At 53.6% G+C, this 122090-nt stretch overlaps 2 protein-coding genes and 1 long non-coding RNA gene across 8 annotated transcripts; 1 reads left to right on the top strand and 2 right to left on the bottom strand.

Moving 5' to 3' along the window:
- Window positions 1-2258: 2258 nt before the first annotated feature.
- Window positions 2259-19045, bottom strand: LOC127492147 (uncharacterized). Of its 2 annotated transcripts, none has more exons than XR_007921263.3 (4): window positions 18976-19045; window positions 3899-4100; window positions 3185-3289; window positions 2259-2818 (listed from the first exon to the last, which is right to left on the bottom strand). It is a non-coding gene; the product is annotated as an uncharacterized LOC127492147 (long non-coding RNA). The 2 variants fall into 2 exon arrangements; XR_016232740.1 differs by lacking the exon at window positions 18976-19045 and adding an exon at window positions 5265-5353.
- A 3939-nt stretch (window positions 19046-22984) lies between these two features.
- On the top strand, window positions 22985-93329 carry MAP6 (microtubule associated protein 6). 2 transcript variants are annotated; one of them, XM_070075499.2, is made up of 4 exons: window positions 22985-25201; window positions 74475-74688; window positions 76530-76726; window positions 91768-93329. In XM_070075499.2, exons 1-4 carry the CDS (start codon window positions 23622-23624, stop codon window positions 93188-93190), a joined length of 3414 nt encoding a protein of 1137 aa, XP_069931600.2. In that variant the 5' UTR covers window positions 22985-23621; the 3' UTR covers window positions 93191-93329. The 2 variants fall into 2 exon arrangements, with proteins under 2 accessions (XP_069931600.2, XP_008262076.3); XM_008263854.5 differs by lacking the exon at window positions 76530-76726 and having other exon boundaries at window positions 22996-25201; window positions 91768-91931.
- An 8132-nt stretch (window positions 93330-101461) lies between these two features.
- On the bottom strand, window positions 101462-109318 carry SERPINH1 (serpin family H member 1). 4 transcript variants are annotated; one of them, XM_017344649.4, is made up of 6 exons: window positions 109177-109275; window positions 108002-108045; window positions 105289-105950; window positions 104855-104953; window positions 104531-104763; window positions 101462-102382 (listed from the first exon to the last, which is right to left on the bottom strand). In XM_017344649.4, the coding sequence occupies exons 3-6, from the start codon at window positions 105908-105910 to the stop codon at window positions 102080-102082; spliced, it is 1257 nt and encodes a 418-aa protein (XP_017200138.3). In that variant the 5' UTR covers window positions 105911-105950; window positions 108002-108045; window positions 109177-109275; the 3' UTR covers window positions 101462-102079. The 4 variants fall into 4 exon arrangements, with proteins under 4 accessions (XP_017200138.3, XP_069931596.1, XP_069931587.1 ...); XM_070075495.2 differs by having other exon boundaries at window positions 108996-109178; XM_070075486.2 differs by lacking the exon at window positions 109177-109275 and adding an exon at window positions 108400-108482.
- Between the last annotated feature and the right edge of the window lie 12772 nt (window positions 109319-122090).

Raw genomic sequence — 122090 nt, 5'->3', positions numbered from 1 at the left:
GGGGAACGTGGGTGCAGGTGATGGGAGCCAGGAGCAAGGCAGCTAGGAGCCCGCAGCACCCGGGCGAGGAGCTGCTCCCCCTGGCGGGCACTGCGAGAAGCTGTAGGCAAGGCAGACTTCATTCCCAAGGCCTGGTCAGCCCTGGCCATGGCGGCCACCTGGGGAGCTCACCAGCGGATGGAAGCTCTCTCTCTGCCTCTCCATCTCTTTATCTCTCTGGGTCTGACTTTCAAATAAAAATAAAAAATAAAAGTAAAAAGACCCATGAATGGCACTGTGCAGCGGGAGGGATTCTGCAGTGGGACAATGGTGGATTACCCTGCACTGTCCCGGGTGTGCCCAGTGTGATCACAGGGGTCCTCCTAAGAGGGCGCAGTCACAGTGGAAGGCCATGTGGGGCGGAAGCAGAGACTGAAGGGCAGCACAGGGAGAAGTCACGCACCGAGGATTACGTGCAGTCCCCACAAGCTAAAAATGGCAAAACAATTCATTCTCCCCTCAGGGCTTCTGGAAGGCACCAGGGTTGACGAACCTTGACCTGAGTCCAGGGAGACAAGTTTCAGGCTTCTGACCACCAGAACTGCAAGAAAATAAGTTGGTGCTGTAAGCCGTTTCGTTTGTGACCGCTACAGCAGTGACAGCAAATGAACGGGCACCTCCTAGGGGCTCGCTGTGCCGGGGTTCTCAGTTCCTTCTTGTCTCTCACTCTCCACGGCAAGGTCCTGGCCTGTAGTCAGCTCCGCAAGCTGCAGCGCCCTTTTCCCAGAGCGGCCCTCTCCCGCGTGTGCCCCGACCCGGGCTCTGAAAACCACACGGGCACCCTCCCTTCCCGAGCCTGCAATGCCATTGCCACACGTCCAATCCCCCGGTGAAGGGGAGCCCCGCAGCAGTGAAGGCGGGGAACCCTACCTGGGCCACGTTCGTGTCTCCCCACTCCCGGCTGTGACCATCGGGAAAGGTTCTGGGGATGAAATCAATGGGGCGCAACAAGAGCTGTGCCAACCCCGGGAACGAGCATGCGCAGTGTCCGATTCGCACAGGTATCCCCGCCCCTGCCCTCACCTTGGGCCGGGCTTGCGTGGCTCCGCTGTTTCCTTTGGCCTTCCCTCCCACAAGCCCACGTGGATATCAGCATACAAGGAGCTCCTGCCCCTCCTGCACTCCCTGGCTTTCGCTGGCGCCACTGCCCGCCCCTGCCCTCCCGCCCCCAGCTCAGGGTCTCCTCCATCTCCTTCACCGCCCACATTCAGTTCTTCAGCGGATCCCATCGTTTCTCAAACCCATCTTCTCCCCCTCTGTCTCCACTGCCCATCTGCAGGCCAGACGGCCGCCACCTCTTCAGCAGATCCCGCCAAGACCCACAAGACAGCAGCCAGGAGGAGTCTGTAGAACCCACGTCTGAACGCCTCCTCGCTGCCTTGCCCAGGAAGACCAGGAGATGGCTGGGTGTAGCCGACGCGGCTGCCTTGCCGACTGTGTCTCCAGTACTGCCCAGGAGGCCACAGCCCCTGCCGCCCAGGGGCTCCTGGACAGTGCTGCCTGCTGAGCAGTGCCACTCAGCTCCACCAGCAAACGAGCGGCAGCCTCCCTCCACAGCCGCGCTGTGACCTTAAGGGACCTGGCACTTGAAGGCTGGCAGAGTCCCTCTGAGGCCTTGGTAGGCCTGAAATCCACAGTCATCATGACAAGCACAAAATGCCACCGGCTTCCGCATTAAATGCCATTTACTGCAGTAAACTGTTTTAAAAGGATTGTTATCATTTCCAGTTTTGAGAAGGGTAAATTATTCATTGTTTCAGTACTTGAACTTGGATTTACAAGAACTGGGGGGTGACCTGGGCCACCCTCCACTGATGACACATGCCGCCCTCGTGGTGGGTCATTAATCAGGGGCGGGCATCTGGGCACTGCTCTGTGTCATGTTTTCCAGTGGGCCAACACATACACTTTTCCTCCCTCGTCTTCAGTGTTTGTGGAAGCTCTTCAGAAACTTGGGGGCCCTAAGCCAGGAGACTGTTGTGGGTCCCTGGGTCTCCGCAGAGAGCTTGGGGCTGAGTCACACCAGAGCTGGGTGGCTAGGGTGAGCGGGGTCCCAGCTCCTCACATCTGAGGGCCTCAAGGCCACATCAGCTGAGCCACAGAGGGCATGGGAAAGAGGTTTGGGCTTGGTAGGAAGATCCTTGCTCCAGGGGGGTCCAGAAAATTCTGAGCGCTCCTGACCCCAGCTTGTACATCTGCTGTCTATCCCCCCACCCCCACCCCCACCCCCACCGCTATGGGGTGCTGGCTCAGCTCGGCTGTAGTCCGACTCCTGCAAGGATGTAAGCCCAGAGCCAAGTGCAGAGAGAGCAGACCCACCTCGCAAGCTTGCTTCCACTACCTGCAAGCTCGCTTCCACTACCTGCAAGTGGCTTCCACCACCCGGTCTCTCCGTCGTCCCCTTCTCACAGGACCGGATGGTGGAACGGGCTGAGGTCTGGGAGTCGGAAAGCCTGGAGGCACGCGCAGGCTCAGCCACGAGCTAGTGCCATCATCCAGGGCAAGTCATGGCCCCGCCTGAGCCTGACACCTTCACCTGCAAAGTGAGATAAAGCACAGCGGCTTGTCGGTTGCGTTCGCGGTTGCGGAAGGATTTTTAAGCCATGCAACCCCTTGCACAAGGCTTGCCGGTCTGCGCATGCGCTGGAGGAAAAGGTCTTTCCTCCCACCCAGATACTTCTGGCCCACAGTCTCAGCACTCGCCGTGTTTGGCCAGCCTTGTCCTGGCTTTCTTCACTTTCTCAGTGGTCCTTGTCACCGGGCGCCCAGGATGGCAATCCTATGAGAGGAAGAGGGGAGGGAAGTGTGCAGCGTAGCTGGTGGGAGCCAGGCCCAGCGCTGCGCGCTTTAAGCAGGTGGTAGTTTCGCTCGCGGCCTTCCTGGCACAGGTGTTTCTCTTGCCAACGGGCCCTGCCCCCCTCCCCAGCGCCCCCGGTGTCTTTAGCGTCCTGGGACTCTGCAGAGGTGCCAGAGACAGAACACGGCTCCTCTTGGCTAGGTTCCAAACTGCAGTCCCCGTAGTCATCAGAGCAAATTGATCCTAACCAAAAACTCCCTCCCCTGACCCTGCTGCTAAAGCCCAGAAGGAAGGCTTATCTTTTAAAATAGAAAAAAAAAAGTGTAATCACTTAATTTTAGCACTCACCATCAGCGATTCCGAGTCAGCAAGCGGTGTAACACATTGCAGCTAATGTATTCTCCCTACAGAAAGGGATGCTCGGAGTCCAGTTCCCGCTCAAACGTAGTCATCCTGCAAGAGATGGTAGCACGAGCGTGGTTCACCCCACTCCTCTCCAGCAAAACTTCCTGTGACAGTCCCACATCCAGGGACAATGGCTCTGGAGGGCCCGGGGTTGAATAGAGTTCAACAAGCGGGAACACGATCCTTAAAGGACCCTCCAGTCCCCAGCACACTGACCATGATCATGATCACCCCGCCCCACCAGCGGCAGCACCATCACCACCGTCACCACAACCACCACCTGCCAGCACCCTCCATGCACCAGGAGAGAGCCCTCCCCTAGCCCAGCACGCGCTTAACACTCGGATCTCTGTTTTCCAGGGCAGACGGCTGAGGCTCAGAGGGGATCGCTCGGGTCACGAGCTCCCCACGGGTGAGAAGCAGGATTCACGTTCACTGACTCCAAAGCTCAGGGTTTTCCGTGGGTATCGTTTCTCTCCTGTTTTCCCTTTCATTGTCTGACCCACTTCTCCCTCTCTTGTCAGCGCCTGTCAGCTGCTCCTTTGCAGCGCTCGCTGACTTCCGGCGCGCCCTCACAATGGAACCTTCCACCATCACGCACCTGTCTTCTCATAGGACGCGTTTCCTCCCGCGGGACTCCCTCACAGCAGCACTTACCATGGTCTGTTGTAAATTCACACCCTGCCGCCGGCCGCAGCTGAGGGCAGAGGCTGTCGCTGCCTCCTCAGTTTCCAGAGAAGGGCTCACACCTTCCTCAAACGATGGTGGGATGGATCGCTGAATGAACAGAACGCATGGTGCGCAGATAGACGGACGGAGAGACGGTGGATCCGTGCCGGAGCGGGTCGGGGAATAAGTGCTAGTAGGAAGTTAAGGATAACTCTGACACCTACGTTCTCAACCCTCTCCATCTCTCTGTCCACTTCACTTCTTTGCTGTCACCTAAAATTAGACCTGGGGCAGGCGTTTGGCATAGCAGAGGATGCCACATCCTACTTGAGAGAGTCTGGATTTCAGTCTCAGCTCCTGACTCCAGCTTCCAGCCGATGCACTTGGGGGGCACTGGCGGCCCCAGTAGTCCCTGCCCACCCACACGGCAGACCTGCGTTGAGTTCCTGGCTCATGGCTCGAGCATGGCCCAGCTCTGGCTGTAGCGGGCCTTTGGGGAGTGAACTGCAGACGGGACATTTCTGTCTCTCTGCCTCTTGGTCTCCCAAATAAACAAAATGTAAAAATAAGCAATTTTTTAATGAAAGTAAGCCTACACAAACCTGATCGCCACCCTACCTGATTCCATCTTCTGTCTTTTCTGACAATGGTGCTGCTATTCCTCCCAGCATCCACTGTACTGATCCCCGCGTTCATTCAGGTGCAACCTTTTGTTTTTTTTTGGGGGGGGGTGGGGTGGGGATGGGGGGCGGGGTATCTACAACGGGCCAAACACAGCCCTTAGGGAACGGAAGCAGAGGGAAGAGTCCAGGGCGGGTCTTAGGGAACTTGGTAGATGCAAGGTGGGAACCAAACAATAAGTAAGCTAAAAATGAATGAGAGAGAGGAGAAAAGAGGGAGGAGAAAAAGAGAAGGGAGAAAGGACGGACAGATGAGAGAGGGAGAAGGAAGGAGGATGGGAGGGAATGGGGGAGGGGAAGGGAATAGCAGCATATGCTCACAATGGTGTCTACAAACTATTGAATCTGTGAAAAACTACAAATTTTAGAAAGGAAATGAAAAAAATCTAAATATGTATTTAGGTCAATTTACAATAAGTCTAACAAGAGTTTACAATGATTTAGCCTTTAATTACTGATTAGATGCAGTTCTATTGTGTTTTTAAAGGTGTTTCTCACTTAATAGAGAGAGCTTCAAATTTATTGAATTCTGCCTTTCCAAAATAATTCTGTAGTATTGCAAAATCTTGGAAATGAGAAAAACCTCATACGCAGTCAGATCTCCTTGTTACGTTAAAAATCAGGCAGATGTGTCACTGGGCCTCGAGACGCGTGAGGGCTTCCAGGAGGGATACATCAGGATTGGCTCCTTCTGTGGCTGGGTATAGTCACTTCTCCTCCAGTACCTTAAATCCGAACATCCTTTCCTCTGCACATCCCCCTCTGAACAGAATGTTTCACAAAATCATAAGGCCCACTGGGCTGTTTTTCTAAAACATTTTATCTTTCAGAACATAGCCTAGTAAGAAGAATGCTTTAATGAAAGAGTTCTAACGTGTAGCCAGGCCTTCTGGTTTTAGTTTTTATATAAACGTCCGATCCTTGCTTCACCTCTGACCCCAGCAGCACAGGGGACACTGATTATCTGCAGGCACACAGTAAGTTAGCCACAGCAAAAGCAGCTCCGAAGGGTAGCACTAAACTATGCTTGCGAGCCTGTTGCTTCAGTGCCACTCTGCTAAGATAGTTACAAAACCAAATGATGTCACCGTCTTGATAAATGGAATTTCCAACGAATTTCAACTAATAGGAAAGGATGGGAGTATAAGTTTTTTTGTTTGTTTTTTGTTTTTTTATTAACTACCACTATATCCTGGAAATATTTATTTACGTATTATCTAGGAAATAAAGTTTTTCTTAGGATAGTTTTTAAAAGCAATATTTCCCCAAATATCAATGTAGCAGTCATTGTGAAAGTAATTTAGAAAATAAAAGATTTATCACTGAAGTACAAAAAAAGAAAAAAAAGGAACACGAGGGGTTGGGCATTTAGCCTAGCAGCTAAGGCACTGGCTAAGAAGCTTGTATCCTGTATCAGAGCCCCTGGCTTTCATTCCCAGGTCCAGCTACCTGCCATGCAGGCCCTGAAAAGTAGCGATGATGGCTCAGGAAACGTGGGAGACCTGCACTGGGGTCCTGCCGCCACCGGTGTCCCTGCTGCAGGCATCTTGGGAGTGAAGCCGTGGATGGAAGCTTGCTCTGTCTCTCTGTGTCTCTCTCTGGCTCTCTAAGTAAACACATCAACTTTTTTTATTTGACAGAGTTAGTGAGAGAGAGACAGAGAGAAAGGTCTTCCTTCCATTGGTTCACCCCCGAAATGGCCACTGCAGCCAGAACTACGCCAATCTGAAGCCAGGAGCTGGGCACTTCCTCCTGGTCTCCCACGTGGGTGAAGGGCCCAAGCACTTGGGCCATCCTCCACTGGCTTCCCGGGCCACCAGCAGAGAGCTGGACTGGAAGAGGAGCAACCAGGCTAGAACCCTGTGCCCATATGGGATGCCGGCGCCACAGACGGAGAATTGGCCAAATGAGCCACGGCGCTGGCCCCAACTTTTTAAAATGGAAAATGAGGATTCCACAGCCCGATGAGTGATCCGCGAGGACACACTATGGTGGAAAGGGAGTAGGGCCCCTCACACCCGACGAGGTCTCCGGGAGGGCTGGCTTGAGGGTGGGAGGTGAAGAGCAAGCTGAAGGCTAAGAAGGAGCCAGAAGGAAGGAACTGAAGAACATCCCGGGACGGGGAACAGCATGTGTGAAGGCCACGGCCTGCAAGAACCCGTGTCTTTAAGCAGCAGAGGCGGTGGGCAGCGGGCAGCAGGCAGCGGGCAGTGCTCTGCGGGCAGGACGCTGCTCACCGACCTGAGCAAGCTCGTGCAGGGCCTTGAAGGCCGTAGAAAGGAGTCCATGTTTTCTTCCAGGAGCAGGGAAGCCACTGAAGAACCTTGAAGAGGGAATGACGTGATCCGTTTGGCAAGGTAGACAAGCAGCTACCCTGCAAAGCCCCAGGCGAGCTGGTTCACAGGTGACTGGCGTCGGGCTGCTGGGGGGCGGTCACCTCCCATTCCACCGGCACAGAGCACAGGGGCGGAAAGCATCCAGACGACATTCTCAAATGTCAGCCACCCTGGCACAAAGATGCGACAGGAGTGATCCAGATCTTTAACAACTAGGCATTCCTTTGGGGTGCCAGAACCGGTTCTGTATCTCGAGTGTAGTGTTGGCTGCATGGATCTGGAGATGGCCTAAAATGTCCCAGAACCATACACAAAGAGGCACCAACAATATGAGTGCATGGCATACAAGTGAAGTGTGTAGTCCAGTTAACTGTGTGGTGCTACCATCAATTTTCTTGCTTTGATGAGTGCCATAATTTAGATGGCACCATTGGGAACTGTGCTGTTTTTGCAACTTGCACATCTCAAATTATTGAAAACCAACAAGTTAACAAGATATGCCATTTCTAAATAAACAATAATCATTACAGAAGAATGCAGAAGAAGTAAACAGAGTTTTGCCATTTTATGAGCAGAAAATCTCAAAAATCATAAAATGGAATTTTTTAAGTATCCAGCAAATTCAATACAATTCCATAAAATGTTTTACCATAAATATTTAGCTGATTCTAAAATTAATATGGAAGCATTAAGGGCAAGACTTCCAATGCCATTTAAGCACCATGAGAACAACGATGCTTATTTTGTATAATTTTATAGCTGGGAGTGCCTGGTACCTAATAGGTACTCAAAATATATCGGGGGGAGGGGCAGTGTTGGCCTAGCAGATAAAGCCACTGCCTGTGATGCCAGCATTCCATGTGGGCACCAGTTCAAGTCCCAGCTGCTCTACTTCCAAAACAGCTCCCTGCTGATGAGCCTGGGAAAGCAGTGGAAGATGGGCCAAGTGCTGCGGTCCCTGCACTTACATCAGAGACCCAGAGGAAGCTCCTGGCTTCTGCCTAGCTCAGCCTAGCCATTGCAGCCATCTGGGAAGTGAACCAGCAGATAGAGGATCTCTCTCTCTCTCTCTCTCTAACATGGACTTTCAAATAAAACGAATATTTTTAAAAATATTTATTTATTTATTTGAGAGGCAGAGTTACAGACAGAGATCCTCCATCTGCTGGTTCACTCCCCAAATGGCTGCAATGGCTAGGCTGAGCTAGGCAGAAGCCAGGATCCAGGAGCTTCCTCTGGGTCTCCCACTTGGGTGCAGGGGCCCCAGCACTTGGGCCATCCTCCACTGCTTTCCCAGAACGTTAGCGAGGAGCTGGATCAGAAGAGGAGAATCCAGGACTGAAACCAGCACCCATATGGGAGGCTGGCGCCGCAAGCGGGGGCTTAAGCTACTACACCACAGTGCCGGTCCCATGAAATAATTTTTAAAAGTGAAACAATCTAATAGATAAATAGGCCAAGGATGTGAAGAGGCAAAACAAGCTCCAATAGAAATTAAGCACATGAAATACCGTGCAGCTTCCACAAGTATTCAAATTCATGTGCCTGTGATGCAACATTTCACTCATCAGATTGGCAAGACTTAAAAAGTCAGGTAGTAACATATACCTATGAGGATATTGCAAAATAGAAACTTCCCCAAGTGGGAATATTAGTTGGTATAACCACTTTAGAGGGAATTTGTTTTTCGTATATTTGAAGAGGCATGTGCTTTGTGTCCCAGCAAGCCAGCAGATGGAAGTTCTGTCTGTCTCTCCCTACTTCTCAAATAAATAAATATATATATATATATTTAAAGAAACAATTTAGGGGCTGGCGCTGTGCGTAGCAGGTAAAGCTGCCGCCTGCAGTGCCAGCATCCCATATGGAGACCTGGCTGCTCCACTTCCAGCTCTCTGCTATGGCCTGGGAAAGCAGTAGAAGATGGCCCAAGGGCTTGCCTCCTGCACCTGCATGGAAAACCCAGAGGAAGCTCCTGGCTCCTGGCTCCGGATCAGCTCAGCTCTGACCATTGCAGCCAACTGGAGAGTGAACCAGCAGATGGAAGACCTCTCTCTGTGTCTACCTCTCCTTCTTTCTCTGTGTAAATCTGACTTTCAAAATAAGAAAGAAAGAAAGAAAGAAAGAAAGAAAGAAAGAAAGAAAGAAAGGAAGGAAGGAAGGAAGGAAGGAAGGAAGGAAGGAAGGAAGGAAGGAAGGAAGGAAGGAAGGAAGGAAACAACCTAACTGTGTCTCAATGGAGGAACACACACCCCCGAGGCCCATGCCACCTACTGCCACTTCAGTCAACGACAGCCTGTGTGTGTGTGGCTGTGTCTGTCCCATATAGCTCGGGTGGGATGGCAGACCATACCATGTAGGTTTGTGTGAGTGCCCTCTGTGATGTTTGCACAGTTCTCAGGACATGTTCCCATCACTAAGTGACAAGGGACCACACACACACGCACATGCACACACACACAGAGACACACTCATACATTTATGTGTGGATGGGTGTGTAGTTTGTATACAAAAGGTAGTTTCTGATACAACAGGCTACTGGAGAGCAGAATGGCCTAATCAGACATTGATGTGTCAGTGTAGATAAATCTTAATTCCTACTGATGAGTGAAAAGGGCACATTCTAGGGGCTTCATAAAGCGTGACGCCAGTCACAAAGAGCTGCACGCACAGAGACCACACAGGTGCTCCACACACGTGGATCTGCAGTGTGCATCCACACGTTCTTCCACACGGTGGTGAGGTTGGAGGAAGGAGAGAAGCAAGTGTGTTTAGCATGGAACTTAGAGTATATCTGTGTCGTTTTATCCAGGGAGCTGCAAAGCCATCGCCCAGGGGCTCCCGCTGGGAAAATCTGGAACACTTTGAGCATCAAAACAAAAAGTGAGAGTAATGGATTAAACCCTTTGAAAAAATTAAGAATTAATGAATCCATACTGTTATAAACAAACAAAGATGCCAACTAGTAAATATAGAAGGCATTATGGAGGTAGAAAATCACTATTTGGCAAATAATATAATGATAATTGTTTTGGGCAATAGCCTCCAATGGTTGTTAAAACTGGTGGATGAAAGTTTGATGAGTAACAGGAGACCTACAGAGTCTCAGGGTATCTGCCTTTAGTATAACATTTGAATATTATACTCAAAGAAAAAATTAGAATATTTAGCTTAAGAAGAGATCAGGGGATAGAATGGTTATTTTCAAATAAATCGTTAAAATGCTGTCATATGGTAGCCTCAAGGAAAGATAGAAATGGAAATGCAAGGATTCTTATTTTGGCCCAATAAAAGGAAGACTTTTTTAGCCTGTGTCTTGGTTCAGGTTGCTTTCTTATTTCTCACAGCCTGGAAGTCCAATTTCATGGCACTAGAAGGTCTGGTATTTGGTGATTGCCTGCTTCCTGGTTTCCATTCTGTCTTCACAAGGCAGAAAGAGTGAGCTCCAGTGTCTTTCTCTTCTTCTGCTTTTTTTTTAAGGTTTATTTATTTATTTGAAAGTCAGAGTTACAGAGAGGCAGAGGCAGAGAGAGAGAGAAAAGTCTTCTATCTGCTGGTTCACTCCTCAAATGGCTGCAATGGCCAGAGCTAGGCCAATCCGAAGCCAGGAGCTTGGAGCTTCTTCCGGGTCTCCCACGCGGGTGCAGGGGCCCAAGCACTTGGGCCATCTTCCACTGCTTCCCCAGCCATCGCAGAGAGATGAATCTGAAGTGGAGCAGCTGGGACTCGAACAGGTGCCCATATGGAATGCCAGCACTGCAGATGGAGGCTTAGCCCAATGTCTTTCTCTTTGTATAAGGGTGCTAATCCCATCACACAAGTTTCCCCTCGTGACTTCATCTGTAGCCAATGACCTCCCCAAAGCCTCATTTCCTGATACAATCCCACAGGGGACTGGGGTTCCAATACATTAGTTTTGAGGGAATAGCAGATAAAGCTACCACCTGCAGTACCAGCATCCCATATGGGCACCGGTTCGAGACCCCACTGCTCCATTTCCAATCCAGCTCTATGCTGTGCCCTGGGAAAGCATTGAAAGGTGGCCCAAGTTCTTGGACCCCTGCACTCACGTGAAAGACCCAGAAAAAACTCCTGGCTCCTGGTTTCAGATTGGCCCAGCTCCAGCCTTTGCAACCAATTGGGGAATGAACCAGCAGTTAGAAGACCTCTCTCTCTCTCTCTCTGCCACTCCCTCTCTATCTATATAACTCTGACTTTCAAATAAATAAATATATCTTTTTAAAAAGCTATTCTAGGATTCCAAGATTCTCAGTTTTTTTTTTTATCCATTTATTTATTTGAGATGCAGAGTTACAGACAGAGGGAGAGACAGAAAGAGAGGTCTTCCATCCATTGATTCACTCACCAAATGGCCACAATAGCTTGAGCTGGGCCAATCCAAAGCCAAGAACCAGGAGTTTCCTCTGGATCTCCCCTGTGGGTGCTGGGGCCCAAACACTTGGGCCATCTTCCACTGCCTTCCCAAACCATTAGCAGAGAGCTGGATCTGAAGAGAGGACCAGCTGGGATGTGAACCGGTGCCCATATGGGATGCTGGTACCACAGGCAGAGGCTTAACCCACCATGCCACAGCACCTGCCCCTAATCTAGGATTCTTACATAATACTCATTTATTCTGGGATTCAGGGATTTATCTTTCTATTATCATGATACTCTAGGATTTAAAATATATTATAATTCTAAGATTCAATCATTATTTTATTCTGAAACCAGAATTCAAAGACTTTGTGATTTGGGTACAGCAGTCACAGCAAGGACACCGAGGCATTTCACTTTAATACTCAGAGTTTCCAAACTGAAAAGGCAAACCCAAGGCCCCTCCTCAACCAAGACGGGGGTCAACTTCCTTCTGGCTGTGTCCCTGGTCAGAATGAGGGGAGGCTCCCAGCATTTCATCATTAAAGATGCCATTTCTGAGGGGGTTTTGGTAGATACCCTTTAACTTGTATTAGGGAAGTTCCAGTTTGCTATGATTTTTAAATAATTAATGGGTGCCAACTTTTATCTTGTTTTTCAAAGGTAGCTATTTGAGGTAATTATATGTTTCTCTTTAATCTGTTAATGAGTGGAGTTACATCTGTTAATAATCCAGTGTTTATTCCTAGTAGAAACACTGCCAAATATCGATAAATTATTATTTTCACATACAGTGCTGAATTCTGTTAGCTGACATTTTATTTAGAAATTTTATAGCAATGATTGGCCTATAATTTTTCTCCCCCATATTATTCTTGTCTAGTTTTGGAGCAACCATCACATCTGCTTCCTAGATTGAAAGAGGAAGTTTTTTTTGTCTTTGTTTGTTTCCATTCTAGGAATGATTAACATAACATAGAAATTACGTGTTCCATCAGAGTTTTGTGTGTGGGTTTGCCTTTTCAGTTTGGAAACTATGTGAGTATTCAAGCGAAATGCCTCAGTGTTCTTGCTGTGACTGCTGTGACCACAGCAATAGGAATTGTACCCCAATCACAAAGTCTTTGAATTCTAGTTTCAGAATAAAATAATGATAGAATCTTAGAATTATATTTTAAAAAGTATCCATTTTGTGGGAAATCCCTACGAAGTCAGGAATTGTATTTTGTTTTATATTCATCTGCGGGTAGATTTTAAACTATTGATTTATTGAACTATTCAGGTTTTCTGTTCATTCTTAAATCAGTTTTGGTAAGATATATTTTTTCCTAGCAAAATTGTCTGTTTCCCCTGGACATATTAATTAGTTCCGTATTGCTGCATAGAAAATTGTCCTAAATGGGGCTGGCATTTATGGCACAATGCTTGCTGAGCCACTGTTGGGACGCCTGCATCCTCTATTGGACTGCCTGGTCCAAGTCCCAGCACCTCCACGTCTGATTCAGCTTCCTGCTAATGCATCTGAGAGGTAACAAATGATGGCCAAGAACTCAAGTGCCTGCCACCCATGTGGGAGATCCGGATGGAGTTCCTGGCTCCTGGCTGCAGCCTGGCCTCACTCTAGCTGTTGCAGGCATTTGGGGAGTGAGCCAGCAGATGGAAGATCTCTCCCTCTCTCTCTCTCTTTCTCTTCACTCCCTCAACCTTTTAATTAAATAAAGGTTTAAAAATAAAATTGCCCTAAAACTTCAATGCCATCTGACTCAAAAATCCAGCAAGTTATTTAAAATTTTTTCAAATTTTTATTTATTTGACAGGGAGAGAGGGAAAGAACCCACCCATTGGTTCATTCAAAATGCAACAGGAGCTAGGAACTCAACGCAGGTCTCGTGTGTGGGTGGCAAGAATCCCATCGCTTGGGCCATCACCAATGCCTCTCAGGGTCTGCATTAATAGAAGGCTGCAGTCAGGAGCCAGAGCCAGGAATTGAACACAGGTACTCTGATTTAGGACATGAGCATCTTTAAAAAAAAAAAAAAAAAAAAAAAGGAGGAAGAGAGAGATCTGAAAGTCAGAGTTACAGAGAGAGGGAGGGACAGAAACCTTCCATCTGCTGGCTCACTCCTCAGGTGGCCACAACTGCCAGCGTGGAGCCAGGCCAAAGCTAGGAGCTTCTTCTAGGTCCCCCACATTAGCAGGGAGCTGAAACAGAAGTAGAGCAGCCAAGACTTGAACCAGTGCCCATAATAGATGCTGGTGTCACAGGTGGTGGTTTTGTCTGCTAAGCCACGCTGGCCACAGACGTGGGCGTCTTAACCAGACTCTAAACCACTCGGCTAAACGCCTACCCCCTTAGCAAGTTATTTTGTGCAAAATTATAAAACTCCTTGAGGATAACTAAGGTGAAACTCCAAGGTGACCTTGGGGAGGGTAATGACTTTTTAGATGTAACACCAAAGTCACAATCCATGACAGAGAGAACTGATAAACTGCGACTCCATTAATTTAATACTTCTGCTCTTCAAAAGACTCTGTGAAGGGAATTAGAGGACAAACTACAGACTGGGAGAAAAGATTTGCCAAAGACATGATAAAGGGTTATCTTAAAACTCAACAAGAAAACAAACTGGGTTATCAAAATGGACAGAAAACCTGAATGGACAACTCACCACAGAAGACACACTGATAGCGGGAAAAAAAAAAAAAAGCACCTGTGAGATGGTCAACATGGTGTCGTTAGGGGCTCATAGGGAAAAACAGTGAGACGCCGCTACACAGGTGTTTGAGTGGCAACAATGGGCAGGCGCCCAGCAGTGCAGGACAGTTGGGCAATTCCCTACAAAACAAAAGGTACTCTTACTGTGTGATTTACCCATAGGGAAGGAAAGCTTTTGTCCCAGAAAAAACTGCACACATGTGTTTTTAGCAGCTGTATAGTTAATCAACAAAACCTGGATGAAATTAAGACATCTTTAAGTGGGTAAATGAATAAATTGGGTTAATCCAGATAGCGGAACATTATTCAGTACCAACAAGATACGAGCTACTGAGTTGTGAAGACATGGAGGAATTTCTTTTAAAGATCTATTCATTTGGCCAGCGCTGTGGCTCACTAGGCTAATCCTCCGCCTGCAGCACCGGCACACCCGGTTCTAGTCCCGGTCACTCCTCTTCCTGTCCAGCTCTCTGCTGTGGCCAGGGAGTGCAGTGGAGGATGGCCCAAGTACTTGGGCCCTGCACCCTCATGGGAGACATGGGAGACCAGGAGAAGCACCCGGCTCCTGGCTTTGGATCAGCACGGTGCGCCAGCCGCAGCGCGCCAGCCACAGTGGCCATTGGAGGGTGAACCAACGGAAAAGGAAGACCTTTCTCTCTGTCTCTCTCTCTCACTGTCCATTACTCTGCCTGTCAAAAAAAAAATCTATTCATTCACTGAAAGGCACAGTTACAGAGAGACAGACAGACAGAAAAGAGAGAACTTCCATCCGAAGTGTCACTCACCAAGTGGCCACGATGGCCCTGGCTGGGCCAGACTGAAACCACGAGCCAGGAGTTTCATCTGTATGTCCCAAGTGGATGGCAGGGGTCCAAGCACTTCGGCCATCTTTTGATGCTTTTCCAAGGCCTTTAGCAGGGGAGCCAGATTGGAAGTGGAGTAGCTGGGACATGAACCGGCACCCATAGGGGATGCCAGTATCACAGGTGGCAGTTTCACCCCCTGCACCACAATGCCAGCCCCCAGGGAGGAATTTTTAAAGCATATTATTAAATGAAAGAAGCCAAAGTGAAAAGGCTACCCGCTGTTTGATCGCACTTATACAACATTCTGTAACGGGCCAGAGTGAGAGCTCTAAGACAGAGAGGCAGAAGCTACAGTGCCTTTTCTGACCTACGTCCACAAGTCGTGAGCCCCGTAGTTGGGGTACCCTCTTGGTTACAGAGTCACCACTAGTCCCCACGGCCAGGATGACCCAGGATGGGTGGCCAGAGTCATGGAGGGCCTCCTCACAGGCTGGCTAGCACACAGGGTTTTCCAAATGTATCGGCAGCAAGTTATTCTTAGTATTTGCCATTTTTGACCCCATCTAAAATGTGGTTGTTTTATATTTAATCACCTTGTAATTTATTTTTCCCCTATTATTTACTTTGGCCTTGTTCTGTGCTATTTCTAACTTCCTGAGCCTACTCACTAGAGTATTTTTAACTTTTCCTTGTTCCTAAAGTATGTAGACTACCAAATTATCTGTTAATACTATCTTTAGCTGTATTCTGTAGACTTTGATATGGACTATTTTTTATTTTCTTTCAGTTATAAATATTTCCTTATTTCTTCTTAACTGTAGCTCCACAATATTTTTTTAAAGATTTACTAGTTGATTTGAAAGTCAGAGTTACAGATAAAGAGAGAAAGGGAGAAGGAGAGGGGGAGAGAGAGAGAATCTTCCATCCACTGGTTCACTCCCCAAATGGCCTCAATGGCCTGGGCTGCACCAGGCTGGAACCAGGAGCCAGGAGCTTCATTCAGGTCTCCCACATAGGTGCAAGGGCCCAGGTAACTTGGACCATCTTCCACTGCTTTCTCAGGTGCTCAAACTGGTGCCCACGTGGGATGCTGGTGTCACAGGCAGCAGTTTTACCCACCACGCCACAGCACTGGCCTCCTATATTTTATTTAGTTATTTATTTATTTGAAAGATTTACACAGAGAGAGGAGAGGCAGGGAGAGAAAGTGCAAGCCCCTATATTTTATTTTTAAACCATGAGTTAGTATAATATTTTAAGTATTTTTTCCTTAATTGCTAAATATGTGTAGGTTTGTGATTATCTTGCTGTTGATTTTTAATATCATTGTACTGCCACAAATGTGCTTTGCAAGGTCCTTGGTTCCTGTTTATGTTCATTTAGTGGCCCAGTAGATGGTCAATTTTTATATATTTCATGTAAATTGAAAAAGAATGTGTTTTCTTTACTGTTGCAAGAAGGGCTCATTAGACCAAGCTTATTCATTGTTTAACTCTTCTACATCTCTAACATTTTATAAGTTTGCTTTGTCAGTTACTTAGATGTGTTTTTTTGTTTGTTTGTTTGTTTTGACAGGCAGAGTGGACAGTGAGAGAGACAGAGAGAAAGGTCCTCCTTTGCCATTGGTTCACCCTCCAATGGCCGCCACGGCCGGCGCGCTGCGGCCGGCACACCACGCTGATCCGATGGCAGGAGCCAGGTGCTTCTCCTGGTCTCCCATGGGGTGCAGGGCCCAAGTACTTGGGCCATCCTCTACTGCACTCCCTGGCCACAGCAGAGAGCTGGCCTGGAAGAGGGGCAATCGGGACAGAATCCGGTGCCCCGACCGGGACTAGAACCCGGTGTGCCGGCGCCACAAGGCGGAGGATTAGCCTAGTGAGCCGCAGCACTGGCTAGATGTGTTTTTTGAACTCTCTGTGGGTGCCGGTGCTGTGGCACATGCAGGTTAAGATGCCAATTGCAATGCCAGCATCTCATATGGGTGCAAGTTCAAGACCCGGCTGCTCCACTTCCAATCCAGCACTCTGCTATGGCCTGGGAAAGCAGTAGAAGATGTCACGAGTCCTTGGGCCCCTGCACTTGTGTGGGAGACCCGGAAGAAGCTCCTGGCTTCAGATCGGCGAGCTCCAGCCATTGCAGCCAATGAACCAGCGGATGGAAGACTCTCTATCTCTGCCTCTCCTTCTCTCTCTGTGTAACTCTGACTTAAAAAAAAATTCTGTGGTGGTGGTGGTGGTGGTGATGATAATGATGGAACTGTGTGTTTCTTCTTAAAATTCTACCAAAATATTCTGTATATATTTTGAAGATATATCATTAGATGCAAACCATGCAATATATTTCTGTAACTTGTTTCTTCTATTTTTATATGATTTCTTTTATCCCTTAGAATACATTTTGTCTTAAAGCCAATTTTATGTGATAATAATATAGTACATCTCCTTTCTTTTGATTAGTAATTATCACATCTTTTTCCAGTATTTATGTGGCATTAGGTTTTAAATGTCTCCTGTGAATAATATAGTTGTATTTTGCTCTGTTTTGTACTTTTCTCCAATCTGAAATTCTTTGTCTTTTCAATCATTAAATTTTTATGAAAACATATTTATTGCAGAGGTAGAGAGAGAGATACAAGGACTCCCAACAGCTGGTTTGCTTCCCAAAAGACTACAGCAGTTGGCACTGGGCTAGGCTGATGCTGGAAGCTTAATAGTCAATCCAGGTCTCCCACACAGATGGCAGGAGCCCAAGTACCTGAGCTCTCACAGCTGCTACCTCCCAGAGTCTGCATCAGCAGGGAGCTGGAGTGCAGAGTTGGAACGGGATATGAAGCCCAGGCACTCTGATGTGGGTTGCAGGGTCTTAGCTGTTAGGCTAAATGCCTACCCCTCATTGTCTTCTAGGTGGAAAGTTTTGGTAATTTACATTTACCCCAAATGCTAATAATTGTGGAAATAGTTCCACAATCTTTTTATGTATTTGTGATTTACCAGGGCTTTAAAAAAAGATTTAATCTGTTTATTTGAAAGGCAGAGTGACAGAGAGAAAGAAATCTTCTATCTACTGGTTCACTCCCTAAATACTGCAAAGGTCCAGGCCGAAGCCAGGAGGCTGAAACTCCATCCATGTCTCCCACATGGGTGGCAGGGGCCCAGGGTCATGAACCATCCTCTGCTGCCTTCCCAGGTGTATTAGCAGGGAACTGGATTGGAAGCAGAGCAGTCAGGATTCCAGCCAGTGCTCTGGTATGGGATGCGGTATTTCAGGCAGCCACTTAACCTGCTGTGCCACAATGTCAGTCTGATCACATTTTTTCTTTGTTGACTTCTAGCCTCAATAACTATTTTTATAAATTTTATTTATATATAAAATATATATATATATAATTTGTAACACCACTTATATTTCCATGTGACATTTTAGGTTAATAAGTTAAGATCTGGGGGCTGGCGCTGTGGGCCCAACTGGGCGCCGGTTTGAGTCCTGGCTGTTCCACTTCTGATCCAGCTCTCTGCTATGGCCTGGGAAGGCAGTAGAGGATGGACCAAATGCTTGGGCCCCTGTACCCACATGGGAGACCCAGAAGAAGCTCCTGGCTCCTGGCTTTTGATCAGCTCAGCTCTGGCCATCGCGGCCATTTGGGGAGTGAACCAGCAGATGGAAAATCTCTTTTGTCTTTCTGTCTCTGCCTCTCTGTAACTCTGCCTTTCAAATAAATACAAATAAGTCTTTCAAAAAATAAGTTAATATCACTACTCTCCTCAAATAAGGACCTTAGAATTCTTTTAAGTCTGACCTCTCCCTCCCAGCTTAGCAGAGTATTTCCCAGATTTTAGTTCTACACTGTCTTCATACACCTCAAAATTTGCAGGCATGGTCAGACTCCCTGAAAACACTAAGGCAGAGGTCTCCAAAGCAGTTGCTCAAACAGGAGAGAAGGCTCTTTCTTTCTCACATCACAGCCCAGAAGTACGCAGCTGGTCCAAGGCTGCTAGGCAGCTCTGCCTCATGGGTCATCCAAGAAAGGTTTCTTCTATCCTGCTCGTCCACGTTCCCCTCTCCAGGGTTAAATCCTGGCACTTGGGCCTTCTTTACCCCTACACGGTACCCTCCAGAAATGTCTCAACCTCCCATGTGACTGATAACTTACCTCTTCCCTATGAGGAGGAAGACAGTTTAACACAGGCAAGTTCTTTTAAGGAAGTGACTGGGAAGTACTTATGGTTCATTGGTTGGTTGCTGCAAGGGAGTTTGGGAAATGTAGTTTCTGACCAAGAGCGCAACTAGGGGGCTTTTATTATTACAGGGGGTTGGGGGACACTGGGCTTTGGGGTGAATACATCTTCAGAATTCCATATCCTCCGATTTTGTTTAGTTTGCAACAACTGGAAGCAACAGGTTCCTTGTTATGGTGAAGATGGACACTACGACAGCCTTATATTTCCCCCTTTTAGCAATTCAGTAAGATTTCAGTAAAGGATGGTTGGGAGAGAAGCTCTTTCTTGCTAAAGTCTGAAGTTTCTTCTGAATGCTTTGGTGTGGCCCACATGTCCACCACTACACTAGCTACTTTGGCAAGGGAGCATCAATCCCCCTGACATAATCAGGTGGGAGTCACATGGTCACCCCTGGGAAGTGGGTAGAGTAGGAGGAACCCCACGAAAATAACACGGCCTGAAAGTGGAGAGCAGTGGTCCTTAAAAGTCAGATAATGAGGCGCCAGTGCCACCAGAATGGAAGATTTATTAAATGTTACATGAGCAAGCCATGTAACAGCTGACCATGAGACTTATCTATTCCTTGGGGTCACTGGATGATCCAAGGAGGTTGTTCAAGTGAATGTATTCTTAAAATCTCAGTAAGGGCTGGCATTGTGGTGCAGCAGGTTAAGCCACTTCATGTGATGCCAGCATCCCATATCAGAGGGCTTGGTTCGAGTCCTGGATGCTCTGCTCTGATATGGCTCCCTGCTAATGTGCCCAGGAAAGCAGTGCCACCCACGTGGGAGATCCGGAGGGAGTTCCTGGCTCCTGGTTTTGTCCTGGGAAGCACTGGCCCTTGCAGCCATTTGGGGAGTGAACCAGTGGATGGAGGATCTGTCTCTCCTCTCTTTCTATTTGCAATCTTTAAAAATAAATCAGATAAAATCTAAGCGAATAAAGATGGAAGATGATGTTGGTCAAGTTGCTAGAAGTTTATTTACACCTCTCCCCATCTCTCTGAATAGCACCTGTGTTAACCTCTTTCTACTGACCACAGTGTTTGCCAATTAATTACTTATGTGCTTGCATCCCTGTTCTCCCGATAAACACTTCTACAACTGAGGGCTCTTCAAGAGCTGGAATCTACCTGTGTCCCACAGGGCCCAAGGCACTTGCTAAATGAAAAAAGGAGAAGTCTCAGTGATTTGCAGCATAGACACGCCTCCCCTTGAATTCCTAGACATTTCCCTTTGGAAATAATTACTGGAAAAACATCAGCCAAATCTCAGGGAGTTCTGCAGGACTGGGGTTGGGAGGAGGAGAAAGTGTCAGTGCGGATTGTGTTGCCTATAGCAATGCCTCCCCTAATGACTGGAAAGCAGCACCAGGCATCATTTAATTTATGGAACTCAAATCTAATCACAAGGAAGCAAAGACCCAAGTACGGAGAAGCTCAGCAGATAACTGGCTAATCACAGCTGTCTTATCATCCTGTTTGAGTTTAGGGTTAAAATAAAATCCTGTGTCTTGCAATCAAATCATCCTAAAAACAAATGACCTCCCCCTTCCTCTCCCAGATTAACTGATGCTGAAAACTCTACCTGTATTGGAAGGGAAAAGAGCTGGCGGCCAGTGGATACAGCTAGGGGTAGAGAACAGGACTGTGCGGGAGCCATAGGTGGAGAGAACCAAAGGAGGGACAGGCGGTCTCCTGGACAAGGTGTCCCAGTTGCCTGCTTGGAAAGCTCCAACCATATGGATCCTGCAGGTGGGCCTTAGGAATTCTAACAGCTGCCATTTCTTGAGCCACTACAATACGCTGGGTGCTATGGTCAGCACGTTTAGGGCATCATCCCATTCTGATTCCCAAAAAAACCCTGCAAATTCAGACTAGGTCCCCTGCTCCTAGATGAAAGTAAGGGTCAGAACGTGCAGTGATTTGCCCCTGGCCATATAGCAAGGACTTCAAATGCCAGGATTTGGATCCCTACAGATTTGATTTGGCTCACAGCTTCTGCTCTGAGTCCTCAACTCTCTGCGTGAACCCACTCTGAGTCAGCAATTATTTCCTCCATTCTACAGATGAGGAGACCAAGGCCCAGGGATGACCCCGTCGGACCAAGTGATACAGACTGTAAGGGTCAAGGCCAAACCAGGTCTGTCCCACTCCAAAATCTATTCTGCCTTCAAGGCGGAAGAGCAGAGGGGTGGGTGTGGGAGTGCAGAGGCCTGGAGGAACTTGGGGTGGGGAGTGGCATTTGTGGCACTTGCCGACAGCAGCGTCCTCTGGCGCGGACCTCGCTGGATGCAGAGGGCTCCAGAGGGGAGGCTGTTGGATGCTGTCACTGTCCGTCCTTTTCCCGGCTTGGGACTTGGCAGAGGCAAAGGCTCTTTTTCAGCTCTCCAGGCCCAAGGCAGAGAAGCTGAAGAGATGAGGGCACCGACCCTGCCTCCTCCTTGATCACGGTCCCCAGTCTGTCCCTCACACGTTCAGGAGCTCAGGGAGTGTCCTAGGAGTGGCACCCTTGAGAGCTTGCTAAGTACCAAGTTCCATGCTCAGCCATGTCTGTCTTTCAGTTCCTTCATTCCCTACCACGCTGCCCTCTTTGACAGAGAAGTTGAACAGCATGCACAAGGCCACACAGCTGGCAGGTGGCGGAATGGGCACTTGAACAGGCCCACTCTGCTTGCAAGACCTACCCTGAATTTTGACATTGGAGTTTCTCCTTAGATTACCCAGAAGTGGGTGCCAGGTGTGCTCGGATGTGACTTCTCCACCCTCAGGGCGTGCCGGGTTGTGGCTTTATGATAAAATAAAATGTGTTTTCCTTGCAAAAAAAAAAAAAAGTGCCAGAAAGCCCCCTGCAGGGCAGGCCCTCCTCTTTCCTAAGTAACCACCCCTCAATCTCCTCCACTTGGGCCCCTCTCAGCAATCTTCTTTTCACCTGCTCTGCCCTAGCGCAGCCCGGGTGCCTAATAGGGTCTGTCTGTGTGGTCCTTGGGAGGGTCTAAGACACCTATTCCCAAGGACTCCCTTAAGAAAGAAACCAGGGCCAGCGCTGTGGCACAGCAGGTAAAGCCGCTGCCTGCAGTGCCGGCATCCCACATGGTGCCAAAGGTTGGAGTCTCAGCTGCTCTGCTTCCCATCTACCTCCCTGCTAATGCGCCTGGGAAAGCAATGAAAGATGGACCAAGTGCTTGGGCTCTTGCACCCACGTGGGAGACCTGGAGGAAGCTCCTGGCATCACAGGAAGTGGCTTAACCTGCTGCACCACAATGCCAGAACAAAGGTTCCTGGCTTTGGCCTTGCCCAGCCCTGGCCATTGTGGCCATTTGGGGAATCAACAGAAGATGGAAGGTCTCTCTCTCTCTCTCCATCTCTCTCTCTCTCTCACTCAGCCTTTGAAATAAATAAATATACCTTAAAGAAAAGAAGGATGAGAGAGAGAGAGAGAGAGAGAGAAACCGTCATGGCACCACCAGCCTGTGGCTCCCATTGCCACAGAGCTGAGCAAGGTCTATACATAACACTGGCAAGTGCTTTGCTGGCCAGACTAGGTTCAAACACAGCTTGGTGGCTTTGATCAATAAAGCAACTGCCTTTTATAAAGCATCTGTTCTGGGGCAGACATTTCACTAGGTGTTTCTCTGTGTGTGTGTGTGTGTGCGTGCGCGTGTGTATGGAATATATTTTTATAAAATATCGTCCCTCCCCCAGTAATTGCCCGCGTTTTACAAAAGAAAGGCCTGGAGCTGCGGGAGACCACCGACCAGCACCGAGAACAGCCGTGGTCAGGAGCGTGGGACCCGATCCCACCGAGGCCCTGATTCTGCGGTTGCCGGGGAGCCGAGGAGGGCGGAGCTGCAGTCGAGGGAGGGGAGGGAGGGCAGGGCAAGCTCCCAGCGGCGCGCGATGACGACAGCAGGTGATTTTTTTCTGCAGCGCGCTTTCTCCCAGCATCTTTCCTGGATTTTTTTTTTTTTTTCCTTGCTGAGCGGCATTGAAGGGTGGGGCCGCTTCTCTGCAGCACCGGCGGCAGCGACAGCGGCTGCAGCACCATCGGAGACTGCGGCTCAGGCGGCCACGCTTGGTCTCTGCGGGAGGCAATCGACCCCCCCAGACCCTGCCAGAGGGCCGGCTGCTTCCGGACGCCGGCGGAAAGAAGCATCTTGCCGGATCCTCGCCACCCAGCCCTTCCTCTGCGCCATGGCTTAAGCCCGCAGCCACCTTGCCTCGCGTCGCCGGGCTCGGCCGGGGTCTGCGCGCCGCCGCCGCAGCCGCAGGGAGGGGCGCGTCCCAGACGCCCTAGTAGGGGACTCCGGGACTCCCAGCCTCTGGCGCCGCGGCAGACTGCACTCCCGGAGCGTTCGAAGCCGGTAAACCGAGGGACTTTTCGGACTTTGTCTCAGCAGTAGCTCTCGCCGGGTGCTTTCTGAGGGAGGAGGGCGAGGTCGCTCTGGCTGATCTGGGTCAGAAATTGGTGGGAACCGCATTGGCCGGTCGGGGTCGGGGGCTGAAGGAAGAAGCTTCGAGACTTGCTTCAGAACCACAGTAAGAAAGAGAGCGGCCAGCCTTGCCCTTGCAGCTAGCATCATGGCGTGGCCGTGCATCACGCGGGCCTGCTGCATCGCCCGCTTCTGGAACCAGCTAGACAAGGCGGACATCGCCGTGCCTCTGGTTTTCACCAAATACTCGGAGGCCACCGAGCACCCGGGCGCCCCACAGCAGCTGCCGCCGCCTCAGCTGCCGCCGGCGCAGCCCCCCTCGGCGCGCGCGGTCGCCATAGAGACGCAGCCCGCCCAGGGCGAGTTGGATGCAGTTGCCCGGGCAACAGGGCCGGCGCCAGGGCCTAGTGGGTCAGGCCCCGGCCCCAGCTCAGGCTCCGCCTCCAGCACAGGGCCCGCGGACTCTGTGATGCGTCAGGACTACCGCGCCTGGAAAGTGCAGCGGCCAGAGCCCAGCTGCCGGCCGCGCAGCGAGTACCAGCCGTCCGACGCGCCCTTCGAGCGCGAGACCCAGTACCAGAAGGACTTCCGGGCCTGGCCGCTGCCGCGCCGCGGAGACCACCCGTGGATCCCCAAGCCCATGCAGATCCCCGCGTCCTCGGCGCCTGTTCTCGGGGCGCCCAAGCGCCGGCCGCAGAGCCAGGAGCGCTGGCCCATGCAGGCTGCTGCCGACGCCCGGGAGCAGGAAGCCCCTGGCGGAGCCGGTCGCCCGGCGGCCGGAAAGGCATCGGGTGCGGACGAGCACGACACCCGCAGGAAGGCCGGGCCCGCCTGGATGGTGCGCCGCGACGAGGGGCATGGGCAGGAGCAGATGCCAGCGCCCGCAGCCCAGACGCAGGCCGGAGCCGGTCGCCCGGCGGCGGGAAAGGCGTCGGGTGCGGACGAGCACGACATCCGCAGGAAGGCCGGGCCCGCCTGGATGGTGCGCCGCGACGAGGGGCATGGGCAGGAGCAGACGCCGCTGCCCACAGCCCAGGCCCAGGCCCCCGCCGAGGAGGGTCGCCCCGCGGCCGGAAAGGCGTCGGGTGCAGATGAGCGCGACACCCGCAGGAAGGCCGGGCCCGCCTGGATGGTGACTCGCGCCGAGGGGCTGGGGCCCGAGCAGACGCCGGTGCCCACTGCCCAGGCCCAGGCCCCGGCCGAAGAGGGTCGCCCTGCGGCCGGAAAGGCGTCGGGTGCAGATGAGCGCGACACCCGCAGAAAGGCCGGGCCCGCCTGGATGGTGACTCGCGCCGAGGGGCTGGGGCCCGAGCAGACGCCGCTGCCTGCAGCTCACGCCCCCGCCGAGGAGGATCGCCCCGCGGCCGGAAAGGCATCGGGTGCAGATGAGCGCGACACCCGCAGGAAGGCCGGGCCCGCCTGGATGGTGACTCGCGCCGAGGGGCTGGGACCCGAGCAGACGCCGGTGCCCACTGCCCAGGCCCAGGCCCCGGCCGAAGAGGGTCGCCCCGCTGCCGGAAAGGCGTCGGGTTCGGATGAGCGCGACACCCGCAGGAAGGCCGGGCCCGCCTGGATGGTGCGCCGCGCTGAGGGGCTGGGGCCCGAGCAGACGCCGCTGCCCACAGCCCAGGCCGGAGGCCCGGAGGGTGGCAAGGGACGCGCGGCTGCGGACGCCCTCAACCGGCAAATCCGCGAGGAGGTGACGAGCGTAGTGAGCAGCTCCTACAGGTGAGCCGGCGCAGCGGCTGCCCAATGCCGAGGACGGTCCAGGGCGCATGCTCCCAGTTCGGCGGGCCCTCGGGTCGCAGGGCGCCCCCCACCACCGCACACGTGTCCCTGCTCTGGCCGGTGTGGAAGCCGTTAGCCTCTCCCCTCCCGGCCGTCCCCGCGCTGTCACTGCCCACGTCGGCCACGCCCGCCCGCCCCGCCCCACAGCCCTGCCTGCCCGCCGTTTCTTCGCGCGCTGGACCGCCCCACCCAGCTGCCTTGCTGCCCTCCCTCAGGTCCTGCCCTTCTAGAATTCTCTCCAAGTGAACCCCACCCCCACCCCCCGCGCCCACGGCACTTGGCATTTCACTCTCCTGGAGACGCTCACAGACCACGCCCTCCCCGCACGCCCGCCGTGTCCCAGACTTCCGCCCGCGCTGGCACTTGGGCGCCTTCCTAGCCGGGACCCTGCGGGCAAGTTTCTGAACCTTTCTGGGCCTCAGCTTCCTATTCGTGAGATGCAGCTAAGAATAGCTAGCTGTTAGGGTCGTTCCCTCATTCGCTGGTTCAGTGTTACATATTCAGTATGTTTTTAGGGCCTGCTGCAGGCCAGGCCCTGTGCTAGAGACGCTGAGGGTCAGGACGGCCGCTGCGGGGGTACCTGGGCTTGTTTCCAGGCCCATCTTCTACACAATGCCCCATTATTCTGATGTCCACTTCCTGCGTGCCTCCATGTTGAGGAAGCTCCCTTCTCTTCCCACCACTTCATGTTCTCCCTGTGCATTTCTGTCACCACCCAGTACCCTCCCCTTTCACACATTTCAGATGCCTTGTAAGTGAAGCATGGAAACACCCGCCCCCAGCCCCGCCATTCCCTTCTAGAACTCTCTCGCTCTCGCTTTCACCCTTCATCCTTCCAGTTTGTATTTCTGAATGTGTGGCCTTCAGTCTTGCTCTTATCAACCAACACCGAGTAGCTAACATCCCGGTGGATTCTGGACGTGTGACGGTGGGTTTGGGGGGTCTCTCGGGAAGCACACGGGCATGGTGAGTAATTGAGTTGCAGGTGCTCAAAATGGGGTCCATAGGGCCCTTCATCAAGGCCACAGCCAGTTAGCCGGCTTGGGCCTGCAGGGGAGGGTGGGGAGGACTGCAGAGTTGGTATCTTCTGCCAAGACCCATAGGTAGCCTCATGCCACACGGATGTCTTGGTCCACTGAATGTGACAGACGCTCCCAGTATGCTGGGAAATACTGGTCAATGCACACACCTCCTGTTAAGACGAAATCTGACTACCACGTTACACCACTGCCCCAGGCTTTCCCATGCTGCTGAGTTCCCCTCCTACAGCCTCGCTGTCCCCAGGACTGCACTGCTGCCTTTGAAACCTCTGGGCCAGGCAAAGCTACACATCCCTTTCTTTGAATAACCGTGAAGAGGTAGGATTTTCACAGTATTTTTATGCTGCTAAGGATCAAAAGAAAATGAAGCAAACAAGCAAAGGGCATATAAACAAAGCCAAGGCGTAGTTCTCTGTCTCCGCCCGTGGCTTTCTTGTTTACAAGGCCCCACTTCATTCCCTGATCTTCATTTTCCGAGAATCCTCTTCACGTTCCTATCCCTGTTCCACCGCCAGGCGGGAGCCGTCCCCCCCCCCCCCCATAGCCAGTGTGGGGGGTGGATCCCAGATTCTCACCCCTCCTTGGGTGCTGCCGCTCCGGTTCTGTCTCCATATTGACAGAACTTGCTTTGTTCGATGGTGATTGGCCAGACGGCCAGGAATGACCACACCCTTCAGCTGCAGCTCACTCCAGACTGGGGCTGTGCCCTGGCTCTGTATGGCCTTTCCCCCCGAAACAACACCTCAGTTCTGCGCTGAATGTGATGTGCTTCCCAGTTCAAATTACACCCAAACGGGTTCATTAGACCGGGCCGGGGGGGGGGGCTCTGCTCTTGGCAGCCAGCGAGAATGATTTCTAGCGGCTATCAGAACTCTACCAGCCTCAAGAAAAAATCACTGCACCCCTGAAAAACAAATTTCTGCCTTGAGGTCTTTTGTTAAATGTGATTAAACACATGACTTTGGGGCCAGCAGCACCCTTTTGCTGGATAATCACAATGATTTTGAATATCAAAATGAAACTCATTTTAAAAGAATGAGTATTGCTAAGAGGCATCAGTTTCTTCAATGGACAATTTAAATGCATGACTTAAAGTGGATGCAAAATTTAACATGATTTTCTTGTTCCAGAAAAGAAATGAACTAGTACTATAGAAATGTACTTTGGGTGGAGGTATCTGTGAAGAAATTAGATACTCAATAAGTTAAATCCACTGTAAAGAAAAAATGTTGGAAATTGTAGGCTTTTCTGCAACCTTGCTTTTCCTTGCCTATTGTCTCACATTCTTTTTCTTGCTGGGATTCTGGATAGTTCCTGGATTTCAGTATGTCCCATGTCCACTGTAAATGGGCTTTGCCCCACCTTCAAAGCCAAGCCAGACTCCATTTCCATGATAATTTGATTCCTATGGCCTTTTCTTGTGCCGGGCCACATAAATCATGGTGTTTACACCTCAGTGACTGGTTCCTCTCCTGGGCTTTACAAGTGACAGCTGTCACATGGCATCAGTGTGAGCAGTTTGTTTAAATAAAGCATACGTAATTCATCAGCTTAATACACTGGTATGTAAGTATTCAAAATCATGTGCTAATTCATAAATAATATTAGTTATCCTTTGCCATTGTGGTTTTAAGAAACCTTCCCTGTTCAGCAGTTCCTCTAATTCATAACCCATTCATACTGGTCTGGGATTTTTTGCATTCAAGTGGTATCTATGATATTTTTAGAATTATTCACAGTCATGAAGTTGATTAATTTTTAATACATTCATTTTGCATAGGTGATATTATAAAATTTACACATGTCTTTGTTACTTTATTAATGATAAGGATGGATTTCTCTAAGAAGCCGTTTGTGACTATAGGCCTGGCATTCTCAATTAGAAAACAGATGAGTCACAAGGATTAAAATTCCCCTCCCAGTCAACCTCCTGGCCCTGGCCATCAGTTAGGAGGGATAGACGGGGTAGCAGGTGGTCCTTATAGAAATGCTAATGAGACTCTTTCCCTGGAAGAAATCAGCAGAGACATTATGAGGTAGAATTAATAAACCAGAGGCGAAATTCTTGAAAAATGAGAGCAATAACAGGGCAGTCAGAAAGGAAAGGAGCCTTTATGGTCTGTCCTGCAGCCTTGCGTGAAGGTTACAGAAAAGCCCGTGTGCTGACCTTCTCTTTGTAGAACTGCCCTGTGCCCCACTGCCCATCGCCCTCATCTCCTCCCACGTGAATCCCAGCAATACCTCATGGCTGATCTGGGGTGCTTAATCTTCTGTGATGCCTTCCTAGGTCCTGCTACTCAGAATTAATTTTTCTTCTGTCCTCCTGTTTCTTTCTGAGCTCTTACCATTGTCTGCTTAGCTGTAAAATGCTTTTGTCTACATCTGCCTGGCTCACCAGACCGTGAGCACTTGAGAGGAGGGCTGTGTTTTGTTCATTTCTGTACTTCGCACAGCCCAACACTGTGCCAAGTTGCTATATAGACTTAGAGATCCTGTGGAATTTTTAGGGCTTAGTGAAGATTTTATTCACCTATATACTACTTTGTTTCCTTCCATATCATTCAGTTGAATTTATTTTAGAAAATGACCACCATGCCCCTGTTACATTCCAGACAGGATGCTGGGATAAGAAAGGAATCCGTTACAGTTCTTATTTAAGGGACTGTGTCTGCATTAATCAAGATAAAATCCAAATCCTTGTAGGTCAGCACTAGAAGTAAATGTTCACATGGGGAAATTGGCTCCAAATGCGCCTTCCCCGGAGCTGGTGGTCACCGACCCCGGCTGCACATTGCAATTGCTGGAGACCTTTGAGAATGCCCCTGCGGACGGGCCTCACCCAGAAAACCTGATTTCACTGGTCTGGGGTATGGCCCAGCCATCTGAATTTTCTGCAGTTGTCTCAAGCGATTCTAATGTGCAACTCCAGTTATAACCTACTTCCACAGGCAAGGGCCTCACGAAAGAGTCACCTGGAGAGCTTTCCAAAATGCAGATTCCTGGGTCGCACCCTCAGGCTCAGTAAGTTTAAAATGGGCATATATCCAAGACATGAGATCCTTGTATTAAAGAGATACTGCTCCACTATGTTTATTGCAGCACTGTTGACAATAGCCAAGATGTGGAATCAACCAATGCTGTCCATCAACAGATGAATGGATAAAGAAAATGTGGCATATATACACAATGGAATGCTATTCAGCCATAAAGAAAGAAATCCTGTCATTTCAGCAAAATGGATGGAGCTGGAGAACATCATGTCATGTTGAATGAAATAAGCCAAACACAGAAAGAAAAATACTGCATGTTCTCCCCTCTATGTGGGAACTGAAAATAAAGCCTAATCTGAACACAAAATGGTGATTACTAGAATCTGGGAAGGGTGAGGGGACAGAGGGAGTTTTGATTAAAAAACAAAAAACCGGGAAGCTGGGTGTGGTTCATTAATTGTGACAAATACACTAATATGAAATATTAATAAGGGAAGCTGGGTGTAAGGTACATGAGAATTCTTTGTACTACTTCATAATTTTCTGTTCAGTAAATTTAAAAAAAAAATAATGAAACCTGAGGGGTAGCATCTGGCAGAGCTGTTAAGCTGCTGGTTGGAAAGCCGACATCCTCCACTCCAGCTCCCTGCTAATATCTACTCTGGCGGGCAGCAGGCAATGGCTCAGATAATTGGGTCCCTGCCAACTGCCATGGGAGATTCAGACTGTGCCCCAGGCTCCTGGCTTCAGCCTGGCTCACTCCTAGTTGTTACAGGCATTTGGGGAGTGAACCAGCAAATGGGAGATCTTGCTCTCTCTCTCTGCTTCTCTGCCTTTCAAATAAATAAATATAAAATGAAGCCTAAGAATCTGGTGTTTTAACAAGCACTCTAGATAATTTTGATGCAAATACACTTGGGCTGTACTTGGGAAAACACTGTTCACACAAATTGGCCATGAATTTTCCCACATAGAGACATGATAAAGCTTGGCATGTATTATTTAAGTCTTTTAAGTTTTCACATATTTTATGATCTTTTCCCACAAAAATCATATATACCCAAGCATATACACATCATTTTAAATTGTATTTTTTTCTGTTTAGATATTTATTAATCTAAATGGGTCTTGTGTTTATGTATAGAGAGAGGTGGGAACTGAGTTTTTTCTGTCATATAGAAAGTCATTGATCCTCTGTCACATAAGATATATCACACAGATATACTTGGATATTATTTCTAGAGCCTCCATTACATTCCATTAGTCTGCACTAATGTCACACTTTCTTATTTTTTTCTAAGTTATCTTTTAATTATTGTCCCTGTGGTAAAGAGTTTGTACATTTTCTAACTTGTTTTTGTCCATACACATTAATTTTTTTTTAAATTTTTTGACAGGCAGAGTGGACAGTGAGAGAGAGAGACAGAGAGAAAGGTCTTCCTTTGCCATTGGTTCACCCTCCATTGGCCGCTGCGGCCGGCACGCTGCGGCTGGCACACCGCACTGATCTGATGGCAGGAGCCAGGTACTTCTCCTGGTCTCCCATGGGGTGCAGGGCCCAAGCACTTGGGCCATCCTCCACTGCCTTCCCTGGCCACAGCAGAGAGCTGGCCTGGAAGAGGGGCAACCGGGACAGAATCCGGCGCCCCGACCGGGACTAGAACCCGGTGTGCCGGCACCGCAAGGCGGAGGATTAGCCTAGTGAGCCGCGGCGCTGGCAATACACATTATTTTTACATGTTTGCTCACGTGCATTTATTTTTCCACATCCTCTAATTAGCCAGTCTGCAGGCTCTCTGGGACTCTGTGAAGGAAATGGGTTTTTAGCAAAGAGCAACTGATCGCCTTCCTTTCCAGTGTTACGTGTCTTGCTTTTATTGTGTTGCTGCATTGCTCAGGACACCCAGTGTAGCTTCAAATAGTTGGTAGCAGCACACATCTTAGTCCCGGGACATGGGGATGCTTCTGAAGCCTCACCCTTAAGTGGGAGGTTTGTTCTTGTTTTTATGAGTTCAGATTAGAAAACTTTTTTTAATCCTAGTTTTCTAAGTTTTTTTTTTTTTCAAATGTGAGTGGATATTGAATTTTATTGAATGGTTTTCTACATCAACTGAGAAGGTTTTTCTTTTTTAACATGTTAATACCTTTTTCCCTTAATACTGAATTATCTTTACATTCCTGGGGTGCATCTTGCTTAGGTAAAGATATATTTTACTATGCTGAATTTGGTTTGCTGTTTTTTTGTTTCAAATGTTTGCATATATATGCATAAGTGAAACTGGCCTACAATTTTCTCCTTTTTTATGTTATCTTGTATAATATTAGGATCGAGGTTATTTCTATAAAATCAAATGGATAGTTTCCACTCCTTTTCTACTGTTTGGAATAATCTACACAAGGGTTGCTCCTTAAATATCTGTTAAGATTCTCCTGTTGGCTGGTGCCGCGGCTCACTAGGCTAATCCTCCGCCTTGCGGCACCGGCACACCGGGTTCTAGTCCCGGTCGGGGCGCCAGATTCTGTCCCGGTTGCCCCTCTTCCAGGCCAGCTCTCTGCTGTGGCCAGGGAGTGCAGTGGAGGATGGCCCAAGTCCTTGGGCCCTGCACCAGCATGGGAGACCAGGAGAAGTACCTGGCTCCTGGCTTTGGATCAGCACAGCGTGCCGGCCGTGGCGGCCATTGGAGGGTGAACCAACGGCAAAGGAAGACCTTTCTCTCTGTCTCTCTCTCTCACTGTCCACTCTGCCTGTCAAAAAAAAAAAAAAAAAATTTTTTTAAAAATCAATTGCCTGTCAAAAAAAAAAAAAAAGATTCTCCTGTAAAACTTCTGGGCTAGGTGTCTTTTCCATGAAGCTTAAAAAAAAAACTATTAATTTCACATCTTCAATAGTTATTCATTTTTTTCAGCTTTTGTATTTTTTCTTGAGTCAATTTTGGTAATCAGTTTTTTTCTGGAAAATTTCATATTCTACTTTTTAAACTCATTGTCATCAAGTGAATCACAGCATTATCTTGTGAATCAAAAATAATTTCTACTGACCCATAGTTATTTTCCCTTTTTCATAACATACTAGTTTACACCTTGCCTCTTTTTTTCAGAGTTAATCTTGTTGAGATTTTTTTGTTGTTGTTGTTGTTCTCTAAAAGTATCAAATTTTGGTTTGTGGCATATCTCTTTTTCAGTGAATGTTGCTCATGTTTTTTATTATTTCCTTTCTTTTTATACTCTGAGAGATAGGGATAGGCCAAGTTTAAACAGCCATGCACCTCTAAGGGGTTTGGACTTGCTTCTGTAGACAAGTGTCCATCACTGGGGCAGTGTAAGCAGAACAACATAACTTGATTTGACTTTAATAAATTTCCAGCTGGCTGGCTGGGAAGTGGGAGGGAGGGCAGCAGGCAGGCAGGCTCCTGAGAGACTGCAGAGAGACTGGCAAGTCCTCACCATGGCTGTGGGGTAGAGTCACAGGGTGGAACAGGTCGAAAAAGCAGATCTTCCTCCTGCCCCAAAGACTGATTTACTTGAAAGGCAAAGTTAGAGAAAGAGAGAGATGGAGAGACAGAGAGGGAGCGCTTCCATCTGCTGGTTCACTCCCAGATGGCCACAACGGCCAGGGCTGAGCCAGGCTGAAGCCAAGAGCTTCATTCGGGTCTAGCATATGGGTGGCAGGGGCCCAAACACTTGGGCCATCTTCTGCTGCTTTTCCCAGGTCATTAATGGGGAGCTGGATGGGAAGTGGAGCAGCCAGACTTCAACCAGTGCCCTGTGTGGGATGCCGGCTCCGCAGGTGGTGGCTTTACCAGCTGCCATATGGCAGCTCCAAAACAAAGGATCTTAATGACCAGTGGAGATGCAGGAAAGAGAATGCAATTCAGAGTGACTCCTATTTGTATTTTGGGTTGGGTAACTGGTAGTAGTACTAGTCACTGGAACAGATGAACAAGTCAGAGGTGGAAGCTGAGCTTACTATTTAGTGTGTAGGATTTCTGCTATCTGTGGGACGCCTGACAAGCTGTTCAAAGGTCGGATGGACCTGAAGCTTAGGGGAGGTTTGACTAAATATAGGTTTGAAAACCATCTGCTGTGGATGTGCTTCAAGGCACGAGAGGAGGTGAAATCACGCCTGGAGAGGGAGTAGAGAAATTTAGCCATCGAAGAACAGAATCCCAGAGGTACAAGTCTCGGGGGTTATGACACCAGAAGGAATCCCAGAGGTACAAGTCTCGGGGGTTACTGACAGCGGACGGGCCCTCCATAAGATGAAGGAGTGACCGAGGAGGGAAGAAAACCAGGAGAGACTTGTCATGGAAACCACATCGAGGTGCTCTATGCCTCCTTAGGAAATTTGGTTGAGGACCTCCTATATGCAAAGCATTTTGCTAGCTCATTGGCTGACTCTGTGCAGTTAGCCAGCTACCCTCAGAGATACAGTAAGATTCATATTGACTAGGATTAACACACAAGTGAGACAAGATACCCTCAATTAAGTCTGGGTTGCTCTCTGAGAGAAAAATGGCATCAAACGCATTTAACTTTAAAAAGTTATCAAGCCAGTGATACTCCCAAACCTGCAATCACTAAAAAGACTCCATGTCCCGTACACAAAACTAAAACAGTGCAGCAAATTCCAGTAGGATTAGGGGCCATACCGCAGCTCTGAGGTGTAGCTGTGGCTTTACATGTGGTGTCCGTGGTATAAATGCAGACAGGTAGGCTTCTAATTTTCTGCTGAACAAATATCATTTCAAGATGGGCCTGAACCAGCAAACTAAAAGCTCTCTTGCTGGTCACTGGAGATGCTACTCTCACCAGTAGAAACAGTAATGGTAGCTCTCTGAGTGTGCTTAGCAGGCTAGAATCTTGCATATGCTTTCTCCTATCATCTGTTTAGTAGCCCAGCAAAAACAGAACTGTTACTTCCCTGTGAGAGCTCAGGGCCCATAAGCCTCTCGTTTGCCTTTAGGTTTCAGGATCATTGTCTACACTAGGTGCTTCCTGTACATCATTTCACTTGTCCGATCCCAACCCCCTGGCAGTCTGGTAAGCATTGTGTTAGGCCCTGAGCTAAGCCCTGGGATGACAAGGTGGCATTTTCTCTCCAGCAGCTTATGTTTATTAAGGCAGCAACAAATGGGCTGGAAGTTGTAGGTGCAGGATGCGTTGGGGCACGGCACAGAAGGGTGAAGTCTCCTGAGTAGAGGGTCCCCGGGAAAGGCGGCAGTGAAAAGTGTGGCTGGTGCGCCAAGTGTTCAAAGATGGGCTGCCATTAAATGGAGAAGGGATCGATTTGAGAAGAGAAACTAAGCAATTCTGTGCAGGTGGAACTCAGAGGCACCATTGCCTTAGGACAGAATGCTGAGGGTGGCGGGGGGATCAGGGAGGTAGGCTGGGACCAGCTGCTTTATCATAGAGCAAAGAGAAGCATCAGGATGAGGTTTTGCTTTTAGGAAAGGTGACCTTGAGGGCCATGGGAAGGGTGGATGGGAGGGGTCAGGCAGGGAGGAGCTGTAGTCTAGGGGTAAGGTGATGAAGCCCTCCGGCACGGGAAGAGTGCAGACAAGAGCAGCTGGTGCAGAGTAAAAGGCTGGAGTGGCTAGCTGAGAGTCGGCAGGCAGGGAGAGGGAGGAGCCCTGGGTGTGTCCTGGGTGTCAGGCTTTGGATCTCTGGCGGAATGATGCCCTGAGCTGGGTAACACTGGGCTAGTTTTAGACAAGCCGAGTTGCAAGTATCTTAGGTGGTCTATGTGGAGTGCTCAGTACAGGATGAAAATGTAAACACACCTCTGGTAAGAATGTGAATCATTACAATCACTGTGTAAAACTCTTTGGTATTATCTATTCAAGCTAAGCGTGTTCACCTGGTGACCCCGCAGTTCCACTCTGAGTCTATACCCAGCAAAACTGAGTGCTGCTTTGTGCAAGAATGTTTGCGGCCAGCGCCGCTGCTCACTAGGCTAATCCTCCACCTAGCGGCGCCGGCACACCGGGTTCTAGTCCCAGTCGGGGCGCCGGATTCTGTCCCGGTTGCCCCTCTTCCAGGCCAGCTCTCTGCTGTGGCCAGGGAAGGCAGTGGAGGATGGCCCAAGTGCTTGGGCCCTGCACCCCATGGGAGACCAGGAGAAGCACCTGGCTCCTGCCATCGGATCAGCGCGGTGCGCCGGCCACAGCTCGCCGGCCACGGCGGCCATTGGAGGGTGAACCAACGGCAAAGGAAGACCTTTCTCTCTTGTCTCTCTCTCTCACTGTCCATTCTGCCTGTCAAAAAAAAAAAAAAAAAAAAAGAATGTTTGCAGCCACATTATTTAGTACTTACAGAAACTGTGGCATGTTCATACCACAGAATACTGAATAGCAAGATGTGGTAGACAGAATGAATCCACAGCCCAGTAGGCCCACCTCCTAGTTCCTGAGACCCATGAATATGTTATCTTAAATGACAGAAGGGATTTTGCAGATGTTATTTGGTTAAGAATCTTGAGGCAGGCAGAATAGCCTGGGATTATGCAGATGGTCCAGTGTAATCACAAGAGTCCTTCTAGAAGTGAAAGAGGAAGAGAGCCGGTGTTAGAGTGATTTAGTGTGATAAAGACGTGGCTGGCCATCGCTGGCTGTGAAGATGGAAGGGGGGCCACGAGCCAAGGAGTGCGGTAGCCTCTGAGACTGACACCGAAAGGGAATGGACTTTGAACTTCAGAACTAAGATCAGGAATTTCTTTAGTTTAAACCATTCAGTTTGTGATAATTGATTTTAGTAGTTACAGGAGGGGGTTCCAAATATTATTATCAACATTTTGGACCAGATATTTTAAAAAAAATTGTTATTCATTTGGCCGGTGCTGTGTCCTAGCAGGTAAAACCGCTGCCTGCAACACCAGCATCCCACATGGACACTGGTTCATGTCCCATCTGCTCCACTTCTGATTTAGTTCCCTACTAATGGTCTGGAAAAGCAGTGAAAGATGGATCGAGTACTTGGGCTCCTGCACCCATGTGGGAGACCTGGAAGAAGCTCCTGGGTCCTGGCTTCAGCCTGACCCAGTGCTGGCCATCGTGGCCATCTGGGGAGTGAACCAGCAGATGGGAGATCGCTCTGTGTGTCTCCCTCTCTCTGTAACTCTGACTTTCAAATAAACAAAATCTTTTTCAAAAATTAGTTATTCAGGGGGCCAGTGCTGTGACTTGGCAGGTAAAACTGCTGCCTGCAGTGCCAGCATTCCATATGGGCACCAGTTCGAGTCCCGGCTGCTCCACTTCTGATCCAGCTCCCTGCAAATGTGTCTGGCAAAGCAGCCCAAGTCCTTGGGACACTGCACCCATGTGGGAGACCCAGAAGAAGTTCCAGGCTCCCGGCTTCGGATCAGTCCAGCTCTGGCCATTGCGCCATTTGGGGAGTGAACCAGCGGATAGAAGACCTCTCTCTGCCTCTGCCTCTCTCTAACTCTGCCTTTCAAATATATAAGTAAATCTTTTTAAAAAATTAGTTATTCATTTGAGAGCCAGAGCTACATAGAAGAGAAAGAAAAGTGCCTATTTTCAATTGCCCACAGTTGCTGCCAGCTCTAAGCTGGACTGAAGCTGGGAGCCTAGAACTCAATCCAGGTCTCCTCTGTGGGTGTAGGTTCCCAAACACCCATTGCATCTTGGGGTCTGCATTGCAGGAAGCTGGAGTAGGCAGCAGAGCCGGGACTTGAACCCAAGAACTCTGATATGGGATGCAGGCACCTTAATTGCCAGGCCAAACACTCCCCCATGGACCAGATGATTCTTTGTTGTAAGGGCTCTCCTGTGCATCCTAAGATGTGTGACAGCAACCCTGGCCTCCACCCACTCTATGCTAGTGTTTTCCTTCCGTCCTTGTCCTGAATTGTGCCAATCAAAACTGTCTCCGGACAGTCCCCAAAGGCCCTTGCTGGGGGGGGACAAAATTGCTCCCAATTGAGAATCGATGTTGCATAGCAGTGGAAAAGAACAAATCGCTGTGACACCCGATAATGCGCGAGTCTCACAGACATAATGACGAGTGAAAGAACTAGACACACATGCACTTACTAAATGACTCCGTTCATGTGAAATTCAAAAGTAATTGATGGTGACTGAAGTCAGAATAGTGGCTATCTCTGGAGACAAAGGCGGGTCATGGGCGGGAAGGAGCCCAAGGAACCTTCAGAGGTGCTGGGGATTTTCCCGTCTTGATCTGGGTGGAGGTTGTACGTGAACAATTGAGACATATGGACTTTATCCTCTATATCACACCCCAGTGAAACGACAAAGCAAAGTGCAGGCTGACTAGGTGGAGACAGAGTGGGCTGCTCAGGGGACAGAGCGAACAGACAAGAAGGACGTGGACCTCGTCAGCCTGGTGGCAGGAACTGAACACATAGATGTTAGAGCAGGTGGGGGATGAAGAGAGTGAGGGGAGGCGAATGCTGAGGTCAGAGCCGTGTCGCCACCTCAGCACGGCCGGGAGAAGATTCCCCAGAGCTCGGCTGTTGATGCGTGCACCTTCTTCCCCAAGCCCCACCCTTCTCTCAGCCTCCCGCCTCCACTGCCACTGGTCTTGTGTATTAAATAGCAGGCTTCCCCAAACCCCCACCACCATACCTATTAAATTATGGCACCCCTCAGTATCCCTCCCTAGTCTAGCTCAGTCCTGTGTCAGTGTGTAATTGATTGACTTATTTTTACTAATGGTTTATTTTGTTTATTTGACAAGCACAGAGAGATCTCACCTCCGCTGTTTCACTCCCCATTTGTCCTCAACAGCAGAGGCTTGGCCAGGCCAAAGCCAGGAACAGTGCGTTCCATCTGGGTCTCCCATGAGGATGGCAGGCACTCAACAGTTAGAGCCATCATCTCTGTCTCCCAGGTGTGCCCTAGCAGGAAGCTGGAGTTGGGAGTGGAGCCAGGACTTGAACCCAGACCCTCTGACCTGTGATGCACACCCTAAAATGCTGTCCAGATGCCCATCCTGTGTAACTGACTTCAGGCTGAATGAAGAGGCTTTTGCAGGACCAAGCCTGTGCATCCTCTTCTGGTGAACACTTTGTACCCAAGCCTCCAACCACAGAACCCACAGGGCCTCCCCGGAGCAGTGCCTCCTCCATTGCTGTTCTTTTGTGACTCCTATCCATTTCACGCAGGGACTTCACACACTTGGCCCACATTGTGGGATCTCCTACAGTGCTTTTTTGCAGGCCTCTGCACTTAAGGGCTGTTCATTATTAAACCACAGCAACTAGGAGAAAAGTCGACCATGGCAGAATACAAAAGAGCAGAATATTAGAACAAGGACATAATTGATTTTCCTCCTTGTTTGCTGAGTGCTTACTATGTGCCAATTGCTTTAATATGATTTTTATTTAGACTCTTAATAGCCTTTTAAGGTAAATATCTCTATCTTTAAAGAGTGAGATCACACAACCCATGAGTGGCCAAGCCAACTCAGGAATCTGGTTTTCCTCATTCCAGACCACAGCTGTGGTCTTTCTTATTCAGCAAAGACCCTACCACCTTCCCCAAGTGGCCCCAGTTCAACACACCCTTCACAGGATTGCTGCCACCACCTTAGACTTTGTGCTGTCTTTCTGGCCCCCTCTCCTAGGCCCCTTCTGCCCTCCACCAGCCTCGTTTCTGCAGTGGGGAGGGATGAGTAGTCTCACCACTCTCCAGGGATCCCCCTCTGCTCCACAGCAGGGCCTCCTGGGCCCCCTAGCCTATAATCAGTCTTCTGGGATCTGACCCATCTGCTGTTTCCAACCTTGGTGGCCACTTCTCCCTGCATACACCTGATGCTTTTTCCTGGGGGTTCTCAGCCCTGGTTGCACGTTAGGATCACGCAGGTGCTCTGGCCGAATCACGGCCTGTGCTGGGCTTTCACAAGCCCCACACTCAACTACTGCCAGATTTGCTCACAATTCCCCTCCTGCTCTCCTCCCATCTTCTTTCTAAATCCTTCCTATGCTTTAGGGATTTTAGTCCATTGTGAAAGGGGCTTATATTATAAAAGCAGGGAATTAGGCTGGATTTATTGATTCTAATTCTGTAATAGTAGTGCGGTGGACTTAATATTTTTATTCCAAGTTCTTAAGAGCATGCAAAGACTGGGACAATGAGCTATGAGGATTCAATGTGAAGAGCTAGCGAGAGACTGCAGTCTTATGCGGGAGAGAACACAGATATAAGTATTTAAAGTACAGTCAGGCCCTAGCGAGGTCAAAACTGGGGGCCAGAGTTAGGGACACAGCAGAGGCTTGTTAATGTTGGAAGGCTCACAGCAGGGATGGTTGTTTAAGTCCTGGGAGGTGTCCTGTGAAGAACTTGGTGACCACTGAAACTGGGCGTGGATCATGTCTCTTTAACTCAAAGTCTGTGTGATCCTGGGGAAGCCTGCGGGTTTCTCATCAGCCAAATGGGTGTAACTACGCAGCAGAAAGTAACCAAGTCAGGATGGAGATGTGCTCAGTGCATGCCTGCCACAGTAACTATTATTATGATGATGTTTTACTGGGAGAATAGGATAGAGTAGGCCACCAAGGGAAATCATTTCTTCATCCAGAAACTATCTAGCACATCTCCGAGGACAGGCCCAAGACTAGGCCCTGGGGTCCTACACCAGTTCCTGGCCTGGTGAGAGAAGCACACACGAAGTCGTTGTGGTCATGCTAGTAAGGGCAGCAGACATGTACACAAGGTACTCAGGGATGTGGAGTAAGGGGCGGGGTCTGAGGCAGGGTCCCTTCTTGGAGGGGCATTCCTGCAGTGTGTCAGAAGCACAGACATGAGCCTCACTGGGCAGGGAAAGGATGAAAACTCCATCTTCCCTCCCTGAGGCCTTGAACAATGAGAGGAATGCAGAAAACCATCGGAGGGTACAATGCCTACTTGTAATTCGCCCCATCTCAAATGGATAATGTTATTTGAGGGTCTGGGTTAAAATCCTGCTCACCACTTCACCTCTCTTCTCTGATTTGATTTTCTCCCTGGTGAAAATAACATTCCATGAAGTCCACGACTCTCTGACCTGTCTTACTCAGCATTTTTCTACCAGCACTAAGCTTAGTGCAAGGAATTAGTAGATGCTTAAAAGATTTTAATTGAACATTTATATGAATGAGGTGTATACAGTATGTAACACACTGCCTAGCCTGTAAAATGCACTCAGTAAATGGAATCTGTTCACATCATATCTCGCATTGGTTGAGAGCCACCTGGCTAATCTAAAAAGCTCCTTTCCCCCTTCTGTTTCCACAAATTCTGAATTTCTGGACAGAGAAACATTAAGTACTGAGCTGAAACTTTTTATAGACATTTCTTAGTCCAGCAAATGTCTCTGAATCACTATTTTATAATCTATCTGTACAAATATGAGTTAAATGGAGAGACTAGACCCTTGCCTTAAACATTGCATGTGTAAAACAAGAAACATAAAATTAAAAGCTAATGAATAGGGGCCAGCGCTGTGGTATAGAGGGTTAAGCTGCTGTCTGCAGTGTCAGCATCCCGCATGGGCACCAGTTCGAGTCCTGGCTGCTCCACTTCCAATCCAGCTCCCTGCTATGGTCTGGGAAAGCAGTGGAAGATGGGCCAAGTGTTTGGGACTCTGCATCCACGTGGGAGACCCGGATAAAGATCCTGGCTCCTGGCTTTGGCCTGGCCTAGCTCTGGTCGTTGCAGCCATTTGGGAAGTGAACCTACAGATGGACGATCTCTCCCATCTCTCTCTGCAACTCTGACTTTCAAATAAATAGATCTTTAAAAAAAATGTAATAAGCAAAGAATGATTGTTAGCAAGTTCAAATTTGCTCTAAAAATGAACTCAGAGGTACTGTTGTGTTGAGGAAAGTAATATCATCTAATTTTTACCAACATCTGATGTTTAATTACCCACATGCCATAAGGCAGAGTCTGTGGGTTGACGGTACACAAAATCTGGACAGACTTTTCCCCTTTGGGCTGTAGGGGCTCCCTGGATGCGTCTGTGCCTCTCTGACTACATTAGGCCGAAAGCCCAGGAGCCCCAGCTCCTCTCCCAAGGGTTTGGTAAATGTCCCACAGTTTCACAGGGCTCTACAAGAAGCCCATTTAGTCCGAGTGTCTTGTGGTCGGAACCTTGTCATTTTCTTTTTCCCTGGGCCTGGTGAAGAACAGAGCTCAACCAATGTTTGTAGAATGACTCTGTGAGTGAATAGATCCATTACCATTTGATGCTCAGTTTCTGTCTCGTGCAAACGTTTAGTGAGCTATTGGCTTGCATGCACAGTTCACACACTGAGACGGTTTAGAGCGGGAGGGAAAGTGGGGTGTCACAGATGTCAGTCCTGTGGGAGAGGAACGCCAGTGAAGAACAAGGAGTGCAGAGAGTAGCGGGAGTGTGACTGCTTACAGCCCTGCTTCGCCCAGCAGCCTGCTGTCCTGAGAACATGCTAGTGTCAGCGTTCCTAAGGGAGGAGCCACACTATTATTTCCCAATATACAGCTCTCTAGCCTTTTAACTTACCACAGCCTTGCTGTGCAAGGGATACTCCTTCCTGAGGGCAGACGATACAGGAGTCACGGGTAGAAATAGAAGCCAGACAGTCGGTTCAGATCACCCTTCCAACAGAAGTCAGGCTGGCTTTCCGTCAGCTACCCCTCCTTCCCTATCAGTGTGTCGGTCATTTATGCCCACATCACACACCAGTGGAAACCTCATTCCTTCCAAGGGCCATTTGCGTATTTATACTGCCATTTGCAGGCCATACAAAATTATCATGTTAAAAATTAGCCCGCCATGGATTGAAGTTCAAGTCCCGCCTGTGGTTGCCTTAGCAGGGTCTGACCGAATGATTTCACAGGTCTTATATGGCCCGTGGGCTGGGTGTTCCCCACACTGGAGCAGACCCCTGTCAGTCTCCTTTCTGATCTATGGAGCTTCCTGCCCCCAGGACACTTGTAGTCTGGGGGGAGGTCAGCCCTCGGCTGGAGGTCGCACGATTTTTGAGCAGAGGAATATCATCAATCCTGACGTGGAGGTTCCAGGGGGACTTGAAGGACCAGTCTGACTTGAGGAGACAAAACCATCGGGCAGGCAAGGGGGTGGTGAGTTCCTGGAAGAAGGGGCAGCTAGGGCACAGAGAGCTGGACATGCAGGTGGGGCGCCTGACTTTCGATATGACAGGTGCTCCAAGTGTGAGCACTGACACGGCGGGAGACAAAACTGGACTATTCCTCCAGTCTAAAACAGCAGTCGGAAAATGTTCTGTAAAGGGACAGACCCTAAACAGCCTAGACTTCGTGGGCCAAGATGTAAAAGTAGGGATATTATACAGGTACTTTTATAACAAGAGAGAAAACAAAATCTCCCAAAAATTCTATTACCAAAATTCAAAACACAATATTAAAATGACTGAATACAATCTTCTGTAATAACAAATCTCTTAATGGAAGAATGGGTTCTTTTTTAGGGAAGTAACATTTGCTAAACTGAGGTTCAAAGTTAGTGTCCCCTTTTATCAAATTGATTGAAAATATTCATCTACAAAAACCATTCTTAGGGGGCAAGCATCATGGTGCAGCAGGTTCTGTCAGCATTTGGGACACTAGCATCCCCCGTCAGAGGGCCACTGGAGTCTTGACTGCTGCTCTTCCAGTCCAGCTTCCTGTCACTGCGCCTGGGAGGCAGCAGAGGACAGCTCAGTGGTTGGGTTCTTTCCACCCATGTGAGCAACCTGGCTCTTGGCCTTGGCCTGGCCCAGCCCCAGCTGTTGCAGGCATTTGGGAGGTAAACCAACAGATGGAAAAAATTCTCTCTCTCTCTCTTCCTCAAATAATAAATAAATAGATCTTTTTAAAAATTTCTTAGCTCACAGCTGACCAAAACCATGTAGAGGGCTGGATGTGGCTCATAGGCCATAGTTTGCCAGTCTCTGGGCTATGTTTCTGAGGACAGAGTTTCAGATTCTGTATTTAAGTAGCAAATAATTGCCTGAACAGAGTGCCCGTGACAACTTGACTTGACTGTGCCTTATTATAGCACATCACTTACTCTCCCCAAGGGACATCGCTGTCTCCTGTTTCCTTAACAACTGACAAGCAGCAGGAAGCTGATGCACATGTTAGAATCTCTTTGTCTTCATACATAATGGGTAACCAACCCATCTCTCACAGCAACCAAGCACACAAGATACAGGAGTCACCATTGTGAAATACTACCGGTGGCTGGCTGCTGTGACCATATTGTGTGGTGTTGCCTGGGAGCCGGAACAAGGCTTTTAAAAGAATAGACAGGGAATAAATTGTATGCAAAGATGCACGGGGAGATCCCAGAATCCAGCGCCCGAGAGTAGCACAGCGAGAGCGCCACCGTGTGGAGATTAGGACCCCTCACAGAAGCTCCAACCCAGTGTTTGCCCACAGTCGGCCAAAGGCAACTGCGAACTGGAGAGGGGCCCGGTGATCGCAGCCCCTGAGGACCTAATGGAGCGATGCCGTTCCCGGGAGCCTTTCAGCCTGTCAGAACAGGCCTGGTCCAAGCTGCAGTTGTGCAGCGGTGACACTTTACAAGTACTATCATAACCCCTGTCTTGTCGGAGGAATTTTGGTAGTGAGTATTACGTTAGTCATTTGGTCGTTCATACTTGTTGAGTTCTTCCTATGAACAAGACACTGCGCTGTGCTCTGGGGGTTTGTCTGTGAGGTCGTGCATTTGAGAAGCCCTAATTTACTCTCTCGGCTTCTGCTTCATAATTAGGGAGAAATGTGATGATGAACATGAGGGCAATGGTGTTGATGGTGGCGGTGATGGGGAAGGAGGGGAGGGAGAGGACGAAGCAGCAGCAGCAGCAGCAGCAACAACAGCAGGAATACCCTTAGAGCCGGGTGATGCAGAAGGGAGGAACACAAGGAAGTTAGTCATCGCAGCTACTGACCTGGTGACCGGTGCGCAGTGGAGTAACTGAAGGTCTTGGACCACAAAATTCAGCTCCCATTTGCAGCCTCCCGTTTACTGTCTGTGTGACATTGCTCAAGGTATGTTGTGTCTCTGAGCCTCAATTTCCTCCTCCAGGAACCGAAAGATCGATTTAGTTATTTATTTAAAAGGCAACATGATAGAGGCAGAGGAAGAGAGGGAAAGAGAAGGGGGGAGGGGAAGAGAGAGAGAGGTCTTCCATCTTCTGGTTCACTCCCCAAATAGCTGCAATGGCCAGGGCTGGGCCAGGACAAAGCCAGGAGCCTGGAACTCCACCTGGGTCTGGGTGCAGGGCCCCAAGAACCTTGGGCCATTATCTGCTGCCTTCCCAGGCACATTAGCAGGAAACTGAATCAGAATTGGAACAGCCAGGACTTGAACGACCACTCCAATCGTAGCATCAACCCCGAGAAGTGAAACTTAAATATGCTTCTGAGATTGTTTCTGCAGACACCAACCATCCAAAAGCCCAAAGCATATAGGTCATTGTAGATGCTCTGCAAATGTTAGCAATTGTTGTGGTATTTGTGATATTTGAAATACCACGAGTCCCTTGTGAAGACCAGAAGAAGCACGATCTAGCTAAAAATTATGTGTGTGCGCGTGCATTGTGGTGTGGAGCAGGTGAACAGAAACATACAGGATGCCGGGTAACTCAGATGTCCCCTCAGCCTGTTCCCCGCCCAGTGCCGGCGACCATCTGCTCTGAGCAGCCGACTGTCTGGGAGTCGGGGGTATCCATGGGAACCAGTGTGGATGTTGCCAAGAGGACTCTGCGGCCACCAGCCCAAGGGGAAAGTGGAACTGAAAGAGACAGGCTCGCGTGTGCTCAGCGGTCCGGGAAGCAGGCAGCTTCGAGAGCAGGGCTGGGGTGTGCGCACCCCGAGGAAGCCTCCACAGCTGTGCTCAGGAGAGGCCCCTGGGGCACTCTGAGCAGTATCTTCTGTCTCCGGCTCTGCCTGGGTCTCTCCAGTTTCTCCCCTCCTGCCATCTTTTCCTCCCTCCTTCAATAGGAAGCACAGCAAGAACAGTACCAAGAGGTAAAGAGAGAAGACTTCTTTTATTTTAAAAAGCAAAATTTTAATCACCTTAAATCCTACCACACATGAACAGATGTTTTGATTTTGGGGTTTGTCTTTTTTTTTTTTTTTTTTTTTTGGTAAGATTGAACTTATACATTTCCAGTTCTGCATTCTTCTTTCTAAAAAGTTCTTCCAAGTTAGGCATTCAGCTCTGCGAAAAAGAAGTCATGGAATCGAGCAAGTCGGCTCCTGCCTTCATTCCCCAGGGCAGCCTCAGTCAACGGCTGAGGCTGGGAAGACAAACCTGCCCCACGTGGGTATTCCTACATGAACTCCATGGTGCATTTTAGCCATGGCACCCATTTTAATCATTTCACTGGTTTTTGAATTGGATTTGTCTTTTGTGTATTTAAGCAGCTTTGATAAAGCCTTGTGCATAAAGAAAAATACGCTTGCAACAGGCATAAAGGAATGAGGAATTGTTTTGTCAAAAGAGCCTTAAGATTAAAAATGCCATGTTGACCCTAGAAGGTGGCATCCACATAACGGGGTAGGAAATATATGTGTGTGCAAACTTTGTCTTTCGTAGTGGCACAGTGAGCAGAGACCTCATTGCTGGCTCAGAGCACTGTGGGCAGTAGGCGGGGACGCAGGGACTCCGTCTTCTCTGTGGGCAAGCGGGCATTGCCTGCCAGCGGCATGAGATGCTACTTCAGTGAGAATGCTCCTCAGAGGGGCTCACTGTTTACACTAGTTCTTCTTCCGGTCACGTCACCCAGTTGTGAGCTGGAACAGGACACTCCATGGGGATGATGACAGCCGCCACAGGAGCTGGGGGATGGCTTGAGGTCATGTGTGCAGGGGGCCTGGCGAGTGCCGGGCAAATTAGGGCTCACGGAGCGCCACTGGGGTAGTTGTGGATCTCTCCCGAGGCAGCATAAGCGCTGCATGCCATTCTGTCCTGTGCACACCATACAGTTTTGTCGAATGGCTCCCCTGTCCCTGAACAGTCCACTTGCTTTCTGGTTTTGCCACTGTTGGTTCAAGATGTCAGGCTAAATGTCCTTTCCCTCTTGCTCCCTTCTGTTCTGAAACAGCTCCACTTCTTTATTATCTTTTAAAAAAGATTTTATTTATTTATTTATTTATTTGAGAGGTAGAGTTACAGACAGAGAGAGAGGTCTTTCATCTGCTGGTTCATTCCCCAATTGGCCGCAATGGCCAGAGCTGGGCTGATCCAAAGCCAGGAGCCGGGAGCTTCTTCCAGGTCTCCCACATGGGTGCAGGGGCCCAAGCACTTGGGCCATCTTCCATTGCTTCCCCAGGCCATTCGCAGAGAGCTGGATTGGAAGAGGAGCAGCCAAGACATGAACTGGCACCCACATGGGATGCCGGCGCCGCAGGCGCTTAGCCTACTGCACCACAGCGCAGCCTTACAGTTCCCTTTCAAAGCTGTAATTTTGACCTACTGGCAGCTTGGTGACCAGGAGTTTTATAAGTAATCTGTCCTGGCCGGTGCCGTGGCTCAATAGGCTAATCCTCCGCCTAGCAGTGCCGGCACACTGGGTTCTAGTCCCGGTTGGGGCGCCGGATTCTGTCCCGGTTGCCCCTCTTCCAGTCCAGCTCTCTGCTATGGCCCAGGAGTGCAGTGGAGGATGGTCCAAGTGCTTGGGCCCTATACCCGCATGGGAGACCAGGAAAAGCACCTGGCTCCTGGCTTTGGATCAGCGCGATGCGCCAGCTGCAGTGCACTGGCCGCGGCAGCCATTGGAGGGTGAACCAACGGCAAAAGGAAGACCTTTCTTTCTGTCTTTCTCTCTCACTGTCCACTCTGCCTGTCAAAAAAAAAAAAAAATTAAGTAATCTGTCCTGCCCTCCCATTTTACAGATGTGACAGTTAAGGCTGACAGCTGGGTTCATGATTTGTCCACGGCACGCAGGTGGGTTGCAGAGCAGAGAGCTAGATCCGAGGTTTTTGGCACTTACAGGCCAGTGCCCTCTTCTCTATCACCCAGCACCCTCGCTCCATCTTTGTGTTTGGTCTGCTCATGTTTCTCACCTCATGTCACACAGACGCACTGCAAGGGTGGCCGTTGGAGACACTGGGAATAGCTGGGTTTCCATAGTTCCGTCTTGGTGAGTGCTTACCTGTGAGTCGGAGCTGTCTGCTTTCAGGACAAACTGGAGAGCAGGAATCACATCTTTTTCAACTCAGCTTCAGAGATACTTCTCATGCAGGACCAGAAGGAGGCCATGCTAGCTCCACCATTCCCTGCGGTCTGCCATTGATTTTTATGCTTTTGCTTGAGAAAAGCAACATAAGTTTGGGAGCAACAAGAAAATTGTGTTAAAATTCTAACTCCCAAACTTAATTTAAGCTTACTGACCAACTTTTCAAGAAAATCTAACAACCATTTTGGAGCACCCACAGTGAACGAGACACTGAGCAATCTAACAGCTGTTCCAAAGAACCTGTGCTCCACCGGCTTCCAGCTTAGCTGTTCTAGATGCAGGTTTTCTTATTATTCCAGTATGGCAAGGGCCACGGGGCAGGAGAGAACTGCCACTGGAGAGACAGTTTGTGGCCAAAAGGAGCAGCACACGGGGCCACCCCAGGTCACGCAGGGTTGACCAGGAGGCAGAAGGAGTGAGGGGAAAGTGAGCAGGAGCCTCCATTGTGGTTTTCTCAGGAAGAAATGGGCAACAGGCTAAGCAGGCTTAGGACGGGCTGGTTTGAGCAGTTCCAGTGGTTTCTGTTATAGGTGTCTGACCTCTGACCCTCAGGTGCCAGGGCAAGGGGACGGTGGCCCAGCGTGAGAGCCTGGTAAGGAGGGAGAATGGGCAAGCCGTATAGGCTCCTGGGCAGCTGGCTCCCCTGGAGGGGGGAGGCGGGGGAGGAGTGTGTAGTGTTCTCAGGTCAGTGATGCCCTGGGTACCAAAACAGGCAAGGCAGTGCTCACCGCTGGTGCTGTGTCAGGTGGAAAGCTCTAAGTCACCACAAAGAAGCATGCTTGGGCACTGAGAGGAAGAGTATTTCAAGAAGACTTGTTCTGGCACAGGCTTAATGGGAGAAATGACTTTCCAGCAGGGTGCGTGAGGGGCAGGAGCCCACATGGGGCGGGTAGCTTAAACCCTTCCACCAACGTCCATTCTGCTTTATGCCAAGGTCGGTGTGCGCGTCCATGGCCTGGCAGCGTAGTCCTGTGGCAGGCTTATTTAAAAGTTTCCTTGGACCCAGGATCAGGCTTTGAGGGCAGGGCCGGGGAGTCTGCGTTTTAACAAACCCCTCTCTCCCACCCTGCGTGATTCCAAGGACCATGAAAAGTTGGTGACAAGCTTAAAGAAAGTGGTGCTGGGTGCACGTATTTCACACATTTCAAGTGTGAAATCCTACACATCCGGGAAGAGATGGTTATGTACTGCGCCTTACACACATCGGCTCCTTAGACAGGAATTCTGTTTGGGTGCTTGCCCTACGCAGCAGCTGCCGAGCTGGGAATGAAACACAGCGGGGCAGACAGCGACGCTCAGCCCTGCCTGGCGCAGCTGCTGGGCGGGGCCGCTGTCACCCACACGCTAGGAGCTCCCAGCCCGCGGGAGGCCGTGCAGGCAGGCCTGGGGCCCCGGCGCCGCGGCCAGCGCAGCTGCGGCAGGTCAGACTCCGTATTTATCCCCACGAGTTCCTATTTTTATCTCAGATTTTAAAAAGCTGGAACTGACAGGCTCACTGGGAGTGATTTAGTGATTTTGGTTGTTTCCAGGGAAAATCCTGGCTAATGGCTCAGCGTTTCAGCGCCGCGTGATGGGGCCTCCACCCGGACTGGCTGGCGTGCGGGGGTTGGGGTGCGGGGGTGGCAAGAGGCCGGGCAACTGGCAGGCGGTGAGCGCCGCCGTGCCGCCCCTTGTCTTCTCTGTTCTGCTGCGTTTTTCTCCCCCTGCCCCCTTCAGCCACCGCCCAGGGCGCGCAGGAAGCCAGGTGCGGGGGAGGAGCTCAGGGCTGCTCTGTCCCCAGGGGGAGCTGGAAGGCGGCTCCCTCACCTCCTGGCTGCTGACCGGTACAATCCCCTGCTGGCACAGCTCTGGCTTCATAAGCCGACCAAAGCTTGGCTTCCTGGCACTCAGGTAACCCAGATGGAACATCCCGGATCCGGATTCTATCTGGTGGCCTGGAAGTGACCGGTAGCACTTCAAGGAGGAAGCTCCGTGAGAAGAAGATAACAAAGGGCAGATCGGTAGGAACAAATACAGCCCTTGAACACTCATTGAAAAAAGACATTTTCCTGCCTAATATTTTGAAAAGGGTCAGAGCCTCTCCTAATGCAGGTTCTCTCTAAGGAGGTTGAGTTATATTTGTCTGAGAAGCCGGTTCCCGCTCAGCGAAGGTGCTCTGAAAGTGGCAGTAAGCCAGCAGCAGCAACTTCACGCCCCCAGCTTCCCTGGTCACAGGTGGCTGGGGCAGGAGACGTGGGCGGGGCTTCCAAAACTGCACTCGGGCTGGCCTGGCAAGGAAGCTTCTGCCCCACGTGAGGGCCCCCAGCAGCCCCAGTCCAGCCTCGCCAGCACTCCTCAAATACGCCTCCTGCATCAGGGCCTCTGCACTCTGCCCACAGCCCTCCTCCCTAAGGTGTCCAGCAGGCTTACTTCCTTCAGGAGTCTGCAGATGTCACTTGATCAGAGAGGTTCTCCTTGACCTGAGGAAGCAGAGTGTAAGCACACACACCCCGAACACGTGCGGCTCTGTGTCATCCCCTGACCACAGGTGCTGTCTGGTCTACTGTCCATCTCACTTCACTGGAATGGACCAAGAGAGCAGGGCCCTGTCTCTTCTGTCCATATTCATCCTGATCTCTTCTCCGCAACACCCAGGTTACTGTACACTGCACAAATGCATGAGTGGACTGTTGAGCACCGCTCATTTAGTGATCTGTCAATAAATACCCACTGGTGGAAAATCATGAGTTTGCTCAGAGCATCTGCCAAAGGAGTGAGACTTGATTTTTTGAGTCTCATCTCTGAGTCTTTGCCCAGAGCACAGAGGGCATGGAAAGCCCATTTGCCTTCATAGATCTTGTGGGGTGAGGATTTATGAGCAAACCCAAGGAACCCAAGGAATGCCCTTAATGGAATAATTTCTACATGGTAACTGAAATAAAATTCTTACGTAAAGTTTCACTACAAATTGTTAGATTTTTATGGAGATATTAACTATTATTTTTTAAAATAACAATATACTATTAGTAACTTTAAAAGTCTATTGTGGGCCGGCGCCGCGGCTCAATAGGCTAATCCCTCTGTGGCGCGGGCACACGGGGTTCTAGTCCCAGTCGGGGCGCCAGATTCTGTCCCGGTTGCCCCTCTTCCAGGCCAGCTCTCTGCTGTGGCCAGGGAGTGCAGTGGAGGATGGCCCAAGTCCTTAGGCCCTGCACCCGCATGGGAGACCAGGAGGAAGCACCTGGCTCCTGGCTTCTGATCAGCACCGTGCGCTGGCCGCAGCACGCCAGCTGCAGCGGCCGTTGGAGGGTGAACCAACGGTAAAGGAAGACCTTTCTCTCTGTCTCTCTGTCTCACTGTCCACTCTGCCTGTCAAAAACAAAAAACAAAAAAAGGCCGTTCTTGCAATCACACAACCAGAAGGCGGCATCATTGAGGTTCCAAACCCACGCTCTTTCTGGTAGGCTATACTTCTTATTGTTGAGAATGAATGGAGATTGGGGGAGAGGGACCAGAAAAACCCAGGTAAGATGTGCTGTTGGGGTGGGCAGTTAGCCTACAGGCTAAGATGCTCATGTCCTGCCTTGGAGTACCTGGGTTTGATTCCAACTCCGGCTCCTGGCTTCTGACTCCAGCTTCCTGCCAGGGCAGACCCTGGGAGGCAGTGATGATGGCTCAAGTGATGTGGTTCCTGCCACCTATGGAGGAGACTTTATTTTAATTCCTGACTTTGGCCTCAATTGGGTATTGAACCAACAGATGGGAGCTCACTCTGTCTTTCTCTTCCTCTCAAATAAATAAAAATGTTTTAAAGTAAAAAGTTCCTTAAAAATATAAATGTCAAAATGTGCCTGCAAGCCTACTGGCAGTTGAATTTGTAGCCTCTTCAAGGTGATTTAAATTACACCACTTGACTGACCACACTGGCACCATAGCACTGTGCCAGGCACTTGATGCATCACTTTCTGGTGCCATGGTCCTGGTGACTCTCAAGTGCTGTTTCCCAAAGTGTGTTCCCCTGATCCGCTGCCTTAGCATCACCTAAGGGGCCTGCCAGGATCCAGGGGTGCGGACAGTGGAAGTTTCATTATTAAACTCTACAACATGTTCAGCATTCAAAGTCTGATAACAGCTGTTCTTAACAGATAATAAACTGTTGTTATTAAGGAAACACAAACACTATCTCTTTTGAAGCCTTAGTAGGTTGAGTGTTTTATATTTAAGATACGGTTATGGGTTCTTGTACTGAGTAGTGAGTGTAGAGAGAATACAAACAGGAGACTAGAAGCCAGTGCAGAGCTTGGTTAGATGAATTTTACATGGCACCCAGAGGAATCCGAGGGGTTTATTTTTAGGACTGACTAGTAGGTCACATCTATAAAATTCAAATCTTGGTATAAACAGTCTGAAATTGGCCTTCAGTCTGGACTTGTATAATATTCTATCACACATCAAGTAAAAGCCTCTTTTAAATACTGAACTAAAATAGCCATAATCATATCAGATGAGATTCAAAATTATACAAACAGGCTCATTTCAACTCAGTATTATCCCATGAACATCAGCTGTGCAGTAGGTTCAATGGATTACAAAAACAAATAGGCCTGTGCGTGCTACTACCCACTCAGAAAAGAGGCACGCAAACTCTCCCCAAGAAATAAAAGAGGAGAGAACACTTCACAACTCACTCTCTCACCACCCAAGTACAGAGTAAGAGAAAGACAGGAGAATTCCCCAGAGAAGGTGGGAGGTGTTTGAGGCCATGCGTTCTGATTCTGAGTCTGGCAGGTGGGCTTCAGGGAACGGGTGGGAGCCAGTCCGAAGACCACCATGAGGACACCAGTGGCGGTGGAGGTGGGGAGAAGCGGAGCAGCACAGCCCACACTCACGCACGCACACATCAACACCAACGCTTTCGCCAAGCACCCTTCCCCAAGGTAGGTGCTAGTCTTCTCCTTGCTCCAGACATCTCCTAGCTGTGGATCTTAGGACGATGTTATAATTACCTTTCTAATACTATGTGAATTATAAAATTACACAAATCAGTACAGCTCACACACAAGACTGAGACTTTTGCTCCTGCGTCAGCAGGATTTGCCCTCATTGCCTCCGTCTCTTCTCCCCTCCCTTCTGCCTCTCAGGTGACACTCCTCCCTCATTACTCCCTTGCTGTCCTTGAGAAACAGCTCCCAAAAATAACACTCCGTCACCTCCCGCCAGCGTGTCTACAGCCTTGCTTTCTAAACCTGCATTCAGATCTAGACCTAGCTATTTGGCTACCTGCTGCAGTTTATAGTCATGCTTTGACAAGTGACCAAGTGATGACAGCTATGGAATAAACTTTTTCTTTCCCATCCCTTTGACCTCAAAATAAAGGCATATATTTCATGTCAATCTTCCAAGCAGAGCCCTTTACCCTGTGTAGTGAAATCTTTATTGGCTGCATGAGAGTAGAATTAATTCAGAATAAACGTGCAGACAGTCCCTGGCCTTACATTGATTCAACTTAGGGTTTTTCAGCCGTATGACTTTGCGAAAGTGCTATGCATTCAGTAGGAACTGCACTCTGAATTTTGAACTTTTCTCTTTTTCCAGGCTAGAGATGTGATTAGGTTACTCTTGCAAGGGGCAGCGTCAGCAAGTCGCAGCTCCCAGTCAGCCGCATGATCACGTGGTTACCATATATAAAACAGGCTTTGTGTTAGATGGTTTTTGCTCCCCTCCCTGCCCCCGTAGGCTAAGTGAGTGTTCTAGCACATTTAAGGTAGGCTAGGCTAAGCTATGAGGTTCAGTAGGTTAGGTTATGAAATGTAGTCTCAGCGTGCAATGGGTTTATTGGGAGGTGGAGGGGCACCTGTGCCTCCAGTGCAGGGGCCGTAAGAGCGCCCACCTTCTGAACACCTCTCATCGGCTTGGGTTGACTTCCTGGAGTCTGAAGCAAAGGTTCAACAGGAAGACTCCATCTCAGCACTGCCACCTTCCACGATGACTTTGGGCAATTCATTTTATTTCCCCAAACCTCTGTGTTCCAATCTGTGAAACAGGAATAATAACTTCTATCTTGAAGATCAAGTTTTAAAACCCATTATTAAAGCTTCAGGCACACAGTAAGTTGTCACTAACTGCCAGTGTGAATTTTCCATTGAACAAATACAACTAAATAGAAACTAACTGTAAAGTGACCTTATTTTCACCTTCCACTGTCCCTTTAAAATTATCCTGTGGGACAAGTTCTTCTCATATTGCATGGAATTCTGGGCAAGTGTTCTAACTTGCACAATGTTTGGGCATGTCTAACTTGGCAAATGTCCGTAAATGAAAGTCGTCTGCTGTTAAATGTCCAGTCCTGTGTTGTAATCCCAACCTCAGGTACAGCCCATCATTGTCTCTCTCTGCTGCTCTGGCCTGTGGCAGAGGAGAAGCCCGAAGCGAGGCTCCCACCCCACCCTGGAGCCCTCCCCCAACCTGCAGCCTCTCCAAGGTCGGTGTTCAGGGAGCGAGTGTGGTCACGGAGGGTGGTGGCCTCCACACCAGCAGGTGTTTCGGAGGCTCCTTCTCTGTGGGTGCTTTGCTGGGCTCTTCAGAGGCCCCCAAGCACTGCTGTGCATCTCACCCCATGGGACCCTTGGTACGTGTGAAGCCCTCTGGTCCCATAGTCCCTCCTCATGCCCTGAGCACGCTGCAGACGCCTCAGCTTCTTTCTGGTGAGATCTGACTTCCCCTGGAGCTGGCCCTCCGAGTCCCTGTGACCCAGGAAGGTGGCATGGTGCACCCTCTGTCCTAACAAACAGTTTCCATCCCCCCAGCACAGCCATCTCCCCTTCACTCTGCTCCCGGGCCAGCCGACCAGTCATCTCCCGACCCTTGGGTTTCTCAGATGGCTAAGCTGTCGGTTCAGCACAGCCCCAAATAGCCAGGTGTCCTTGACCCCATCTTGATTTCATTTGAAGGAGGAAGCGGCTCCTTCAGGGGACACAGATCCGATGCCAATACTCTTTTTTTTTTTGGGGGGGGGGGGGACAGTGGATAGTGAGAGAGAGACAGAGAGAAAGGTCTTCCTTTTTGCCATTGGTTCACCCTCTGTCGCTCCCCCTCTTCGTGGAGGAACGACACAGGACCCTGCGCTGTTCTTTTGTCTGCTCGGCCCTCCCCGGGTTTGCTGCTGGTTCTTCCCGGGTTGGCTACCATCCCTTCCACCTCCGTGGAAGGGCGGTTCCCCCTGCCACTTTCCCCACTTCTGCGGGGGAGCGGCACACCGCCGGCCGGCTCTCTCGGGGGCTGCTCAGATGTTCCTCAGGTGTTCCCTTTAGATGTTCCCTCGTGCATGTTGTCTCTCTCCTCCTTTATAGTCCTCTTCCACCAATCCCAACTCTGCTACCCACACGCCGAGTACGCTGCTCTCCTCCAATCAGGAGCAGGATCAGCTCCTGGAGGTCATCACTCAAGTTGGCGAGAGGCAGCTACGTAGAAGTTGTTACTCCCTTCTCAGCGCCATATTGTGGGAAAGCAGATGCATAGAATAAGTCTTAATTCCAGTAACAGTCTAGTCCGAGTTGCTCCCCACAACCCTCCAATGGCCACCGCGGCCAGCGCACTGCGGCCGGCGCACCACGCTGATCCGATGGCAGGAGCCAGGTGCTTCTCCTGGTCTCCCATGGGGTGCAGGGCCCAAGCACTTGGGCCATCCTCCACTGCACTCCCTGGCCACAGCAGAGAGCTGGCCTGGAAGAGGGGCAACCGGGACAGAATCTGGCGCCCCGACCGGGACTAGAACCCGGTGTGCCGCCGCCACTAGGTAGAGGATTAGCCTATTGAGCCGCGGCGCCGGCCGCCAATACTCTCTTGCTCCACAATACTCAGTCTCTCCTTTGAAAATCCTGCCCTATGATCTCATGTCTTGCTTTGGAATATGGGACTGCCTCTGTCCCCAGAAGAATCTTCCTAGAGCAGTTATCAAGTACGATTGCTTACTGCCAGCATCTCCACTTATTGCTGTCTATGTCAAGACCCTTACCCACCTCAGCTCCTGTTGGGAGTAATAGTAGAACCCGCCTGACAGCATGTGTGTGATGACCCAGATGAGACAGGGCTTCCTACAGCACCTGGCCCTGAGAAGGCTCTCTCCATGTCAGCCGCTCTCACTGTCACCATCATTACCACGATGTGTCACAAAGCCCATGTTTCTAACTGGGAAGGACCTCTTGTCTTCCTGTCCTTTCGTTTCCATCCCCCGCTCTTACTGTGGGCCCAGAGCGCACACAGAGGGCCCCACACGTGGTGTCCACCCGAGCACAGCTGCACGCACGGAGCGGCGCCATCCAGGGGCCAGCCTGGCCCTGGTCCCCATCCATCACTAATTGGTTGATCTCTCTCCACTGTCCCTCACAAACATCTAGTGCAGAGCCAGGGCTGTGTGGGACCAGCTACTGCTGGACTGGCCACCAGGGCTCTACCAGTCCCCCTGGGGCTCCCCTAATGGCACGGTACTCCCCAAGGCGGAAAGATTGGAGCAATGCTATTGTTGGGGGCGATGCACAGAACTTCTGTGTGAAACCATATCAAGTGGGAAGATGGGTGTGGTTCTCATGTGGCAGCTGCACTTGGCCTGTTTCCTCTCTGTTCTCCATCATTTCTTCTTAGGGTTCGCACAGTCTAGCTTTGCTTCAGAAAGAGAACAGCTGAGCGTAGGACGGCAGGCCTGTGTTCAATTTCCAGTCACCCAGCACAGTAAAACTTCACCCATTGGGCCTCTGGGCTCCCTGTGTGTCTGGGCCATAGCACTGCTCAGGCCAGGGACTCAAATCATTTATTTTTCTCTTCTGGCCCTCTCTTAGACTATCATCCCCTTGTCTTTATTTTTTTTTAAGATCTATTTATTTATTTGAAAGGCGGGTTAAAGAGGGGGAAGGAGAGAGGGGTGGGGGAGAAATAGATCTTCCATCTACTGGGTTACTCCCCAACTAGCTGCCACAGGCCTGGTCCAGGCCAAAGCCAGGAGACAGGAACTCCAACTAGGAACACCCACTATATGGGTGGCAGGGGTCCAAGACCTTGGGCCATCCTCTGCTGGTTTCCCAGGTGCATTAGCAGGGAGCTGGATCAGAAGCAATGCAGCTGGGGCCTGGGGCGGGAGGGAGGGAGAGGGGGAAGTGGTGTCTGGTGCTATTGCTGTAGGAGGCTAAACCTCCACCTATGGCACCGGCATCCTACACGGGCACTAGTTCGTGTCCACGCTGCCCCTCTTCCAATCCAGCTCTCTGCTATGGCCTGAGAAAGCAGTAGAAGATAGCTCAAGTGCTTGGGCCCCTGCATCCTCATGGGAGACCTGGAAGAAGCTCCCAGCTCCTTCACAGCCATTTGGGGAAGACCTTTCTCTCTATCTCTCCCTCTATCTGTAACTCTACCTCTCAAATAAATAAAACCTTAAAGAAGAAGAACAACAACAACAACAACGATAACAGCTGGGACTCAAACTGGCAGCCATGTGGGATGGTGATATTGCATGTGGCAGCTTCACCTGCTGGGTACCCTTGTCTTGCCTGAATCTTAGATGTTTTGAGGCATAAGTCATGTCACTTCACCTCTCCGAGCTTACTTTCTTCATCAATAAAATGGAAACTGTGTCCATCTCAAAAGGCAACTCTGAGGATTAAATAATGAATGCAAAACACCTGATACACGGCAGGCACTCGTGAAGAGTAACCGTCTAATAACTGCTGCCGGAACTCAACAGGTGAATTAAATGATTTCTTAGTCCACAAGTCAGATCATCATTACATAATGAAGGCATGAGTCAGCAACCTTGTCTCTTCTCCTCGGTCCAGCCTCTCATTGTCCCCAAGTGGCCCGAGTCGCCTAAACAAAGTAGCTCAATGTCATGTCTCTCCCTGAGGGGTTCCTGCTACTTCCAGAGTCAGAGCTCCTGGCTGGCCCCGTCCCTGTCCCTCCTGTCCTCCATGTACTCATTCTCTGCTGTAAGATGAGGCGGGCACCTTCAGGGGCCATCCAGTTCTGCCACCCTGCAGTTCTCACACAATCGCGATGGCTCAGCGAGCCGTTCTGGGTGCCTGCTGTGTGCTGGCCCCGGGCTGGGCTCTGGGGGCTCAGATAGCATTCCCGTTCTCAAGGGTGGCAACCCAGAGGGGAGTGTGGCCTTGGCAAGGGATGATGTACTCTGAGCACTGGGTGGGAGTCCCCGACCTGCCTAAGGGTCAGCAAGGACTCTCAGAGATGACATTTAAGTGGAGTGAAGCATGCGTGTGCGAACTGGGGGAGCATCCTAGAAGGAGAGAACAACATCAGCAGAGACCAAATACCTGTGTGGTGTGGACAAGCTGCTCAGGGAGGAGCGTGGGAGGCAACAGGTGCACCCGAGGGCTGGACGCATGTCTGGTGAGGAGCCTGGCCTTATCCCCCAGAGGCGGAGGGCAGGGGTCGGTTAGCCAGGCCAAGCATCTCTGCAGCCAGGCCAAGTGGGCCTCCCTTCTGGGAATGCAGGCTGCACAAGAGACTTAGTGCCAAATCTGCTTTTGATATTTAAATGAGAGACACAATTTGTGGGGTTGTTTTCCATAAAGAAACTAATATTAAAATTAATGGGAAAATGTCAACTCTATAATGAGTTGTTCACTCCTAAATTTGATTTTTGGTCCTTTTGTTTGCTAGCTGTGTGCCCTTGAGCAAATTACTCGATTCTCAGAACCTTGGTTTTTCTCTTTTATTAAAATAGGGGAGCACACCCTGGGCGTTTGCAGGCGATGGCTAGAGTAGTTGGGTCCCTGCCCCCATACAGGAGACTTGGATTAAGTTCCAGGATCCTGGCTTTGGTTGGGTCTAGCCCAGGCCATTGCAGGTTTTGGGGGAGTAAAGCAGCAGGTGGGAGATCTCTATCTCTTGCTATCTCTGTCAAATAAAATACATAACTATGTTTAAGTAGAGGAAAGCCCTGCCTTACAGCATTATCATGGAGATTAAAGTTGAGGCTGCGGGGTGGTTGTCGTGGCCACACTGCTTGCAACGCCGGCGTGCCCTATCAGCACCAGTTCAAGTCCTGGCTGCCCCGCTTCCAATCCAGCTTCCTGCTGAAGCGTCCCTGGAGGCAGCGCATGATGGCACAAGTCCTTGGGTTTCTGCTGCCCATAGGAGAGACCTGGGTGGAGTTCTGGACTCCTGGGGCTGTGGCCTGGCCCAGCTGCTGTGGCTATTTGGGGAGTGAACCAGTAAATAAGTGGAAGCACTCTCTCTCCTCTCCCTCTCAATCTCTTTCTCTGTCATTGTGCCTTTCAAATTAAAAATCTTTTTTTTAATCAAAATTAAGGTTTTTTTTTAATTAAAAAAAAAGCAAGAGTGTATCTTTGTGAAGCATCTGGCAAGCTCAGGTCCCTGCGTCCCCTTCTCGTCCCCTCAGTCACAGGCTGCCACCTGAGGACTGCACAGCTGAGTGGGAAAGTAGGGGCCCTGCGGGGGAGGGGCTCTGGGAAGTATTAATTGCTTCTGGCTCATGATGAGAGGTGTTTTCCAGGGCTTTGTTGGCCCAGCTGAACATCCCTTCCACGACACAGGACAACACCAAGCATGGGGCTGAGCTCAGGAGTTTGTGGGGTGATCAGCTCTGCAAAGCTCGGCGCAGGGAAGCATCGCAGGAACCCCAGTGCCTCCCTTCTCCACCTCAAAGAGCCTGCCTGTGCCGGCAGGGGCTCGGGCCATCAGACAGTGCTTAAAATGTCAGCCAAGCACCTGCCACGGGCATGGTGTGCGTGCTGGCCGCCCGGGGCCTGGCAGGCGGGTGCCACGTGCCTTGCTAAGCGCTGTGGCCCTCCTCCGGATGGGCCCACACACCAGGCTGGCTGCTGCCTTTACCTCTTTCTCGCTTCTGCTGTCCTTGCCTACATTTGAGTCCCATGTTGAAGCAGTGATTTCCCACCAGAAAAGGGAAGAGAAAGGATCCAAGGCAAGGTCAGGCCGTGGGACCCAGATGAATGAAAGCACTTCCAGTGTCCGCAGGCAGCCTGTAGAGCTCGAGCTGTGAATTGGGCAGGCCTGGGCTCCGGTCTAGCCTGGACTAACCGTGACGCCTCATGGAAGGCCTGGCATCTTGCACCTCCCTGGGACCCAGGAGCCGCCTCACGGCACAGTGCTGAGGGGAAGAGCACGTGCACGTGGGAGCTCCACCCGCCCCCACCCACCCCACAGAGGGAATGTGGAAGCCACACAGCTGCGGCCCACCATCGCCTGTCACCCCTGAGCAGCTGGCCTTTTGTGAAGGTGTCAGCCACACCGATCCTGTCACCCGGGCTTCATGCTCCAGCTTCATCGTGAGCTTCTGGATCCCACTTTGGAGGAAAACCCTGTGGACTTCACGGCCTGGAAGCAGCCAGTCTCCCGTTTTCTCACTGGGACACCGCCGAGAACGTCTCCTCCTTCTCTCGGAGCTGGCAACCTGGCAGGAGTGGAGAGAAAACAGGGGAGGTTAGCTGCGCCGGGGGGAGTCACTCCCAGGCCACGCCTGCACTTCTCAGGGCTCCCAGGACCCCCACTTCCCAGACAGAGGCAGGAGCGCCACGGGCATCGCTCCCTGGGGCTCATCGGCACCAGGAAACAAAAGTGACATCCAACGGAGCAAAAGCGGCCTCATGGCGCTCACTGGCTTGTGTTTTCAGACTCGATACTGTTTAATGCTTACTGAGGTTCAGTCCATGCCCCAGACGATCAGACTTAGAGTTCGTCCGTACTTCCACACACAGCAGCGGTGTGCAGCCTTCCCGCGGGATGTCTTCCGGACGACATCCCAGAAGTGGACTCGTCCGACCAGCAGGTAGCAGTGGGAAAGGCGTCGCTCATTGTTCACATGTTCCACAAGTAGTCCCTGAGTGGCCGCAGTGGGCCAGACTCCGCAGGCCAGGGCTCGTGGGGAGCCCGCTGGTCCGGGGCCCGCTGCTTTCCCCACATCCCTGCCCATGGGCATCCTGCTTCTTCTGTTTTGTCAGTCTCCGTGGAAATAGCCATGCTCCCCAGCAACTAAGGGTTTAAGTGTGAGCTACACACAATATGCAAAGAAGAAATTACAGATAAGCTTCTATACGATTAGGGAGTGGGAAGGACTTGTGAAGCATAACCGTAAGAGCAGATACAGCCAAGGAAAACACAGGTTAGACCACATACACACTCCATCCTCATACCGAGACACAGGCAAAAAGCAAACTGGGAAACACAGGCACACAGAATGATCTTTTATTTCTATCTCTGGTACCGAGAATTCCTACAAAATAGTAAGAAAAAGCAAATGGAACAAGAGTAGTCGTTATAGGTTACATTTGCAATTAAAAATGCAAAGAAGTGTCAGTTCGTGTGCATTCCTGCTGGAATGTACCAGGCTCCGGGGACACAGAGGAACCCGAAGCCACCGTGACCTTCTTGGGCACAGCCTGAGGGCTCGGCCAGGCCAGCACACAGAAGTCCCAGGGCGCCGGAGGAGGCGCGGAGCGCTCTGTAGAAGGGACGTTCCGGCTGGACTTTGAAGCAGCTTTGATGTGTAACTTACAAATCAAACTCTCCCCCTTTGGAGAGGCGTTTGCCGCCTGGGATCCCACATCCCATACTGGAGTGCCTGGGCCGAGTCCCGCAGCTCTGCTGCAGATCCAGCTTCCTGCCAACGCGTGTCCTGGGAGGCAGCAAACCATGGCTCAACTGCTTGAGTGCCTGCCACCATGTGGGAGACCCTGATGGAGTTCCCAGCCCCAGCATCCACCTGGCCCAGCCCTGGCTGTTGTGAGTCAGAAGATGGAAAATCAACCTCTCTCTCTTGCTCCCTGCCTTTCAAATCAAATGAAAGTAAATAAATAAAAATCTAGAAATATGTATTTACAAAATTAAAAACTTTCCTTTTAAAAGTACATTTTTAACCTCTGTGGGTGAGACCCCATTGGAAAGGAGTGGCCACCAAAGAAGGATGTGCTTCTCTCTGAAGGGAGCAGAGAACGTCCACTTCGCTTATGGCCTTGTCGAGCTGGTAGAGCCAAAAGGCTTCCACAGCCCAGGCAGCTCATGTCAAGAGCCTTGGGTGATCACTGATGTCATACATAAGAGTGTTATTGGTTAAATAAACAAGAGTCACTGTGCCCTAACTTCCCATGCAGGACCTCTGTCCCCAAAGAGTTGTATCATGAAACTTAACAGTAAAACTTGTTCTCAAGAATCACTTCCTGGGCCGGCGCCATGGCTCGCTAGGCTAATCCTCCGCCTGCAGCGCCAGCACACCGGGTTCTAGTCCTGGTTGGGGCGCCAGATTCTGTCCTGGTTGCTCCTCTTCTGTGGGGAACAACTCGGACTAGACTGTTACTGGAATTAAGACTTATTCTATGCATCTGCTCTCCCACAATATGGCGCTGAGAAGGGAGTAACAACTTCTACGCAGCTGCCTCTCGCCAACTTGAGTGATGACCTGCAGGAGCTGATCCTGCTCCCGATTGGAGGAGAGCAGCGTACTCGGCGTGTGGGTAGCAGAGTTGGGATTGGTGGAAGAGGACTATAAAGGAGGAGAGAGACAACATGCACCGGGAACATCTATCTGAAGGAACACCTGTGCAGCCCCCGAGAGAGCCGGCCGGCGGTGTGCCGCTCCCCCACGGAAGTGGGGAAAGTGGCAGGGGGAACCGCCCTTCCACAGAGGTGGAAGGGACGGTAGCCAACCCGGGAAGAACCAGCAGCAAACCCGGGAAGGGCCGAGCAGACAAAAGTACAGCGCAGGGTCCTGTGTCGTTCCTCCGTGAAGAGGAGGAGCGACATAATGGTGCCGTGACTCGGATAGGAAGCTTAGGAGGCATAATGGTGCTGTGACTCGGATATGAAGCCTAGGCAGGGTTTAGTGTCGTTCCTCCACGAAGAGGGGGAGCGACACTCTTCTAGTCCAGCTCTCTGCTGTGGCCCAGGAGGGCAGTGGAGGATGGCCCAAGTGCTTGGGCCATGGGTCACCCCATTGGAGACCAGGAGGAAGCTCCGGGTTCCTGGCATCGGATCAGCACAATGTGCCGGCGTTAGCGGCTATTTGGGGGATGAACCAACAGAAAGAAGACCTTTCTCTCTGTCTCTCTCTCTCTCTCTCTCTCTCTCTCTCTCTCACTGTCTAACTCTGCCTGTCAAAAAAAAAAAAAAAAAAGAATCACTTCCTTTTAGCGTATTAAATGGATGATATTATGATGTCTCCTAAAGTTATAATTATGTTCAAGAGCTCACTAAAGATGTATCATCCTTGGGTTCTCTAAAGATAATTAAGTTTCCAAAAGGAAAGAAGAGGGAGGGAGGAAAGGAACAGAGGAAGGGGCGGGGGGGGGGGGTGCAAAACCGCCTTCGAGAAGCAGCAACGTAGCACAGCCCTTGTCCAGACTGCTGAGCACCCGCTCTCTCGGTGTTTTTATTATTTCCTTTGTCTTTCTCAGACTAAACAGGAAAGAGAGGAGGAAGAGGGGTGGGAGAGTGGGTGGGAGGGCGGGTACAGTGGGAAGAATCACCACGTATCTAATGTTGTATTTATGAGTACATACAAATTTAAAAAAAGAAAAAAGTGTATAATTAGATGAGATTTAGTAAATTTAGACCACCCCTGAGAGACACTTCCAGGCTCCTCCCTCTGGCTCCCAGGACTCTTCTAACACTTTGCCCTTTTCGTGCTAATGAATTACGTTGTATTTTCTGTAAGGCTCCTTTTTAGTAGGATATTTTTAAGACTCACATCGGTGCATTCCTCTTCATTGCTGAGAGGTATTCCATGTAGGTGGCTATGTACCCACTCTGTCCATTTGTTCATTAGGCGATAGACATTTGAGATGCTGCTAGCTTTTTGGCTACCATGAATAATACTGGTTTTCTTTTTTTTTTTCTTTTTTAATTTTTTTCTTTTCTTATTTTTTGACAGGCAGAGTGGATAGTGAGAGAGAGAGAGACAGAGAGAAAGGTCTTCCTTTGCCGTTGTTCACCCTCCAGTGGCCTCTGCGGCCGGCGCGCTGCAGCCGGCGCACCGCACTGATCCGAACCCAGGAGTCAGGTGCTTCTCTGGTCTCCCATGGGGTGCAGGGCCCAAGCACTTGGGCCACCCTCCACTGCACTCCCGGGCCACAGCAGAGAGATGGCCTGGAAGAAGGGCAACCGGGACAGAATCCGGCCCCCCGACTGGGACTAGAACCCGGTGTGCTGGCGCCGCTAGGCGGAGGATTAGCCTAGTGAGCTGTGGCGCCGGCCAAATACTGGTTTTCATGTACAAGTGTTTGTAGATGGGTGTTGCATTTCTCTTTGGTACTTGGTAGAATTGCTAGCTCATAAATTAGTTATGCAGTTAACTTTGAAAAAGTGTTTTTTTCCCTGAAGTGGCTGTACCATGCTATATTCCCATCGTGATCTGTGAGAAACTATGCGTTTCCCATCCTTGGCAACATGTAGGATTATCAGTGTCCTTCAGCCACTTTATCTTAGTGACTGTGCACTGGGATTTCTCTGGAGCTTTAATTTATATACTTTCCTAATTACCAATAGTGTTGGGCATCTTTTTTCTATGCTTATTTGCCACTTGTATGTTTTCTTTGGTGAAATGTCTATTAATATTTTTTACATTTTAAAATTTTATTATCTTACATTGAGTTTTAAGAAGTCTTTATACACTCCAGATAGAAATCCTTTATGAGGTGGATGCTTTGCAAACATTTTCTCTCAGACTATGGGTTATCTTTTCATTGTCATAATGGTCACTTTTTAAAAGTAAAATTTTTTTTTTATTTTCATTAACTTCAATATATCATTTTTTCCTTAATTATTTTGGGAGTTTGTGTCATATCTAAGAACTCATGACTACCAAGGTCAAAAAGGTGTTCTCTTAAGTTTTCTTCTAGAAGGTTTATGATTCAGTCCATTTCTAATGAGTTTTTACGTGTGGGATAAGGTAATGGTAGAAGTTCATTTTCTTTGGGTGTCGATATCCAGTTTTCCCAGCACCGTTTATTGAAAAGGCGATCCTTTGATCTGTTGAATTGCCTTAACATATTGGTCTGAATGTTGACTGGATATGTGAGCCAGTGCTATGAAGGTAACTGTTTCACAGCTACTACCTGGAAAAAACCAGGAGCCTCCTGTGTGTGTTGGCTCATCTGCTGAGAGCGCCCTCTAGTGGCTGATTCCTAGTTATCAGTGGTTGAACACGCAGCCACCCGATTCCTGAATATTTAAGGATCAGCTCTGGGAGCCGGTGTGAGCGGGCCCTCGAGCGACTGTGTACATACGAGTATTTCTGGACTCTGGTCATGGATGTCTGTGTCTGTGTTTACATCAGTAACACACTTGATTTCCTGTGGCTTTCCACAAGCATGAAACCAGCTGGTGTGAAGCCTCAGACTGTGTTGCTTTCTCACAACTGGCTGGGCAGTTCTAGACCTTTTGCATTTCCATGTAAATCTTAGATCAGCTCGTCATTTTCTACAGAGTCCTGCTGGGATTTTGGTAGGGGTCGCTTTCCATTTATAGATTGATTCCTGGAGAACTATCAGTTTGGCAGTATTGAATGCCCCAATGTATGAATCTGATCTCTCTTTACTTATAACAGCTGCACAGTGTCTAGCGCTGTGGCATGGTGTTGTGTCGTTTTCAGTGTATGGGTATCACACTTCTTTTGTTAAATGTATCCCTGAGTATTTCATTGACTTTGACGCTACTGTGAATGGATTTTTGAAAGTTCTATTTCCCCCCTGTTACCAGTGCAACAACCTTGCTAAACCTAACCATTTGTTTTTGTAGCTTTTTTTATTTTTTAAGTTGGAGCCAGCCGGCCAGACAGAAAGAGCTCCCATCTGCTGATTGACTCCCTAAATGCCCTCAATGGCTAGAGGCTGGGAACTCAGTCCAGGTCACCCCCACAGCAGGGGCCGTTACCAGAGCCACCAGTGCTGTCCCCATGGTCCAGGAAGCTGGAATCAGGAGTTGGAGCCACAAGCTGAACCCAGGCACTGCAGTACGTGGCACTGGCAACCCTAACCAGTGTGTAAGAGCCAAATGCCCGGCCCAAAAGCTCTTTTCTCTTTTCTTTAGATTCCTGAGGATTCCTAAATCCAAGATCCTGTTCTATGCAAATAATGAGTTTTACTTCTTTTCTATATGCTTTTAATTCCTTTTCTTTCCTTTTTTACATGGGCCATGACCTCCTGTACAATACTGAGTGGAAGTGATGAGAGTGGACTTAGCTTCTTCTACCGTTGAGTACTGTGTCAGTCAGAGGATTTTTGTAGACACCCTCTATTGAATGGAGAAGCTTCCCTCCTAGTTCTAGATTAATAAAATCATTTTAATCATGAAAAAAAGTTTGATTTCATCACATAACTTCTCTATGTCTACGACATGGTTTCCCTATGTAAATGGTTATGTCTTTTTAAATTTTTTGGAATTATTTACTTAACTTGTTTGAGAGGGGAGGGATGGAGAGAGAGAGCAAGCGAGCGAGAGAGCATTCCCATCTACTGATTCATTGCCTAAATGCCCATAACAGCCAGAGTTGGGCTAGTCTGAAGCCAAGAGCTGGGAACCCAGCCCAGTCCAGGTCTCCCATGTGGGTGGCAGGGACCCGGATACCTGAGCCCTCACTGCTGCCTCCCAGGGCACACATGAGCAGGAAGCTGGAATCAAGCGTAGAGGCAGGACTCAAATGTAAGCACTCCAATATAGGATGCGAGCGTTCCCAACCAGTGTCCACCACAGGAGCAGATGCCCAGCCCAGTTTCTGTTTTTATTTTTATCAATATGATAGATTGCATTAGTGATGTGGGATGTTAAGCTAACCTTGTACCCCGGTATAAACTTGTTCATGGTGTTGAAATCTTGTTATGTGTTATTTGATTTGATTTATTAATACTTTGTTGAGAGCATTAGCATTTATAATCACGAGGCATACTGACTTATACTTTTCTTTCCTTGTAATGTATTAGGGTATCAGAGTAAAATTGGCCTCTTAAAATGAGTAGGGAAATGTTTCCTCTTTCTCTGTTTTTTGAAGTGGTTGTTAAGATTGGTGTTTCATATTTCAATGTTTGATATAAGTCACAAGTGAAGCCACATAGAACTGGACTTGCCTTGTGTGAAGATTTTTAAGTTACTAATTCAGTTTCTTTTCTTGATGTAGGTCTACCCAGATTTCCTGTGTTTCTTCTTGAGTCAGGTTTTGTAATTTGTATCTTTCTAAGAATTTCCCCATGTTATTTATATTTGCTAACATAAAGTTGATTCTGGTATTCCCTTATAATAGAGCTACATTTTAAAGAATATGTTAGCATGACTCTCAAGAAGGCCTAAAATGATGTTAATTTCATCTCATCTTTATTTGTTTAAAAATAACTAATTACAGGGCTAGTGTTGTGGTATAGTGGGTAAAGCTGTTGCAGCCATCTGAGGAGTGAACCAGTGGATGGAAGATCTCTCTCTGGGTCTCTTTCTGTAACTGACTTTCAAATAAATAAATCTTTTAAATAAATAACTAATTACTTTCCATACAGAGAAAAAAAAAAGATTTGAGGCAACTTAGACTTAATGAGTATTTCACTAAATGTACAATACAGTGTGCTTGGCCCGTTTTTATAAACTTTTATTTGAAAGGCAAAGAGACAAAGAAAGACATCTTGCATCCACTGGTTCATTCCCCAAATGCTTGCAAACACCAGGGCAGGGCCAGGCCAAAGCCAGAGCCCAGTACTCCATCCAAATCTCTCACGTGGGTGGCAGGGACCCAAGCACCTTAGCTGATGATCTGCTGCCCCCAGGGGTGTGCGTTAGCAGGAAGCTGGATTGGAAACAGAGGCGGAGCTCAATCCCTAGCACTAGGATATGGGATGCAGGCAGCCCTGGCGGCAGTCCAGCCCCTGTACCGCACACCCGCCCCTGGGACTTTTTATAGAGCATGTCACAGGAGTGGACTCCCAGAATCCTCAGTTGCTCCCCGGAAGCACGGAGCACTCCCTCCCCCCTCTCAGGGCACAGCCTCAACATTCTGATTTCCTGCCTAAGGAGGAAATATAAGGAACAGATATATATTCTATAAGGAACAGATGCAGATTCTTGGGAACCCAAGCAACGGGAAGAGTGCGACCTTCCTTCCCAGTGCCACCTGGAGAACTCTGTGGTCTGTGGCACAGCTGCCCTGGCGTTCCCGGGGCTGATAAACCCAGAGATGGGGCAGCGATGGAGGCTGGAGGGATCACTTCTGTATGACGTTGTCGCCCATCAAGTTTCTTGCTGTTTTGTACTTGGGATGTGTGTGTGCATGCACTTGTCTTCACCACCACACTCCCCTGCCCTGTCTCCACCACTGCCAGCTGGGGCTCTCTAAGTTTCCCTCTTTTCTTCCCAGAGTTCCTAGTAAATCCTGCAGTGTACAATAACCCACGCAGAATCGGACCGACTCCTATATTTTGAGCAGTTTTGATGTTTAGCTTCTCATCCTCGTGATGCTATAAGTATGGGGCACATGGGCTTCCTTTGTGTGAGGCAGCCCAGGGGCCTGTGAGCTGCACGCAGCGTAGGACTAGTCTTAGTGGCAGCCGCACGAGAATGAGCCATCCTCCTAATGAGAGGATCTGAGCCTTGACATCTGCCATTGCCCACTAAGCACCATGTCAGGGACTTTCTATATGAAACAGAGGGAGGACTCTTTTCCCCTTGTTTTCCATTCATATTAGATTCACTTCACATTTTTGTTAATATAAATTTTTTCTGGAGTCCAAGTATATGCCTTCCTCATTTTAGAAAACCATTGTACACCGTGTGCCCATGTCCGTCGGGCATCGCTGGGTGAGACGGGCAATCCTAAGTGACTAAGTACTGGCCTTCTCTCAGGGGTGGGGAGCGTCCAGGCTGCCAGCCATCAGGACACACAGAATCGCTGGTCTGGCCCTGCCGAGGCAGCCGCGGGCAGGACTCAAATTCAAGGAACCGATTGCAGGCTACTTGTTAAGTTGATGATGGCGTGTGGCTTGCAAATGATGTTATAAACATCCAAATGGGCCGGCACTGAGGCTCAACAGGCTAATCCTCCGCTTTGCGGCGCCAGCACAACAGGTTCTAGTCCTGGTCGGGGCGCCGGATTCTGTCCCAGTTGCCCCTCTTCCAGGCCAGCTCTCTGCTGTGGCCAGGGAGTGCAGTGGAGGATGGTCCAAGTGCTTGGGCCCTGAACCCCATGGGAGACCAGGAGAAGCACCTGGCTCCTGCCTTCGGATCAGTGCAGTGTGCTGGCCACAGCGCACTGGCCGCGGCGGCCATTGGAGGGTGAACCAACGGCAAAGGAAGACCTTTCTCTCTGTCTCTCTCTCTCTCTCACTGTCCACTCTGCCTGTCAAAAAATAATAATAAAAAAAATAAGCATCCAAATGGCCCTTGGCGGAAAAAAGCTTCCCTACCCCGGCCCAATTCCCTTTTCTCCTTTCCACACAAAAGCAGCTGAGAGCCACACCCAAACAGACCCACGTGTCTGTGCAAGCCCTGTCCTGACCCAGTCGGTTCTGGCCAGGAGGAAGAAATCTTCCACTTCCCTCGGAAGGAAGCGAGGAGGCTCCCTAAGCCATTCGCACCCTTCTAGGCACACAGATCCTTTCTGTTTAGCCTACAGCTCCGACCCTTCTTAACCACCTTCCTGCAGCACTGTGCTGCGGCGGCTGCCAGCTTCTGTTCGCTGCCTGCCTCCATCGGCGCTCCAGAGGGAGCCGGCTTCCCTTCTTGGAGAACATTGTGGTATAACAAGTGTAGACAATGCTTAGTGCGTTTCTACAGCAACATAAGTCACCTGTGGAAATCCACGGGCAGATCTTAGACCGTTAAGCCTGACAAGCGCCACCTTCTGCATAAAGCAGCAGGAGAATCGTGAAGATTTTGTTGTGAGGAGGACGAGGAAGGAATGGTATTTCCCGAGGATTTCAACACGCGATAAATAAACCCGGGGCTCACGGGTGTGAAATGGGAATTTCACACGGCAGTAGCCCAGTGAGTCCCCACTTGCATCGAGAATCGATCGTCCCCATCGCCACGTGCAGGTTCTCCTCACAGTGGTTCTCCTTTCATCGTTCCTCGGCAGTGTCGGGAATGCAAGAACAGCCTGCGCTCTGTTCTTCCCCCACACTTTCTTCCCAGGGCCATCCCTCTCCCCACACTCCCACGCTGCCCCCCAGTCCTTCTCCTGGAACCTGGCTTCATGAATGCCCCACGCCCCGGGCTGGCTCCAGTCTCTCCCTCTATAATTGGCCCATTCAGTCTCTCCCTTGAATCCCTGCCAGCAAATGTGCTGAAGTGGGACAAGGCCTTCAAAGGCCAACATCTGTTTACAGTGGGTCCTCGGGCTTGGAGATTCGATCATCCAGGCGCTCACTGAATGCTGCTTTGTTTGAATGTAACTTGAAATGCACTCAGCAATAATCCTGGCGCTGGCAGCTGCCGCCCATATTTCACCCACTCTGGGCACCAGAGTGCTGACCACAACGGTCAGAACATAGCAGGAGCTGCACAGGTCTTTGATTGCCTCCCCACGCGACAGCATGGCATGATGACAGCAGGCAGGAGCTGCATCGTCTCGTGCGCACTGCATCCCTGGTTCCACGCCTGAGTGTACACGATACGCAATAGTTTCTCAAATAAGCAATTCTGTGATGAAAACCCAATGTATGCATTATGTGGTTACCCACCATGGGCTTGGAATTCTGGTACACATGTCCAGTCCTCTTCAACCAAAGGTCTGCCTGAACACCTTCTCATTCAGCCTCCACATCAGTCCTGGGACTGGGCCGGTGCGCAGTCCATTCAAGTGTTCAGAGCAGATGAGGGGCTGGCCCAGGGGTTCCAGCTGGGATGGAGCTTGGGTTTCCACCCCGAGCCCCGCGCCCGTGCTCTGCCCTGTGACCCACCATCTCTGATCTGGCCCGAGCACTGGGCTTCTTCTCACCTGCATAGTACCCCCCAGCCTCCCGCGGGCCGTGTGCTCCAAGGCCTCGTTTTCTCCTCTGATAGCCCACGTCTTTCTGTGTCCTACGACCCAGACAGGGCAGGCGCATTCTCAGCTCTGCAGCCTTCTCATGATGGCTCCAGGCTGTTCTGTTCTCTGCCCTGCTTTGTCTCACCACAGACCACCCACAGGCTCTATCTCACTGTGGGGCTGGGGCAGCAGCCAGGAGGGGAGAGCACTAGCCCCCACCTCAACAGTATGCCAGTGGCTGGAGGTGAGGAGAAAAGAATAGGGCAGGTGGGAGGCTGCACAGGAAGTGACAAGTGCAGCCCATGCATGGGAGGGGCAGCTCAGAGGGCAGAGCGCCACACAGGCCCTGGCATGCAGGGAATGCTCACTAAACGGCAGTGATGATAAAGAAGCCAAGGCTCCAAAGGTAGCATGGGGCCAAGTTACAGGGCCCTGCCTGCCACCCTAAGGGGAACTAGCAGGGACCAGAGTCTGGGCGTCATCCTGTGGGCATCCGGAACCTGTAGGGAGGCAGCATGTGCCAGGTGAGCCAGAAGCAAGGAGATGCCCACCATGGTCCCGGGACACGAGGCGTTGGGGCCTGAGAGAGGCAGGGGCAGAGGGGTTAGACAGGAGGAGCTGACTTCTCTGAAAACTTCACCTGCTCCAGCAGGGTCCCAAAGTCCCGCTCAGCAGCCACTCTGAATGTGATGCCATGGCTGTTCAAAGGTAGGGGCACAGCTCCCAACACCTGTGCCCTCCACGTCTCCACGAGACGGCTCTGCCTGGACCTGGCTCTGCCTTTCCTTAGAGGATTGGGGGCCAGCCCCACTTCTCCCCTTGATTTTCCCAGCACAAATGATGAACCAAGGAGCCAGACCTCAGCATAGAGATTGGGCCCACTTATCTGCACTGTGCTACCCACAGTCCCAGATCTCTGCCCCTACAGAAACTGTGCAGAAGGTAAGTCATCATCCAGCCTGAAATGACAGTGCCCACCGATGGCCCCGTGGTGGAGGGGAGAGAGGGCCGTTGGCAGGTGCAGACCACCCTGCCCCTGTAACTTCCACACATCACAATGACAAGGAAAGCAACGGTCACAAGGGAGACCCACCCCAGCCCACTGTAGACACTGCTTGCAAGATGTGACCCCGACAGTTCTCAGGGCCAGTGTGCACCTGTCTCAGTCCTAATTCTGGAAGTTGGCATGGTGGGAGCAGAGAGCCGAGGTTTCCACCATTAGGCTCATAAATTCAGGAGCCAGGTTGCTACTGGGCTGGCACTGGGAGGTCCGGGCCCCAGTACTAGGAGTCCATCAGACAGGCAGGGCTTGGGCTCGAAAGGGCAGCAGCAGGAGGGAGAGCCTGATGTGTTTGGCAGGTTATGGTGGCCAGAGCCCCACATGGACGCTGGGCCAGCCTCTGGCCTGTGTGGGGCCACGGTGGTTCAGAAGTTGGGTCCTGACGCCAGCTTGAACCTGGGGAAGGTGGACAGGAGAGGAAGCACGGTGAGGATGTGACCCAGCTCAGCCTTCATGCAGGGGTGGGCGAGGTGCCTTAATGGGGGCCGGAGGGTCTCAGCCCCTGTGCCCCATCCCATTCCCCTCCCAGACTCCCCAGCTACAGGCCCGAGGCCTCGCATCTCCCCAGACTCCTGCCTGGCCCTCACCTCCCTCAGCTCCATTCTCCCACGTGGCTCCGTGCCTTCTCCCCTGTCCCCACTGCCACCATCCTGCCTTGGGCTCCTGCAGGGCTCCTGGCAGTCTCCTGCTTGGCCTTTGGTCTCCAGCCTCCCCTCTGTCTACCATCCCCACTGCTGCCAAACTTCTCTTCCCAAAACAAATCTAGCCACACGCATCCTTGGCCCAGGGTCATCTGGCACTTCCTGCCAGAGCAGCCCAAGCCCTGAGCTGCCTGGCAGGACCTCCACGATCTGTCCATAGCCCCTTGTGCCCTTCCCCACCACCCGCACTACCTGCAGGTCCCCTGGGGGCCACGCTGCCCGTGGGCCTCTGTATTCGAGCCCCAGTCAGCCTGAAACCTGCTCCCGTCTCTGACTCCACTCCAGATATCCTGCCCTGGCTCCCAGGCCGTGCTGCCCAGTCCTTCCTCCTCCGTGGCTCCCACTGACTTGCCCTGGAGTAACCTCACACCCCGCCTCCCACTCCTTGGGTTCAGGGCCAGTGGCTGACTTGTTTGAGTCCCAAGGTGTTCAGTAACCTGTGAGCCCTCAGGAAAGTCTGTGAATATTTTGTGAATGAATGAACAGCTGAAGATGAACAAGGAGGCAGACAGAATACCTGCTGACAAGGAAGGACAGACAGATTTGGGTCTGGGGATACTGAGTCAGAGCTGTTGGTGGGGCATCTGCGTGGACGCCCAGACTTCACTGCAGATGTGGGTTTGAAGTTTAGAGGACAATGTCTTAAGAGACAGTGGTCTCTGTCTTCACATGGAAGCCATTTCCCCCAGAGAAATCCAGAGAGCTAGAGATCAAATGGGGGCTGGTGTTGTGGCGTAAGGTTAAGTTGCCACCTGCAATGCTGGCATCACATTGGGCAATGGTCATAGTCCCGGCTGTTCTACTTCCAGTCCAGCTCCCTGTTAATGCATCTGGGAAAGCAGTGGAAGATGGCCCAAGTCCTTGGGCCCCTGGACCCACATGGGAGACCTGGAGGAAGCTCTTGGCTCCTGGCTTCAGCCTGACCCAGTCCTGGCCACTGCTGCCATTTGGGGAGTGAACCAGAATATGGAAGATCTCTCTCTCTCTATCTCTCTGTCTCTCCCTGTCTCTGCCTTTCAAATAAATAGATAGATCTTTTTATAAATAAAAGAGTGATCAAATGACCCATAAGTGGCTCAGCGTTGCCAAACTGCCGTTATCAGCTAAGAGGGTCACACAGTGAGAAGGACATTGGAAGGACCTAATTCTTCGATTTTATAGTTGGGGGGGTGAGTAAGGGGGGGCTTTTGTGCAGCTCCTGAGACTGCTGGAGCTTGAACCCCTAAACCTTTCCTCCTGCCTCCTTGTTCGAGGCACTCATCTCTGAGCCCCCTGGAAGGGAGTGATGGGTGAGGGTGCACGCAGGTCTTGGCAGCACCCAATTCCACCACCATTCGTACACCTCTCCCCACGCCACCCCACCCTGCCTTCTCCTGGCCCCGGGTGAAAGCAGACTCCAGGAAAATTCTCGAGAGCCACAGAGCTTTTGCATCCAATCCCACGGGTGTAGCACATAGGGTGGCCCCTTGTGGCCTCCATCAGCAACGGCATTTATCTTGCCCTATCGTGAACCTTGTCAGCCATCTTCCCTCCAGCTCAGCCCAGACCAGAAACAGCTGATGAGAAACCAGGAGAAGGTTTGCTGGGAACAGGAAAACTGACGCTGACCCAAAAAAAAACAAAGACCAAGGGCCACTAGGGCCAGCACCTCTAGCCACTCACCATGGAGAACAGGAGGACTCACCTGCATGGGGACTGGCATCTGGTGATTGAGACGGTCGGAGTGCTGGCACTGTAGGAAGGAGCCCTTCTGCTACTCAGGGGAGACTGGCCCTCAGGATTGTGGGCATCCAAGGATCTGCCTTCTGGGACAGGCAGGGAGGGGACTGCCATTTGTTGGTGGACCACAGTGGACGGGCAGCGAGCCTCACACACCGTCTCACTGAATCTTACAGCTCTGTAATCCTGGCTAGAGCAGGCACTCGGGTCATGAACTCAGGAGTGACTGAGTGGCTGGAGTTTTCTCAGCTTCATGGCACATGGTGGGAGACCGAGGCCGCAAAGTTAGAACTGCCTGTCTGGCCTCACACGGCGTGGGTCAGAGGGGCTGGGCTTCGTCCAGCCTCTCCTGCTGTTGCCACTGCATGGATCCACTCTGCAGGAGGGAGGGTTGCACTTTTCATGATGAAAGTGTGAGGCCAACAAGCCGGCCGCGCTCCCGGGGGTGCTGGGAGCATTGCCCGGGAGCCCGCAGGCTTGCAGCCCTGGGTGGGGGTCACTGATTCCAGGCAGATGACGTTTCCTGTCACTTTCTATGACGGACAGGAATGAATTCAGAGCCTGGACGGACATCAAGCCTGTGAAGCCGATAAAAGCCAAATCTCAGTACAAGCCCCCGGATGATAAGATGGCTCACGAGACCAGCTACAGTGCCCAGTTCAAGGGGGAGGCGAACAAGCCGACCGCGGCCGACGCTAAGGGCACGGAGCGCAGGCGGATACGCAGCCTCTACAGCGAGCCCTTCAAGGAACCCCCGAAGGTGAGACCCAGCTTGCTCACTGCAGGGAGCGGGGGCCTGGGCTGCTGCCCACTCGGCCCCCGAAGGGCTGTCTCTTCAGCACACTGAGGCGCAAGGCATTTCCCCGGGAACCGTGGTTTGCACCGAAAGGAAAGGTTAACAAGGAAGAGTGCCTAAAACCCAAGCAGCTGAGAGGCTGGCAGAGTTCCCGAGACCCAGCCTCTGAGTCTGAGAAATCCAGACAGAACCTGGCAGAAACCATATCCCCCCAGCTCCAAATCCCCATGGCTTGAAATAGCTGAGCTTCTCTCCCCGCGGGGCTGGCCCGGGGTCGAGGCCCCTCCCCGCCCGCCCTGGCCCCGCCTCATCCTCTGGCCGGCTTCAGCCACTGGCCCCTCCCTCCTCCCCAGGCCCTGAAGACCCCTGCCCTCTCATTCCTCCCTTACAAACGCCATCCGCCTGCCGTTCTCATGCACTCTCAACACACCTGTCACGCCAGCTGCGAGGCGTTTTCCCAGTAACTTGTTAACCAAAAGGAGCGGGTTGGGAGCGTGGATTCCGTCGTTTTCTGTCATGACGCTACCCTGCCTTAGTGGCATGTCACTTGGCTCACGAGCCGAGCCGGGGAAGCAGGGCAGAGATGCAGCCTGTGGGACGGGAGTCATGCCCGCTCGCCAAGCAGCTTAGCTCACTCTGTGGCTGCTCCTCTTACCCGCGACCCTAAAGAGATGGGCTTCCCTCTGCTTTAGTCTCACAGTCAGTGGAGCTACGTTTGGCCTGGGGCCACTTCCTAGGTAAGGTCACTCACCAACCCCATCTGCCTGGGACTCTTCCAGGTTGCAGATGGAAAGCTCTGAGTCCCAGGCAGGTAAGAACAACTGGTTTACCTCATCACTCACAGGGCAGGGCTGACAAAGCCACTGGACCTCAGCGAGAGAATGACCCAGCCCATGGGGCCTAAGGGCAGCTCTGTCCACACGCAGATGAGGTGGCACCCAGAACATGGGCTTGGCTTGGGGCAAAAGAAGATTCAAGGGGAACACTGGGGAAATTAAATCCTGAGATGGATTGGGGTGTGTGTGTGGGGGGGTGGATACCATGTTAAGGGCTCGTGCCAGAGGCCCTGGAGTGCTCTGAGAAAGAAAAGGCAAGGCTGTGTGCTGAGAGCAAGGGCTCGGCCGGAGGAGGGAGCTCTGGGGGAGTGGAGCAGGCCTGGGTCGGCCGGCCACTCTCCGCTCTCCGCGCTGGTGGCTGGGCTGCCACTGGACATGCCCAGCCCAAATAACACATCCCCAGGAGCACACTGCCCCTCTGCCCTCAGAACCGGGGAGCTAGCACAGGCTGCAGGAACACGGGCTCCTGTCTGCCCTGCCTGGGACACGGCATCAGTGCGCCCTGCAGCCCTGGCCTTGTGCTCCTCCGTCTGTCTGTGCAGCGGGGAAGAGCACGCTGGCAAGTGCAGGCTGGCTCCCAAGGCCTCTGCCGGAGGTGACCCACGTCGCTCCTCACATGTCACTGCCGAAAGCAAATCACATGCCCGGGCCTGAGTTGAACAAGGTGAAGGCGTACGATTTTCCCACCAGGAAGGGCAGGAGATACTGCCAAATGAGGACCTCGCCCCTGGGGGAGGGTTGGCAGGGCAGGGCAGCCCAGGAGGCCAGTGGCGGTGATGCTGAGCCGACTGGCCGGGGAGTTTGGGTAGGAGGTCACCGGCAGCAGACACTGGGCTCCTCCAGGGCCAAACCCCATCTCTCCTGTCATCCTGCAATTAACACTGGAATGTTTTCTCTCAATTCTCTCTCTCCCGCTCCCTCCCCTTCTGTGTTTCTGTATTTGCCGTCTGTCTGTGTCTCTCCGTGCAGGTGGAGAAACCTAGTGTTCAGAGTTCCAAACCAAAAAAGACCTCAGCGAGCCATAAGCCTCCGAGGAAGGCCAAAGACAAGCAGGTGGCGTCGGGCCAAGCCGCCAAGAAAAAGAGCGCAGAGGGCCCTGGCGCCACCAAACCCGACGACAAGGAGCAAAGCAAAGAGATGAACAATAAACTGGCTGAGGCGAAAGAGTAAATTTCACTGTACTTTCTCTCTCTCTCTCTCCTCTCTCCTCTCTCCTCTCTCCTCTCTCCTCTCTCCTCTCTCCTTTCTCCTCTCTCTCCTTAACCAACAAACAAAAAAAGGCCACAAAATTAATTAGAGGCTTCTCATCTGCCTTGGTCCTGAGTGTTGCAGGGGCTCCTGGGTGTGGCTTTCTTCAGCCGCAGATTCCAACACTGAGGGCCACGCCTCCTCCCAGGGCCACCCAGGCGGCCAGCCACCAGGCCCCTGGAACACCAGGAAGCAGCGCTGTCTGCCTGTGTCCTGCGGGCCCCCAGCCCCGGAGAAGACCGTATGCTCGTGCAGAAGGCAGGCGGGAGGCCCCTGCGAGCTGGCTGCCCAGCACATTTCCTGGTAGTGCGGGCAGGTGGCTGAGGCTCTCGTCCTCACTTCCCACGGTCTGTGTCCCTGCTCAATTCTGAAATCTGGGTGCATGTGTTCCTCCCCGAGGTTCAGAGAATCATTCTGTGCCACTGAAGCTCAGCTTGGGCTTCAGCAATGGGAAAGAACAAATGATGGAAAGATGAAAAAGCAGTAAAACCACCTTGGCCTTAATGTCAGTGAAATGGAGTTGTGTGTGTGTGTGAAGTAACCTTCTCATAGACGCTTCTGTTAGAAACGTGTGTCTGTGTTCAGTGTCCCATCAGCTGGCCACGGGTGACCACAGCAAGGCCAGGGTCCATTCCAGATGTCGCAGGAAGAGCATAGGCAGTTTTCCTCTGCTCAGCCCTGCACACTGGCTCGCCGGTGCGGCCCACTCTGCAAAGCGCAGGTGACTGAGGGACGGAGCTGTAGGTGTAGGGCTGTGTACTTAGGGCGTGGCCTTCTGTCTCCTCAAAACCCAGGCGGGATGTGAACGTAGTAGCAGGTGTAGTGATGTCTGCTCTCCCTTCCCCAGTCGTTCTTGGCCTGCTCCTCAGGACACTCTGAGCCTCAGGTCAGAGGGACCCCCTGTGACCAGGCTGCAGCCTAGGGGAGCCCTGGGGATCTTAGTAATGAATAGAAAAGCGGTTCTCAGTGTATTCTGTGTCAAGTGTGCGTGTGTGTGTGTGTGTGTGTGCGCGCACACGGCCGCAGCCCTGGGAGTGGTAGGTGCCACCTTAGCTGTGCTAGAATTGTGTTGTAGGAATTTTAGGGAGTTGTTGTGAAGAGTTTTAGCACCCCAGTGCTTGTGAGGAGAACCCAGAATATCTACTGGAACAATTGTCTGTGCAAACGTGATATGTATATATTGCTCAGCTCACGTTCTCTCTCATGTCCCCAAAGCCCTCGTGGTCCCCAGCGTTCTGAAACGCCGGGCCATTGTGTGACGTCAAGCCTCTCGCCAGGCTTGCTTTGCTTTTGTCATCAGAGTGATGGGGAGCGGAGGCCTCAGCCCCTGGCCGCAGAAGTCCTTTCTGCCCCCGCCCCTGCGTTTAAGGTAAACAGAACCCTACCCCCTCCAGCTCCCGCTGATTTCCTGTGAGCAGCAAAGTCTCTGCTTCCACCATTTGGTTTGTCGTCTTGGGGCTGGTTGCAAAATCTTTGGCAAATCAAGTCAGCGTGTGCCCATGGAACAGAACTCCTCGAAGCGAGGGGCTTGGCTGGCCACTGCCACCTTCCCTTCTACCTCAGGGGACAGCAGCGCAAGGCAGGGGAGGCACTGAGGAAGGCAGGCGTGTCAGCACCCCAAGCTCTGCACACCCACCCGGTAAGGACGGGCATGACCCTGGGTGCAGACTCTGACCACCCCAGCCAGACCTGGAGTGTTCGCCTGCGTAGGTTCCTTCTCACAAGGTTTGGCATCAGCCAGACAGATAGGTCAATGCTGGCACAGTTCGGACTTCTCCCTAGGATAATTATGTATGCTCTGTACTTCAAGTCAACCCGAATTGACAGTATGTAGGAGATGGCTCACTGGGCGTTCACTTACCCGAGGCACAGCTGCTGCCCCGGAGGCTGTTCGGGACTTGAGCCCTGTGATCATGTAGAGCTGGAGTTGCCCAAAGTCTGGTTTGCCTCTAGGGCCTTCGGGCTTTGCTCCCACCCGCAGCCCCAGGGCCTGAGTGTCCTGCCTTGTCCAGCCTGAGGCTTTCAGTGAGCTGCGTGATGCCTTTTCCCACCTGTGCGTGCCCCCTTCTTTTTAGCACCCCCAGCAAGAAAACCCTGTTTGTAGCTCACTTGACTTGGGAATGTGTCACAGCACGGGCCAGAGACTTCCTCCACTTCTGCTGTTCACAAAGAAAACAGCCAGCTTACTGGCCCTCAGACACACTGGGGATCTCCATTCCCCAGGCAGTGTTTCGGTGTCACCTTTCTGCAGGTGACCACACCTCCCATGACCATCCCTTTCCCTTTCCCTTTCCCATACTCCCCTGGACCGCCTCACCTACTGGCAAACACCCCAAGGCTGCACGCGCACCCCCCACCCCAGCCCAGCTCTGGGGTCCCTACCTGTGCTGACACCCAGTCCATACCACGCAGCTTCACCTCCTGGAGGCAGACAGGAAGTGTCTAATTACGATTTTGTGGCCTGGGTTTTGTTGTATACCACAGATTGTCTATGTTAATGTGTAGCGCACACCTCTCTTGGTGCTATTTCATTCCTGCTGTTAGTGAGAGAATCACAAAAATATTCATGTATAGCCAATTGATTGTGACGTGCTTGTGGTCTGTGCTTGCTCAGAAAAACAAACCAACCAACAAACCGTTTTTCCGATTACCAATAAATGCTGAAGACGAACGCTCCTTTCTTGATCTTATTTCCTTGGCGAGGCCCCGCCGAGTAGGCGAAGGAAGCCGCCTTTGCCACTTGAGCCCCGCTCCCCAGGATGAGCTGTGCCCCGCCGTTTTCCGGGCTCCTCCGTAATGCAGCTCGACCCCTGTAGAGCGCCTCTCAGATACTAAGTGCAAGCACTCAGAGCTATGTGTTGGGAAAGGCGAAGACGGACCGGGACACGCACTGGCCGACAAGGTAGTGTAACGTTGCGATCCCACGCGGCCGCGAGGAGCGAGCACCTGCGCCCGGCGCCGCCCTGCCGTTGGGGAGGCAGGCTCTCGCTCCCCACGCCCTTCCTGTCCACTGGTAGGACCTGACGCCTTCGCTTGCTCGTTTAACCTGTAGTTACTCTGGAAGGTCCCCCTCAGGAGCTTGGCTCTCAGCGTGGGTTACACGGGAGGCAGTAAGCTGTGTGCCTCCATGGGGGTGCTGGACTAGCCGCCAGAGAGGCCCGGATGCCTAACAGTGGCTCTGGCAGTAGCACGCTCAGGAGAAGGGCAGGTTTCTGCCTACCCAGGGCGGGGAGACGTGGAAGGCTGCATGGCAGAGGGCACCCTGGACCGTGGTGGGGTGTGGATGCGCAGGGCACGCAGAGGCAGGGGCTGCGGACTGGGGATGGAACCGGCTCTGCATTTCTCCAACACCTCCTTACTGAATACCTGTTACGTGCCAGGCCCTGTGCTGGGCACTGGGGAAGCCAGGATGACTGAGACCCGTCTCTGATCCCAATGGAGGAGTCCCTTCTAGCTGGTTCCGTGGAACAGGAAGGACCTCAGCGGACAGGTGGTGACCAGGTGACAGAACTGGGGGTGGCTATGGCACGCCAGGGAGAGGGAGCTGAGAGTGCAAAGGTCAGCGCCCGCCCGTGTACCAAGAGGTTCTAGGTAAAGGCTGGGGAGTGGCCGAGCTCGCAGAACCAGGGCCGGGCGCCGCGGGAGTGGGCGGTCACTCGCGGGATCTCCCCTCCCTCTACTCAGAGTGCACCCTAGCCGCGCATGCTCCCCACCTTAAGCTTCGCTCCCGACTCTCGCGGTGAGCGGACACCTCAGGGCCTCCCGTGCTCCAGGTTAGGAACCCGGGGTGCGACCTCAATCCCTTCGCTGGCCTCAATTTCCGACTTTGAGGGGCAGGAGCAAGGGTAGGGAGCCATCATGGGTCGCAGAAGTAAAAGACTGCCGTGTGTTTTCCAAACCCCCCGTCTGCTTCTATGAGGCGGAAAATACACAACGGTCCTTCCATCGTAAAAACACTTACCAGTGTAGTGTTCAGCTCTCTTGGGAGCAGTTAGACCAGAGAGTAGGCAGGGACTGAGAGACGTGGAAAGCAAGGAGAGAGAGGAGAGGTAGACCCTGGAAGCAGCACAGATAGGCACCCATGAGGGCGCTCCCTGAGAGCGGCGGGGAGAGCAAGAGGAGGCGCCCGCCAAGCAGGCGAGAGGCCGGGGAGCCTCGGCCGCCCGGCCCGCGCTGCCCTCTCCTGCTCGGGGCTCACCTGCGGCCACCACACCTGCTCCCCAGGGCTGCCCAGAACCCCAGGCGGTGCATCTGTAAGAAACCAAACGAAAGCCAGCCTTCTGCTTTCCAAATCGTTGCTAAATTAAATGCATCTTAATTCTTCCTTAGAGTTCGTTGTAGTAAAAATCCTTCCCTCTCCCTTTCTCACTAGGGTTTAAAAGTTTGTCCCCTGCTTCTCCCATATTTGGAGAGTGTCCGGCCTTTGGCATGCCCTTGGGGCTTCAAGGTCCTTTTACTGCTGCAGTGCTTTTAACATTCCCATCAGGAGGTAGCCTGTGGCCCATCTGCAGGTAAAGCGCCGGAGCTGAGGTCACTCAGACAGGAGAGGCCGCGGTCTCAAAGGAAGCGAGCCCACCCTCCTTAGACTTCACCCTTGCAGAACCACATGAGAGGCCCAACCCCCAGCTCTCTGCCACCTGATGTCCATTCCTGGGGGGGTGGGGGTGGGGGGTGTACCTCACTGTGGGTTTTGATGTCTGGCGCCACCATTAGCAAACAGTGGCATTGCGCTTCAAGCGGAAATCAGTGCCCTGGGCAACCCCTTCACAAACTCTGTGAGCCTCGGGGTCCTCTTCTGAGACCCGGGACCTTTATCTACCTTGAAGGGGCAGAGTGGGGAGGAAATGATTGAGGTTGTAGGGACCTCACAGCGGGCCCCAAACCCTCCTTGCAGCCCCCTCCCCTTCCTCTGTCCACTTGAAAGGGTTGTGTGCACCCTGTTTCTGACAGATGGGCACACAGTTAACTAGGAATAGAACGTGAACTTGATTGAGGCAAACGTCCTAGGAAAATCACTTTTCAAGAATTTCAACTATTAAAGTCCCTGTAGTCCACAGACCCTGCCAGGACTGCTCTGTGTGCACCTGCTCATTGCTTACAAGGCCCTTCTGTCCGTGTCGCCCCCACTGAACCCCTCTCACACCGTGGGGCAGCTGTTGGCCCCAGGCAGCAAATAAGAAAGGGGGCTCACAGGCAGGGAGCACCCTGGCCAGCTTGGTTATGCGTGGAAGGCAGAGGCTGTCTTTCTGTGTCATGTGAAGGAAGCGGGCCAGCCAGGAAGCCCTGCCCCACGGTGCCACGCTCTGGGTGGGCCACTGCAGGCTTCCCCCCAACCCCAGGCTCACCTAGGATCCTCGTTCCATCCTGGGACCCACTTACACACTGAGGGAAAGGAAGAATTGGATCAGGTCTGGCACACACCTGCCTCAAACGTGTGCCTGAGCTGCATCGAATGCTGCTCCCTGGGTGGGTGACTGCAATGTGTGGTTATTACAGAGACAGTGGTCCCACAGAGTCTTCAGTCATAGGCAATACACTGGGCACCAGAGCGACCAAAGGGAAACTCGTAGTATCCGTTTCCTGGAGCACTGGCTCCTGGGCCTTTTATTTCGAAGAGTGGAATTGAGCTTAAGTTCCATGCCTCATTCTCATGCGTGTGGCCCCCGGTCCCTTGCTAACGTGGCATCATATGTAACTATCTCAACAGATGGCCCCAGACGTCTCGGCTGGGGCCGCGGGAGCGTCGCGCGCTGCCACGCGTCAGTCACTGCCACTGCCGCTGGGTTCAGCTGCTGGAGGGATCCTTACATTGTGCAAACCTGACCATGTCACACCCTGCTTTAAGCCATCCGCGGGCTCCCTGTGGCCTGCAGAAGCTTGTTCCCCAGTGCGCCATGCTGCTTCTCACCTCCATGCCTTTCCCCACCCGCCCGGAATGCCTTCAGTCCTGCTTCTCACCCGGCTAACTCATCCTCCAGGACTCGGCTCAGGGGACCGCGCCAGGAAGCCTTGCCCGCACCGCCCAGCCTGGGTAAGACGCTCCCCGTGTGTGTCTCCATCCTGGAACCTACCACATGTCTCGTGTCATCTGCTCATGTGTGCGGCCCCCGCTAGACCATGCTCCCCTCCATAGCCCGAGCCCCCGACCCCATGCCTACCACACGGAATATCTTCCAAAGTGTTTGTTGAGTGAACGAGTGAGCGAATGAATGACGATCCATCTTCACCGTCTGCCTCCTCATCCAATATGGTGCCACCACAAGGCTTTGTTCTGCCCAACCAGTGTCCCTGCCCACGGGAGAGCAGGGGAGGTCAGTGCAAGAGCAGAGCGGGCGCAGGCAGCAGCTGGTTTTACAATGGCGCCTCTGTGAGGGCCAGCGAACCTCATACGTCTGTACTCTGGGTAGCCAGTGTTTCTAAACCATCTTGACTTCCTAAAACCTTGCACTTTTGGTTATAGGGTAATCTTAAGAGATTGACTAATCCTCCCTCCTGCTTAGCACAGAGCTCTTAACCAGGATGGCAGAGAGGCAAGGGCTCGAAATTAGAGCCAGCAGGCCAAGTAGGGTCAGTGACATTGCAGGCAGAACTGTGAATTTCCTCTTAGAGATGCCACCTGCCTGTACCTGGCCAGCTCGCCTCCCAGGCCTGCTTCTAAGCCCAAGCTCGCCTGTGTGTGACCTTGGCGGTGTGACCTCCCCTGAATCTTGCTGTCTTTAGATAGCACTAATACAAATACCCATCCCTCTCCAAAAGGATTTGGTTCCCAAAGTCAAAGGAGTAAGAATGTAGCCAGCGAGGGACTGCCAATCTGTTTGTTTCCAGAGTTTGGGATAGCGGTAGTGGGAGTACTGCCAGCAGGAGACGCCTGTTTGTGATGCAGGGGACAGCTGTGATGGTCCCACAGGGATGCATGCAGATGTGCCCTGGGCAGTGGAGCTCCCCGGTCAGCGGTCCACTTCATGGGCCGTGTTGCTGGCCATTGCTGCCCAGTTTCTTACCCTTGGTCCCAGTTTAGTAGCTGGAGTTACATGAGACAAACCCAGTCCCTCTGGGTCACCACAGCCGAGATCGATGCCACCTGGCGCTGGCTGTTGAGGCCCCGTCTCCCATCCCCCCAGCCCCGCCCCTGGCCCCTTCTGTCTGAGCACACCCTGCACATCGCCGGGTGCAGGTTCTACCTCTGCAGGTGCACACCCATTGAATCGGTGCCCTCTGGGTACACGAAGCTGGCTTTGATGAGCTGATAGAGACCCCATCCTCTGCTTTAGATGGGGTTGGAGGAGGACAAAAATTGATTAGCAGTTTCCCAGGATGCAGTTAGGCAAGAACTGAGCCCTTTCTGTTGGCACCATGGCCCAGCACTTTCCATTTTTAAAAGGGTCATTAGCAGGAATCTCAGATTGCCAGGTCCCCAGCAGCCCAGGGAGACAATCAGGCGCGCCCTTGGCTTTGCCTTCTTGTTGTTAAAACCACCCAGGATTCTTCTTACAAAATTTCTGACACAACTGGGAATTTCTTTAGTTCTCCTTAGCAGGTCAAATCCAGAAAAAAGTGTGTCACAACAGCAAAAATAAAACATATACCCACCCCACTACGTGCAGACCCCCGGGGCAGGGGTCTCCCTCTCCTTCAGAACACCCCAGCTTGTAGGGCCCCAGAGCGGCGAGAAAGGTCAGCATGAGGACTCTGCCCCCAGCACTGGATTGGCCGGTGCTGCATGCAGAGTGGCCACAGCTCATGAGAAAGGAATGAGCTCTTATTTGGCCTTCACGGCTTGGTCTCAAACAAGGTTAGAGAGTCTGTGGCTATCAACCTCATCTACAGATAAGGAACTCAAAACATGGCGATTGAGTAACAAAGCCACGCGACTTGCAGGTGGCGAGCCAGGTGTGAGCCCAGGGGAGCATGGCTGTGGAACCCGCTCCTGGTCCAGGTTTGGGGGCCATCTCTGGGACTCCTCTTGTGCAGATGTGCGTCTTCCTGAAGACACGCTCTCCTCCTGCCTCGCTCGCTCGCTCGGAAGCATCTGGAAAGCGAGTCCCATGCAGGGCACAGGGCTGAGCTGGAGCAGCACAGTCCGCCCTCCCCTGCCCAGAACTGAGCCTTGTGGTGGCAACATATTTCCTAGCTGTGGTCCCGGCTGCACTTCCCGTGGTGACGAGCCCCAGCTCGGGGGACTCTGGGTGCCCTGGGCTGGCAGGCCGATTGGCAGCCACACAGGTAGGCCTGACAGGTGTGAGTGTGGAAGACAACTCTTGGGCCAGGATGCATTGGTCGAGGGCGGGGCTGTCATTGGTACTGGAATTGGGGTGGGTGAGGGGTGCGGTATGTAGTGGGTGCAAGAAAGGCTAAAGTAAACTGGTCCTGGACAGGAGATACAGGGTGGAACTCTGAGTTGGGATCTGCAGAAGTCACTGGCTCCAGCCAGAACCAGTCAGGGCTGGCTCAAGCCAGACCTCATTCAGACATCTGTGGGCAAACTTGGAATGTCTCAGAAGCCACAGCCATGGGGACGATCCTAGAGAAGACAGTGCTCCTCCGCTGAGCCTCGGACGGTGCCACTCGCTTGCTGTGTAACCTCAGGCAACTCACTTTCCCTTCCTGAGCCATTTCTACTTCCAGCAAATGAAAGTGAGAAAGACCCCTATCCTACAGGGTCTGGTTGCCATGAGAACTAAATGGCATCTTCTAGAAAGTCCTCTCAGGAAACCTTGAAGAGATGTTGTTATAACTGAGGAGGCTGGAAAAGGTGCTAGGGCAGTCACAAATAGGAAAGGATTTGCATGGCGTGTCGATGTGCTGACCAGAATTGGGGCTCGCGTGATGCTTTCTAAAGCACCTTATCTGGGATGTACGTGCCCTACTGTGCGCCGGCCGTGCTAGAGTTCCCTGATTCTCCAACACGGTTAGTGGCCTGGCAGAGTAAGCATTTATTAAGTGACTGTGGAAGGAAGCAAGCAAGAGGGGTGAGGGAGGGAGGGGGAGGAGGAGGGGAAAGGACAGGGAAGGAAAGAGATGAAGGCTGGGTGAGAGAGAGACAGCTGCAAAATCACCTGCTGGGGGCTGCTGCGGGGGTGCGGCGGTGGGTGCTGTAGGGACGTAGAAGGAGGAGGCAGAGGCCCTAGAATGGAATCTGCAGTGGCTGAGGAGCGGGCTCCTGGGCAGTCGGCGGGGGGCGGCCGTGGTGACGTGCCAGGGTGACAGCCAGGGCCGCCGAGGGCTGCTCCGTGAAGGCATAGACGCCAGGGTGGAGGTGTGTCCAGTGTGGAGAGCAGGCCAGCAGCACGGCTTTCTTCTGAGGCTGACACCTCCCGAGGGATGGGGCCCACGGAGGTGTGCTGAGTGGAGCAATCTGGAAACCAAGTGCTGTGTGGGCGGGTGTCGCCCAGAGAAGCCAGTGAGGGCACACGTCTCTGCCCCCTGCAGGTACCTGAAAGGCCACGGGGAGGGCGTGGGGGGAGCAGGCAGAGTGTGACACTTCCCGAAAAGGTAGCCCCAGAGCACAAATCCCATCATTGCGGGGAGTGGAGAGGAGCCACCGGCTCAAAGTCAGGTTCTGTTGGGCTCTGTGGGGCTGTGGGTTCGTGAAACAGAGAGGGAGGACTTGTCCAGCCAAGGGATGTCTCTGCTCCTTTCTGAAGGGAGCCTGGAGCCCCTTCTGCTTAGGAGAGACCCAGGCTGCTGAGAGCGCTGGGCCCGGGGTTGGCGGAGGTGCTGGCCCGGCTGGTGGCACTGTGTTTGTGCAGTGTGTGGACAGGTGCGGGGCCCCCGAGGCATCCTCGGCTGTGCGCCCAGCACACAGCAGGGGCTCGTTTGGTTTTGTCTGAAGAAGGAATAAAGGAGCAAAGAGGATAGAGAGAGAGAGCCACACAGCTGCCCTACAGGACTCCCACCGGTCCCTGCCGGGTGCCAGACACTCGTGCTGCACAGATGACCAGGACTGCCCAGGGGCTAGTGGGAGACGCAGACCATCATCAAATGGCACGGTCGCTGCCAATCCAGGGGCTGCCAGAGTCCTGGGGACGGTGGGGAGAGGCTGAGCCTGAGTCCTTGTTTTGAGAACTTCTTGTCTCCTGCAGTTCCTACAGAACTGAGCCTCTGCAACGTGGTTTCCGTGGTTTCCGTGGCGATCCCCCTGGGGGGGCTGCCCTCCCAGGCATGGGGTTAGGACTCTGAGAAACCTAGGCAGAAACAAAGCCATGAGCTCATGCTGTTCGCTGTCACCCTTCCTGCCCCCCAGGCTCCGTGCCTGCCACCTGCCCCGGGGATGTCGAGAGGCCCAGGGTTCAGTCCTGGACCTGTGGCCTGTTGATGGTGTGGCTATGGGAGCATCACTTGCCCGGAACTGACACTGACTAACCGTCACCTGGATACCAGGAGCACGCCAGGGCGACAGCCAGGGCCTGCTTCCTATCAGGCTGTTTTGACGCTGCATGAAATCTTGTAGGTTAGAGAATGCCCGCTTTTCACAGAGCCGCTGCTTGCTGAATGCAGCTTGCTGTCTCCATCCGGGCTTCCCGCTCCAGAAGGCAGGGCTGCAAGGACGGGGCCCTAAGCGGGGCGCACTGCCCAAGTCCCATGGTGCAAGGGGAGACGATGTGGGAAGGCGAAATAGCATGCAGGGTGATTGTAAGACCAGAATTGTGGGCCGGGGCAGGATGGGGGAGGGAAGGAAGTCTTGTCTCCCGGTGGTCTGGGCAGGGCTCCATCATCTGCTTCCAGACTGTCAGCGCGTGCTCAGCAGGCGTCGGCTGTCTCCTTGGAAACAGGGAGCAGGCAGAATGTGAGGTGTCTGAGGGTTGGGCCCAAAGTGTGCCATGCTGTGCAAGTCAAGGTCTGTGCACTCTGAACCCCTCAGCCTAGCGGGGTACCCTTAATCCAAAAGAACCCAAGCAGGTAGCTGAGCTAAGGGAGAGCTCGCAGCAGGGGCCTGGGCCGCACTGTGGGGCTGCGCTCTTGGAAGAGGCCTGCGGGGTGAGCAGGCCAGGTGCAGAGGGAGCCAGGGAGTCTTCCAGGCAGAGGACAGCATGCGGGAAAGCTGTGCGTGGGAAGGAGTGGGGCGAGCCGAGGCCCGGTGGCTGAGGGCTGGGCTCGCGGCATGCGGCAGTGAGTTGTGTGGTATAAGGGACCTTACTCTTTACTCTGAATGCAAGGAGCAGCCACGGGCCCGCTGTCAGCAGGGATGGGACAGGATCGGGTTTGCCGTCTCAACTGTTCTGATTTCTGTGAGAGGGTGGACAGGAGAGAGCTGGGAGAACTGGTGCGGGGACCCCCACTGGGAGGCTGTGACAGTAGCCTAGAGGGTGGCTTGGGGCTGTGGAGGAAGGGAGGGAAGCAGGGGTCAAGGGATTATCAAGAAATGACTGTTCTGAGCAGAAATAGCCATGACTTGAAGGACAGACTGAGGGTTTTGAGGGCGAGGGAGCCCTCATGGGCGAGGGAGCCCTCGTGGGCGAGGGGGCATGGAGGGACCGTGCGTCAAGTTCCAGCAGCAATCATTTCTTTCCTCTGGGCCCGCTGTGCTGTGATGGCATCGGCCTCGCGGGAGCAGGGCAGCCTGCCCTCGGGCAGCTCACGTCTCCTCTCATCAAGCATCGGGAGCTCTCCGAATGCGGGGAGAGAGACTGTGAAATCATGCTGCCGGGGAAATGAGATCCAAACGGTGTGGAGAGACCCTTTGAGGCGGCAGTGAGACCTGAGCCGAGCCTCCAAGCACAATGCAGGCTTCCACGGGGAAAAGCAGTGAAAGGGGGCAGTCCATGGAGCAGAATGAGAGCCGCAATCCCAGGAGAACACAAAATAGCAAGAGAGGATTATGGGAGGAGGGGCTGCAGGAAGCCTGCCTGTCTCCAGGCGCCCGGAAGCAAACCAGTACTGCAGCTAGGACTGTGGTTCGCTCACAGAACACCCCCTGGTGCTCCACAGGTAGCAAGAACCAGAATTCATTACCCCCATTTTACAGATGGGGAAACAGAGGTCCTTGTGGTTGACCAGTTGCCCAAGGCCTCTCGGGCAGGCCTGGTAGATCTTTCCAGTTTCTGAGGGGTTAGGGCTTTCAGGCACTCAGGCTGGGAGTGAAAGGGCCTGTGTCCTGTGCCAGGGAGGACTCACAGCTGGCCCAGGCTGAGCAGGTGGGCTGAGCCCAAGAGCAGCTGATCTCATGCACCCAGCTTCCCCTCTGAGGGGCGGCCTTGTCACCATACTTCCGTGCTTATTTTCAATGACTTATAATAGAAGGCGTTTAGGGGAATGGGGACATTATACAGTGCTCCTCACGAGAGATTTACATGTTACCAGGTGTTGTTTTTTGTTTTGAAACTTTTATAGATTAACTATTCACTTCTAAAACTGAAGCAGCCCCCGTGCGTTTCTCTGTGCCCGAGGAAAAGCCCTCTCTGACTGTCCCTCCCTCGGTCCCTCAGGGCTCTGCCAGTCTCCCCTCCCCAACCTCCCGCCTGAGAGGCCGGCGTCTGTGTGATCACCACAAGGTCTCCCATGTGGATGGCAGGGGCCCAGGTATCTGCGCCATGTTCTGCTGCCTTCCCAGGCATATTTGCAGGGAGCTGGATCAGAAGTGGAACCACCGGGACGAGAACCGGTGCTCCTAGGGGATGCTGGCAGCTAGGCGACAGCTTAACCCACTCTGCCACAATGCTGCCCCCCCATTACTCATTTTATATTAAATCACAAAGCTAATCCGTTAGACAGTCTAATATGCCCAGTTATGTTAAACATTTTGAATACTTCTGAACTGCATCTATACATATTGTTCCTAAACTTAATACAAAAAAGTGGTATTTGAGGTTTGCTTTTATTCACCATTTCTATCTTAATTCTAAGCCCTCCCATGACTGAAGACATTTACCTGCCAAGGAAGAAAGTTTACTAAACACAGCAGTGTGGGATCATGTTTCCACACATGTTCGGGCTGTGCTCACAGCCGGCTCATTCAGTAGGAATTCAGGGCCTGGCATGGGAGATGGTGCTGCGCACACTCAGGGAAATGTGTGTACGGGCTGGCCTTCTTCATGCTCTGCACGCCCGCAGGGGCTCTGGTCCCAAATCCTGCCGGTGGGGTGGGGTCTGCAGCGTAAGCCCCTGAGACCGAGCTGAGCCCCAGTCACCTTCTCTTGTCCCATCTCAGCTCCCTCGCCCGTCAGGATGACCTCAGCCAGCTCAGCTGCCAACCCCAGAGGACACAGTCCATCGATTTTCTGCTTGATTCTGTTCTGATTCGCTTTTCACTTTGTTGCTCCGGCCTGGAGAGGTGCTAATGCCATCCTTGGACTCTGCGTGCTCCTGCCAGCCCTGCCCAGCTCGCTCCTCCAACACGAAGTCCTAGCGATGGCAGCCAGCCTTGCTCCCGCGTCGTGGTCCCTGTGAGGAAGCCGAGAGGACAGGCTGCCCGTGCCACTGGGCCCGGCTGGCTCAGGGCACTGACCACAGGGAAAAGCTCTTAGATCAGGATGATGGCAGGGCAGGAAAAGAAAAAGCTAAAACTGTGTCATTTCACTTCTGAGTACACAGCCCTAATAACCCCTAACAAGTTCTTGGGACAAGGTGCCCGATGTGCACAGCCTGTAGTCATCCTAAACCTCTGAGCAGATATCCCTGTACCCAGTGAACAGATGGCAAACTCGAGGCCCAGGGCATGAAACCGTGATGAGCTAAGAGAGTGTCACCAAGCGGCTCCTGCTCAGAAGCCTGACAGGAACGGGAAAACTGCTCGGGTGGTTTTTGGCGTATGGATTGCATTGCTAGCAGGTGTAAAGGGAGCAGTAGTCACAGCTCCTCGGGGAAGAGCCCTGGCCCCGGACTGCAGTCCCTCTCAGCACCTCCATTTCTTCATCTGGCGGCAAGGGGTCGCGGCGTGCTCCCTGCGTGCTTTGCTGGGCGCTGTGTGGCTGACGTGAGCTATGAAGAGAAGGGTGTGGAAAGCGGGGTGTACCAAGGGTGTCAAGGGCTCGTGACGCTGGCTGAGCCAGGCCATTCCTCAATGATGACTTTCAGTGGCCTGCCCATGAGGGTGTAGCCGTCAGCCAGGGGGCGCACCAGTGTTTGCCCGTGGGTGTCAGGGCTGTCACAAGCTCCCCATAATGTGGATGGGCTGAGGACCAGGCTGTGTGGCTGTAGCAGGGGAGGTAGAACAGATGGGGAGGAGCTGGTGAGAGACTTGAACCTGTGACTGCAGCGAGGTCAGCCCAAGAGCCCAGGAGCTTGTGGGGGCAAGGGTCTGAGGAGGGGGAACAGGGAGTGGGGAGGGAGTGAGGGGCCGGGGCCTTGCCACTGCCTGAGGGCGAGCCCCAGCCAGTTGCCTGTCAATGGCAGGGAGGGGCAGTAGGGGTGCTGCAGGCAGTAACGGGGTGCATTATTATAATCATGAAACGAATGGAAAGCCAGGCTGGTTTTGAGTGTGTGCCAGCCCTTCCATACGACATCGCGATGGAGCACTTTTCCCCTCTGCCTGGGAAGGGGAGCAGAGGGGCTTCCCCGAGTCCTAGGATGTGGTGGACCCTCGCCCTTAACAGGGGTGGAGGAGGGGAAGGTGACTTGGAACTCCAGACGGACTAGGAAAGAGCAGCCTGACCCGCAGGGGCATCTGAGCGAGCAGCTGAGATGGGGGCCCAACGACCCTGCGGGAAGGCGTGGGGGCCTGGGTGGAGTGCCCCTGGACGCCTCTGAGGCCAGCTGCAGTCCTGCCGTCCTCACTGGGGCGTACCCACACACCCTGTGCCACCGTGCAGGTTATAATCAATTGGCAAGCACATTGAATGACCCATCCCTGAGCCTGCCCCACCCCCATCCCACGTTCTGTACCAAGAAGACAGAAATCAGATGCTCCTTCTGGCTCTGCGGCCAGAGCTGCGCTGCCCAGGCTCCACCGGGCAATCTGTGCTCTGCCCTGGCCCTGGCCTGAGCTCTGCCCTCACAGTGACCGCCTCTCTCTCCTTTGCAGGAGCCTGGTCCAACCTGCCAGTGACTCAAGCAAGAATCAAGGTCCTGTGGTCCCAGCACCAGGCAAGGATCAAGATGGTGCGGTTCCTGGGCCCCTAAAGAAGGAGGGCTCTGTGATCTCAGCACCAGTCAAGGACCAAGCTTCCCCGGGCCCAGTGCCTCCAAAGAATCAAAGTCCAGTGGCTGTGGCGGGAGTTACAGAGCAAGGTTCCAGCACGTCACAGTTGCCGCAGGATCGCCAGCCTGCAGGCCCTGAGCCTGTGAAGACTCAGGGTCCTGTGGTTCCAGCACCTGCCAAAGATCAGGGTCCCAGGGGCTCAGCACCTCTCAAGGATCAAGAGCCCCTGGTCCCAGGGAACCTGCAGGCTCCAGGTGCTGTGCTCCCAGCACCTGTGAAGAAGGAAGACCCCGTGGCCTCTGAGCCTATGAAGGAGCGAGGTTTAGTGGCACCCGAGCCAGTCAAGGACCAGGGAGTAGGCATCCCAGAGCTTCTGAAGGGTCACGATGCTGTGGCGGTGGCACCTGCAGAAAAGCAGGGTCCCCTGGTCTCTGAGCCCATGAAGACACCGGCCCCCACTGTCACAGCCAAGGACCTGGGTCCCCTGGTCTCCGAGCCCATGAAGACACCGGCCCCCACTGTCACAGCCAAGGACCCGGGTCCCATGGTCCCTGAGCCCATGAAGACGCAGGTCCCCACTATCATGGCCAAGGACCCGGGCCCCCTGGTCTCCGAGCCTGTGAAGACGCTGGCCCCCACTGTCATAGCCAAAGACCTGGGTCCCCTGGTCCCCGAGCCTGTGAAGGCACAGGCCCCCACTGTCACAGCCAAAGACCTGGGTCCCCTGGTCCCCGAACCTGTGAAGACACAGGCCCCCAGTGTCACGGCCAAGGACCTGGGTCCCCTGGTCCCTGAGCCTGTGAAGGCACCAGCCCCCACTGTCACGGCCAAGGACCTGGGTCCCCTGGTCCCCGAGCCTGTGAAGGCACAGGCCCTCACTGTCATGGCCAAGGACCCAGGCCCCCTGTTCTCCGAGCCCATGAAGATGCAGACCCCCACTGTCATGTCCAAGGACCTGGGTCCCCTGGTCCCCGAGCCTGTAAAGGCACCAGCCCCCACTGTCACGGCCAAGGACCCAGGTCCCCTGGTCCCCGAGCCTGTGAAGGCACCAGCCCCCACTGTCACGGCCAAGGACCTGGGTCCCCTGGTCCCCGAGCCTGTGAAGACGCCAGCTCCTGTCATCCCAGTGCCTCTGCAGGATCAAGATCCTCTGGTGCCAGCACCTGCAAAGGACCCAGGTCCTGTGGTCCCTGAACCTCTGAAGACTCAAGGGCCCAGGGGCCCTCAGCTGCCCACTGTCTCACCTCCACCCCCAGTAGTGATCCCAACCGTCCCCCACGCAGAATATCTCGAGGGTTCCCCTTGATGCTCACGCCTCGGTGTGCCCGTGAAGGCGCTGGCAGTGGAAGTGCTGCCCTTCCGGTGGCAGGGAAGACACACATTTACTCTGCATGAAACGTGCCCTACCGTCCTGCTGGAAGCTAATAAAACTGGCCCCTGGCTCAGTGGCGTCCCTGTGTCTGTCTGTCTGGGTGTCTGTATAGCTCGGCGTGATGCTTGTTTGCCAAGGGCTCAGTCTCATCCAAGGGTCAGGCTTCTTGAGAAAGCCAGGCCTCTGGTCACAGGTGGCAGGACACCAAGCAGGGCAGAACGTGAGACACGTCTGGAGCCCCCCACTCATCCACACACAGCAGACTTCTGGGCAGCTGCTTTAAGCCAGGCTCCACGCTGAGCACTGGGTGGAGAATCCTGGTCTTGTGACCATAAAATGTGGTGAGAGTGAGGTCCTGGGACACGTAAAGGCTTGCCATTGGGGGTTGGGAGGTGGGAACTCCCAAAAAAGACTCCTGCTTCGTGCAAAGGTCTTTTTAATTTTTAAAAAATATTTACTTGTATTTATTTGAAAGACTTTTTTGGGGGGGCGAGATCTCCCATCCACTGGTTCACTCCCCAAATGGCCACAACAGCTGGGGCTGGGCCAGGCCAAAGCCAGGAGCCTGGAGCTCCAATCAGGTCTCCCACATGGGTGCAGGGGTCCAAGCACTTGAGCCATCTTCCACTGCTTTCTCAGGTGCGTTGGCCAGCAGCTGGATTGGAAGTGGAGCAGCCCGGGCTCAAACCGGTGCCCATGTGGGATGCCAGCATCTTCGGCAGTGGCTTAACCCACTACACCACAGTGCCGGTGGTGGTCTTTTTTAAAGGCACTCAGCTCAGTTTCATCATCACAGGAAGTACTGGTGACTCTCACACTGTCCAGTTTTCTGAGCAAACCTCCCATGTGCAACTGGACTGGAGCTGCCTCCTCACCCCATTCCCAATAGCTCTAGGGTTTTCTGCAGCCAGAAGCCACCCACCTAGCAAGCAAGGTTTCTTCCTGCCCAACACAGAAGTAGCCATCAGAGCCTGCTGTCAAGGACCCCTAAAGTGTCAGGGACCTGAGACAAGCAGAGGCCGCCTCCGGGGGGCTCTGTGCTGTTGGGGCGCCCTGTCCTACTTTCAACTCAACCTCTGCTCCCCCAGCAGTCTCAGGATGCGCACACCCAGGGCCAGGCCTCTCTGAGATGCCAGCAAGTCTCCCTGACGGGGCAGATGGACGGCCGGGAGGCCCTCTGGAGACAGCTGGCCCATTCAACGCCCAGGCACTGTCAGGGGAAGCCTGTGGGGCCAGGAGCACTGCCCACCGCAGCAGCGGGAGCCGTGGCCCGAGGGCGCGGGTAGAACGGGCAGCCTCCGCCTCCTCCACATCGTCCATCGCAACATGGTCCCGCGGGTTGGAGGAGATCCTGGGGCGGGAAGCCTCCAGCCTCGGCCAGGCCCGGCTCGGCTCTCGGCTGCTGGGAACACAGGCCCCAGAGGGCGGCCAGGGGCTGCCAGGTGCTGGGCCCCACCTGCGGCTGCGCAGATTAAGGTGGGCAGTGAGCAGGACCCTTGGCCCTCTGTCCTGGGTGCCTGGTTCTCTCCGCGGCCGCCATTCCCCAGCCTCTCAGGGGCACCGGCGTCCCCACACTTCCTGTGGGCTCCCCCATCTCCTCGGAGGCGGGCGGGACAGGCTGGGGGTGCTCGCTGTCCACCACCCACGGGAAGGCGGGTCCCTGGAGACCCCGGGGGAGGGCTGGGCAAAGGCGCCCGGTTACTCCCTTGCTCATCCTGCGAGGCCCTCCTGGCCACCTGGGCCCGTGTGGGTGGGGGAGAGGTGGGGTCCGTCGCAGAGCGTCGGGTGAGGGGCGCACTCCACCCACAAGACCTGTGAATCTGCCCACTTTCTCTCTCTCTCTCTCTCTCTCTCTCTCTTTCTCTCTCTCCGCCTCTCCCCAGCCTCTCCGCCTCACACATGGCCCAAGTGGTAAATCGGTGCACAAACCACAGCACCCAGGAGGTAAGGAACGGCACGTTTCTTTACTCTGGTTAGAAGCCCTTGGCTTCTCCTTGCCAGGGTTGGCAGGAAACCTGGCATTAGTCATGTTCCCAGGGCCTCACCCTGCTTCCGGAGTGGGTCACAACTCCAGGAGGCTTCGGCCGTCCTCAGAAGACATACACAGGTCATCGCTGTGGCTCTCCCGGGCCCAACCAGTGTGGCGCTGTGGGTGCCACTCCCTGCACCCCAGGGGCTTGGCTGGGAGCCCAGGAGCCCACCTAGGTTGCCATATTTATGCCAGCTTTGCCCAGACATCCCCATGGCCATCCTCACCTGGCCATTCCCTCAGAAGCCCTGCAACCCAGCCCCCAGCTCCTGGCCCTTTCCCTCCCCTCGGCCTGCACCTTGGGGCCGTCCGGTCACCACTGGCCCTGGCTTGGTCCTGGACTTGGGTGGCCAGGGCTGCAGCACGCACATCCCCGCAGTGGCGTCCGCACCTTCTCACCAGCACCTGTGATGGGCTTCGTCATGACAGCAGCCACTTCTGCTTATTCTACAGCACAGAGTTTTTTTCTCACCCACCCAACAGGGGGCTAAAACGTAGCTGCTGAGGGTGAACGGACATGCAGGAAACGACTGGCTTGGGCAGGAGGATGAGGTGGGTTTGGTGCGTGGTGAGTGGGACACGGCCATGCGGCAGCAGGGAAAGGCTGTGGGACGCGGTGGGCTGAGCCTGGGAGAGGCGTCTGGACCTCACCAGCCTAGAGGGTGCGAGAGGCCTGGAGCAAGGGTGAGCTTCCCCAGAGAGGGTGTGGAGAGTGACAGGTGGAGGACCCGGGCAGAGCCCAACCCTGGGGGGACAGGCGGAGGAAGGAGGTCCCAGCGGAGCCGCCACGAAGCAGCAGAGGAGTCTAAGGAGAACGGCCGGAAGTGCTTTCCGATGAGATGGCTTAGAGCTGTCCCTGAGCCAAGTGGACGCACGCGGCTGCCCGCTGAGGCCGAGCGAGGGCCGTGAGCAAGTTCACCACAGCACTCTCCCAGCGTCCATGTCGGCTGGAGATTTTTTGTTGTTGTTGTTTTGTATTTCTAAAGTCAATGTTTTAAAATCCTCATTGCAGTAGTCATAAAGAGAACAAGAATGATCGGGGTGACCTCCAGCTCTGGGGTAGCGGGCACCACGGCCCGATTCCAGCAAAGGGGGCATAGGAAGGGGAGAGATTCGTGTTTTCATAGCCTGGGAGTGACTCACGCCGGCCCATCCAGCAATCCTGGAGCAAGTCCACTAAGAATGGAGAATGAACTGTGGCTCCGCTAATTACATTCTTGGTCCCTGGTGCCTCCCACACAGGCCCGTTCTCAGCTCGGCCCAGCCCAGAGCTAACAGCCCTTCCTTAAAAGGAGGAAAAGTGCTGGCCAGGGAGCGCCCTGCCTTGCTTGCATATCCTAGGCACCTGCCCACATTGCACCTCCTGTCAGGGGTTGCCATGGGCCCAAGCCCAGCCTCCCACCTGCTGTGCACACCTGAGTTGCCTTTGGGCTCATTGGGCCCTCAGGGCTGGCAACAGGCAGAGCTGCTGGCCTTCAGCTGGGCCGCCTGGAAGCCCCGCTGAGAGCTGCCAGTCTGCAGATGCGCCCAAACAGCACCCCAAAACGCGACGTATACGGCCCCCAAAACCTTCCCAAGCCCAACAAGTGTCGTGCTTGGTCTTCTCACCAGCAAGGCACAGAGAGCACAGCACGGTGCCGCAGATTCTGAGGGTCCCTCGGGGCGCTGAACACCCAGGCGGGCGCTGAGGGAGCAGTTTCCTTAGGGATTTCGCTCCCCTGCGCAGACACGCCGGTAAAAGCCGCACCTGCATCTTTCAAGTCCTTGATGGCAGCACACCTCCACCAGCTCAGAGTCACGGCTTTCCTGTTGGTTTATTATTCTGGTACAAAAGGCAAGACCCAGAGCTAACGTGAGGGTTCTGCCCATAAGTCCCGGTCACATACTTGGAAACTAAGACCCTAATCACAGGATGAACCAGCGTCCCAGTGGGCTCCCGGCACCTGGGCTTGGGTCAGAAGTCCTATCACCATCTGACCAGCGTGCCTCCACCCCATGGCACCTGTGTCCCCGGCAGCTGGCTGGGGTGGACTCACAGGGTGCCCAGCCCCAGGCCAGGGTGCTCAGGCAAGTGGCCCAGGCCATCGGCGGGGAAGCCTCGGTGGAAGACCAGAGCGTGTATCTGTGCAGGTCCTGGCCTCCCTGACCTTCCAGGGACTTTGGGTGAGAGATTGACATCCCTCCCATGGTGACTGAAGTCAGGCCTCTCATTGCCAGCCCTAAGGGTTTGCTTTGTGTTCGGCTCTTCCTTGCTGTGCCGGTTGCAGAGACGGAGCTGCCCAAGCTGGGGTCCACTGCTCCCGTTGGCCCCCATTCAGTCAAACCTTTGCTAAGGACCCCATGGGCCAGGCCACGCTGCCTCCCACTTGAGGCCTGCCTTCCAGGGTAGTCCAGTGCCCTGACTTGCTCTGCTCCCCTGGTACTCCTTACTTCTGGGTGCCTCTGTGAACAGAGGGTCTTGCAAGCTCTATAAGAGGGAGCTATGCAGTGGCGCACTAGGTTAATCCTCCTCCTGCAGCACCGGCATCCCATATGGGTGCCGGATTCTAGTCTCGGTTGCTCCTCTTCCAGTCCAGCTCTCTGCCGTGGCCCAGGAGGGCAGTGGAGGGTGGCCCAGGTCTTTGGGCCCTGCACCTGCATGGGAGACCAGGAGGAAGCACCTGGCTCCTGGCTCCTGGCTTCAGATCTGTGTAGCTCCAGCTGTTGGGGCCATTTGGGGAGTGAACCAATGGAAGGATGACATTTCTCTCTGTCTCTCTCATTGTCTGTAACTCTATCTGTCTAATTAATTAATTAATTAATTAAAAAAAAAGAGGGCTGTCTCTGTGGCGTAGTGGATAAAGCCACCACCTGCAATGCCAGTGTCCCATATGGGTGCCGGTTTGAGTCTCAACTTCTCTACTTCCAATCCAGCTCTCTGCTGGGAAAGCAGTAGAAGATGGCCCAAGTGCTTGCACCCCTGCACCCACATGGGAGACCTGGAGGAAGCTCTTGGCTCCTGGCTGCAGCCTGGCCCCAGGCCTGGCTATTATGGCCATTTGGGAAATGAATTAATGTATGGAAAATCAGTCTGTCTGTCTGTCTGTCTCTCTCTCTCTCTCTCCCTTTTCTCTAACTCTATCTTTCAAACAAATATCTTGAAGAAGAGGTGGAAGTGGAGGAGGAGGGGAGGAAGGGGAGGGGGTGCAGGAGTGGATCTGTGTGGCATCCCCCGTGCCCCTCCTTTGGATTCCTTCTAAAGCAAAGTCAAGAATCCCAGCATTTTGACTTCAATCAACGTAGGCCTTGATTAAACCCAGGTTCCAGTCAACCAGCTCCGCAAATGCTGAAGTTCGCTGGAGCCGGGCAGACGCACTCAGGCCTCACCAAGAAGGGAGGAAGATGGCGGCAGGAGGAGTGAAGGCCGGAGCGTCCTCCCAGCACGAGGCTTTCGCACCCACAGCACTCAGAGCCCCCTTGGCAGAGTGCTGGGCCCAGGGGCCCAGAGCCTCCCTGGGGAGGTCATGACCTGTGAGACAGGCAGGGGAGACACGGGGCAGAGCAAAGCAGGGAGGAGGGGACTCCCAAGGGGGCTGCAGGGGCAGGCAGTGGCAGGAAAGCAGGTTGGGGACATTGGAGGGGCTGAGGGGCCATGACCGCCTGCCCTGGGTCCCCTCCTGGGGTCTCCACCAGGCCCTGCTCTCCTCAGAGCAGTTTACCCCTCCCTGGGGCAGGCCGCCCCAGCTCCCTCTGCCCATCCCAGCTGCCACACCTGCCCAGCTGTCCCTGTGCTCTGGACCCCTCTTTCCCCTTTGCCCCTGCTGCCAGGAGTCTCCTGGCCACTGCAGCCCAGCCTGCCACTGAGGCCCTGTGACCTTGTATCACAGAGCCGTGGGTTCAAGTCCCAGCCCTGCTGTACGGTCTCAAGTTACTGCCTTCTCGTATTAGTGGCTAATATTTAAGGCCGCCTATTTGCCTTTTCCCACGGGTGACCACACGTAACATCACACAACCTTATGAGGGGAGTACCAGCGTCATTTCCGTCTCACTGCTGAAGCTCAGAGTGGCTGTCCCTGGCCCACGGCCACAGAGTCAGGCCGTAACTGATCCGGGACTCCCAGCAGGTGCACCAGGCTCCAGCGCCTGTGCTACTGAGCACCACTGCACCCCAACCTGCACCCGCAACGTGGGGCGCTCAGAATTCAGCAGGTTCCTCCTTTCTCTCAGACCCTCACAAGCACCAGCGGGGGAATAACAGGGTGATCCCCACAATGGCCACTAGGTGGCAGGAAAGATCCACGCAGGGTGCTGATGTGCCTAGAGGGTGTTGACTGGCTGGACCAATCTCTGGCTCCGCACCACCTCTAGTCTGCTCTTCTCTGCCACCCTCACACCAGCAACTCCAGACCCCACTACAGGTTGCCCGGGATGCGGGATGGGGGCTCAGGGCGCTCACCTCTCTCTGGTAGGTGGGCATGCCCTGGGCTGAATGTAGAGTGTACGCAGGCTACAAGCCTTTATTACCGGAATCTGCTCAGTTCCTGTCCTGCCTTCCTGTGGGGCGTGGAGGAGCAGCAAGCCCCAGGGTCAGGCGTGGGCGTTGTGGCACAGGTGAAGCCGCCACCTGGGACGCCTGCTTCTCCTATCAGAGTGCTGGTTAGAGTTCTAGCTTCTCTGCTTCTAATCCAGCTCCCTGCTGACGCATCCTGGAGGCAGCAGGTGAGGGCCCAAGTGCTTCAGCCCCTGTTATCCAGATGGGAGACCTGCCTGGATGGAATTCCAGGTTCCTGGCTTTCAGGGATCTGAGGAGTGAACCAGTGGATGGAAATGCATTCTCTCAGCTTTCAAGTAGATGAGAATAAATAAACATCTTTAAAAAACAAAAAACCCAGCCTCAGCCATTTCACCTGTAAAATGGGATAATCCCGTGCTAGTCAAGCTGTTTGGTGGCTTGGATAAAATTGTATTTGGCACATGGGAGAAGCAAAACACAGAAGTGCTGTATGGTATCACTAAAAAACAATTGCCCTCATCAAGAAGTGCCTACTTTCCCTTCAAGGCAGCCCGCACAGCCTCCTCCTGGAAGCCTACAGTCATGACTTCCTCCTCTGCGTCCCAAAGCCCTGGGGCCCTCAGCCCTTCCTCTGACTCAGCTCGCACACGTGGGAGGCTGAATCTGGGTGCAGGACACCAGGCGCTGACAAACACGGCCCCCCTTCCTGCACAGCTCCCATTCTAGGTGGGGTATAGTCAGTCCATGGGTGACTGCACTAAGCTCTGGCTGACCGAAAGTGGCCCTGCAGAGGTCTAGCAGAACCACCCGCTGGACAGAAGGCACAGCTGGTACAAAGGCCCGAAGGCAGGGGAGCAAGCCTGGCCAGCTAGGACTAGGACGATCCAGGTGGCTGGCACCCCGCGAGCCCAGGGCAAACCCTCCCTCACCGTCTCCACCTCTAGATAAAGCCCAAGGGCACGGAGCTGCTTTACTGAGCCCGCAATAAAGGACAGGCCTGCGGCTCTGGACAATTTGATTAATGCTCCATGGGAGGGAATCCACCGGCCCTTCTGCTGTCCCGTTCACAACTAAGTGGACTCCTCCGAACTTGCCCGGGGCCCTCCCTGGACCAGTAACCCCCATGGCAGAGATAGCTAGAGAGGCTCTCTAGAGAGGCACCCAGGGAGAGGGAGGAACCTGCCCGAGGCCACACGGCCAGCAAAAGAGCCGGGGCTCGACCCTTTCCTCTGCCTCCCTGGCCACTGGTGCCCTGTCCTGCTTGTCCTCTCCCGCCCTGAGGAGCCCTGGGCACCGTGAGAGGCGGCTGGCACAAGAACTGTGTCACAAGGAGTTCCATCGGGTGCCTCCTCTTCCCTGCTCCAAACCCAACATGTGGGCCACACGAGAACGAGGATGCCCATGGGGGGCCCAAGGACTTGGTTGGAGCCAGCCCATCCTCTGGCCGCTGCTCGGTGTGTGCCTGGGCCAGCACCCGGCCCTGGATACGGACTAAGGCCAGCTTGCAGGGAGCGAGGACACAGACACCCGGGCCCTGGGCCCGCCGGGTCCAGCACTGCAGGTCAGGGCCTGCAGCCACCTCTCCCAGCCAGTCGTGCCCCGGGGCCAGTTTCTGCCAGCTCTGGAGACCTCAGGGCGGACTGACGTGGACATCTGCCCCAGTCTCCCACGCGCCAACAAAATCTCCTTGGAAAAGTTTTATTGAAAAACACTTGTACAAATAAGTTCTTGGTCTGACAGCAAGAAAGGCTTGTGTCCCCCCTTCCCTCCCCCTCTTTGAAACACTAAAAAAAAAAAAAAAAAAAAAAACCCACACAAAATGACCCCAAAAGTTCGTTCCCCATGAAGCCAGAGCCTGCCCAGGGCCCCTCCTATGGGCTGTGTCCCCATCCCCTCCCTGGGGCCAGGGCCACTGCTGGCAGCTGCAGCACCTACTGTTGAGTTGAGGACAGCGGGAGAGGTGGGGGGAGCCGGGGAGGGGTGGTGGGGCAGGGGCAGGGGCCCGGCTGGACCGTGGCTCCGTGTGCCCTCACAGGTGAGGCGGTTCATGGCCATAAATATGAACACTGATGGAGGCAGGTTTAGCCACGACTCAGGGGGCAGGGCGGGAGGGCTCTCACCGTGGCATCTGGGGGCCGTGGCCAAGCGTAGGGAATTCCAGCAGGGAACTGGGTCTCTGTCTTCCCACCCCCACCCCGTGGACCACCCAAGGCTGGGCCCTCCCTGCCCACCCCCCCAGTAGCACCCATGTGTCTCAGGAGCCTGTGGCCGTCTCCTGCCACCCCGTGCCCACCCGGGGGCCCTACAACTCGTCCCGCATCTTGTCGCCCTTGGGCCGGACCAGGCGCCCGATGAAGAGCAGGGAGCCGCTCTGGGCGTCGCGCACCAGGAAGATGAAGGGGTGGTCGGCGTAGAAGAGCTTGGGGCTGCGCAGCTCCTCGCGCCCGTAGATGTCCTGGTCGAAGGGGTTGCCGTCCGTGTCCCACTCGAAGGCGGTGGCGTGGAACACGCTGGCCAGGTACAGGTCCTTCTTGCCCGACATGCGCGACAGGTCCGCCTTGTTCTTGTCCATGGCCTCGGTCAGGCCTAGCCCGGCCAGGTGTTTCTGGGGGACCAAGCGAGTGTTGGTGAGGCCACGCTGCAGGCGACTGCCACTCCCTCACCACCCTGAGCTCCCCACAGCCCGGCCTTAAGTCCCACTAGAGCCCCACGAGGGTTTCCCCAGCCCACTCCGAGAGGAGACGGAAACTCAGAAAAAGTCAGTATTTATCCCTGGCACTGCCCGGCAGCCTTGACAGGAGCATTCCCAAGTGTGCGCCTCCCATGGCTTATCTGAAATGCCAGTTCCCTGACACCTGCCCGGGACCCACTGGGTCAGAATCCCCGGGGTGAGCCCAGAGCCTTCCTAAAACACTGCCCAGGGGCCGACGCTGTGCCGCAGTGGGTTAAGCTACCGCCTGCAGTGCCGGCATCCCATATGGGCGCCAGTTCAAGTCCCAGGGGCTCTACTTCCAATTCAGCTCCCTGCTAATGCACCTGGGAAAGCAGAAGATGGCCCAGGTGCTCGGGCCCCTGCACACACGGGAGACTTGGAAGAAGCTCCTGGCTCCTGGCTTCAGACTGGCCTAGCTCTCTCTCCCTCCCTCTGTAACTTTGACTTTCAAATAAATAAATCAAGCTAAAAAAAAAAAAAAAAAAAGAAAGAAAGAAAAGAGAAAAACACTCCCCAGGTGATTCTTGGCACACTCCAGTGGGAGAAAGACTGGTCCCAGGACAGCTACGTCCACGTCTCTCTCGGGGCTTAAAACCTGCCCAGAGACCCGGATGGAGACCCAGGCTCCTGGCTTCAGTCAGGCTCAGCCCCAGCTGTTGCAGACATTTGAAAACTAAATCAGTGAATGGGAAATTTCTCTCTCTCTTTGCCTTTCAAATAAATAAAATTTATAGCTATGTTAAAAAAAAATAAAAATAAAAAGCAAAAGCCCACGCAGCAAGGTCTGTCACCTGTGCCTTTCTTTAGACCAGAGCAGCAGAACAGAGGTGCCCCCTCTAAGGGTCGCGCACATGAGGCCGCCTCCCCGGGTCTCAGCGGCCCTGGACTCAGTTCTGTCCAGTGTGCCCTGCCCGCCTGGCTCTGCACTCTCGGAGCGCAGGGCCCACAGCCAGGCCTCTCTCTGGCTCTCAGTGCAGAAGGGACATCAGGGAGAGTCGGCTGGGTGAACTGCAGTCCCCAGGGTCTCTGCAGGAGACTCGGCCGGGCAGGTGCTAGGCATGCGGTGCTGAGACCCTGGGAGTCCTGCGACAGGCATTCCAAGTGGGCCCCAATGTTCCACCCAGTGACCTGACAAGCCCACTTCAAGCTTCCAGTTCAGTCCACCCCCCAGATTGGCAGGTGGAAGGGCAGAGGTGGGGGTGAGGAGCCGGGGCCAGGCTGGGGTAGGAGACAAGGCTTCTCCCCACAAGCTGTGTGTCCTGAGCCCATACCAGCGCCAGCTCCAGGCTTGGAGCTACCCCACTTCGTCTCATCTCTCCAAGTTCTCTCAACAGCAAATCTGAATCAAGAGCAAATCAGCGGTAGACAGAAGCCCACCATGGAACCGTTTCCGGCACCCGAGGCAGAGCAAGAAGGAAGTTTCTTCTTTAGAGTAGGTCAGAAACTTCTCTCTCCCTCCACACACAAAGGCCACCTCGGTCTTCACCGTGTGGTCTAAGTGGGGTCTCATGCGTCAGGGGGACCTCTGCAGCCCCTGCCCACACCTGTGAGCTCGTGTGTTACCCCTGGGGCCTTGCTGAGCGACCACGTCATCAGCCTCACCCCTGCACCGTGCAGAAGCCTCCAGCTCGGCCGGTCTGGGCCTGGGAGCCTTTCACAGCCAGAGAGGCAGCACAGGAACTTAAGGGCTGGCCTGCTGCAGGAAGTGCCGACTGCTGGCTGTGTGCTCTTGGACGGGTTACTAAACCTTTCTGAGCCTGTTTCCTCGCCTGCAAGATAAAGCTCACAGTCCTGCCCGTAAAGCCATCTTGAGGGCTGAGAGTTCAATGCGCGCATAAAGTGCTGAGCAGAGCACCTGACGTCCGGACACTGTTTGGCCACACTGAGCGGCCAGCATCGCCTTCCTAGGGGAGGGTGGTGGGCAGAGCTTCCCCCACAGCCCAGGGCAGTGCTGCCTGGACATGACAAGGGACTCAGGAGACACCTGCTCAGCTGTGCAATGGGCGCCCCGGAAGGCCTGGGAGCCGGGCCAGCCCTCACCTGCAGGTCATGGGTCACCTCCACCACGCCCTTGGGCAGGGAGATGGCCACTGCCTTCTTCTGCATCTTCCCCATCCAGGTCTTCAGCTGCTCTTTGGTCAGCAGCTTCTCCAGGCGCTCGAGCGGCTCCACGTGGTGGGGCATGATGATGATGAGGCTGGACAGCTTGTGGGCCAAGGGCATCTCCACCATCTGCAGCTTCTCCTTCTCGTCGTCGTAGTAGTTGTAGAGGCCTAAGAGGAGAGCAAAGGGGAGTCTGGGTACACTGGGGGCGGGCACAGCCAGCCCCCAAGCGCCCTGAGCCCTGCTCCACAGGGCACTCACCTGTCCGGTGCATCATCGTGACACCCACGGTGTAGGAACGGGTCACCATGAAGCCGCGGTTGTCCACCATCTTGTGGTGGAACTTCTCATCCCAGTGTGCTGTGCAGGGAGCAGAACACAGGGGTCAGAGGGCCACAGCCCCCCGCCCCTGCAGCCCAGGCTCCTCACCTGTGAATGGGGCCAACAAGGCCCGCCCCCAGCCTTGCTTTAAGGGTTAGGGTCGTTTTCCCAGCTCCCTCAGTGGACTGTATTGAATCCCACACACACAGCACTGGCACTTGGGTTCCATTAAGTACATCTGCTCCCTTCCCTCCCTCCGAGGGGGGTTCCTGCGCCATTCCTTTAAGGGCGAGGCCACGCCCCGCTGAATCTAACTGGGAGGGGTGGGCTTGGCGCAGGTTGCGATAAAGCTTGCCGCCCCGCCCCCGACTCACGCTTGAAGAACATGGCGTTGACGAGCAGCGCGCCGTCCGTGCGCTCCACGTCCTTGGTGACCTCGGGCAGCTTGCCGTCGGTGGTCTGCGCCGCCCACTCGTTGATGGACTGCAGGGCGCTGCGCTTGTCGCGGAAGTTGATCTTGGAGTGCTCGCAGTTGTAATGCTGCTTGCTGCTGCGCACGAAGTCGTCGGCGAAGCTCACCGAGCTGGGCCCGTACAGGCGGCTGCCCAGCTTCCAGGTCACGTTGCGCGCCGTGGAGTTGCTCAGGGAACGCAGCAGCTCGCCCAGGCCCGCGTGCACCTCCTCATCGCGCAGCTGCTCGGCGCTCAGCACCGCCTTGGCCTGCGACGCCGTGGCCGCCTTGCCGCCCAGCGATACGAGCCCCAGCGACGAGGCCACCACCACGGGCGACAGCAGGATGTTCTCCACCGCCTGGTCCTTGGCCATGGCCTGGTACAGGCTGAAGGCCAGGTTGGCGCTGCGCTCCGCCAGCGTGGTCGCCTTGGGGCTCAGCTTCTCCGCGGTGCCGGGTGCTGCCGCCGCCGCGGGCTTCTTCACCTCGGCCGCCAGGGCCACCGCCAGGAGGCAGAAGGCGCTGAGGAGCTGGATGGAGCGCATGGCTGGGAGGCGGGCGTGGACTGCGTGGGCTGCGGGGGACCTGCAGAGAGAGGGCGCCCTGAAGCCCTGGGCTCTCCTCCCCAGCAACCACCCCCAGCCGTGGTCCTGCCACCAAGTCCCTTAGAGATGGAAGGGAGTGCACCCAGACCTGACTCAGGGCTGCCGGCACCTCGGAGGTTGTCTTTGACCTCCTTATCCAAAGTCACCACCAGAGGTCCCTACCAATTTTCTGTCTGGACTTAGCATTCAAGCCTACTGACACCTGAGTGGGTTGTGCCCCCCGCCGTGTGGGGGGGTAGGAAACCAGCTCCATCCCCAGCGCCCCACACATGACAAGAATGTGACACAGGACCACTCGGCTAGACCGGCAGTTGTTCGTCCGTTTGACTACAGATCAGCTCTGCCCTCACCCAGTCCTAGGGGACCTAACCAGTAAGCAGCAGCAGCAGCCAGGCGGGGGTCTGTGGGAAACCCAGGGGTCTGGACAAAGGGCGGCCCCGCCCAGGTGCATGTCTTTCATTCCTACCCGGGGTGTTAATGAGTCACTGGCTGGTTCACTCATTAAATGTGGGAGCCCAGATGCCCTACTCCCGCTGCCCCAGGGTGGCCTTGGGGGTGGGGGGGGTTGTTCACCCAGCCTCCGTCTCCCGTGTCCAAGCTGCAAGGGTCCAGGGCTTCTATCTTGACAAAGACTTGCCCGCCCGTCTGCCCACAGTGCCTGGACCAGAGGGAAATGAGGGGCCTCCTGAGAAAGCAGCAAGGACAGGACCCCAGGGAGGGGGTGAGTCACAGCTCAGCGGAGCAGCCTGTCCACCCTCCAGGAAGCCGGAGGCCCCACTCTGCCCGCCCGCCCACCTGACAGCCAGTGCCACATAGGCCATCCGCTCCGAGGCTCCAGGGCTACCCTCGGCCAGCCTCCCCAGAGCCCCCAGGACAAGAAACAGTGCCCTCTGGGGCCTCCAGTCAGTCTCCACACACACACACACACCCCTGGCAGGCCGCTGCCCCTCTGCTTCTGGCTTCCCCTCTGCCCTGGGCTTCTCCTCAAGGAACAGTGACATTCTGCAGGCCTGGACTCAGGCCTGCCTGCACTTCTGGAAGATTCTATTGCTGCCCACCTCGACACCCAGGCAGGTACCCCCCACCTCCCTGGCTGCCACTGTCCTTGGGGCCTTGAGTGTACAACGGAGAGGAAAAGCTAAGGGTCCCAGGAGAGAGAAGAGAACAGAGGAGTGGGCTTTTGGGACCCACGGGGCCTGAGAAAGAGCACAGAGCCTTGTTTTGAAGGACAAGTGGCGGCCAGCAGAGATCTCAGGCAGGGCCCACACAGGCCCCAGGCCTCCTCCCTGCCAGCCCTGGCCTTGCCCACCAGGCCGGCAGCCTCCAAGGCAGAGTGACCCCATCGCTCAATGCACAAGCGAGGACTCAGCTGCAGAACAGGGAGCATTGCTGATTATTATGCCAGGACCACAGGCACGTGGTCACCCTTCTCAAAGGCCACCGCTCGTCCAAGCAGCACCAGCATCCCCTTCATCCGCGGAGGCCCAGGAGCCCAGCTCCCAGCCCTGCCACGTGGCAGGCAGCTTCGTGACCGCCCCCACCCCCAGCCAACCAGAACCTCAAAGACTGGGAGGGGCTTCTCAAGAAAAGCTCCAAATGAGTGGTTTGGGATTCCTCGGGCGGCCACGCAGCTCCCGCGCTGCAGCGATGGTGACGTGGCAGGCAGGAGGCTGAATTGTCTCCCACGGCCGGCAGAGGGGGGTTTCCAGCCAGGGAGGCAGGAGGTCTGGGTTTCCGTCCCAGTTTGGCATCTGCACATGGATCTCCCTAAGGAGATGCGTGGCTGGGCGAGAGGCTGCCCTGTTCCACTGGGCAGCAGGAATGGAGGAAGGCAAATTACTGCAAGCCAGCCAGCCAGGCCCGGCCCGGCGGCCCAGGGCAGACCTCGTACAGACCCACAGAGAAGCACAGGAGCTCACGCGGCCCACAAATCTGTCCTCAGCTGGTGGGACCAGGTTGGGACCGGATTCAGGGATTTCATAAGGGGGAAAGGGAGGAGCCACTGGGGAACCACCAGAGGGTCTAAAGTACCTGGAAACTGCCCCAGAGGGAGGTCAATGCCTGCCTTTTTCATTCTGAAAGAAAACAGAAGAATGAAGAGGGTGGGATCCGGCAGAGGGGACTGCCCCAGAGGGCACTCCACTGCCCCTGGCACGGCGGGACACATTGGTCCCAGGTCCACAGGGACCCTGCAGCCCGGCCACCTCACTGAGGCCAGGGCAGGGAGCTGCCCACGTGCCCAGGGGGCCCAGGTCCCCAGGGGTGAGGGGGGTCGGGTGGCTCAGGGATCCTTCCTGTCAGAAGCACACAGAGCCCTCCGCCCTCCCAGGCCGCCCCGTGGTGTCGGGTTACAAGGCAGCAGGGACAGCTCTGGGAATCCCGGTGACCAGAGACAAAGAGGGCACAGGAAGGGGGGAAGGGTCCCTGACCACTGAGGACTGCTGGGTGTGGCCCCAGCCAGACTTCCAGGCCTCCGAAGCCCCCTGACGTCCCGCAGGCCTCCATCCGGGCCCTGCAGCTCAGAGGGACCCACAGGAAACCGGGGAAGAGGAGGGGCCAGGCGGCCAGCCAGGCTGGAAGCGACGTCAACCCCCTCCTCCGCTGCCCCAGACGCCTTCGAATGCTAAGCTGGGGGGCAGGGAGCCCCGCTAGTGCCTGGACCCTGCATGGCCTCCGGGGACCCGGCGCCAGTGCACAGCGGAGGGTGGGCACGGAAACCTGTCCTGCCGGCCTCCGCACCCCCTTTGGTTGAGGGGCGGGCGCCAAGGGCCTCCTTTAGCTGCCATCATCTACACCCTCGGTGACTCGGACCCAAGAGGCAGCACCCCCCAGCCCAGGAAAAGCCAAGGCCCTGACATCCCCTCCTTGCCTGCCACCTTCCCTTTAGGAGGTTCACCCCAAAGCTGCCGGCACCTCCAACCGCACCGCTGGCCTGCCCCCCCAACGAAGCGGAACCCTCCAGACCCAGCGGCTCCGCCCTCGCGTCTGCCGCGGGCCCGCCGGTCACCACCACCTCCGCCCCCACCTCGCGGGGTCGCACACCGTCTCCACATCCTCCGCGCACACCGCTGCCCTGGCCCGAAAGCTCGCTCCATCACCGGCTTACCCGCACTCCCTGCTGCCCCCACAGTGCCAGGGCCCCCAGCAGCCCCTGGGCAGCGCCCCTCCCCGCAGATGCCCCGCGCCCTGGCGGCGCCGCCGCTCACCTGGCGGGCTGGGCTGCTCGGGACGAAGCCGCTGTCGCGCCGCGGCCGAGCCTGCTCTCCGCCCGCCCCCAGCGCCCGGCCTATTTATGGAGCTCCCCTCCCCCTGCGGCCCGTCCCGAGAAACTTCTGGAAAGTTGGAAACGCTTCCGGAGGGCGCCCCGCTCCGCCAAAAAAACTGCAAAGACCTCCCCCAAACCGCCCCGGCTCCCGCCCCTCCAGCCCTGGGTCCTACTGCCCCCCTCATCCTGCGCTGCGGGGCTCAGGCCCCGGCGGAGCCTCGGAACCCCCGGGATCCTGCGGACCGAGAAGACAGCGGGCCTCGGACGCAGCCCGCGCTCTCCCCCTGGCTGCACCTTTCTCCCAGCACCCGGTCCCCTGCAGCGGCTCTGCCCAGGAGAGGACCCATCCCCCTTCCTAAGTGCCCTCATGCGCCCCCGCTGTCAGGATGCTTTCCCCATCCAGGGTTCACCCTAAAACCCTCAACCTCCGAGGACCTTCAGTGCCCGCCCGTAGGGGAGAGAGCGCTCTCTCGTGCGGGTCCAGTACCCGACCCTTGCCCTTGGAAGTGCAGGTCCGTTGGAGTAGAGACGACACGCGGGGGGCTGGGCTTGGAGAGCAGAACAGAAAGGGCAACCCTGGCCCTTCGGTGCTGTGCTGTGTGACGCTAAGCAGGTTGCCTGCCTTTTCTGGGCCTCAGTTACCCTGACTATGAAATGTGAATTCCTATATGGGCATGGGTTTGTGTCTCAGCTGCTCCACTTACCATCCAGCTCCCCGCTAATGGCCTGGGAAAAGCAGCAGGAGCCGGCCCAAGTATTTAGGCCCCTGTCACTCAGATGAAGCTCCTGGCTCCTGGTTTCAGCCTGGCCCAGCCCTGGCCATTGTACCCATTTGGGGAATGAACCAGCAGATGGAAGATCTCTCTCTCTCTTTCACATAAATTAATAAATCTAAAAAAGAAAAAAGAAGTGTGATGCTGTCATTCCTCGCTTCTGTCCCCTCTCTCTCTCCTTGGTCATCCCTGCCCCCTACATGTCTGGGTCCCCTCCCACAGGCTCCAGGTCTCACCATAAACTCTTCCTACCCCACCCTCCCGCCACTGTCAAGGCCTTGAGCCCTGAATTAGGCCAGGTGTCCACTGCTGTTCCAGGTGCTAACTGGACAAAGCACCTGCCCTCAAGGATTTGCACTCCAGGGGTGGGTGTGTGTTACCAAGGAGCTCAGCAGGCTGGGTAGGACACCCTCACATCCTCCCTCTTCTTCAGTAGTGAAGTGAGAGACAGCAGAGGGGCAGATGGAGAGGGTGGAGAGACCCAACTACTCACTCATTCATTCAATCAACAAACTGAGCTGTCTTCTTTCTCCCAGGTGCATACATGATCTGAGGAGTGAGTCAACCCCAGCACCCAGCCAATGACCCAAGTCCCCAGCTCGGGGAGTGGGGAGGTTGGGAGGGGCTCTCTGGCCACTGGGTCTGATGGCAGTGACTAACTTCTCAGTCTTGGTTTACCCTGCTGCTCAGGGTCTTCAGATTGGGACCCTGAGTCAGGGCCCAAGAACCCGAGACCACCTGAGCCCTGGGGTGATCTTGGTGGAGCATGGTCATCTTAGGCTTGCCACCCTGGTGTCTTTGGCTCTGGCTGTGGAAGGATCAAAGGATCCTAGCACAAGCCTCCAGGCCGCTGGACAGGTATCTCCAACAGAAGTCCTGTCTGTGAAACCGAAACAGCAAGCACCAGGCACCACCAAGAAAGGGGAGCCCTCCTCCGGAGGCAGCCCAGTTCCCTTTTTAAAGACAGGAAACCGGCCGGCGCCGCGGCTCACTAGGCTAATCCTCCGCCTAGCGGCGCCGGCACACCGGGTTCTAGTCCCGGTCGGGGCGCCGGATTCTGTCCCGGTTGCCCCTCTTCCAGGCCAGCCCTCTGCTGTGGCCCGGGAGTGCAGTGGAGGATGGCCCAGGTGCTTGGGCCCTGCACCCCATGGGAGACCAGGAAAAGCACCTGGCTCCTGGCTCCTGCGATCGGATCGGTGCGGTGCGCCGGCCACAGCGCGCCGGCCGCGGCGGCCATTGGAGGGTGAACCAACGGCAAAAAGGAAGACCTTTCTCTCTGTCTCTCTCTCTCACTGTCCACTCTGCCTGTCAAAAAATAAAAAAAAATAAAAAATAAATAAAAAATAAAAAATAAAAAAATAAAGACAGGAAACCTGCTGGCCTTGGGGGTCGTGTCCATCTCTTTGGGGTGCTATGTGCTTCCTCTGCCTCAATGCTGTATTGCTTTTGAGACTAAGTCCTTGCGAACCAAAGACACTGCCTGGTTCCAGGCCAGACCCGGCTCCTCGCACCCTAGGAGTTTGTTGTGGCTTGGTCTGTGGGTTACTAGGGCCCGTCAAAGCTGCCAGGGAGAACTTCACCTTGGCTTCCAGCAGGTTCGGATACCAACTCACCATACCTCCTCCCTTAGCCCCACCTAGGCTTGAGGGGGAGATGAGCAGGCTGTGACTGTCCTATTTTGCAGAGGGGCGTGTGATGTCAGAGAAACCCGGGATCCCAGCAGGTCAGAGCAGTGTCTGCAGAGAAACTGAGGCCAAGGTGTGGGTGGGGCTGAATCTGCAGACCCCCTGCCAGCCCCACCAAACCCTTAAGCAGCTGATAGACTGAAGCCTGAAGTTTGCTTGTCGTCCCAACGTGGCCTCCTCCCTGCATTGTCAGTGGAGGCCCCCGCAGCCTTTGGAAGGGCAGGGCTTGCTCCTCCTCCTGCTGTGCCTGTACAGCTCCCCAGGACACAGCCCGGCACACGGAGGCTCTGCGTGGGGAGTGGCTGCCTCAGTCTACTGCGCTCCAAGTACGGCCTGCCTAAGGAGAGAAAGGCAACGGCTCCTTTAAATTCCCAGGATCAGCGAAAAAAATGTCAAGAGCCTTTGCCACATTATTCTTAGCTCTGAGCCCAGCCCAGGCGGTGGCCCTTCCCCCACATTCCAGGCTGCACTTTGTGGAAAAAGCACTGGGTTTGAAAGAGGCGGGGGAAGCGGCTGAGGTGCAGAGGAGCTCCCAGACCTGTGTCCTGGTTCCTCCAGAGCCTCTCTCCCTGCAGGAGCCCTGGGGCACCCAGCTGGGAACCTTCTAGCTACCCAGCAGTGTGGGCAGCAGGAAGCAGAGCATCAAGTCCAACTGCAAAGGAAAACCGAGGCCCAGACAAGGGCAGGGTTGGCCCATGGTCACACAGCAAATCAGAGTTGGAGCCAGGCTGGAATCCATCCCTAGGCGACCCCCCTCCCCAGGGAGGCAGGCAGGCCCCCCTCCGCCAGGCACAGCAGCTCTCAGCTTGCACAATCCCAGGATCAAAACCAGCTCACACTCGCCAGCCAGCTAAGTTAGAATGTTTCCAGTTTAAAGGTAAAGAAACAGGAGCAGGGAGAAGGCTGCAGTTCAGGGCACACAGCAATGGGGGTCAGAACAGGGATTTGAACCCGGAGTGTTTGTGCCACATCTGAGGGAGGGCCTGGGGGAGACAGGAGGGCGATTCTGGGCATGTGGGCTGGGGCTGGGCGCACTCCTGCGTCTCACTTCTAATCAGAGGACGTTCGTGGGATAGGAAGTTGAATCCCGGTCTCCTTTCCATGTGGGGTAAAACAGGCCCCCGAGCTGGACTGCTGCAGGCAGCTCTTCTTGGAGATGCTGCCCAGAAGCCACGCACGGGCTCTCAGCCCGAGCGATGAGTCAGGAAAATGCGATTGCTGTCATCTCTGACTCTGCCCCGGAGCCCAGGGCCTCAGTCCCAACAGGGCCGTCCTGCACGCTGCCACGTTGGAGGGTGGGAGGCCGGCCTGTGCGGAGTGGGCGGGACCACAGCTCCTCCTGCCCTCCTCCCTCGGCAGGCCCGCCCCCACCCGCCCCTCTGCATCCCCCTGTGCCCGAGGGAAACCACCCAGGGACTGTAGTGCCTTCATCACACGCCTGTCCACCCACATGCTGCATGCACACAGGCACACACATGCGCGCGTGTCCACATGTGCCTGCGATGCACGCATGCACTCAGGACAGGCCGTTCAGGCTAGCCGTGGACGCTGGCTCTGTGATGCTCTGATACCCAGTGCACCCCACGTAGCAGAACACCTGTGTGTTTGAGCTTACTAAGGACACCAGCAGGTACTGCCTGGCTCCTCGCAGCTTCTCCAGGTCTCCTCTGGCCCCCCATGAAAATGGCTCCAGCTGCCTGCAAGACTGGGCCTCTCCCCTCCTTCGTGTCCACACGGTCCCCCTGAGCTGTTGACACCCGTGGGGCTGTCCTCCCTGCCTTAGCATCTCTGACCCTCAGAAAAGGGGCTCCTGAGCTCCCGCCCCTCTTCCCCCCATTCTAATCTGCTTTAGGCGCCCCCATCCTCCCCCATACAGAAAGCCCCACCTTAGGGTTCAGGAGGCCGGGGAGTCTGCCCCAGCTCTGGCACGTCTTATCATACAAATGAAGAAGGAAGGGTGGGTTCACCACTGGTCAGACGCACAAATGGAAGCGGGAACAGGAGTGCTCTGTGACGAGACGTCAGGATCTCCACTCCACACTGCTGCTCAGCCCTTCGTCAGCTGCTCAAACCCTGTCTCGCCCGAGGAAGCCACCCCGGCCATTCCTGCTCTGCCCTCTGAGTGCTGTCTTGTCGGTGCCACTCACACCTGGCCTTGCACATGTCCACAACACAAAGGGCTGTGGCTGGAGTGAAGACTTTCCCAGGGGAGGCACAAGCAGAGGACAGCGGCCTGGCCAAGGAGGCGACCCCAGCCTGGGAGTCAGGAGGTCTGGATGGGGCTCTGTCCCTGCCAGCTCTCACTGAGTGACCTGGGGAAGTCACCGTACTTCTGTGTCCCGGTCTCCTTATCTGTAACATGGGGCTATATATGAGCAGCCTCTGGGAGACTGTGAGGGATTTCATTTTCAGCAGGAAGACAGATTCCTGCAGATCCTGGCAGGAGGGGAAGCTGCACACCTTTTGCAGGGCAAGCTTTAAAAAAGGTTGTTGAACTGCAACCTTGTTCGGTAACAGCAAAAATTGCAAACAACCTGTCCGAAGGAAAAACAGGAAGTGAGGAAGTGCTTGACCTCCTGGTGCTGATTTGATCTGCAGTGGCTCGCAGAGAGAAGAGGTGAGCCTTGACTGTCACTGCTCAGCCTGTGCCTTGCACAGGGCCCCAGAAGTTGAGTAAGAAACTGATGTTACTGGGAGGAAGAGAGGGGACGCAGGAGACTGGTTTGTCATCCCTTGCGAGTGTTTGGATTGCAGGAATGCCCTTGCCTATCCAGACATCACTTGTTGTTGTAAGATTTTTTGGAAAGAGAAAGTGACAGAGAGAGATCTCCCTTCACTGGTTCACTCCCCAAATGCCCACAACAGCTGGGACTGGGCCAGGTCAAAGTCAGGAGCCCAGATCTCCCTCTAGGTCTCCCACCGGAGCACAGGGGCCCAAGCACTCAGGCCGTCTTTCACAGCCTTCCAGGCGCACCAGCAGGAAGCTGCATTGGAAGCAGAGCAGCCAGGACTGGGATAGCACTGAGAGGGGATGCCAGCGTTAGCCATCACAAAGCACACCAAACACCGGAGTAAGGGAAAGGGTTTATTGGGGAAGACCAGCAGGCTGGAGGGAAGGGGCGAAGAGGGAAAAGAGAGAGGAGAGTATAAGAGAGAGAGACAGAGAGGAGCTAGTGAGAAGAGAAGGGAGAGCAGAGAGCAGAGAGATGAGAGGAGGAGAGAAGAGCAGACAAGAGGAGCCAAGAGAGCCAAGTGTGCAGGAACAGGCCCTTTTAAACTTTGCCGGAGGGCAGGCAGGGAAGCAGGAGCAGCAAATCCCATTAGGATGGGGGTGGAGCTTGATACCAGTGGCTGGGCCATGTGGCCACCTGGCTTCCAGCAATGGTGGCAGGGGCTAGGGCCTAGGATGTAAATCAGGGTGTAGATCATGCCATAGATAAAAATGTGCCATTTTCCTAACAGCCAGCATCTTCAGTGGTGGCTTAACCCACTGTGCCTCAATGCCTGCCCCATCCACACAGTTCTAAAATTAAAAATGATTTGCACGTCTTTGAGGAAAAACATCAATTTGGGAGAGTTTGGCTTAAGAAAATTATTTTTTAGGTGCTGGTGCTGTGGCGTGGTGGGTGTTACCTGCAGTGCCAGCATCCCATGTGGACACCAATTCAGCACCCTGCTATGGCCTGGGAAAGCAGTGGAAGATGTCCCATGTACTTGGGCCCCTGCCATGCATGTGTGAGACCCCAGTGGTATTCCTGGCTCCTGGCTTCAGCCTGGCCCAAACCTGGCCCCAAATGTGACCATCTGGGGAGGGAACCATATGATGGAAAATTCTCTCTCTCTCTGTCCGCCTCTAGCTGTCTCCCTTTTTCTCTCTCTTTCTCTATCCCCCTCTCTCCCTCTCTTTCTCTCTCTCTTTCTCCCCTTCCTCTCTGCCCCACTGTCTTTGTAATTCTGCCTTTCAAATAAAATAAATAAATCTCTGTAAACATATATTTTAAAAAAGAAAAGAAAAAATATATAAAATGGCAAGTTTATCAGATTTCTATTCACAGAGCTACAGATATCTGCAAGTATGTTCACATTTTTTTTTATTTTTTTTTTTTATTTGAAAGACTTGCAGAGAGAGGTAGAGATGGAGAGATCTTCCATCTGCTGGTTCACTCCCTTAATGGCTGCAATGATAGGAGCTGAGCCAATCCAAAGCCAGGAGCCGGGAGCTTCTTCCGGGTCTTCCATGTGGGTGCAGGGGCCCAGGAACCTAGACTATCCTCTGCTGCTTTCCCAAGTGCATTAGCAGGGAGCTGGATCGGAAGTGGAGCAGCCAGGACTCAAACCAGTGCCCATATGGAATGCCGGCACTGCAGGCCAGTGCTTTAACCTACTGCACCACAGTGCCAGCCCCAGTAGGTTCACATTTTACCAAAAAGTCACTGCTGGCTTTGGGATGAATCCCACTAAGTTTTTTTTTTTTTAATTTTTTATTTAATGAATGCATTTTTTCATAGATACAATTTTAGGAATATGCTGGTTCTTTCCCCCACACCCGCTCTCCTCCCCCCGCCACCAAGTTTTACAAACATTGTGCTGCTTGAAGCTTGGAGTTTGCTTTTCTGTGTTTTATTTTAATGAGGCTATAGTATTATAAATGATAGAACATATAGAGACTTGTGTAATATTCATAGAGAAAGGTTAGAAGGAAATATTCTTCCATGGTTTGATAACATTGTTTATCTTTGGAACTGGAAATCCTATCATCTCTATTTTCTCTGCTTCTCTGAATTTTTTCAGTGGCATAGCATATATTTAATAATATATGTGTGCTATATATTATTATGTTATAATTGGTAAAAACCATCCAATGGGTGAGTAGAAAAGAAGCCTCCAGCAGGAGGCCATGGCTGAGGCACTGGGGCCTGGGCCCCCCTCACTGCAGCCCTGGGGAAGGTGGGAGGCTGGCGCTGGGGGTCCCTCTGGCCAGGCGAGGCCTTCCCCACCAGCCCTGGCCTGCTGGCTTTAGAGCCCAGGCCAAACAGAGCCAGTTCTAGCTGTATATCATGGGACACAGCCAGGGCAGGGCAGGACAGAGTGGCCACAGGGTGACAGCGTGAGGGGCAGACTGCCCAGGAGCCTGGGGGCCAGGTTGCTTGGGATTCCTCCCGAAGGCAGCTTAGCAGGGAAGGGACAGGTCACATGGGTGTTCTGAAGAGAGGAGGGAGGCCAGAGAGGAGAATGTCAGGATCGCCCAGAGCAAGAGGCTGGTGGTGCCTGGCCCCAAGCAGGGACTATGGGGCTGGCAGGGGACTGGAGGGCTGGGGAGGCCTCTCCGGCCTGGGTGAACACCTGGCACGCGACCCCTTTCCTGAGGTGGACCCTCGGGCCCAGCACGGAACTTCCGGGGAAGATGCTGGACTCCCTTGTCTGTGGCCAGGGACGTCCAGGAGGCTGTAGCGTCTGCGGGCCTAGCACGCAGCGGATGTAGCCCGGCTGGAGGTGATGGTTCGGGATCCGCAGAACAGGAGACCCATGGACGTCCCGGGTGGAAGATGCCGATCAGCGCGAGAACAGACGGTGGGGAGATTAGAGGCTGTGGAGAAGCAGCCCCATGTCAGACAGCGGGGAGGCCCCCAGCCACACCAGGTGGAGGCGGCTGGCTGCTTGTGGGGGCGGGGCAGACAGGGAGGCCTTGCTGGATGCCTCAGAGCAGGGCCACTCCCTCCCCTCCCCTGGCTGGGAGTGTGTGTGTGATGCTGGCCGCGAAGGGGTGGGCCGGCGCTGGGGTCTGTACACTCGGCCGGGCGCCATTGGCTGTCGGGGCCCAGCCGTGCAGGGACAGGCCGGGCTGATGCAACGTGGGCCTATCGTGGCCGCGCTGAGGGGATGCAGCTGTGCTGGCCGCTGCCCAGCGGTTCCAGCAGGGAGGGGGCAGCCTGGAGCGCCGGGACTGCAGCCCAGCCCCGCCTGGAGGCCTTCTGCTCCAGATCTGCGGTGACTCAGGAGGGAAGCACGCCTTTCATGGAAGCGCCGGGCGCCCTCAGCTGTGTGTGTCTGCGTGTCTGTGCTGTGGGGCCAGGGCTGTGTGTCCAGCTGTGCCTGGCAGGCTCAGCGTGCTCAGGACCAGCTAGGAGACAGGGGAGGGGAGGGCCAGCCCCCCCGCCCCCAAGCCTGGCTTCTGGCGGAGTCACTCCTGGGTTCCTGGCTGTGTCAGCCTCTCACTGCACGTGCCTCTGGGTGAAGCGCGGACCCCGCCGAGCCTCAGTTTCCCCATTACTTTGGCTGAGATGGGAAGTCGTGATGGAGAACTCGGCAGGGACAACAGCAGGAAGGGGGTCATCCAGCTGACCAGGCTGACCCCCTCCCTCACAGCAAGCAGAGGAGAAGGGATGGTGTTCCTGATGCCCACTGTGTCCCGAGCTTACCCTCTCCACAAAGTCTCCACCCTGCCATAAGCCATAAGCGGGGCGTTTTAATCCCCCATGAGCAGAGGAGCAAACAGCCCCAAAGAGCCTGGGAGCGATGGAGCTGGCTTGATCCAGGGCTGCCTGGGTTCCAGGGTTCTGTCCACTGCTGCTGAGGGGGCTGCTCCAGAGAGGGCATCGGCGCTCACGCTGGCACTCGTGCTGCCAGGGCTCTGGGAGTCACTGCCTACAATCTGGTTACTTTGTTAACCTGCCCAGCCACTAGGGCCATACAGGAGAGGGAGCCAGACAAGCAGTGGCAGGGGTAATGCAGGACACGGTGTGTGAGGGGTGTCTGATGGGATTAACCAGAGCATAGCCTGCGTCACCGTTGCCATCTTGAAAAAAGTCATAATTTTAAAAAAATTTATGATGGGGCAGTGCTGTGGCATAGCAGGTAAGGCCGCCGCCTGCAGCACTGGCATCCTATATGGGCTGTTCCACTTCTGATCCAGCTCTCTGCTATGGACTGGGAAAGCAGTAGAGGATGGCCCAAGTCCTTGAGCCCCTGCACCTGCATGGGAGACCTGGAGGAGGCTCCTGGCTCCTGGCTTCAGATCAGCACAGCTCCAGCCATCATTGAAGCCAACTGGGGAGTCAGTGGATGGAAGACCTCTCTCTCTCTCTCTGCCTCTCCTTCTCTCTCTATGTAACTCTGACTTTCAAATAAATAAATAAATATTTAAAAATATTTATGGGGGGCTGGCGCTGTGGCAAGGTAAGTTAATCTCTGCTTGCGGCGCTGGCATCCCATATGGGCACCGGTTCTAGTCCTAGCTGCTCTTCTTCCAATCCAGCTCTCTGCTATGGCCTGGGAAAGCAGTAGAGGATGGTCCAAGCACTTGAGCCCCTGAACCTACATGGCAGGACCAGAAGAAGCTCCAGGCTCCTGCCTTCAGATCAGCGTAGCTCTGGCTGTTGCAGCCATTTGGGGATTGAACCAGTGGATGGAAGACCTCTCTCCCTCTCACTGTCTATAACTCTACCTCTCAAATAAATAAATAAATAAAATCTTTTAGAAATTTAAAAATATTTATGGGCCAGCACTGTGGTGGCATGGGTTAACCCACTGCTTACAACATCTGTGGCATGCCACATCGGAGTTCTGGTTCAAGTCCCAGCCTCTCTGCTTCTGATGCATCTCCCTGCTAATGTGCCAGGGAAGGCAGCTGGTGATGACCTGGGCCCCCGCTACCCATGGAGAGATGTGAATGGAGCTCTTGGCTCTTGTCTTTAGCCTGGCCCAGCCCTGGTTGTTTCGGCCATTTGGGGGGAATGAACCAATGAATGGTTCTCTCTGTCTCTGTCTCTGGTCTATCTCTCTGTCTGTTAAATAACTTGATCCAGCTCCTGGCTAATGGCCTGGGAAAAGCAGCAGAAGATGGCCAAGTGCTTGGGCCCCTGCCACTCACATGAGAGACCAAGGTAAAACTCCTGGCTCCTGGCTCTGGCTTGGCCCAGCCCCAGCCACTGGAGTCTTCTGGAGAGGGAACTAGCTGCTCTCTCTCTGTCACTCTGACTTTCAAAGAAATGAATACATCTTTTTTTAAGAGATTTATTTATTCATGTGAAAGTCAGAGTTACACAGAAAGAGAAGGAGAGGCAGAGAGAGAGAGAGAGAGAGAGAGAGGGGAGAGAGAGAGAGAGGTCTTCCATCCGCTGGTTCACTCCCCAATTGGCTGCAATGGCTGGAGCTGAACTGAAGCGAAGCCAGGAGCCAGAAGCTTCTTCCGGGTTTCCCACACAGGCACAGGGCCCCAAGCACTTGGGCCATCTTCTACTGCTTTCCCAGGCCACAGCAGAGAGCTGGATCAGAAGTGGAGCAGCCAGGACTTGAACTGGCATCCATATGGGATGCCAGCACTGCAGGTGGTGGCTTTATCCACTATACCACAGCGCTGGCCCTGAATAAATATTTTTTAAAAAAATTTTGCATGTTATACATCATGTGTTTTTTTGCATTAACTCTGATTTTCTTAAATACTAGGTAAAAATACTATTTTACTTGATTACTGAGGTTCTGGGTGCCCCTGCAGTGAATGCCTCCCTAGTCCCAGCCCCGAGGGAAGGCAAGGAGAGGAAGGTGTCCCGAGGGAGGGCCTGAGCGGCAGAGAGAAGTGGCAGGGGAGGGCTTGGCAAGGCAGGGACACCAGGCAGTGCCCGGGCCCTCTGACCCGTGCCAGAAGGGCGGCTGGGTGTGCACTCCCTTCCAGTCAGTGCCCAGGGCCTCGGGGGCTGTGTGTGCAGTGAGAGCAAGGGCTTCTCCCTGCAGCCCGCCTGCCGGCTTGTTCTGGGAGGCCGAAGGAAGGGACACTGGGTTTGGGTCTGAGGTGTCCTGTCAACTGGGCGGTGCCAGGTGCACCTGCTCACCACCCCCGCCCCACCTCTGCCCCTCTCTCCATCCTAGCGGCCCAGAGGCCCTTTCTGCCTCCCTAGCCAGCCAGAGTGCCTCCCTGTCCTCGCTCTCAGTGTGCACGGGACTGTGAATCCGATGACGTCCTCCATGCAGCAGCCACGCCGTGAGACCCCCACAATGCCCCAGGCCAGTCTGGGCGCTGGGATACCAGAGTGAACAAAACCAGGCCCCCCCTGGGCTGGCCTAGAGGCTCACCTGCTGGCCAGGACGGCCGAGCAATGAAAGCAGCAGCAAGATCACGGTGCAGATAACCATGAGGGCCACGCAGGGGTGAGGCCAGCTGGAGGAGGTGGGGGTGCCCTGAGACCTGGCTAGGAGGAAGCACCTTTGTTTCCTGGGGGCTGTGGTGACACAGGCCACACACTTGGTGGCTTCACAGAGCACCCATTTATTTTCCAGTGGGTCTGGAGGTCAGGAGGCCCACGTGGCCGGCAGAACCTGGAGGTTCTGGGGTGAACCTGTCTCCTGGTCCTCGCCAGCTGCCAGGAGCCGCCTGCGCCCCTCAACTCATGGCCACCTGCGGCAGCTTCCCGTCCCCCTCTCTGAGCTGCATCCGTCAGCACGTCTCATGCCCTGATGCTGGCACCTGCATCACTCTTGTGAGGTCCCCCCTGACTACATGGGGCCACCAGCAAAGTCCCCATCTCAAGTGACACATTCACAAGCCCCAGCGACAGGACCAGGACATCCTTTGGGAGACATTGATTGGTCGCCCGTAGCAGAAACGCCACCTCTAGGATGACCTTGCGGTGGCAGGAAAGCATCCCTGGCAGAGGGAGATACGAGCGCAAAATCCTGAAATCTACAGCGAACGAGGCGAGTTCCGGGCACAGCAAGGCCAGCCTACGAGAGAGTGCTGCTCCCGGGACGGGCGCTTAGCACAGCAGTTAAGCCTCCCTCTCAGGAAGTCTGCATCCCGTATCAGAGAACCTGATTCGAGTGCCGGCTCTGCTCCTGATCTGCTTCCTGCTAATACACACCCTGGGAAGGCAGCGGGTCATGGCTGAAGTCCTTGGGTCCCTGTCATCAGCGTTGGAGACGTGGATTGAGTGCTAGGCTCCTGGCTGCTTCTTGGCCCAGCCCTGGCTGTTGCAAGCATTTGGGGAGTGAACCAGCAGATGGAAGACCTCCCTATCTTCCTCTCTCTCTCTTGCTGTCACTCTCGCTCTCTTTCTCCCCTCCACCGAAGCCTCTCCACTTTCCAAGTAAGATGAAAATAAATAAATAAGTTTTAAGAGAGAGTCATTGGCCAGCGCCGTGGCTCACTAGGCTAATCCTCTGCCTTGCGGCGCCGGCACACCGGGTTCTAGTCCCGGTCGGGGCGCCGGATTCTGTCCCGGTTGCCCCTCTTCCAGGCCAGCTCTCTGCTGTGGCCAGGGAGTGCAGTGGAGGGTGGCCAGGGAGTGCAGTGGAGGATGGCCCAAGTGCTTGGGCCCTGCACCCCATGGGAGACCAGGAGAAGCACCTGGCTCCTGCCATCGGATCAGCGCAGTGCACCGGCTGCAGCGCGTCGGCCACGATGG

Source organism: Oryctolagus cuniculus, chromosome 1 (assembly GCF_051225735.1).
Source record: "Oryctolagus cuniculus isolate XC-2025 breed Fujian yellow rabbit chromosome 1, ASM5122573v1, whole genome shotgun sequence".
NCBI classification, from domain to species: Eukaryota; Metazoa; Chordata; class Mammalia; order Lagomorpha; family Leporidae; genus Oryctolagus; species Oryctolagus cuniculus.
Note: the sequence above shows the minus strand (reverse complement) of the source record. Positions and strands in the feature narration are given on the sequence as shown.

Excerpts from the sequence above, each read along its gene's own strand:
- MAP6 (XM_070075499.2), top strand. The coding sequence starts at position 23,622 with ATGGCGTGGCCGTGCATCACGCGGGCCTGCTGCATCGCCCGCTTCTGG. Across the intron at positions 74,689-76,529 it reads CCTTCAAGGAACCCCCGAAG|GTGGAGAAACCTAGTGTTCA; the intron begins GTGAGACCCAGC and ends CTCTCCGTGCAG. Across the intron at positions 76,727-91,767 it reads AAACTGGCTGAGGCGAAAGA|GAGCCTGGTCCAACCTGCCA; the intron begins GTAAATTTCACT and ends TCTCCTTTGCAG.
- SERPINH1 (XM_070075482.2), bottom strand. The coding sequence starts at position 105,910 with ATGCGCTCCATCCAGCTCCTCAGCGCCTTCTGCCTCCTGGCGGTGGCC. Across the intron at positions 104,954-105,288 it reads CAACGCCATGTTCTTCAAGC|CACACTGGGATGAGAAGTTC; the intron begins GTGAGTCGGGGG and ends CTCCCTGCACAG. Across the intron at positions 104,764-104,854 it reads CACGATGATGCACCGGACAG|GCCTCTACAACTACTACGAC; the intron begins GTGAGTGCCCTG and ends CTCTCCTCTTAG.